The 118,847-nt window shown below is 37.1% G+C and overlaps 8 protein-coding genes and 1 long non-coding RNA gene across 34 annotated transcripts; 5 read left to right on the top strand and 4 right to left on the bottom strand.

Annotated features, from left to right (window-relative positions):
- Positions 1-5,175: 5,175 nt before the first annotated feature.
- LOC136249132 (uncharacterized) lies at positions 5,176-22,241 on the bottom strand. Of its 14 annotated transcripts, none has more exons than XR_010698077.1 (5): positions 22,119-22,241; positions 9,982-10,072; positions 7,518-7,857; positions 7,273-7,404; positions 5,176-7,024 (listed from the first exon to the last, which is right to left on the bottom strand). It is a non-coding gene; the product is annotated as an uncharacterized lncRNA (long non-coding RNA). The 14 variants fall into 14 exon arrangements; XR_010698071.1 differs by lacking the exon at positions 22,119-22,241 and adding an exon at positions 12,369-14,992 and having other exon boundaries at positions 7,518-9,272; positions 9,982-12,072; XR_010698072.1 differs by lacking the exon at positions 22,119-22,241 and adding an exon at positions 12,345-14,985 and having other exon boundaries at positions 7,518-9,272.
- Positions 13,168-15,004, top strand: LOC136249121 (TNF receptor-associated factor 3-like). Its single transcript, XM_066041059.1, has 4 exons — positions 13,168-13,501; positions 13,564-13,615; positions 13,679-13,771; positions 13,831-15,004. Exons 1-4 carry the CDS (start codon positions 13,332-13,334, stop codon positions 14,806-14,808), a joined length of 1,293 nt encoding a protein of 430 aa, XP_065897131.1. The 5' UTR covers positions 13,168-13,331; the 3' UTR covers positions 14,809-15,004.
- LOC136249124 (histone acetyltransferase KAT2B-like) lies at positions 21,945-41,134 on the top strand. The gene is made up of 14 exons (XM_066041062.1): positions 21,945-22,086; positions 22,137-22,356; positions 24,120-24,311; positions 24,525-24,626; positions 26,644-26,707; positions 28,370-28,578; positions 30,910-31,036; positions 31,258-31,368; positions 31,426-31,506; positions 37,132-37,306; positions 38,876-38,912; positions 38,977-39,049; positions 39,645-39,729; positions 40,842-41,134. The coding sequence occupies exons 5-14, from the start codon at positions 26,693-26,695 to the stop codon at positions 41,039-41,041; spliced, it is 1,113 nt and encodes a 370-aa protein (XP_065897134.1). The 5' UTR covers positions 21,945-22,086; positions 22,137-22,356; positions 24,120-24,311; positions 24,525-24,626; positions 26,644-26,692; the 3' UTR covers positions 41,042-41,134.
- Positions 41,135-46,092: 4,958 nt separating this feature from the next.
- On the bottom strand, positions 46,093-57,233 carry LOC136249130 (uncharacterized). 9 transcript variants are annotated; one of them, XM_066041073.1, is made up of 6 exons: positions 57,137-57,224; positions 56,976-57,062; positions 55,956-56,190; positions 49,900-50,032; positions 49,503-49,649; positions 46,093-46,497 (listed from the first exon to the last, which is right to left on the bottom strand). In XM_066041073.1, the coding sequence occupies exons 3-6, from the start codon at positions 55,984-55,986 to the stop codon at positions 46,401-46,403; spliced, it is 408 nt and encodes a 135-aa protein (XP_065897145.1). In that variant the 5' UTR covers positions 55,987-56,190; positions 56,976-57,062; positions 57,137-57,224; the 3' UTR covers positions 46,093-46,400. The 9 variants fall into 9 exon arrangements, 7 of the variants coding, with proteins under 7 accessions (XP_065897145.1, XP_065897144.1, XP_065897149.1 ...); XM_066041072.1 differs by having other exon boundaries at positions 56,976-57,233; XM_066041077.1 differs by lacking the exon at positions 55,956-56,190 and having other exon boundaries at positions 46,095-46,497.
- Positions 56,961-59,141, top strand: LOC136249122 (TNF receptor-associated factor 3-like). Its single transcript, XM_066041060.1, has 4 exons — positions 56,961-57,579; positions 57,637-57,688; positions 57,748-57,840; positions 57,900-59,141. Exons 1-4 carry the CDS (start codon positions 57,410-57,412, stop codon positions 58,866-58,868), a joined length of 1,284 nt encoding a protein of 427 aa, XP_065897132.1. The 5' UTR covers positions 56,961-57,409; the 3' UTR covers positions 58,869-59,141.
- A 4,030-nt stretch (positions 59,142-63,171) lies between these two features.
- On the top strand, positions 63,172-83,421 carry LOC136249126 (histone acetyltransferase KAT2B-like). Of its 5 annotated transcripts, none has more exons than XM_066041065.1 (7): positions 63,172-63,620; positions 63,671-63,905; positions 65,761-66,097; positions 69,336-69,437; positions 69,870-69,952; positions 70,861-71,053; positions 75,759-76,129. In XM_066041065.1, exons 2-7 carry the CDS (start codon positions 63,888-63,890, stop codon positions 75,878-75,880), a joined length of 855 nt encoding a protein of 284 aa, XP_065897137.1. In that variant the 5' UTR covers positions 63,172-63,620; positions 63,671-63,887; the 3' UTR covers positions 75,881-76,129. The 5 variants fall into 5 exon arrangements, with proteins under 5 accessions (XP_065897137.1, XP_065897136.1, XP_065897139.1 ...); XM_066041064.1 differs by having other exon boundaries at positions 63,172-63,625; XM_066041067.1 differs by lacking the exon at positions 75,759-76,129 and adding an exon at positions 78,439-82,749 and having other exon boundaries at positions 63,176-63,625.
- On the bottom strand, positions 83,183-88,253 carry LOC136249125 (uncharacterized). Its single transcript, XM_066041063.1, has 4 exons — positions 87,390-88,253; positions 85,608-85,883; positions 85,001-85,273; positions 83,183-83,448 (listed from the first exon to the last, which is right to left on the bottom strand). Exons 1-4 carry the CDS (start codon positions 87,775-87,777, stop codon positions 83,318-83,320), a joined length of 1,068 nt encoding a protein of 355 aa, XP_065897135.1. The 5' UTR covers positions 87,778-88,253; the 3' UTR covers positions 83,183-83,317.
- A 188-nt stretch (positions 88,254-88,441) lies between these two features.
- Positions 88,442-94,884, bottom strand: LOC136249128 (uncharacterized). Its single transcript, XM_066041069.1, has 2 exons — positions 90,649-94,884; positions 88,442-89,821 (listed from the first exon to the last, which is right to left on the bottom strand). Exon 2 carries the CDS (start codon positions 89,761-89,763, stop codon positions 89,125-89,127), a length of 639 nt encoding a protein of 212 aa, XP_065897141.1. The 5' UTR covers positions 89,764-89,821; positions 90,649-94,884; the 3' UTR covers positions 88,442-89,124.
- Positions 90,877-92,653, top strand: LOC136249123 (TNF receptor-associated factor 3-like). Its single transcript, XM_066041061.1, has 4 exons — positions 90,877-91,088; positions 91,141-91,192; positions 91,258-91,350; positions 91,455-92,653. The coding sequence occupies exons 1-4, from the start codon at positions 90,922-90,924 to the stop codon at positions 92,424-92,426; spliced, it is 1,284 nt and encodes a 427-aa protein (XP_065897133.1). The 5' UTR covers positions 90,877-90,921; the 3' UTR covers positions 92,427-92,653.
- Positions 94,885-118,847: the final 23,963 nt, after the last annotated feature.

Genomic DNA, 118,847 nt, shown 5'->3' with positions numbered 1-118,847 from the left:
CAAGCCAAATTTAGTGGAATTTTTTCTCTTTGTTGGTATGTAGTAATTGCTAGTAGGTTCTAATATGCCATTGTAAAAGTCAGGTACAGCTGTACATTGTTCTGAGGAATTATAGTTGCATAATGATACAACAGTAGAAAAGGAGTAGTGGAACATGATAAGGCAAGTAAAATTATATCAAAGACTGTATCATCATGATGGTAGCAGGTGGCATTTGTGTTTTCTTTCAAAACCAATGATAGAAATTGCAAATTTATTTGCACTCATAATTAGACAAAGACTACAGTTTGTGTGTGGTTGTGTACATGAGATGGTCATATAGAAGCTGTCCCAACCAAATTTTTTGTATACCTCATCATCAATGATTAAACTCTGGCAATATGCATACAACAAAGATATGTCTGGTTTTTGTAAAGCAAATGTACTTATGTATATCATGGTAACTTAGGAGACCATTGGGCTGTAGCATCAATTGAATAGGTAAAGTGAATGATGTGTCTGTACTTATTCTATGTGGTGTGTTGTAATGGAATGTAGGTATATTTCAATAGTTGTTTTAAAGACTAAGCACAGAGATTCTCCTGTTATTCAACTATCTGCCTTGAGACATGCAAAATAGGCTGGACCAATGGTAGTAAAATTTCTTGTTTAGGGATAATCTGGAGCATGTGGTTATCAGTTGAATACTGATCATAGAAACTTTCGATTACCAGGCCATTGTCCTAGCTACTGCTTTCACTAAACCTTAAATTGTTGTAACTTATGCAATTGTGTGGAAGTATTTTAGTAAGTAAAAGTTAGTTCAGTGGACCTATAGCACAACATACATTTTACGTTCATTGATTCCCCTGTTCGTGTAATTACGTATAAGGCATAGTGCGAATATTGTAAAATACTCAGACTATATCTTCCTCTCTACATAGCAATTTATTAAATTCTACAGCTGTACTCAAAATACGTAGTTTGTCACTTGGTAACAGTAATTAGAAGCCTGATAATGCACATTACTACACCCTAGTAACCATTATGTAGTTAACAACCGCAGTCAAATTTCATTTTATTGCACATTAAGGCTTTATAGCACAAGTGCTGAACTATCACAATTTCAATCTCCTTTTGTATATACTGACACAAAAATGTAATCACAAGAATTAATTCATTGTAGTAAGATTTTGTGAGCTGTGCACTACTCAAAAAGCTTTGTACAGTCACTTCCTATTTTAATTTCCTGGTCATATATGCGTAATTGCAGACCCAGCTGTCTATATATGGTGATAAAAGCTATAAGGGAAGTCAGTACATATACTTAGCTCATGAAATCTTGCACTAGCTTCTTTATTATTAGTAACAGCAGACTGGAGTCCATGTACTTACAAATGCATACAGCAATCTTTCCAATACATATTCTTGTATAAAAGCAGCAATCACTTTGGCTGTTTTTTTTTTTCATTGCGGTGGAAACTTTGCAGTGGAAACTTTTCTACTTTAATAATGCCATGCATGCACAAACATATTATGTATGTATACAAAATTATTCCAGTTTCCATCTCTTTACAGTATACATGCATTTTTGCAACTACAAATTGTGCAAATCATGCAATCATATAAACTTGAGGCCAAAATACACATCATTTCCTATAGTACCTTTAGAAAGACCCTTTTTGTAAACCAAGTACATGATTTCCTGGTCAAATCTCCCTTGGCCAATGAAGTTTATTTGTGGTCATTTTATAAACCCAAAGTTGGTTTCACTGCTAAAAAGCCACTGGACCACCTTTGGTTTCCCCTATACATAATGGGTACGTGCTGGGGAACTGCTATCTCATCCCATGCAGGCTAAACATAACTGAGGTAGGATAAAAATCCCTGAACTGATTCCCATGCATATAATAAGTTTTAGTTGAACTGCTCATCAGCTAGCACATTCAAGTTATGCATGTGTGTCAGAATATTAATTCTTGATGTGTTTGATAGGAATTTATGTCTACTATAGTGCTGGGCAATATACATTATTTTTATGTCATATATCATGGCAAAATTTATTCACAATATGAATATGTGACCCGGTCTGCGAAAAGGGCTCTTATAGCCTTTCCAATTATCCATGTTTGGCTAATCATAACTCCTAATCTACTAAAGCTATCATCATGTAATTACACCCACAGCTACTGCCAGGTTAGGGTTGTTGAGTGACCAAATTGTAGGCTTGTACCATATTCACCAGTCAAGTTATGGGTTACCATATATATGCAATTGGAAAGGCTATAAGGGCCCTTTTCGCAGACCGGGTCACATATATATATACATATGTGAGTGCGTGCACGACATTTCAACATGTAATATTTTTCTTTTTATTGTCAATTTTATACTACCCTGTATGCATTACAGTTCCATGTTATATGCACTAGCATCATGTGCAGTTTATGCAGCTAAAGAATTTTAAAATTTTAGAATAATATTTGCTATACAATTCATAGTCTTCTATAGCTGAATCTGCAATGCATTCATCATCATCTTTATCTATAGTTTGTAGTGGCCGTCTGATCTACTACTCTTCTCACTGGCCAACTGCTGACTCTGGGTAGTGCTTTCCAAATGGTGAATGAGTTACCAGAATACTCAACAGTATCTGTGCAGCACAATGTCTAGCAAAACTAGAGACAAAATGTCTGTTAAACAAGCTCATAATATTATGTCTGTTGTACTGGGTAATGATGTGCGCTCTATCATGTCTAGTTATCATTATCATCATGACATATATAATTGTGATCTATCATAATTATGTTAATATATCACCCAGCACGAATGTCTACATTAACTATCATCAGTATCATATAAATCTCTTACTAAAATAATGGAACAGTATGTGGCTGCATTAAATGTTCATGGAGTGGTGGTGTTGACAGCCAACATTTTTGTATTATATACTGAGTACATACTTAGTCTGTGTGATAAGCAGTTTTAGCTGTTTCTTTGATGTGTTAGTGTAGTAATGCGATCATGAATCCATTTATTGGCTGTTTCCAAAATATTCATGAACTTATATTAAGTACTAGCTAAGTAGCGAGGGAGAGCTGTTGTCTAATTGGAACACATTCAACAAACACAAGAAAACCTTGGTCTGTTCAATAGAGTAAAGGCTCCACATTCACATTCACTATTGAACAGACCAAGGTTTTCTTGTGTTTGTTGAACGCAGTTTTCAATAACCAGTGTGTGCATGGAGGCATTAACTTATTATTTGAACAAACACTCGATTTGCAAAGGCAGGTTGTGGCTGGTAGTTAGGATGCCTATATTGATATACCCATTACACAGTTGACAAACTTTCTGGCTCACGAATTAGAAGTTGTTTATTCCTATATACATGATATTGCATTGAGATACTGACTGGGCCCACAATCACTACTGCATGCATGCAGGGTGTATAAATATTTTGATGTTTTACATGCATGAAATAACCACACTTTATATAACATTTAAAACAGGCTATAGGACCAGGTGTCCTACAGACCTGATTGAGTAACCATGTTTCATTATATACTTAAGTTATGTTTCAATATGTCACCAAACACTATTTGCAACCTGAGAAATGTACAATTTGTAATTACTTGGTAACAAATTAAATAATATTATATCATTAATTGCAGAGAGGATTGATAGCCACATCTTAATTATGTTTATAGTTTGTGATCTGTACAAGCTGATTTATTGCCATACAACAGCTCAATGAACAAGTGAAATCAACAAATGACGTGTTCATCCTGTTGAAACTATATGCAATTTTTTTCATTCAAAATAACTTTGTTGTGTAATCAGCAGTATAGTGGTGCATGTGGTAACAGTCTATGCCTCAGATCAATAACGAATTGACTTTGTTTTGTAATGGTCAATGCTACTTAGAGATTACAGTGCCTTACATGACACGCATACACAAACATATAACTTGGGTATGCACCTTGAGAAATTGTCTAAATTATTTGCAGGTGGTTTATTTTGACCAGCATGCATGTTAAAATATGCTGTGTACAATAGCACGCATGCACACACATGTTCTATATAGCTATACACTCTATAAGGTCCACTAGCTATATACCTAGTTTGGTGGTTATTGGAACCAGTAATAACCTGCGTAAAGTAAATGTGCACCAAAGGAAATTTCTATTATTACGTAGTTACTGGTGTGATACTAAGCAGCAATAATTTTTATTTTAATGCAGGTAGCAGCCAGTATATTCAATTTTTGTGGAGAATGTATCATATATTACAAAAGGCAGATGTACATACTGCTTTTTCAGAATCAGCCATCAGTAACATGTTAGGCAAAGGAATTCACAATACCATTAGCTAAATTATAAAGAGTATAAAGTAGGTCATTGAGATTGTACAATTTTTATCAGTGAGTCGAGATCTTTATAAAGAAGTTTACCGGATAATTTTTGCTTTGCAGTAACTATTCTGTGATTTAAGAAGAAAAATTATTTTCTGTCACAGTGAATACTGTTGTTGTACCATCAGCAAAGACCGGCCTGGGAGATGTAATGCTTAGGAAGAAGACAATTAATTGTTTATAACAAGTCAATAAAATTTTAGTTACTTAAGTAACACATGTTTGTGGCATTCTGTAGAACAAAGAGTTCATAATATATATATATATATATTAGGTATATATTATGAACTCTTGGTTACCTTGAATAACAATTTTTGGAACTGTTACTACTTGTAGTTCTCAAGCAGTTTTGCTTTGCCATTATGAAACATCACATTAAAGCTAGTTGAACATGTTTAGAGTATCTATACTCAATTGTTTTATTAGGAAGCCATATTTGTAAGCACATATATATTTCCCCAGTTAATTTACTTTACTTTCCATAGCCTCATGTTGCCTTGGAAACTTTAGTACCATTAAGCAGCTCACAGGAATCATAACATGCTAAAGTAACTAGTTTAAGTCATTTTAGTGTATGTGCAGGTAATCTCAGTACAGAAGTATATAATTAGCAACTGACCCTTGGTATATGCATTTGATAAAAATATTCTTAGCTTCATCCAGTTGTTCCCCCTTGTGGCTTAGCACACTGATGATACACCGTATAATATATTCTGCAAATTAAGACAGTGTTCTCTTTTAATTCCCAGGTCCCCCAAAAATGACAACGTATAAGGCTAAGTGGGTATTCACATGGACACTTTGCGTGAGTTTCTTTTAAAAGAAAGAAAACACCAGTGTATATTACAGAAAAATAAGAATAGTTTTGCTAGATGACTGCATATATGTAGAGAATTAGTGAATAAAGTCAGTAATCATCCATTATAACTGCATGTCTGTCTATCATAAACAACAAGTTTGTGCTGGTATAATATTCCATTGGCACTTGTCCTCCCTCGTCATCCAATAGTAGAGTCAAACGTGATGATCATGGGATATCATAGCAGCTACACAGTAAAAACAAACTAGTGAACGTCACTACTAATGTCTGCCACAATACTCACTATTTTTGTGTAGTGACGTTCACTACTAATTTTGTAGCGAACGTCACTACATTGACCACCAAGTAGTGAGTATTGTGGCAGAGCAATTCACTACTAAATTTTTACAGTGTAGGTTCAGTTCTATACCTTCAATGCATGAGCGAGATGTTACCACAGCCATGATTACTGCAAGGCCGACTTAAGCCAATGCATGGCCAGCTTCCACTACATGTGTGAACATGCTTGCATGTGGATACCATGGAATGTTTATGTAACTTAATTGATATTGCAATGTAATGAGATATGTTTTCTTACATGTCATGTCAGTTGTCCAACTTGGATCAAATATAGCCAAAAGTAAAAATGGCTATTAAACCAACAAGGGTAGCTACTGAACAGTGTTGGTAATGTTTCTATAAAACTGACATCGTATGTAATGTAGATCATGGCTACTATAGTTACTATACTCGTCAACTAAAGATGTATTATATTGTACACAATAGTGACACAATAAAAACCAGTTACTTAGTTACATTCTGCTCACAAATTGTACTTTAAGAAATTTAAAGTACACTTTTCCTTTGATCTCGCCCACATAACCTCATGCAGCTTATATCTTTAGTGAAGCATAGATGTATGCATTTGCAAAGCCAGCTTTAGGATTTTGCATGTGAACAGGAGAATGCTGCTGCAGCTACAGTACCAGAACCAGCACCAGCAGCAAATAGGCACATACTGTATAATGATAATTTACCAATGATCATATAGATACCATTAACTATAGCTATCTTTGTAGAACAGCAACTTTTCAGTCAAGACATAAATATATGGTTCCTAATTTTTTTTTGTTTGCTGATAAAGAGCTTTATATAGCCATGGCATATCATAAAACAAAATCTAGCAATTCTTTATCATTACTTGGCTACAGGTGAGATGCATATTTCATAGCTATACTGATTTAAGTCACTATAACAATAGAGTGTAAGTCTGCAGTATAATAATAATAATCATGCGTGCACAAAAAAAATTAATTGTGGAAATTTACATTTTACTTGATTGCTTGCTGACAAATGTTGTGAGCAAAACAGCGTAAGAGCCATTGTGTACATATATAGGCCATATTGTAGTATAGACTAGGGCAGAGACAATGAAATTAAGAGAAAGAGTACATCAAGATTACATTATTATGCATATACTCTTATTGACATCAAGTTGACCAAGTGATGTGCCGAGTCATCAATATTGGTAGATACAAATGTTCACCTTGTGATAGACTCACTTACCCCACGGACAGACCTACAGTATATACATTTGATAGAGTCATCCTACAAGCATTGTTCTTCAGATGATAGTTCAGGTTATTGTGCGAAGGCATTGGTATACAAATTTACATATTCGATGATACCGTAATATACTCCAGTGGCACTGAATTTGACCTTTCCATTGAAACTGTCGGGACAACACTTGAAGATCTTGTTGAAGGAGATAAGTTGTTAACTGGTGTAGTCACCATGGCATCAACTACACTGTAGACTGGGTCAATTGTGTCCTCCTGTAAAAATATGATATTATGTGATAGTTCACATACTGCTACTGTCTATTTTGTAGCTAAGTGATCACCATGGAGCACTATTATATGTTTGTATGCAATTGAAACCTATACATGCATACATGTGTCAATCAATGTGCTAAGAGAATTCAAAGCCATTTAACAGCTGTTCATATACACAGAACTAATGTGTGTTAAGACAAACTCAGTTATTGGCTTTTGCATAATCAATAGTAAAGTATGTAATATACCTTTGAGTTCTCCTTATGAATGGTGATGGAGGGACATCTCCTGGTATAGCAGAACCAACAATGTATAACAAGCCCCACAGATGCCAGTCAACACTCCAATAGTAATAACGTACACCACTGGGGCTTTTATATCTATGGCATAATAAACCAATGATAACTTAAATCATTATTAGACTTATTTTCATTGTGTATCTCTAGCTACACAGTATGACACAGACCTGGTTAACAAGCAATATTGTACTTACTTGGTCGACTAGACATTGGGTGACCTGCAGTTCGAATCCTGGGGTTGGAGGGATTTCTTTCCTTACTTTGGCCCCTTTTCTGTTACACCTTATCAGTCATTAAGTCAAGTCACCAAGTCAAGTCATTAAGTCTAAGTCCTTGAAATTAAGTTAGATAATCCTAAGGCTGCAGCACATGTTGCTGTCAGACCTTCAGTGCTGGTCACTGTAAAGTGTTAATAATAATAAATGCCACACCTTCAATAGTAACTGCGCTTGAGTAGTGTCATGTTGGATTTTGGGTTTCAACATCATTTTCGAGCATCAAGTGGTGGTCAAATTTGAATAGTTGCTGCATGAACTAAGGTAATAAATGCTGTGGTGTTTAATCAAGTAAATATGTAAATATTTGTATATTTTAACAATGACATAACCCATTATGAGAAACAGCAGATACCAATCCATTAAAATGCAAGCACTGTGACCTTGTTTGCAATATTTGGTGATGTAAAATGGATCACATCAGTGTTTATTTTAAATGGTATTGAACTCATACTGAGGTGGCCTTGTTAATGTGGTCAGTAACCATACTTCCACTTGCCCAAAATTGGTAATTATCGCTATTCTTACTAGCTGCTGTCTGCATGCCTTGACAGCGAATGTCATCAAATTCCCTACACTGGTATGTAGCTAGTTGTAAAAATAGTGACATTCAATTGGCTAATATAGCTGTGTATCCTGGCAATGCTTTGTAAATATGATTTTGCATCTGGGCATTATTAAAATATTTGTACCAACAAAGGATTGTCGAGACACTACTTTTCTAGGGAAGGTTCAACAAGGCTTGCACTATGAAGGCTTTCAAACTACCTAAATTCCGACTTCATTTTGTTGATATCACAGTTGGGGTTGGGCCACATTAGAAGTCTGCCAACACAGTTAATTAATAAAATCACCAAATTAATATAACCTTGCCCACTGAACCAGGCTCCAATAACCACATACATTGGAGTCACAGCTGTACAATTGGCATTGGTGTAAAAGATTACAATTGTCCACATCATACCCTGACTACACCATACACCCCACCACACATGCATATACTCTCTCACCCAATGGGGTTGTGCCACCACAGCAGTTGGCTATTGATAATGATTTTGTAACCATACACACAAGCAAAAAACACATCACACCATACACTACATTTACACTATTGTAACTGACAATTTGCATGAATGCTCGGGTGGCAGAGTGGGGGCTAGCATAATAATAATAAACTTAACAAAAAAATTCAGAACTGCTCAGCCCAAGCAGCCCTAGATGATGGCATTTTTTTTGAACATCAGGGAAAAACCCAAAATAGCTCCACTCTGCCATGTATGCAAAATGTGACAGTGAGTCATGTAAAGTCCAAATTGCTAATCCATATCATCGCCATCCGTCTCATCTAGAACAGAGCTAAGGATAATAGGGCGGGTGGGTGGGAGCCAACCTGTACTAAACACATGGCGTAGAATGGATTAAAGCACACTATACTAATCTTATATACCCCCTGCGTCATGTGAGGCACGACGCCACACATTATGTATTCTTGTGGGAGCTTATTTTCTGTCTAATTCACTACATTCAACTGCCAGAAAATACATATTCATTCCTAGTGATGATTACCACATTTTGCAGGGAGGAAATGTTAGGCAGTTATGGAATAAAATACAGTATATGTACAGAGCACTGTAGTAAGAATTGTCTGGAGTCTTTTATACTGGCATTGTCAATCTGTGTGGAAGTAAAGGTACGAATGAATGTTTTGAGTCTGCATGAACTGTTCCATTATGGGAATAGCACATGTTAACTAATCATGGCGGTAATGTCGGATTCATTAGACATCTGTTTAGTATATGTTTGTACATATGTTCACTGTATTACCACATGTTGGCCATCCTTTTCATATTTAGTGTAAGCAGCAGAACATTACTATGTAAGGAATTGTGTATTTGAAAAGCTAATGAAGAGAAACAAGGTTTGTTCAATATTTGTATAATCTGAGGCTCTTACTGTTTTCCACGTATAATCTCTGCCTTTGTGACTCTGTGTGTATCTTTTTTTTGCTGCTATTTGTATGATTGAATTTTACAGGTAGATATACGGTATTGGAAATTTTGGGAAGTCAGGCCTTTTTTTGGTTTCCAGGATTCTGCAGTTTGTATATTTTTTGCCAAATTTTCCCCTCACCAAAGCCTTATAATACAAAAGTGTTGTTGTGAAGCTGTGACAGACATTATACTGTCAGTAAATATGTGGGAATGCACTGACATCGACCATTATCTGGATGATGTATATATAGTAGGTATGATTTTGTGCATGCAATGTTTTCTTGTTTGTTACAAAGAATCTTAATGTTTGTAAACATGCATGCATAATCGACACAATAAACTGTTGCATATTATGACTAAGGATGCTGTTTATTCAGTACATTAAAACTTACCTACTAAAGAGCTCATAATAGCTATCAAGGAGAGGAGAGCACCAACTGCAATACATTCAACAAAAACAGCGGTAGCTATAGAAAGCTTTCTCTAAGAACAAAAAATTTACACTATCAACACTAATATCATCAGTATAAAGGTATGGTAACTAAAGATCATGCAAAAGTGAATTTGTATAGCGGAAACTTTCTGTAGACAATTAGCTATAGATACTCTTTCTCTTACTTGTCTTATGCGTGCCATTAATACAAGTGCGACATGGATTCTATCCTGGTGGAGATCTGCAGTCTGCATCTGAGATAGCTATTATCTCACAAGTTACACTATGCATGCTTATTGTGATGAACTACATGGTAGCTAGCTCATGTAATGTGACTGTTCTACATGTATTAGAGTGGTTATACTCATTGACCTAAAAACCTGTCCATTTCTACATGTATTAGAGTGGTTATACTCATTGACCTAAAAACCTGTCCATTAACATACGGCATACTATTTCTGACCAGTCCGTATAGAGTACATAAAAGTATAGATAATAGAGTACATAAAAGGGATAAGAAACGAATAACGTGACATCACTAAAATTAATGTACATTTCTATTCCATGTATTACATTACAAGCATACCCGTTATGTTTCCTGTGTTTGTATCAAAGAGAAATAAATAATTGTTGTAACGACAGAATTTTGTAACCAACAACTGTGAAACTTCGCTACAATGAACTCAAGTAAGTAATTGAGGGAACTAGCTAGCATAGAACGAGATTGAAAGTGAAGAAAACGGTCTAAAAATTAACCCCCATAACTTTCTTTGCAAATAAAAAAATATATTCTATCCTTTTAACTGTAATAAGCCCTTTTCTTACCATTTAACAAAGAGAACCAGAGGGAATATCAGTGAAACAGGAACAGTTGTTCGAAGAAACAAAATATCCGAGCACAAAAGTATCTTCCATATTTACCAAGACAAGCCAAAAGACCTCTAGCAGTACGATGCAATGGCAAAAGACTGCATTGGTGACACGCCTAGCTTACCACAAGACTTGAAAGTGGAATCGGCTATGTAAGAAGCGGTATGTACGAGGAGGTACAATGGCGTGTAACAATCACAGTTATACGAGTTATAAATGCGTTACAAAAATACGGTCTGAATTCTCTCGCCAAAATCTCTCACAAAGGTCTCAATATTTGCTGTAATCTGTTGGATTACTATTTACATTGCTTAGAACACTAATTCCTGGGCTTGAGCACAAAACTGTCTGTCACGCGTAGCAGAAATCAAACTAGAAACCGTTTGAGTTTCCCTTTTATGTACTCTATTATCTGTGGTAAAAAATACTATAGGTGCTATTTAGTGTCAAAATTATAGCACATATAAAATTTTAGATACACTCCTATTACGTAAGGTAGCAGTATAAATAGAAGTTCTACAAACTTCATCAATATTATTGCAAAACTTCTGAATCTCTCAATAGAGATTTCCAACCAAATTGAAAATTTTACATTCCTTAAATTCTTTGGTATGGTATATATTGTGCTATCTATTAGAATAATTTTAGTGCAAACCGCTCCTCAATCAGTGGCTCCTACCAAACATATAAGCAAAAGAAGTCATCAGAGCAGTGATTTTTGTGTACAACATTTTTAGGGCTTTTCTGTACATTAATGTGGCACCAAGCACAATATACAAACGGCCATAAATTTGAGTATGAATCTCCTAATGACATGAAATTTTCACCACATAACCATTTAATGTAGTAAAATGCATGAGCTAGGTAAAACCTTTCTAAAATGACCACTCCTTTGTAGAATGACCACTTGTATAATTAATGTTTGAATCAGTAATTTGCTAAGAATAGTATGAGTTCTATAAATACAAATTATATACCGGCACCCCAAACATATTTACAGATGATTAAGTAGTGATATTGTATTATAGAATGACCTTTGACATTACAGGACACAATTAATAATTACTTTGCAAAATAAGACAATCAGATTCCACTGAACATAGCTATATGACCAGTATTCTTCAGTATTATTGTAAGACAGCAATTTTTTGATACTATATACTTCACTTTATTTGCCACACTAAAAGTACAGGAGATAGTAATTATTATATAATATGATGACATCATTGCATAATAAAGAGAAACAATAAACTGTCTCTGACTAGAATTACATGCAGTCATGCAGCTACAACAAAAAAGACAATAGTAGTAGTGGGCATATCAGAACATCACAACAGGTAGTTGTGAAGCTTTACAAGGTTGGAATCACTTGCCAAGCATTGTTTTTAAGTTATACATCACCTTGCATGTTATAAAGCAAACATCACCTCACCTCACTTCACCTCACCTCACCTCACAACACAACAAACTGCTCACTTTCAAACTATACTTGTATTGACGTGGATGGATGTCTTGAACGCCAGGATGGTTGTAACGCAAAATTCTGAAGTATCCTAGATGGTGCTATGACCCTTTTATAAGACAAAGTTTTCGTCATTAACTAGCTACCACAAAACATCTTTTCATCAAAAAACCGATGCCAAATTCAGAATCAGCGTATCTACTTTATCTAAACCCACTCCGTTCAGCCTTACAGGTCACAGAAACTCGCGGGAAAGTCTGAACATTTGGTGCCGTAAGATCCAGTGTTTTTCATACATTACGCCTTACAGAATTTTTGTATGGCTTCTTCCATTGGGGAATTTTATTTCTCAAACTTTGACTTAGCGTATTTCGGATGAAACCAAGAGTTCATAATATATATACATACTAAGGAGAGTATCCTACTCTCAATATACCCCTGTAGAAAGGCGTATCGTGAAGTTATGACGTAACACTTCTGAGTTCGCCCGTTTTTCTTTGTATAATTAATGATGTCATTAGTTGAACATGGTATCGATTGAACGCGTGCCTACCAACGTCGCTAGCAACCAAATTAATTCCAGCTCTAAGCGTTTCTCACCCAACTACAATCGTTCCTTCATGGGTTAAGACCGCTTCGTAGGCGTTTCTTACTAGGCCATTCGCGAATACGGCTATCCTGAGCGTCGCAAGTGTGAAACGGTGCTAACGATTCTTGCACTTTTGCGGCTTCCTGTACGTCACAAACCACAACATCCTGTCGTTACGTCATAACTTCACGATACGCCTTTCTACAGGGGTATATGAGAGTAGGATACTCTCCTTAGTATATATATTATGAACTCTTGATGAAACTTAATGCGGTACCAAGCATAGGCTACTACTTACTAGAACAGCAGCTTGTGAAACACTTGTTGAAGGGGTGTAATTTGATATATATGTGAAAAATCGCCGGGTAGGTTGGAAATCTACTCTCGAATGACCACGGCTACAAGACATGCGGTAACAAAAACCTCGCTCATCCAGCTGAATACAGTGGATGAGTGGCTACAATGTGTCCGTTGCGGCTTTTTACTTAACGGACCCCTACAGCTTCAATGCAGTCATCGAATATGCACTCCCTGTGCTATGAAACTAAAGCAGCAAAGGTATAGGCTAGGTTTAACAAAATAATGTCGAAGTTAGTTGATCCTGTGTATGTCGGTTGTAGTTCACCAACTTTCTTCTGTGAACAGTGTCAAACAAACGTCGAATTCACTGGGGTAAGACACACTCCGGCGTCAATGTTTTATAGCAATAGCTATGCATTTTTCTTTCATATACAGTACTTTCATGACAAGGCAATAGCCAAGGAAATTGATTTCAGCGTAGTCAGCTGTCCACATTGTAATTGGACTGGAGAGTATCGATATTACCAGGTAAATTATATCATAAGTTGAATCATGCATACAGGGTACATGTTTGACTATATTTGCAGAAACACTTGAAGGAGGGATGTCAACTAGTCAAGGTATCAAGTCCCTATGAGGGATGTAATAAGGAGGTTCCAAAATCGCAAATTGATGATGAGTGTAATTTCAACTTTCTGGGCTGTCAATTTAAGGCTGCTAGAAATGATAAAGAATTAGCAAATCACATGGACGAATCCCAGAAGGATCATATTCTCCTAATTTGTAAATATTTATCCTCAAAACAGTATCAATCCCCTCATTCACCTCAGAGGCCAAATGGCATCACCAGTATTTGTAGTTTGAATACTTTAGAAGAATTGATGCATTCTGAATTAGACAAAATACATGAAAAAATAGACAGTACTAAGCAGAAAGAAAATGCCTTGCAAATCAGTGAAGTTCAAAGCAAGCAGAAAGATATTGCTTTCAGACTGACGGGAGTTGAGGACCTTCTAGCCACCCTGCAAGCTAGTATTAATGAGATCAACCATACTTATGAGGAAGTATCTCTCACCTTACAAACACTTCAAGCTACTTCATATGATGGTCACTACATATGGAAGATACCAGATATCACCAGACGTAGGAGGGATGCTCTACTAGGAAAGACTGTCAGTTTATATTCAGCACCATTTTACACCAGCAGGTTTGGGTACAGACTGTGTCTACGTGTGTATTTAGATGGTGATGGTAGTGGCAAGGGACGTTACGTATCTTACTTCCTTACCATCATGAAGGGAGAATATGATGCTTTACTAGAATGGCCATTTCAGCATATGGTGACAATGACATTAGTGAACCAGAAAGGCAACAACAATATTGTACAGTCATTCAGACCCAACCCAACCAGTACTAGTTTTCATCGACCAAAATCAGACATGAATGTGGCATCTGGTTGTCCTAAATTTGCTCCACTATCAATACTGGATAATCCTGAATTTGTTGTTGATGATGTGGCGTTCTTCAAATGTGATATCGATGTAAAGAAATTGGCACTGCTTTAGCTCATGCAGTATTATCTATCATTTTTTCCAGAATTTTAGTCTTTATACATGTTTATATGAATATAATAGGCAAATTACAGGACTATCAACAAATCACTTACATCAATGATTACAAATTTTTGTATTCTATAGTCAGTCAATATCATCATGTATTATGAATGCACTTAACATAATTAGTTTTGGGATAGAGGGATAATTTTCCACTTTATTTATATGTGCAGTGACACATTCAAAATGCATTCAAGGTTATTATGGCTATTGGTAAATGTGATAGGTAATAGTGCATGCCAGCGGCGGAGGAAGTAGTTGATATGAGGGGGGGCTGGGCTGACCCAGACTTATTTCTATAGTTTGGTAAGGTGAGACCAAAAAAAAAAAAAAAAAAAGGTCACAACCAACTCACAAGAGCTTTCCACCTCACCAGCTACCATTTCTAGCTGATAAACTACATAAAAATCCTTACATAGCTCGCTACACACTGACTACTTTATTAGAGTGACTGCTCTATTAGAGTATCTCGATCTTTATCACGGTTTTCAGCTCCACTCCAAGAAAGATAATTTCGGTGTGATATCATTTTGAGGGGGGCTTTAGCCCCCTAGCCCCCTAGCCCCCCCCCCCCCCCCCCTATGGTGCATGCACATATAGTCAGCCACCATTTTTTTCAAGAAGGTTTATAGCTAGTAGCTAATTATGTTCAATTCTATTATCCCGCAATTCCACGAACAGAACATGCAAGGCTATGTACTTTATACACAGTTTCATAATTCTTTATATTGTAGGATGCACACAAAGAGTTCATGAACATACTACTCAACTTAAAGTACAACTGTAACAAACAATAGCAGATGGCATGCATGGTTTTTGATATACATAGCTGGGAATGTTAATTAGCACACTGCATGATGTTCGTTAAATTCACCTATAGATCTTTTGTTGTAGTATGAAATTGAACTGGATGGATAATACTAAGTTGGTGATTTTAAAATGCTTTTTAAAAATTGCTATGTGTACGAACAAACCTACGCATCTATATCATGCATGATGAATGGTTCCCTATAATGGTTTATCAACATCTATCATAACACCTGTCAGTAAAACTGTCATAACTACCTCTCAACTACTGTTACTATCAGGAAGTGCATGGACTCAGGAAGTGGTTATAGATGACTTCATTCAAATGATAGGCCAATAGTGGTGTACACATAACATGGCTTTATTTGCATTCCAGCATCATTGATACCATACACATCACTATATAGATTTTGGTATATTGTACAGTAGCACTGATATGGTTGCTGTCATTTTAGTACTACCTTGATGTGGTTAGTGCAGGTGGCTTTTGCTAAAAATAGCCTGAGTGTATTGCATTTTACATCATACAACAAGTGTATATTTTTAGACACTTTTCACTATGTATTGTTGATTTGCAAAGTCATGACTTTTCAGTAAGGACTTACAATGACATAGCAGACAGACATAAACAACTACACAGCACATTAATGTTTTATATTTATACCATAAGTGAACAATAGAAACTATACACAAAATTTAGAGTAGCTACTTGCTACAGTACAAACTTCATTTGTAATTGCGTTGATTTGTAAAATAGTGTGCACATACACACTGTATTATCAAGAGTTAATAATAGTATAATGTGCATGAAAACTTGGACACCTATAAGTATACAACACATTCCACATCTTTTCTCAATGTAGATACTTTTTAGTACAATATTAAGTCAACTCCATGCAGTCCCAAGGTGTCCTTATTAGTCATGCATATACTTTAAGTACGTACAGTATACAGTAGCAAAATAGGATTTCATATGGCAAACTTTTACTCAGCTATAGCTGGTCACATGTGCATGGTTCCTTATAATTAGGTACTTGCCAAGTTTCAATGTCAAGATCATGATTTCAACTCCCTGCTGTACAGACTTTCAGCCTTTTTGTGAGTGCTATAGTTTAATAGTCGTATAGCGGAGTAGCTATGTGGAACTGGTTTATGCAGTCACTTGAAAATGACCACAATTATTAACTGCATAATCTGTGTGCAACAAAGATTTGCCATTGTTGCTGCAGCACTTTAGTAACAAGACAGTTCCAAGGAGGTTTCCAGTATCTGTGTCATGGTAAGTCAGATCAACATACCCTAATAGAGCAATTACCCTAATACAACAGTCAAGCTGCTCACTTCTAAGGAGCTATAACTTTCAAAACATATCCTTGTGTGTGTTCCCAGATCCCATGCTTTACATGCCAGTATGTCATGATTTTAGCAATAATGCTAAGCTCTGGTGTCACAGTTACACAAAGTCTGGATTGGAAACCAGTCACCAAACTTCATGGAGTACGCTGCAACAGTGTGCTGAGTGTATACATTGTGTTTCTTCAGCACAATACATTATAATGAACTTCTAGATCTGGCACCTCTCCACAACAGACACTTTGGGACCAGAGATTTACCTTGGAATTACACAAATAAAATGCGTATCAAAAACTGTAATAAACAAATCATTTCACTACAAGTATCATAAATAGCCAAATAAACAGATGGCCTTTCTATAAAGGGCTGTGAGTATCCGTTTGAGCACCAAGAGAATATATCATGTATACATATGTATGTATGTATGTACACACATATGCTTATATAATATAGATATGGAAACCAATTTACTGCAAGATTTATGGAGAAAATGCTCTTGATTGGGTTGCTACATACAGCTACAGTCATTTTTTTGCAATATATATAAATATGGCAGGATGCATACACACGCAATTATAGGATCATGTTTAGTATTAGAGTAGCAAAGTAAGGGATGGTGGCAACTTCTTTGTAAACTTTAGACTGCACTCTCTCATGATCAATTATACTAGTAAATTGGCAGTAGTAAAGATAAGGCGGACATTTTAAACAACTACTTTTCATCAGTAAGTATTAAAGAGGACTTGGATTCATTCTCCATGCACCATTCATGGATCCCCACACTATACATCTCAACTCTTTAACATTGAGTGTTCAAAAATAGTTAGAAGATCTAGACATCCATAGAGCACCGGGGCCAGACAATAAACCAATATACCATTTACACCCAGCATGGCACAATTATTCTGCTTATATTATGCTAGCAATATATATGCGTATATGCTTGACACTTCACACACCTATAAGCTGGTACCTACAATGTGACCAAATTTTGGAAAATCAACCATATGGGTGCATTTGCCACCTAAAATATTAAATGTTTTAATGATCAAATAACAAACTTTATAGATTGTAAGTCATTCTCAATACCTTAAATTACAAGAAAAGTCTTGAAATATTTTTAAAACTGTGCTCTGCTCTTATTTAGCAACCCACTAAACATGAAAATTTTAATTATTTCTCATGTCCTGCCATTTGCATGGGTAATTTGGTCACATATATACTTTATTATTTTCATTTTTATTGTTTCTTACTTGCCTGCATTAATGGTCTGCATGCATGGGGGAAACTTGTGACCTCAGCCAGAAAAAGTATATACATACAACTTACGTATATGTTCACAATTAAATGTGCAATTAATTATAAGTTATGTACTTTGCTCTAGGACTACAATGGAGCATGTTTATAAAGCCTCAACTCGTCACACTATTTGGACTCAATGGATATGGTACATACCATTGATAGTGATACATAATTATATTATTGGATAATTAGGAGCATTATGAAATTCTGATTGCCTGGCACAAGGCACATCTTGGTACCAAGCTTGGCTAGAGTATGATAAACAGGCAATTGAGTTATTATTCTGAATCACCCAATATGTTGTCATACCTACAAGGTAAACCACTTATGGGAAGAGGCTGAAAGTGAATAGGTTAATTGAACCTCAAACCTTTTGTGGTTTGAAAGAAATCACGTGAAAATACAGCAAAAAATCCAACAGTGTGTAACAATTATGTGATTAAGAATTGTTAATAAAAATGATTAGCTACTTGCCACTCTTACCAGAAAAACTGCTCAGGGAAATGAGTTGAAAATCAGTGTATAGATGAATTAATCATCTAAAACTTGAAGACCCTAGAAGAATCAGATTTAAAGTAAGAAGTGCGAGATATACTCTAATAGAGCAGTCAGCTAAGAATTACTTTATTAAAGCATTAAACTATATGTCTTGTAGAGAATTTAACTCTGTTATAAGCAACTACCCTGTAGAGAGTTTAGCTACAATTCACCCACCATGTAAAGAGCTCAGTTGCATTAAAAGTCTCCATGCAGAGAGCTCAAACTACAAGTCACCCTGTAGAGAATTCAGCTATACAAGCAAGTCATCCTGCATGAGAGTTCAGCCATAATAGAGATCTCCCTATAGAGAGCTCAACTACAACAAGTCATCCTGTAGAGAGTTCAGCTAAAATCCACTCACCATGTAGAGAGCTCAGTTACATTAAAAGTCTCCATGTAGAGAGCTCAAGCTACAACAAGTCACCCTGCAGAGAATTCAGCTACAAACAAGTCATCTTGCAGAGAGTTCAGTTATATTAGAGGTCTCTCTATATAGAGAGCTGAAGTCACTCTGTAGAGTTCAACTACAAACAAATCACCCTGCATGTATAGAGAGAACAGCTAGAAACTATTAAGTTACCCTGTAGAAAGATCAGCCAGAAATCACCCTGTAGAGAGTTCAGCTAAAATTTATTTATTTATTTTTATTTATTAAGGGAAAAGTGGAGAAAATCCACTCACAATGTAGAGAGTTCAGTTACATTAAAAATCTCCATGTATAGAGAGCTCAAGCTACAACAAGTCACCCTGTAGAGAATTCAGCTACAAAACAAGTCATCTTGCAGAGAGTTCAGTTGTATTAGAGGTCTCCCTATATAGAGAGCTCAGATACAACAAGTCACTCTATAGAGTTCAGCTACAAACAAATCACCCTGCATGTAAAGAGAGAACAGCTATAGAAACTATTAAGTCACCCTGTTGAAAGATCAGCCAGAAACAAGTCACCCTGTAGTGTAATTGAACTCTCTATACAGTGACTTGTTTCTAGCTTCATGATCTCTCTACTAGGTGATTTGGAATGTAGTTGAACTATATTTTAAGTCACCCTGTAGAGAGTTCAGCTAGAAACAAGTCACCCTGTAGAGAGTTTAGCTAGAAAAAAGTCATGTAGAGAGATCAGCTAGAACATAGAGTTCAGCAAATGTCACCCTATAGGGAGATCAGCCAGAAACAAGTCACCCTGTAGAGAGTTCAACTACATTTCAAGTCACCCTATAGAGAGATCAGCTATAAAAACAAGTCATCCTGTAGAGATTTCAGCTATATATAAACAAATCGCACCCTGTGGAGAGATCATGCAGTTAGAAACAAGTCACCCTATAGAGTTCAACTATTCACCCTGTAGAGCATTCGGCTAGAAATAAATTATTCTGTTCAACTACAAACAAATCACCCTGTAGAGACATCCACTAGAAACAAGTCACCCTGTAGAGAGTTCAACTATAAATTTCAACTTTTCAAGTAGGGAGATCAGTAGTCACTTTGTAGAGAGTTCAACTACTACATTTCAATGCACCCTGTACTAGGGAATTCAGCTAGAAACAAGTCACCCTGTAGACAGATCAGCTAGAAACATATCACCCTATAGACAGATTAACTAGAAACAAATCTACCTGTAGAGAGTTCAACTACATTTCAAATCACCTTCCGTAGAGTAGAATTAAGTCACCCTGTAGAGAGTTCAGTTACGTTGCAAGTCACTCTGTACAGAATTCAGCTACAAGAAAAACTGATCCTATAGAAAGTTCAGCCATGCTTCAATTCTTTCTGTAGACAGTTTAGTTAGGATACGAGTCACTCTTTGGAGTTTTACCATGCATGGCAGTCTATAAGAATTCAGCTACATAACAAGTCTCCCTGTAGAAATTTCAGCTGCATACACTTTTCCCTGTATTCAGCTACAAACAACTTGTATATAGTTAATGTGATAATTATGACCAATCTAAGTAAATGTATATGTATGCAGCTAAACAAGTAATTAAAAATGTCACTCCCTTCATAATCCTCATTCCAGCAAGACAAGTTAAAGATATACCCAAGGCTGGCCTTGTATGAAATTACAAAGAGTGATATCTAATCCAAAAACAGCTAAGCTGCAAAAAAAGGATGCAGCTTCTAAAAAAGTGAGATGTGAAATCAAAGGTGGTGGCCAAGAAATGGCTATGATAGTAGCAGAACTATTAATAACGACAATTCAGGTGCCATGCAGCCTCAGTTTTGGTGCTGAATCCTATAGTGAAACCTAGAGGAGGCAACACAAATTCACCTGAATTGTCAATTAAATTTTTTTTGCCATTAACTCTTGGCTGTTACCTAGGATTTCACATCTTTTTCTGGATTTTTTGGAGGCCGCACCCTTTTTACATGTTTTTGGATTAGGCCACTCCAAATAAATTCTCTGTTTCCCGTCCACCGCCCGCATCTGGTTACTGCTAGATCTAAATATTCCATTATTCCGTATTCTTCCATTATTTTCCGGTTATTCTTGCAAACTGATAGGCTCAGTGAAACAGTGTCAGCTCACGTGTCAGCAGTGCTATCAAGTCAGCACAAACTTCACGTTTGAGTTATTTTTGCAACTTACAAAGGAACAAGCTTAAGCATGAGTTTATGCAGCTTTTTTGGAGGCAAATAATGGCTTGAAAAGCTATAATGAAATAATGGAAATGGACCGCCCGCCCGCATGCAAATATGCCTGAGTTCAGGACGGGAAACAGAGAATCTATAGTTGGCCTTAGGCAGTGCCAGAACGTGTTAACTTGTATATTAACACGGCTTTCTCCACGATCCGTCAGGTCTTTGCGTTGCAGGTAAGTACAAGTGACCATCATGTCCCCTGAAAACATTTTCTCTTTAGGATTCGGACCCTGCTTCTGCTATTGCTAAATCCTAGCGCGATTGCCCGCTAAAATTTCGGGCAAGCGGGTACAAAAATCGTGATGTCAGCATCTTAGTCAACGTAGATGTCAGTGTCTCGGTGTAGTCTCGTCCTCGCAGACCCATTCTCCGGGGTGGCGCTTATCGATTAGAGATTATAAGCGCCCCCTCTTGCGGTGTATCTATAAGCGCCACCCCGGAGAATGGGTCTGCGAGGACGAGACTAGTCTCGGTGAGTGTATCAGCGCCCAAAGGAGCGCGACGTAGTGGGTCTACGCTACAGAAGGTAGCCCAGAGAAAAAGCCAGCTAAAATAGTACCCCAAGTAGAAGAAGTATATCGGTATACAAATGTAAGGTTAGTGTATTCTTATAATTAACGCACTTCATAAACTTTTCACAGCAAGATGGTTGTCGCTGTCAAGGATGGCGTAGTATGCACCCCCTAGTGGTCAGACACATTCAGATATTCCGCTGTACAGCTCATCAGACTTGTAAGGCTTGTCAGAATACATACAGTCTACACATCGGTGACTTACAAGGATTAAGACAGAAGACTTAGATAGGATAGTATGTAATGGACAACCTGTTAGTTCAGATGAAGAATGAGAAGGAGGACCAAGGTACAAAGAGGATGTATGTGTTCTTGTTTCAGTTTTTTAAGAAACATGTTAGGAGCAGAGATACCAACTATTGCTGGCGACAATCTAGTCTCACATGGCCAGACCGCTTTTTCTCCCATGGTGCTAATCAATTGAAAATTATAAGCACCTGCTCGAAAAAGGATCTGGTCCAGTTTGCATCAGCAAGTCATTCTCAGCACCTTTATCCTTGTGCACAATGATGGCCTTGTGAAGTATGTTGGCACAAGTGCGCTTCTCATATCGTTTAGCGGGCTTCGAACAAAGGCGGTTATGACGTATGCTGAATCAACACCCAATACCACCATGCTGACTGAGAGAATGACTTGCTGATGCAAACTGGACCAGACCCTTTTTTGAGTGGACGCTTATAATTTCCAATCGATAAGTGCCATGAGAGGAAAAGCTGTCTGGCCACGTGAGACTAGTGACAACCTGGGTGGGTACCTTACCTTTTGAAAAACCTACCATTGCCAAAGTATGTGTTTTATAGTATGCTACTGAGCTTTTCATGTTTGTTGTATTTGAGAAGTTACAGTATTTACAAATCTAATTACCTTAGCTGAATGAATATAAGCTAAATTATATACATGGTTGATTGATTGCCTATTTAGTCAGAATGGCATGGTCGCCTGATTTTTAGAAGTAGCATAACATCAACTTGTTGCTAATAAGGTGGTCATTAACACAAGTTTGAAATACATGTGAAGTGAGTTTCTGAAAAGCGTGAATGGTTTTCCTAATGGGCTATAAGGGGAGTTGAAAAGAGGCGTACCCCTTATGCATGTGAAGAAAAAAGCCTTGGGAAAATTTGGATAAGAAAACATGATAGGTAACAGTTGAGAAGATGTTGTGCTTCCTTTGCAGTACATAACAAAGTAATTCATTAATTACATAACAAAGTAATTCATTAATTACATAGTATCCATGGTATAATGCAATATTGATATATGTATTACAAAGCAGTAAAAAGTAGTGAAACATCCGGTACCTCTTACAGTAGTGTAAGTGCTTTGAATAATTTTGTGGCACGATATAATAATTATGCTGTTCAAGGAAAGTGTTGATATGGAAAATTTATGCCTCCATATGGTTCCATTACATGAAGAAGTCTGATTGAAGCACAAGGTGCAGAGCACACACACTTGTCCAAAGGCACATGCCACTGGTGAGTTTATTATTGTGGCATAAAATGGTGGCTGTGTGCTGCTTTGTTTGGCCTCCAACCTTGCAACTGTGGTCAGGCAGGTTGGTAGGCTGGCAGACGAATGAGTTTTGTTGATTTAAAAAAAAAATTTTTGTATCCACCATTTTTGCTTTTAATGCTTTATTTGATTTTTAGTTGCATAAGATGTCTCTAGGATGATCGACACATATCGCCAAAAGTTCATAATATAAAAAGAGAGGAGAGTGTCCTACTACAGTATAGCCTGTATAAACGCTTATCTCGAAGTAATGCAGTAAAACTTTGATTACTTTAGGATATCATGTCAACACGTAAAGTGTTAAGTAGTGTTGACAATGCCATTGAAGCCATAACTATGACGGTTATTGAAACTTAATGCTGAGTGCATCCCTGACCAGCTAACACATTGAAAGTGACTATAGGTATTGCTACTCGTTTATACAGGCTATACTGTAGTAGGACACTCTCCTCTCTTTTTATATTATGAACTCTTGATATCGCTTTTGGGTGATCCCTACTTAACAATACTACTGTACTGTTTGATACTTTTGTTTTGCAGGCAGTGAGAAACTTTGTAATGTACAAGTTTGGCCACCTGCCACAGAATGAATGGCACACTATGTATGGACTAGCAAAAAATATTCCTTCATTGTGTTAACCACTTGAGACTGGAGACACCTTCCAACCATGCTAAGTCAGTTACTAATGGTGACAATGCTATGGCTCAGATCTACAGGGAGAACTACACAAGGTTTGTGCTATGGCTCAGATCTACAGGGAGAACTACACAAGGTTTGTGGGTATTTTGTTTATAAGCATGGGATAATATTTTGCAGCTCTTAGGTGATATTTTGTTTTTCTGAAGAATTGCTAGCATGCCATTCTTCAGGTGATGCACACTGTTTAGTATTCTTAGTTTAAGGATGTAGTCTAGTCACTGGTACTTTTTATTGTCTCTGTCTAGCTTCACTTGGCTCTAGTTCGCTGATGACAAGCTTCACTCCTGATCAGGCACTGTTGCAAGACGATGGCAGCAAACCACCACCAAAGAGACCTAAAATAGAAGGTATTTACATTGTACATAGTAGTCAGCAATATTTTGTTAATGTATGGTATACCGTACGCAAGGAAATTTTGACGTCAAAAAAATTTGACGAATTCAGACTTCAGCAGATTTGACGAATAAAATGTTGACGAAAATGAAGAAATTGTAGGCAAAACCTGTACTTTTAAGGGCGCTTATAAACATTTGACGAATTTAAATTTGACGAATTAAACCAATTCGTCAAATTCGTCAAATTTTTTTGACGTAAAAATTTCCTTGCGTACGGTAGGATAAACAGTGTCATTGACACAATAAATTTTTAATACCTGTATGAGTGGTCATCAGAGGAGGTTGGTCACGCGTCATCGTTCATCCCGTGATCTCCAAAGAAGTGGTGAACTGTGTGTTGATTCTAATTCAACATTGACACCTCGTAATATTGTAAAGGGCAGATTGCATGCCAGTGAGACCAAGGGACATATATTTCATACCAGTGTGTCCAATTGGGCCCTTACAAGCCTTCTCAGTACAATGCACTGCATTCCTAGCTGTTAAACAAGCCTGAGCACCTTGGTTGTGTATTCTCACATCATAGGGTTGTGACTTATGACCAACCACCTCTGACTGGTCATGATAAAGTACCTTGCCTATTGTGTTAGTACATCTCTGTAGACTACTGTACACTGTATGAACAGTGGTTGTGGTTGTGAGAAAGCTTTTCAATTGGTTACAGCAGTGCTTAATCTACAAGATGTATAGTAAGAAATTATCTCTCAGTTGCAAAAAGATTTACTGCTTGAGTTCTCAGACTGAGGCCAATAGCCTTGATAATGTATGTGATCATCAAGTAGTACCAATACAGCTCGTAATAAAGGGAACCACTTTAGTATTGTTTTTGTCATAGTTACTGTAAAGTGATTTTACAGCTAGTGGGTTTAAATTATTACTCAACACAAAAACATGCATAGCAACTAATAGAAGAGCAATCATACATTTATCTTGCATCAATTATAAGTCGATATTAATCTAAATCACCAAAATTATAATTACTTTACTGATTAGATTAGTTATGTATAGTCAAACCGGATATTATGTGTTTTCCAACAAAGAAGGATTAAACTCTCAAACAAGCACACAGTCGGGTCTTCTCAGCTACTTGATACTTTCTGTATCGTGTTGTACATTTTTTACATACCGCTTATGAAGTATATGGGTCACTGTACCATTTACGTTGAAGCCCTCCTTTATTCCCACTGGTATACTATCAATGAGAATTATTTTGCACATAAAATTACCCATTTGAAGCCTTTGTCTGTATCACATGTGCAGAATTTGTGGATTGCTTGTGGGAATTATATTCAAGATTTTCAGCATTATTCTATTTCTTCAGAAGTTGATATTGATATTATCCTTTTATTTTTTCCCAAAAAGTACTCATCATTCTGAAAATTATTCCCAAATTTTGTAACTTTTCTTCACTTTTCTAAACCAAATGTATAGTTGAAACAATATATTTATATTACGTTATAGTCTAGGTGTAACGATTTGACAGTAAAGATATATTTGTTTGGGCAGGTAAAGCCAGGCATTTGTTCTTTACAGTAAATGACTGCTCTATTAGAGTATCTTGATATCAAAAGTGTTTTTATGTTCTTTTACCCTACAATTATTCCAGGCATAATTCCCACATCCCTACCAGACAGATATACGTGCACACATGCAGACACATTTCTCACAAACACTTGTTTTTTTTCATAAAATCTAAATAAAATATTTACAAGACATTTTTGTCTGTAGCAATGCTAGTTATGCACCAGATGTTATGCATTTGGCCAAACGAATGGTTGGTTACTTTGTCGCACAAGTTTACTGTACAGTTTCAATAGAGCCATTGATAGCCTACAAAACTGCCCTCCAGTTTCTTATTTCTAGTACTGAATAGTCCCAGAGCCATAATATTTGTACTATGCATATTGTGTATTACCATATACCTAGTAAGTAAATTTATATGTTTTTGAGTATGTACTGGTTTATGTAGGTCAGAGTTGGCCTCGCAGATAGTAGCTACTCTAACTGAGTCAACTAACATGGTTGGTCCAGAGGTGTGTATGGAATCGTGTAGTGTGTGGGTATGGGTGTGCTATGTGTGGGTAATATCTGTGTATGGTCTTGGGTATATGAGGGACTTAAGGGTGTAGATCATAGGAATGGTATACATACATATATTGTGACTAACTGAGTAACTGTATATACTATAGTGTTACAAGTGTAACATTGCCTACATAGTAACTGTAAAATAAGCAAGCAGAAGGCCGTATTGTGATACAGTACAAGAATTAGGACTACTATATAGTATAGCCCACTAAAGCCTGTAAATACATGCAGAGAATGAGAATATATAGTAGTGACTTGATCTTGTAGTATCTAAATACATGCTAAAGGTGCCACAATAGCCGGGACCCAGAAATTCTATATTCAACCCAGAACCTACACTTAAACACATTGACTAATTCCTATTCCTAACAGAAACCCACAAGATGGTTAAAGCCCGTGACAAATCTTGACAGCAAAATTGCTGAATGTTTTGTAAACTCAGTCCACCTGTATCCTTCAAGAAATCAAACAAATTTTGAACTGCAAGTGTTAACTGAATCCCTAAACTGTAAATATTTCAGTGTCACTTACATTTTCCCAAGATAATTGTTCTAATCATGTGTGTAGCATCTTCATTGTTTGAATCATAAAGAATAATATGAAAGTTGTGTAGCTATGTATTGTGTGTACCATTACTTGTAACCAGATGTGCAATGTATACCATATACATTGGACTATCGTGATACTGTAGCTGTATATGTGCATGCATGTTTGCGTATTGATTACGTTATCACAGAAATGATACACCTGTAGTCTGGTTTTGTGCAAATTGACAGAATAATCGGCACGTTATTAAGCATGTTATATTGGAGTAATAGCTAGTACTGAACAATGAGAGTTTATTGGCTGTCCACAGTACGTTATTGCGTCTACATATCTGTCAGATACAAATATGCTGTTTCAAATGTATGCCATATACTTTGCCTAGGTTATTTAGCACCTCTCCATCTGCTTTAGTTCTAATATTGTAATGCAGGATGTGTGAATACATGGAATTCACAGTGTGCATGGAAACAAGTGGAACCCTCAACATCATTGCCTTGTTAGGTAGAAATTTACAATTTTACACATTTGTTCAGATTGAAATAATTATAGGATCACATCCTATGTATCTGTGCTATCTAAAATATCTCATTTTGGTGTATGATGTATCTTGATATACTCAGTCTCATCATATGATTCCTCAAATTTTTGTAATATTCATATCTAAATCACTATACAGTATAGATATGATAGAATTCTATCTGTTGTGTTGCTAAAACACTTTTAGCTAGGTAGATACTTCCAGCTTCATCTGGCAAGCATGACTATGTATATATAATAATGTGAATGGTAGTTTGTTACACAAGGATTAAAATACTCTAATAGAATACACAGTGGAACCTGTTAATGTGGATACTTGAAAATGAGGACACTTGCATAATCTGGACACTTGGTAATGGTCCCATCAAAGTATCTCTTAGCATATAAACTGGCCCAAAAATCAGGAAACCTTGATAATCAGGTCACATTTGGTCGGTCCTAAGAACACAGGTTTCACTGTAGACTATTCAAAGTTTCATACATACATACATACAGTTTTGCTGTGTTAGATATGATTGCTGTTTCAGACGGGATTCTTCAATGAGCAAGTGTCGAGGGACCAGCTACCCAAAGAAGAGGAACGTACTGGAGTTCTGAAGTTTCAGATACTACACAACAACTTGAAGGAGAAGCCTCCAGATCAACACCTGATATGGCTAGTTGGACTGAAGAATGTGTTCTCTCATCAGCTACCCAGGATGCCTAAGGAGTACATCACTAGGATTGTGTTTGACCCGTGAGTAGTACAAAATGTTTACCACATCCTTTGTGGGTGTAACTTCCAGTGATTTGATAATGATGTAGGTACTGTGGGTATATTTGGAGGATGTGCCACCCCTGCATGTGGGATATATATACATATTAGAAATTCCCAGCATTGCTATAAGCACAAAACTCACCTACGTACATAATGATCTAAGGAAATGTGGTCTTTATGTTCTAAGATTATGTGTTGCAGCTAGCAAGTGACTTTCCCTATTAGAGTATTGTAAGCGTAGTCTCACGTGGCCAGACTGTTTTTTCTCCCCACAGTGCTTATCAATTGGAAATTATAAGAGTAGTAAGGGTACAGTTCTCATTGGTAACTCGTTCTCAGCACCCTTGTCAACACTTATGAAAGTATATGTCAGCATAAGAAAAAGTCTAAAGACCTTCTGATATCGTCTATCAAACGGTACGGTAGTACCGTTTAAGTAGGGATTGCAGTGAAACTTTCACACGCCGCTCAAAATTCCGCCTTTAAAAATCACCCTAGAGACATTTTACGTGACCAAAATCACCTTTACAGAATAGTACTAGTCCATATAATACATAAAACAGCATCAAATGCAACAAAACACTTGCAGGTGGCTGGATATAAAAAATTTTTTAAATTATCAAAACTCAAATTAGCCTCACTGCTTCACTTACTGACCACAGTCGCAAGGCTACAGGCCAAACGAAGCAGCGCACAGCCACCATTTTACGCCACAATAACAAACTCACCAGTGTGATGTGCCTTTTGGGGTTCCAACAAGTGTAGGTCCTCTGCACCTTGTCTTTTCTTTCATCTTTAATCAGGCTGCTTGTCTTCTTCATACAATAGTAGCTATTACAGCATAGCTTGGTGGGAAATCCCTACTTTGGCATTGGACGCAAAATACTTGCATACCATGCCAAAGTAGGAATTTTCTACCGAGTTATGTTGTAATAGCTACTATTGTTCATCTCTTATTTCACTACTTTTTACCGCTTGAATCCCTACTTCATTTTTAAATTCATAATTTTCAATATACTAGTAGTATGTACAAGTTGAGCTAAATCCTGAAAAAACAGTTAAAAGTGGATTTTTTCCCAACAGAGTTAACATTTCAGCCAACCAGATGATTAGTGGTAACAGCAAAGGTGTCAACAACAGGCACATACAGTTTGGCTCCATTACAAGTTTGGGAAAGGGCTGTAATGGACACTGTAATTATATGGCTTCCCATAAGAATTGTATTGTGAAAGTTTTGATTGGCCATAAATATTATGTCAGACATTTGAACAAAAAGATATTGAAAATTTTTGGCGGGTCAAGCAGTACTGCAAATGAGCCAAATTTCAAGATCGTGTGTAATTGCATCCATGAGTTATTAAATGTTTTTGAGGATTCAGCTCAACTTGAACATACTATAGCAGGAATAATTATGCAAATGCCTAATTACGTACTGTATAAAGTCGATACTCTTATCATATGACACACCAGTATATGTTTTGGAAACAATTATGGATAAAACTATAACAGGAAACTCGACCACATATGTCCATCTCCTTATTGATTAATAACAAGGTAAACTATGAGCTGTGGTTGACATGCATTTAACTAGCATGACTAATAATGGTAATGATAGATTGTGTGCTCGTGTTTAGCCTGTAATCATCACCTACTTAACCTCAACTCAACTATTTTTAGCCATACTAAGTTGCCCGTGATAGAATGGTTTTCTGATAGCATATGACAAAGCACACCACACCCTACATCAAATAAATAAAGGCTTCTCATGCATTGTGTTCTATGGTATTGTTTTTTGTGTGTTCAATAGTTTTATAATAGATACTTACACTATAGTCACACAAAGATTGTATTTTGTTTTTTGTCTTCTAAATTTCTTTATTAAACCTGTTCCCACAGATGTGATTTGATAAGCTGCCTGTATTGTAGTTCTGTGAAAAGCAGTTTGTAAAGCAATGCATCCTGGTGTATTGAGGACAAATGTGTATAACTTGATAAGTACCACCCTGTAATATAAATATGCCAGGAACTATGGGAAGTTTCTTGATACAATAGAATGTGATTTGTGGGTGGTAGTAGTGTATTCAACATTACAATGGTCAAACATGGCCCTATTGTGACTATCCTATAATTTTAATAGCTTGCAACACTAGACTATATTCCCTGTGCTTCTAAAGATAGGGTGAGTTAGTATGGTTAACTATCCATATATCCACAGGTAGTACTATCACAACTCAGCATGTATTCTTGTGTGAATTTATTTTCCTGGCATACATAGTAGTGGAGTTGTCACATGCTTCATTGGTCATATAGAAAACACCAATCACTCGGCCTTATCAAGGAAAACACTGTGATCGGAGGGATTTGTTTTAGGATGTTTCCAACACAGAATTTTTTGGAGATTGTGTTCTGCGCCATTGCTGCCAATGAGCAAGTCAAGGTCAGCCATTTGAAGCACGCACATTTTGTAAGAGTAGATTTTGTAAATCATTACTTCATATAAATGCCATCTGTGTTATTAAAATTTTAACCAAAGTTTGATATCTGTACAATCTTTTCTCAAAAAAAACATTACCATGTATAGTTGCTGTACTGTACTACTGTGTGTATGTGCATGTATCCATACTGTGCTCATATTATACAATTCCTGCTAATCTATAGGGATATGGGACCCACATGATGAACACCCTCAAGGATTATGCAATACGACACAATATACTACACTTCTTAACATATGCTGATGAGTCTGCTATTGGGTACTTTAGGAAACAGGTATATTTTGCCATATTGTCTTGCAAAGTGTTTCATGTACTTTTGAAATCATTTCAGGGATTTTCTCGTGACATAAAGCTTTCCCGACAAGCTTATCTTGGCTACATCAAAGATTACGAAGGTGCTACACTAATGGAAGTAAGTTGTACTCTGTAGTGGATGTGAGAAATTTTACGTTGCAAGTAATATTGTTTATAAAATGTTAATCATCATGTAAGTAATTTTGTGGTAGTTTTTCTAAGTCAGATTTGTCTATTTGCTTAAGCAGCAAAATTCTGGTTGAATTTTTTTGAAATGTCCTGAATGCTGGCCTAGAACTGTCTGGTCACAAATAGAAAGTGAACATAGAAGGTTTAAAGTGCAAACATAATAGAGGGTAATTTAATGAAGAGTACATGAACTGAATGATATGAATTAAAGTTGATGGCTGCTCAGAGTATATCTTATGTTATTATTTTTGACCTTACCATAGATGAAAATTAACATTTTATATTAACCAAAAATTGGCTGATCTTTGCAATTCAAGATTAAAACCAAATTGACTGACCTCCACTGGGTTTATTGGTATCTTGCTTGTGTAATTTTCTCAAAATAGAAATTGTATTTTTGGTAACTGATAAGTTAGCTTCATGTGATAGCAGTGTGGCCTGTAGGTTTACCTTGTGTCACCCCACAATACCACAATTATGCTAATAGGTCAAGTATGTGTGGTCCACAGTGACACTTCTTTTACTGAGGTTGTCCTTTTTAGGGGTGGGTTTGAAGACCTCAGAAACTGTCCTTTGTATGTGGGGGAGGATGGGAATGGGATTAGGCATACAGTGTCCTTTATTTAGAGTGTCAAGGGTTCTACTGTGTTTGGTGGTGGGTGCATGTTGGTATATTACTGTTCCACCTAGACTATATAGGAATTAGAATACATTGTACAGTGTAGTTTGTGTTTGGCAATGTGTTAGTGTGTAGTTTGGAAACCTGTGGGTTAATGTAGATTTACGCATAAGGGAAATGACGTGACACTTGTTGTAAATATTGTGGTCATCAGTTGTTTTTTAGTATACACTGTAGGTCATGTGTCATTTATAGTAGAGCATGCAACTAGTACAACACATACAGTCATGCTTGGCTCCTTATCTGCTGTAAGTATTCAAGTACAGAAGTGCAGTAATGTATTTCTAGGTATTACATGGTCACTAACTGTATAAAAAGTATTTGATGGGGATTTATGTAGTTCATTGCTTTTCCAACATGCATGAATGGATACAGGTATCATAAAAAGGGATTTGTATTGTGGAGTAATCCATGTGATTATGAAAACACTGTTTATCTTGGCAAGAGAGAACTGACTGTATTTCCTGGCTTGTGTTTGCCAAGCAAACTACATGTACCTACTGTAATTGTGACATTTAAAGTACAATCACACCTGAAGAATAAGATGAGACCTTCAAGCATCTGAGAAAGTGTTAATTTCATTGAGACTTCCGAACTTTAATAAATCAGGCAATCAAAATGTACATGATGCTTCATATATACCCATTGCTAAGTCCATAGTATATTCTGTGTATATTATGTATGCAAAACTTGACAGTTTAAAAGAGAAGTTATAGAAACAGCATGTACACAGTGACGATGACTCACATCTCATCACTATCAAGTTTCTGAGTTCTTTCTACCCATGTCTTGCCAGGCTTACTTTATTCCACAGACTGGACTAGACTGGACTCGCGGACTGAGCTGGAAACAGCTTTTAAATAATAATCCAAGAATTATCCATCTCTTGCAACACTGGAGACACCACTATCGAGCTACAACTGTGCTGCTGCTGGCTCTTCCTTACAAGTCATGACACTAGCGCATACTGCACGGACTGGACTCGTGGACTGAGCTGGAAACAACTTTAAACAATAATCCAGGCATTATCCATCTCTTACAACACTGGAGACACCACTATCGAGCTATAACTGCTGGTACTGCTCTTCCTTACAAATCAGATGACACTAGCACATGCACTAATCAATTAGAATACACTTACGATACATGTGTACTCGCAGTGATAAAGCGTGACAGAGGCTATTGTTGTAGTGTACATGATTTCGTTTGTTGCTTCAGTACTTAACACTAGCGTTAGGGTTGTAGTTATGAGCCAGATTATTTGTATAGCCCCATCACCTTGCCTGGTGGTGCCACCTAGCTACCTGCTAAGAATAATTACTGGCTCATCTCTACAGCTGTAACACTAGTGCTAAAGTAACAAAGGAAAACATCTACGCTACAAGAATAGCCTCTATCATGCTGTATCACTGCTAGTACACATGTATCGTAAGTGTATTCTAATTAGTGCATGCGCTAGTGTCATGACTTGTAAGGAAGAGCCAGCAGCAGCACAGTTGTAGCTCGATAGTGGTGTCTCCAGTGTTGCAAGAGATGGATAATTCCTGAATTATTGTTTAAAAGCTGTTTCCAGCTCAGTCCGCGAGTCCAGTCCAGTCTACAAGTCCAGTCCAGTCCAGTCCACGAGTCCAGTCCAGTCCGTGGAATAAAGTAGGCTGTCTTGCCAGGAGCTGGGGTACATCCAAACCAAGATGCAGGTGAAAGTTCTTTGGTGATAGTGTTAAATACACACTCAGTTTACAATGAGATGCATATTAAAGTGTCATTGTTACATCTCAGTGGTGCACATACATCATTGCAATGTTGATTTTAAAGAAGCAAAATTCAATGGTGTTGTACTGTACTACAACTACTAGAGTGATTGACTGTACCTCGATTGCTTCTTTTGTAATCACCAGGTTAAGCAAATGCTGTTTCCGTTGTATTGAGAATATTACTTAGTGATGTAATGTGATGATAGTAAAATCTTTCTGGTATTAATGGTTATCAAATTATGTGGATTTGTGCAGAGGCATGTGTGAAAGCCTACCTTATACGTACAAATTTTTGAGGTACGTAATTTTTGCGGATCGACTAATTTCAGGATTTTCGCAGTTTTATTTTGAGGATCACTTGTTTTTCACTGAGGTTACCTATTAGAAAGTATAGAGCTTACCTTGATAATTGGTAATTTTCAAGGATGAAAACTTTGCGGAAAGCCAAGCAACTGCAAAAATTACATCCCTCGAAAATTTGTACATATATAGTATCTATTAGCTTTTGGTATATGAAGTGGTTTTTTTTTGTTAATTTGGAATTTGAAGGATCAAAGTGGAGGAGGTGGAGGGAGGAGGGAACATTTACCCCGAATTCCCATGCTGGATTTGCCATTGTTGCAGTTGTAGTTTGCCAACTGGTTAATATCATGACCCCATGTGCTGATGAATAGCTGTGGAATTTAGTAGCCTACCGTATTACTTCAAATTATGCCTGGTCCTGTATAAAAACCTGGTCCCGTTTAGTCGCCGAGGAATACAACATCATAACAGAAATAAATGTGGTATAATTAATGTTGATTCTAGAAAGCCAGTCACATTGTATAATGCTAGTCTTGAATAGTCACTGGTCTCATTAAACATTTAGTAGGCAGAGTAAAACAGTTGCTTGAAATAAGTAAATTCCCAGGTTGTAATTTTGAGCTGGTCTTGTATGGTTTCATTCAGTAGCCAATGTTGCTTGAAAGAAATGAGACAATTTCATTATGGTAATTCCATGTATGAACTTTAAACAATTAATGGAAGTCTGGACTACATTTAATCAGGATGCGTGTGTGTTTTTACTTCTTATATAGTCATACCATTTTTGTTTTGAATGTTATCACATCTAATTGACATTTTACTAATTGTAAAAGGATGCAGTTTTAGGAATGGCCTGCTTTATTCCATGGACTGGACTCGCGGACTCGACTCGTGGACTCGACTCGTGGACTGAGCTGGAAACAGCTTTTAAGCAATAATCCAGGCATTATCCATCTCTTGTAACGCTGGAGACACTACTATTGAGCTATAACTACTGGTACTGCTCTTCCTTACAAGTCATATGGTACTAGTGCATGCACTAATTAATTAGAATACAGTTACAATACACTGTACTCGCAGTGATAAAGCGTGACAGAGGCTATTGTTGTAGCGCTTATGTTTTCCTTTGTTGCTTCAGTCCTTAACCCTAGCGTTAGGGCTGTAGTAATTAGCCAGATTATTTGCATAGCCCCATCACCTCGCCCGGCTAGTGGTGCCGCCTAGCTACCTGCTAAGAATAATTACTGGATCATCTCTACAGCTGTAACACTAGTGCTAAAGCAACAAAGAAAACATCTACGCTACAAGAATAGCCTCTATCACGCTAGTATACATGTATTGTAGGTGTATTCTAATTGATTAGTGCATGCGCTAGTGTTATGACTTGTAAGGAAGAATCAGCAGCAGCAGTTTTAGTTGGATAGTGGTGTCTCCAGTATTGCAAGAGATGGATAATGCCTAGATTATTGTTTAGAACCAGCTCACTCCAAGAGTCCAGTCTGCGAGTCCAGTCCATCAAATAAAGTAGGCCTTTAGGAATGATGTCCTTTATTTTTACAGAAACACGATTATGTCACCATGCATATTCTAATACCCATATTTAGCAATACTAATTGAGGATGTCTGTTGCTGCTTCTATAATTATTTTGTATATATCTATTTGACTTGTTGCTAAGCAATAGTGTTTATCGCTTGTGTTGTATAGAAACCACGCCGGTGACAAATTTTGTTGTTTTATAGTTTGTATGTTTTTTAGAACTATATTTTACTTCAGTTCTTATCATGTATTGTTTGTTTTTATAATATTTGTTGGTGGTTTACCTTTTGGTTGGATTTTCAACCAAATTTGTCTGTTTTTGCAGATAAATATTTCACACATTTATAAGGGCAGATATTATAAGTACCTGTTTATGTAACCAGAACCAAGTTCTGTAGTTCTGTTCACCTTAGTGATCAATTGATTGTTCAATGTTGTTTTTAACCTTCATTGATATATATCTTAGAAACAGAATAAGGTCATAAAGTATGAAGCTTTTTGTAGCCATAGATACCCTCACCTTTGGTTCAGTGAAATGATTCAAGTAACCTTTTATATGAAGAGATTCCTTCCTTGTTCACCCATTTCATTTGTTCATTATTGTAATAGATGCACTGTGTGACTTAGTGTGGAGTTAAACGTATGACACTATGTATGTACAATGTAAAGTACATGATGTATACGTGGAATTGGCTGTAGATCAGTTGTCACATTATGTGTACCCATTTAGATGATCAGTTGTATGTATTTGTCATTGGTCATGATGTGAGTTGAGATCGTTTCTATTTTTATAATGTGCTTAGGTGGGTCACTTCATAAAATCTACATAACAGGCATTTTTATGTTATAATGTGTTACTGGTATAGTTTTATTCGACAACATTTCTGACAGTTCCGTGCTGTTTATAGAAATAACAATTTATTAGCAGCCTGTATGACCAACTGGCCACTTATATTAATGTAAAAGCGGAAAAATTTATTAACATTGTAACCATATGTAATATGTTAAATAGTAACAACCCTATTTGTGTACTGTGGGAGAAATTGCAACATGGTTTAGTTGCACAGTTCTCGTTACGTACGTAAGTATTCATTATACATCATTTTAAAATGTTGTATTACAAGTCTTTTATACTATGTACTTGCATAAAGCATATGTTATTGTAGAGCCTCATGTTTACAGTACAAGCGTATAATATTATATTGTCAAACTCAATTGATTGTTTGGAGTCATCTTTGTATTTGATAATGTCCTTGATATTTCTTCCATTGTGACACACAGTGTGAACTAAACCCAAGAGTACCATACACTCAATTCTCAATAATCATCAATAAACAGAAGGAAGTGATAAGACAGTTGATTGAGAGGAAGCAAGCTGAGATCAGAAAAGTACATACCGGGTTAAGTTTCAGCCAAGGAGTCCATAGGATTGACATACAAGAGATTCCTGGGATACGTGAGTCTGTGAGATTGTGTAATGTTTGTGATATAATGTTGGGTAACAAATGATTTTACATACAACAAACACTGTTGTTTTGATTGGAAGTAAACAACAGCTTAGCAGGCTTTAATAGTTTTAAAAACTTTATCTTTCTGAATAACTATTCCTGTGTGTATGTGTGAAAACCTGACCACACAAGTAGTTACCATGGATATCAATAGTGCTGTGTAAACTGTGGCTTAGTAACAATCATTACTGTGGTTGCTATGTCACGTAGCAGTGAACTTTACATTTATTGTTTTCCTAAACACAGTTTTTTTGTGTTCACTTATGCCTGGTAATGGTGAGGAAAACTTTGACATATAGTTTGAGCTAAGGTCATGTTAAGAAAGGTAGCTCTCCATGATTATCATGGAAACAGTGTCTTCATTAAGGCAAAAGCATTCGTTCTAACTTTATATTTGTGCTACATGCATCACTGAGAGATCGATCCCATTTTTTGCAAGGTGTACAGACTTTATACAGTGAAACCTGTCCAAAACAGTCACCTTCAGGCCAGAAATATTTGGCCATGATAGAGAGTAAGTCAATATCTAGCGATTTCTTTGGTTTGACCTTTATGGTTCCAGGGACTTATATACTCGGGTCATACATGCAGTAGCAGTAGCAGTAGCATAGAACTTGCCCTTTAGTCTTTGGGCCATAAAGACAGTGAACTGGTAACAACACAATTGTATGCCTGTTGATTACATGATGGGCTTTAATTTAGAATCTCACTTTGAGTGAGTGGTAAGCTTTTCTATATGGAAAACAATTGTGAATATTAAGCCATTCTTTGTACTGTAGAGGTATAAAGTAGAGCACTTATGTAGTTTACTCGTCATCATGGCTGTTGCTGACTACTTTGTAAAAGGCCTTTTGTATAATGAAGTGCTGTTTGGGACTACAAAAGCTGGCAGTTGTAGGTAACTACTTAATGCAGACTATTTCTGTACAAACTGACTGAGAATCAGTCAGGGCAGTAGTCATGTGGCTGTTATGCTAAGGTGACCAGTTAACTCAGGTGGCCGTTAAGGGAGATTTCATTGTACTTATCTGGTAGCATATGTGCTAACTTCATAGTAAAACCATACAAATGGTGAAACCATACAAAAGCTTTCCCAAACCACCTTCTGGACTCATTGCTATATACATGTAATAGTATTGAGGATGACATACAAACACTACTAGGCAATTTCTCCATGAAATTAGTATGAAAATTCATGTAATGTTCATGGAAAATTCATACCGCCATAGTATGAATTTTTAACAGATTCATACCACTACAAACTTTTCATATTGCATATAATTTTCATGGTAAAAGTGTATGAAATGATTCCATGAAAATGTTTTCATACACAACAAGTTTTGTATGAAATTTACATGAAAAGTTTGCAGTGGTGTGAATAAAATTCATACTATGGCGGTATGAATTTTTCATGAACTTTCATACTAATTTCATAGAGAAATTGCCTAATAGGGAAATACACTTAAAGGGTATACAGTCTGTCTTGTTTTTGTCATCATAATGCTTTCTTTGTTCAGTTGAGACTGGTTGGAAGTCTTCACCAGAAGACAGCAGGTTTGTCTCACATTGTATCTTGTTTTTCCCATCCTGTTACTTGTCGCTGATCGTTCTCCCACAGCAAACACAATGAGCTGGACAAGGATCCAGAAAAACTGTCTGTTGTGTTGAGGAATGTTCTCAACCAAGTCAAGGTATGTCTTTGTGGAGTGAAATCATGGTGCTATTTGATTTGTTATCTTGCTACTTTGAACTATTCACACTTAGAATATTCTAATTTCATTTATATATCATATATCAGATTGATCACTGTCTTCTGGATCTTTTCTTCTTAGGGTATACAGTGAAACCTGTCTATTCTATTAAGGACACCTCAGGACTAACCTAAAGTGTCCAGGCAGTGTCCTGCTTTTATACTAAGTGATACGTACTTATAGTTTTTCCTACACAGTGTGTGTGTGCGGAGCTTTTGCATGAAGCTGGCTCATCCATAAAGCGCATGTGGTATTCATCAGGTGACATGTAATACAGTTCAGTGTACACATGATCACATGTATGGGACTTATTCATTTTCCTTATTAATGTATGACCAGCTAACTGTGTGATGCATTCATCATGTAATGAATTTTGAGTTCGAAAATGGCTGAATTTAAATGTACAAAAAACTAATACCATAGGACTACAGCAAATGTCAGAGTTTAGTATCACAATGTCTAAATGAACATGGTCATATATGTGCTAATATGAATGGCATTGATCAACTCATTGTAGTATCACTGATGCTTACAGGGACATCCCAATGTATGGCCATTCAAGGAGCCAGTTAAAGAAGATGAGTATCCAGATTATTATGAAACAATCCGATATCCCATAGGTAAGTGTGTGTATCAGATAATGAACTGTAGGAGTACTGTACATGGAAATTATTTTATAGTGGAAAAGTTCTGAGCGTGCTGATCCTGTCTAAATAAAAAAATCATATTGCTGATATACTCAACACACACACGGCATAGTCATTTTTATTTTAGTGAGCTCACTGTATGTAAAACTTTCTTTGCTAAATGTATTCTCTGTTATGGCATGCTGTTTACTTGTTTAAACACCGCACACCTAGTAGTTATGGTATTTAATGCAGTACCTATATGGTGACAACCATTTTTGTCTACCATCAAATCTGGGAGTACTCTTTCAAGTAATCAAAACTTCTAGGAAATTAAAGAGACTATAGTAGCATTGTGAAGCTCTTTGAACTGTTTATCAAGAAAGTACTTTGATAGACACGTTTGTTCACCAGTGAACCTCTATTAACAGCAGGTGCTCAGGTATTATCTAGGCCAGGCTATTTATCCGGGTCTGACCCGGATTGGATCACGTGAGAAACGAAATTGCTCGTTTGACGATGTGGAACTTATAAACGCTATCGCGTAGCTCTTTCGTGAGCCACGCCCATTTATCGCATTACCAACATACGCTCAGCTACGCTCATTTGCTAGTAAGTGCAGTATGCAGCACGAAACTGAGGGTATCTATGGTGAGGGGTAGCTATTGTCAGTAGGTGAAGACCTTTTTTTTTTTTTTTTTTTTGGTCTTCAACCTACAGCTAGGCTGAAGTTGCAATATTTACTCAACACGAATCGAACGTTCAAAATGTAGACTCGTTTGCTCGCTCGAGACTAGCCGAAACACGTCTCGGCTTTAATTAATCCGGGTCACATCCGGGTCAAATCCGGGTCAGTGGGTCATCCGGGTCAGCAGTAGTGACCCGGTTTCAACGTTGGTTTCAACGTTGGTTTCAACGTTGGTTACAACCTGATAAAAGTTTGCATGTGTTCACCATATAACTGTCTTCTTCCCTAAACACCAATGCACCTACTAAAACAGACTGATATGGCTGCCTCCATTACGTAGTGTATGTAAAGATTTTGTAGTTATCAAGTATTTCTCCACAATGAAGTCTTAATGTTATATATAGTTCTATTACTACAGATTTACACACTGTGTCAGAGAGACTCAAGTCAGGATACTACTCATGTTGTAGACTGTTCATAGCTGACATGTTGAGAATATTCAGAAATTGTCGTACATACAATGAAAAATCATCAGACTATTACAAGTATGCCAACGCTGTAGAGAGGTTCTTCATCAACAAGATGAAAGAAGTTGGAGCAATGGTAGACATGACCTGATGATCTTTATAGTTTGTTTTTATATCACTGTTATTGTTTCAAAAGTACAAAAGTGTTTGTCACTATATCAATGATACATCTTTTTTTACTGAATCACATAGGATTACAACAACAACATAGTGATTAACTTCAAATACAAAAAAAAACAAAAAAAAATGGAAATAATGGAAAATTTTTAATGGCTGTTTTGTATCTCTCAGTCCTATAAAGGCAAGGAATATGTGGCTAGAGTACCTCCTTGTGTTCAATTCTTGTTATGTTCATGTATAATACATACAATATCACAAGGCTATAGCAGAGTCATAATGATTAGGTATATTGACAGAGTATATGTTGTCTTATAGAACTAAAGTTGAGTTATAATGTTTGCTGGTATCTGATTTAGCGTATTTTGTGATGTATGTAGCTAACAAATTTTGAAGCTTATAATTAAGGCAGGAATATGCGTAGCAGTGAAGAATACTTGGAACCACTAAATTAACCAGCTTTTGGTGCATTAGTAATGTAAGCTCAAAAGGAAGAACAGCAACAGCAGTTAGTTACAGTACAGGCCACTGTGGCACAGGGTAACTAGTCTACGATGCATTATCAAACATGGCCACACAAGAGCAATGTGCCTGAACATAAGCATTGATCATCGTTTAATAGTCTAAACATTCACTTTACTCGACATCTTTGAACAGACTAGTGTAGGTATCAAAAGCTGAATTTTACACAGTTCAAACATACTGGCAGTTACAAAGCCTCCTTTAGTGCTTTAATATCATGTCCCAATTATAACCTGAATGATTCCCTTGATAGTATTCTATTTGCCTGTGGGAGAACCCATCCACACCCTATAGCCACCATCAGATAACTTAGTGACTAGACCTATGCTATGGGAAGACATCATGATCCTTTTTACACAAAGGATGCCTATTGTTATACCTAGTCACTAGTTATACCATTACGTAGTTAACAGCTCATATTATTTCTACCCACATTAACTACATGGTACCTGCTGTTGGGAAATTGACAGGGCTCACAATTACTACTGCAAGGTGTGACTGTTTTGATGTTTCTTTACATGGCAGAGAAAGTCATGATTCATTGCCATACAGATCAGTGATACTCAAGTACCTCACAGAGAACAATACCTAGCATCATATGACCCATTAAGAAAAGAACAAAAAAAAATCATCCATAATTTTTGTACCACATCTTCAACAGTTGAAGTAAACAGGTTGATTGTGTTCTCCAAGTGTATAGGGCTGTGTAACAGACAGCTTATATATTTAAAAACTGTGTAAAATGGCTACATTAATTAGAATAAGGGTGCACTTTTTATCGTATAATTATAAGCTTTTATACGTCTGGTATCATTTTGATGTGGTGTAGTAGAAGTCCACTAATGATGAATTATGTTACAACAAAGTTAACAAATAAGTATAAGGAAATTAGGAATTTTACAAGCTAGTGGGGATCAGTGCTTAAACAATGCGACCATTTCCTGAAATGCACATTTAATCCCTACTTAACCATTTATTGCTAATTATTAAAATTTGCACTTCAGTTGATGATCCCCGTTTAAGCACTTTTTGTTGCAATCTTGCTACTAGCTTTTAAATTTTTAAGATCTTGGAAGCAACCACTTAGAATAATGGACTCTGTGTACACATCCCACACACTTTAAACTTTGCCAGTAGCTTTGTTGATCAGCAGTTAGTTTAGCTGTTTCTTTAAAGAGTGATGACTGCCACCCCCATTAAAGTTTAATACAGCATTTCAAGTCAAAATTTATGTTCCATCATTTTAGTAAAAGATTTAACTAAAAAAAACATACTAGCTAAGCTATGTACATTCCTATTGGACATAGGCGGCGGAAAGGGGGGGGCTAGGGGGCTAAAGCCCCCCTTCAGAATGATATCAAAACGAAATTATCTTTCTTGAAGACCGTGATAAAGATCGAGATACTCTAATAGAGCAGTCACTCTAATAAAGTAGTCAGTGTGCAGCGAGCTATGTAAGAATTTTTATGTAGTTTATCAGCTAGAAATGGTAGCTGGTGAGGTGGAAAACTCTTGTCAGTTGGTTGTGACCTTTTTTTTTTTTTTTTTTTTTTTTTTTTTGGTCTCACCTCACCAAACTATAGAAATAAGTCTGGGTCAGCCCAGCGGAGCCCCCTCTCATATCAACTACTTCCTCCGCTGCTGCTATTGGATACATGAATTACCTGACCAAGAGTTAAGATTCTTGATCTGACACAGTATACTAAATGTGTACATACTTGCTGATGAACCAACTAACAAAATTTAGAAAGTAATATACATGGGAATCATTCAGGACTTTTTACATGACATCAAGCTTTTCCTACCTCAGCTATGTTTAGAGATTACTATTGAAAGTGAGTTAGCTGTTCCCTTTATGCTGGGGAAGCCAAAGGGGATATATTGGTTTTTTTCGGAAATCGCTTTTGGTTTATATAATGACCACAAGTAAACCTCAATGTTATTCTGGTGGTCAATAGGGGATTTATCAGCAATCATGGACATTGAAAGACAATAGGATTGATCTATTCAAGTAATATTTCATTGCAGTATGTGTAATTGTTGGTAGTCACTGACACTGTTGCATTTTGAAATTGTATTGTGTGAGATGTATTTTACTATCCATTCGGGAAGTACTAAACATGGTTGTATCAGAATCAATGGACTGTTGTGAGATGATTACTAATCTTGTCTGTATATGTCCAAACTTTTATACATTCATGAGATAAATCTCAAACTTAACAGTACATGTGCACGCAGAGCTTGTCATGGGCATATAAATATAAAGACAAGTCACTATTCAATTGCTATTCCCCAATCTTGGTGCAAAGAACCAAAAATAGTGAACACTGTAATAACACTTCAAATGTAACGTATGCATTGTTAAGTACTCCAGTCAACTGTTATGCTATAACAATAATAAGTGTGTACATAGAGGTTCAAACATTGTGTTGAATGCAAGTACTAAAGGACTTACCCTCATACTCACTAGCAGGAAGTGAATTTGCAAGGCTATGTGTATAATTATGGTGACTTCCTTGTACACTCATCAAGCCAAACTTAGTGGAATATTTTTCTCTTTGTTGGTATGTAGTAATTGCTAGTAGGCTCTAATGTGCCATTGTAAAAGTCAGGTACAGCTATACATTGTTGTTCTGAGGAATTATAGTTGCATAATGATACAACAGTAGAAAAGAGTAGTGGAACATGATGAGGCAAGTAAAATTATATCAAAGACTGTATCATTGTGATGGTAACAGGTGGCATTTGTGCTTTCTTTCAAAGCCAATGATAGAAATTGCAAATTTATTTGCACTCATAATTAGACAAGACTACAGTTTGCGTGCATGTGTGTGTGTGGTTGTGTACATGAGATGGTCATATAGAAGCTCTGGCAATATGCTATACATCTCTGGTTTTTGTAAAGCAGATGTACTTACGTATATCATGGTAATTTAGGAGACCATTAGGGGTGTAACCTCAATTGAATAGGTAAAGTGAATGATGTGTCTGTACTTATTCTATGTGGTGTGTTGTAATGGAATGTAGGTATATTTCAATAGTTGTTTTAAAGCATTAGCTAACTAAGCACAGAGATTCTCCTTTTATTCAACTAACTGCCTTGAGACATGCAAAATAGGCTGGACCAATGGTAGTAAAGTTTCTTGCTCGGATAATCTGGAGCATATGGTTATCCGTTGGGTGCTGATCATAGAAACTTTCGATTTACCAGGCCATTGTCCTAACTACTAAACCTTAAATTGTTATAACTTATGCATGCGATTGTGTGGAAGTATTTTAGTAAGTACAAGTGGGTTCAGTGGACCTATAGCACAACATACATTTTACGTTCATTGATTGCACCTGTTCGTGTAATTACCATATAAGGCATAGTGTGCACTAGTATTGTAAAATACTCAGACTATATCTTCCTCTCTACATAGCAATTTATTAAATTCTACAGCTGTACTCAAAATACGTAGTTTGTCACTTGGTAACAGTAATTAGAAGCCTGGTAATGCACATTACTACACCCTAGTAACCATTACGTAGTTAACAACCGCAGTCAAATTTCATTTTATTGCATATTAAGGCTTTATAGCACAAGTGCTGAACTATCACAATTTCAATCTCCTTTTGTATATACTGACACAAAAATGTAATCACAAGAATTAATTCATTGTAGTAAGATTTTGTGAGCTGTGCACTACTCAATAAGCTTTGCACAGTCACTTCCTATTTTAATTTCCTGGTCATATATGCGTAATTGCAGACCCAGCTGTCTATATATAGTGATGAAAGCTATAAGGGAAGTCAGTACATATACTTAGCTCATGAAATCTTGCACTAGCTTCTTTATTATTAGTAACAGCAGACTGGAGTCCATGTACTTACAAATGCATACAGCAATCTTTCCAATACATATTCTTGTATAAAAGCAGCAATCACTTTGGCTGTTGTTTTTTTTCATTGCGGTGGAAACTTTGAAGTGGAAACTTTTCTACTTTAATAATGCCATGCATGCACAAACATATTATGTATGTATACAAAATTATTCCAGTTTCCATCTCTTTACAGTATACATCCATTTTTGCAACTACAAATCATGCAATCATATAAACTTGAGGCCAAAATACACATCATTTCGTAGTACCTTTATAGAAAGACCTTTTTGTAAACCGAGTACATGATTTCCTGGTCAAATCCCCCTTGGCCAATGAAGTTTATTTGTGGTCATTTTATAAACCCAAAGTTGGTTTCACTGCTAAAAAGCCACTGGACCACCTTTGGTTTCCCCTATACATAATGGGTACGTGCTGGGGAACTGCTAACTCATCCCATGCAGGCTAAACATAACTGAGGTAGGATAAAAATCCCTGAACTGATTCCCGTGCATATAATAAGTTTTAGTTGAACTGCTCATCAGCTAGCACATTCAAGTTATGCATGTGTCAGAATATTAATTCTTGATGTGTTTGATAGGAATTTATGTCTACTATAGTGCTGGGCAATATACATTATTTTTATGTCATATATCATGGCAAAATTTATTCACAATATGAATATATATATACATATGTGAGTGCGTGCACGACATTTCAACGTGGACACTTAATATTTTTCTTTTTATTGTCAATTTTATACTACCCTGTATGCATTACAGTACCATGTTATATGCACTAGCATCATGTGCAGTTTATGCAGCTAAAGAATTTTAAAATTTTAGAATAATATTTGCTATACAATTCATAGTCTTCTATAGCTGAATCTGCAATGCATTCATCATCATCTTTATCTATAGTTTGTAGTGGCCGTCTGATCTACTACTCTTCTCACTGGCCAACTGCTGACTCTGGGTATTGCTTTCCAAATGGTGAATGTGTTACCAAAATACTCAACAGTATCTGTGCAGCACAATGTCTAGCAAAACTGGAGACAGAATGTCTGTTAAACAAGCTCATAATATTATGTCTGTTGTACTGGGTAATGATGTGCACTCTATCATGATATAATTTCTAGTTATCATTATCATCATGACATATATAATTGTGATCTATCATAATTATGTTAATATATCACCCAGCACGAATGTCTACATTAACTACCATCAGTATCATATAAATCTCTTACTAAAATAATGGAACAGTATGTGGCTGCATTAAATGTTCATGGGGTGGTGGTGTTGACAGCCAACATTTTTGTATTATATACTGAGTACATACTTAGTCTGTGTGATAAGCAGTTTTAGCTGTTTCTTTGATGTGTTAGTGTAGTAATGCGATCATGGATCCATTAATTGGCTGTTTCCAAAATATTCATGAACTTATATTAAGTACTAGCTAAGTAGCGAGGGAGAGCTGTTGTCTAATTGGAACACATTCAACAAACACAAGAAAACCTTGGTCTATTCAATAGAGTAAAGGCTCCACATTCACTATTGAACAGACCAAGGTTTTCTTGTGTTTGTTGAATGCAGTTTTCAATAACCAGTGTGTGCATGGAGGCATTAACTTATTATTTGAACAAACACTCGATTTGCAAAGGCAGGTTGTGGCTGGTAGTTAGGATGCCTATATTGATATACCCATTACACAGTTGACAAACTTTCTGGCTCATGAATTAGAAGTTGTTTATTCCTATATACATGATATTGCATTGAGATACTGACTGGGCCCACAATCACTACTGCATGCATGCAGGGTGTATAAATATTTTGATGTTTTACATGCATGAAATAGCCACACTTTATATAACATTTTAAAACAGGCTATAGGACCAGGTGTCCTACAGACCTGATTGAGTAACCATGTTTCATTATATACTTAAGTTATGTTTCAATACGTCACCAAGCACTATTTGCAACCTGAGAAATGTACAATTTGTAATTACTTGGTAACAAACTAAATAATATTATATCATTAATTGCAGAGAGGATCGATAGCCACATCTTAATTATGTATATAGTTTGTGATCTGTACAAGCTGATTTATTGCCATACAACAGCTCAATGAACAAGTGAAATCAACAAATGATGTGTTCATCCTGTTGAAACTATACGCAATTTTTTCATTCAAAATAACTTTGTTGTGTAATCAGCAGTATAGTGGTGCATGTGGTAACAGTCTATGCCTCAGATCAATAACGAATTGACTTTGTTTTGTAATGGTCAATCCTACTTGGAGATTACAGTGCCTTACATGGCACGCATGCACAAACATTATAACTGATGTATGCACCTTGAGAAATTATCTAAATTATTTGCAGGTGGTTTATTATTTTGAACAGCATGCATGTTAAAATATGCTGTGTACAATAGCACACATGCATACACATGTTCTCTGATGATACACATAATATATGCTGCAAATTAAGACAGAGTTCTTTTTTAATTCCCAAGTCCACAAAAATGACAAGGTAAGGCTTAGTGAGTATACACATGGGAACTTTGTGTGAGTTTCTTTTAAAAATGAAAGAAAGCACCAGTATAATATACTACAGAAGAATAAGAATGATTTTGCTGGATGACTGCATATATGTAGAGAATTAGTGAATAAAGTCAGTAATCATCCATTATAACTGCATGTCTGTCTATTATAAACAACAGTTTGTGCTGGTATAATATTCTATTGGTACTTGTCATCCCTTGTCATCCAATAGTAGAGTCAAACACGATGATCATGGGACATCATGGTAGCCATATAGGTTCAGTTTCACTTATCCATACCTTCAATGCATGAGCGAGATGTTACCAGCCATGATTACTGCAAGGCCGACTTAAGCCAATGCATGGCCGGTTTCCACTTGCATGTGGATACCATGGAATGTTTATGTAACTTGATAATATATCATTATGAAGTAATGAGATATGTTTTCTTAGTCAGTTGTCCAACTTGGGATGAAATATAGCCAAAAGTAAAAATGGCAATTAAACCAACAAGGGTAGTTACTGAACAGTGTTGGTAATGTTTCTATTAAGCTGACGTCACATGTAATATAGATCATGGCTACTATAGTTATTATACCCGTCAACTAAAGATGTATATTGTACTGTACACATAATAAAACAGTTACTTAGTTACATTCTGATCACAAATAACCTTGGCTTATATCTTTAGATAAGCATATATATGTATGCATTTACAAAGCCAGCTTTAGAATTTTGCATGGATCTACATATGAACAGGAGAATGCTGCTGCTGGGGCGGCGGCGGCAGCAGCAGCAGCAAATAGGCATTTACTGTATAATTATAATTTACCAATGATCATTATATAGACACCATTAACTATAGCTATGTAGGTTTTGTAGAACAGCAACTTTTCAGTCAAGACATAGATATATAGTTCCAAAATTTTTTGTTTGCTGATAAAGAACTTTATCTAGCCATGGCATATCATAAAACAAAATCTAGCAATTCTTTATCATTACTTGGCTACAAGTGAGATGCGTATTTCATAGCTATACTGATTCAAGTCACTAACAATAGAGTGTAAGTCTGCAGTATAATAATAATCATGAGTGCACAAAAAATTTTAATTGTGGAAATTTACATTTTACCTGATTGCTGAAAACTGTTGCGAGCAAAATGATGTAGTTAAGGAAGAGCCATTGTGTACACATATAGGCCATATTGTAGTATAGACTATAGTAATGATGAGCAGAGACAATGAAATTAAGAGAAAGAGTATAAGTACATTATTATGTATACTCCTGTTGACATTATAAGTTGACCAAGTCACGATGTGCCGAGTCATCAATATTGGTAGATACAAATGTTCACCTTGTGATAGACTCTCTGTACCCCATGGACAGACCTATATTATACATTTGATAGAGTCATCCTACAAGCATTGTTCTTCAGATAATACCTGTAGTTTAGGTTAATGTGCGAAGGCATTGGTATACAAATTTACATATTAGTGGCAGCGTAACATACTCCAGTGGCACTGAATTTGACCTTTCCATTGAAACTGTTGTGACAACACTTGAAGATCTTGTTGAAGGAGATGAGTTGTTAACTGGTGTAGTCACCATGGCATCAACAACACAGTAGACTGGTGGTGAATGTGTCAATGGTGTCCTCCTGTAAAAACATGATATGGTGTGATAGTTCACATACTGCTACTGTCTATTTTGTAGCTAAGTGATCACCATGGAGCACTACTATAAGTATGTTTGCATGCAATTGAAAGCCTATACATGTGTCAACCAATACACTAAGAGAATTCAAAACCATTTGACAGCTGTTCATATATACACAGCTAATGTATGTGTGTCAGGACAAACTCAAATTATTGGCTTTTGCATAATCAATAGTAAAGTATGTAATATACCTTTGAGTTCTCCTTATGAATGGTGATGGAGGGACATCTGGTACAGCAGAACCAACAATGTATATACAACAAGCCCCACAGATGCCAGTCAACACTCCAATAGTAATGACGTACATGACTGGGGTTAGTACATCTATGGTATATGTAACCAATGGTAACTTAATCATTACTAGACTTGTTTTCATGACATTCAATTGGCTATTATAGCTGTGTATCCTGGCAATGCTTTGTAAATATGATTTTGCACTGGGCATTATTAAAATATTTGTACCAACAGAGGATTGTCGAGACACTACTTTTCCAAGGAAGGTTCAACAAGGCTTGCACTATGAAGGCTTTCAAACCACCTAAATTCTGACTTCATTTTGTTGATATCACAGTTGGGGTTGGGCCACATTAGAAGTCTGCCAACACAATTAATTAATAAAATCACCAAATTAATATAACCTTGCCCACTAAACCATGCAGGCTCCAATAACCACACACATTGGAGTCACAGCTGTACAATATCCTGCCTTTTGGCATTGGTGTAAAACATTACAATTGGCATTCCTTCCTAGTGATGATTACCACATTTTGCAGTGGAGGAAAGATTATGCAGTTATGGAATAAAATACAGTACATGTACAGAGCACTGTAGTAAGAATTGTCTGGAGTCTTTTACAATGGCATTGTCAATCTGTGTAGAAATAAAGGTATGAATGAATTTTTTGAGTCGGCATAAACTGTTCTATTATGGGAATAGCACATGTTAATGAAATTCCTAATGTAAAGATATCAGATGTTAGATTATTAGACATCTGTTTAGTGCATGTACGTACACATGTTCACTGTATTACGGTATGTTGGCCATCCTTTTCATATTTAGCGTAAGCAGTACAAAAATATTACTATGTAAGGAATTGTGTATCGAAAGGCTAATGAAGAGAACAATGTTTGTTCAATATTTGTATAAGCTGAGGTCCTGCCTTTGTGACTGTGTGCATATCTTTTTTTGCTGCTGTTTGTATGATTGAATTTCAGTTACAAGTACATATACAGTATTTGGAAAGTCAGGCCTTTTTAAGCTCTATTTGCTTAATTTTCAATTTATTTTGTTCCAAGATTCTGCAGTTTGTACATTTTTGCCAAACTTTCCCCTCACCAAAGCCTTATAATACAAAAGTGTTGTTGTGAAGCTGTGACAGACATTACTGGCTGAATGTCAGTAAATATGTGGGAATGCACTGACATCGACCATCATCTGGATGATGTATGGTATGTATGATTTTGTGCATGCAATGTTTTCTTGTTTGTTACAAAGAATCTTAATGTTTGCAAACATGCATGCATAATTGACACAATAAACTGTTGCATATTATGACTAAGGATGCTGTTTATTCAGTACATTAAAGCTTACCTACTAAAGAGCTTATAATAGCTATCAAAGAGAGGAGAGCACCAACTGCAGTATATTCAACAAAAACAGCAGTAGCTATAGGAAGTTTTCTCTAAGTAGGCACCAGCCTATTATGCTGGCATAATTCTGAGCATAATAGGTGCCTGAAAGCATCAAGCATAATGTTAGCATAATAGGCAGAATAATTGTCATACTGTAAGCCAGGGGTGGTGGAGCAGGCCAAAGAGTGAGGGGGCCAGGTCAGCTGTAAGCTGAAGACCAAAAAAAAGGTTATCACCTGCTGACAATAGCTGTCCTCCACCAACTATATCTCCTCATTTATAACTACACATATATAGCTAAGTAGCTTGCTACACTGCTTCTCTGAATAGTGTGACTGTTCTATTAAAGTATCTAGATCTTGACTGTTCTTTAGAGTACCTCGATCTTTTCTTGTAAACATTGTTCCATAAAAGTAGGGGGGTCATGGCCCCCTCGTCTCCACCACCTATGCAGCAAAAATGCATGCTACAGAAAAAGGTTGACTTGCACTAATAGAACACTGATATGGTAGTGGAGTATAGTTATTTGACGCGACTGTTATTATAGTTTACAATGCAGCTAAATTCTTAATGCACAACGAGAGTACTTTTTACATTTACCCAGTTGTTCATAAGCTAAAGTGTATTATTATCCATTAGAAAGTAACAAAACATGCGAACTGTGGCAAAAATTTGAGCATAATTATGAGCATAATAGGCAATAATTTTGAGCACTGCAGCATAGCATAGTAGGCAAAATTAAAAGCATAATAGGCCGGTGCCTATCTCTAAGAACAAAAAAAATTTTACACTATCAACACTAACATCATCAGTATAAAGGTATGGTAACTAAAGATCATGCAAAACTGAATGTGTATAGCAGAAATTATGTGTAGACAATTAGCTATAGGTACTCTTTCTCCTACTTGTCTTATGCGTGCCATTAATACAAGTGCGACATGGATTCCATCCTACTGGAGATCTGCAATCTGCATCTGAGATAGCTATTATCTCACAAGTTACACTATGCATGCTCATTGTGATGAACTGCATGGTAGCTAGCTCATGTAATGTGACTGTTCTACATGTATTAGAGTGGTTATACTCATCGACCTAAAAACCTGTCCATTAACGTACGGCATACTATTTCTGACCAGTCCGTATAGAGTACATAAAAGCATAGATAATAGAATACATAAAAGGGATAGGAAACGAATAACGTGACATCACTAAAATTAATGTACATTTCTATTCCATGTATTACATCACAAACATACTCGTTATGCTTGCTGCGCTTGTATCGAAGAGAAACAAATAATTGCTGTAACGACAGAATTTTGTAACCAACAACTGTGAAACTTCGCTACAATGAACTCAAGTAAGTAATTGAGGGAACTAGCTAGCATAGCAACTCTCAAGGAAGTTCTACAAAAAATAAAACGAAACTGAAAGTGAAGAAAACGGCCCAAAAATTAACCCCCATAACTTTCTTTGCAAATATATTCTATCCTTTTAACTGTAATATTACCATTTAACAAAGAGAACCAGAGGAAATATTAGTGAAACAGGAATGGTTGCTCGAAGAAACGACAAAGTATCCGAGCACAAAAGTATCTTCCATTTTTACCAAGACAAGCCAAAAGACCCCTAGCAGTACAATGCAAGGGCAAAAGACTGTATTGGTGGCATGCCTAGCTTACCACAAGACTCGAAAGTGGAATCGGCTATGCAAGAAGCAGTATGTATGAGGAAGTACAATGGCGTGTAACAATCACAGTTATACGAGTTATAAATGCGTTACAAAATCTACGGTCTGAATTCTCTCGCCAAAATCTCTCACAAAGGTCTCAATTATTTTCCCCTGGGCTAGATGGACTGCCCTTGCCACCACCCCCAGCACTAGGTGTTAAAGTGCTGGACAGCTGGAAATACCAGCAATCAAACAAGGCCGCCAGACTCCAAGCGACCCTCAGAGTAGGCCATATCAATATTAGTGGTTGATGGACGGCCAACTGAAGAGCGATGACCCCTCAAACACATCACTGCAAAAAGTGCAGATCTTAACAATAAAAAGCAAAGCCTACATTGCAGCCAGAATAAGCAAAGGTCTCAATACTTGCTGTAGTCTGTTGGATAACTATTTACGCTGCTTAGAACACTAATTCCCGGGCTTGAGCACAAAGCTACCTGTCACGTGTAGCAGAAATCAAACCGGAAACCACTTGAGTTTCCCTTTTATGTGCTCTATTATCTGTGGTAAAATACTATAGGTGCTATTTAGTGTCAAAATTATAGCACATATAAAATTTTAGATACACTCCTATTACGTAAGGTAGCAGTATAAATAGAAGTTCTACACAAACTTCATAAATACTATTGCAAAACTTCTGAATCTCTCAATAGAGACTTCCAACCAAATTGAAAATTTTACATTCCTTAAATTCTTTGGTATGGCATATATTGTGCTATCTATTAGAATCATTTTAGTGCAAACCATCAGTGACTCCTACCAAAGATATAAGCATCAGAGTGGTGATTTTTGTGTACGACATTTTTAGGGCTTTTCTGTACATTAACGTGGTACCAAGCACAATATCCAAAGTGCCATAAATTTGAGTATGAATCTCCTAATGACATGAAATTTTCACCACATAACCATTTAATGTAGTAAAATGCATGAGCTAGATAAAACCTTTCTAAAGTGACCACTCCTTTGTAGAATGACCACTTGTAATAATTAATGTTTGAATCAGTAATTTGCTAAGAATAGTGTGAGTTCTATAAATAAAGGGACCCCAAACATATTTACAGATGAATAATTAGTGATATTGTATTATAGAATGACCTTAGACATTACAGGACACAATTAATAATTACTTTGCAAAATACAACAATCAGATTCCAACATATATGACCAGTATTCTTCAGTATTATTGGAAGACAGCAAGTTTTTGATACTGCTTCACTTTATTTGCCACACTAAAAGTACAGAAGATAGTAATTATTATCATGAACCACGATAGTGGGTTTCATGAGCCACGATAGTGGGTTCATAATAGGGATCGCAGTGGAATTTTTGAAAATCCTAATAGAGCAGTCACTTAAAACTAGCTTTAGAAAGCAGACTCGAGCATAAAACAACCCTCAGAAGGCTTATTATCAAACACTGAACTCAGAAAAATTGTGATATAGCAGTAAAAATGGTCTAGACGAAATTTGGAAACATTCAAAAATTGCGAATTTTACGCGAATTGTTCATATTATTATTCATAATATTATTATTATTTTGTTTCACTCGTGTACAGCCCAAGGCTTCCATTTTTTCGCGATAAAAACTACACAGCCTTACTCACTGAGTCCTTCTGCGTGTCCATGACCCATTAATTAACCCGTACTCCACAGATCGCTAACCACCTCGATAAATTTCTAAGTTCTTCGCCATTGCCTGCTGTTCCGTATACGGAAGAAGCCGTAGAAGAACGAAATTACGGGATCTTGTGTGCTCAGGGATAAGTATTGTTCGACTATAGTATTTATAATGTTAATAGGTGGCAGATTGAAGTTGTGCAGCACTCTTTTACCTTACAAGATCGCCATAATAGGGTCTCTCGTGTTCGCTATGAGAAGCCGTTCAAGCACGCATGCAAGGCATCGGTTTATCAGGTCTCTTCCTAGCCATCACAGTGAGTGCCTTGTTTGTCCACTATAGGGGGAAGAACGGTAGCGCTGATATTATGGCTGCTTTTCACACAGAGAAAAGGTTGGGTGGGGTGTTTATTACAACCCTACCATTTAAAAATATTTTGTGGTCTAACCACATAGCTATCTAGTCTGGCGCCGCCCGTCCCTTCGCAAAAAGTACTTTATGCGAAGGGCGGCGGCGGCGGCGCCAGACTAATAGCTATCATCAACAACCCTCCCATATGGTATCCATGTCATAAACAACTTAAGGGTGTGAAGCCTGACAGTCTTATATGGGAGGATTGTGTGCTACTGTGCTTATGTCACTGTAACTAGCTACCGTGTACTTACTCTAGCACATTCTCTGATCAGCTAGTGACATTGACAGTTGCAAGCATTTATGAACACATGCTAACCAGACTTAAATTTGCTGACTATGCCTATGGTGTTCCACTTTATAACACACTGCTGCTAGCAGGCTACACCTAGGCTTTCCAGGGCTAGAGCCCAGTCTAAGTCCTGGCAATTGGAACTCAATATGCCAGTTTAAAGTAGTCTTGCATGGGTATGACTGCCAAATCCCTGGTAATCATGTAAGACTGGCTACGCCACTGGCCACTAGTATAGTGACATTGTGATTTGTACATGCAGACACCGGCATAGGAAGACTTCGGCCAAGCCTAGCCATCTCCTATTTAGCTTGATTAACACCAACTCACACGGTTGCTACTGCATTCAGCCTTGCATGTTCATATGTGCAACTCGTACATTTGTACAAAGGTGTTGTAAGCGTCATCACTACAATAATAGCACTACAGCTACAGTGCATAGCTATCTCTTCACTACCTATTCTGCTAGACAACTCTACACCTATAATGCACATGCTTGATGTATGCATCGTTCTTCTCTCTTTTTTTAAAAATGGACTCTACAGGAATTATAACACTAACAGTTACCATTCTTATAACTTGTATCATAGAGTTTCATTCTTTTCCTTCTGTTAGAATAAACACCTAAGACATCTTGTTCTTCTTCAAGTCTCCTGTGTCATCATCAACACTGTCTCCTGTATGATAGGTGCACAATCAGTAATTCTTCTGACAGGTAGCTAGCTCGTATAGCAGTGTGTTTTCAGCAATGGCACAAAGTGTGATGATGATGGCTGAAACACTGAGTTGACTAGGTCCTACCCTATTATTTTGTGCGTGTACAAATCAGAATGAAAATAGTCTTTATCATAGATTACAAATTAATATTACATTAAGATATCTAGTTAATGAGTTAACCTTTTAAACTGAGGAATCTCTGTTAGCTTAGGCTACACTATAATGTGCCAATTAACTTATAATCCATAAGTGGATTTGGAAAAAAGTAAACAAACTAGACATATTAAAAATAAGAACTATGGGATCGCTAAAAAAAGCCACAAAACAAGAAGGGATCGCTGGGGTGGTAATGTAAACCACAAATCCCTATTTTGACTATCTATAAATGTTCCATTTGAGTATAAAAGGGATTTGTCATTTACATTACCACCCCAGCGATCCCTTCTTGTTTCGTGACTTTTTTTAGCAATCCCTATTTCTTATTTTAAAAATTTAATATGTCTAGTATAATATGATGACATCATTGCATAATAAAGAGAAACAATAAACTGTCTCTGACTAGAATTACACTCATGCTGCTACAACAAAAAGACAATAATAGTAGTGGGCATATCAGTAGTCTGGTACATCGCAGACCCTATCCGCTGGGGTTTATCGATTAGAGATTATAACCAGCGGGCGCTTATAATCTCTAATCGATAAGGCCCAGCGGATAGGGTCTGCGATGTACCAGACTACATATCAGAACATCACAACAGGTAGTTGTGAAGCCTTACAAGGTTGGAATCACTTGCCAAACATTGTTTTTTCAAGTTATGCATCGCCTTGCATGCTATAAAGCAATTCCTCACAACACAACAAACTGCTCACTTTCAAACTATCCTTGTATTGACGTGGATGGGGATGTCTTGAATTCCAGGATGGTTGTAACGCAAAACTCTGGTCCTATAGATGGTGCTACAGACAAGACAAATTTTCGTCGTTAAGCACCACGAAACATCTTTTCATCAAAAAGCCGATGCCAAATTCACCTAAAACCACGTCTTTCAGCCTTACTACAGGTCACAGAAACTCGCTGAAAATTCGACTATAAGTGGTGTCGTAAAATCCCGTGTTTTCCAATGCATTACGTCGTACAGAATTTTTGTTTTCTCAAACTTTGACCGTGACTTATAAATACTGGATGAAATTTAATTCGGTACGAAGCATAGGTTACTACTTACTAGAACAACAGCTCGTGAAACACTTGTTGAAGGGGTTTAAACAAATATATATAAAAATCGGTAGGAAATCTCTACTCTCGAATGACCACGGCTGCAAGACACGCGGTAACAAAAACCTCGCTCATCCAGCTGAATACAGTGGATGAGCGGCTACAATGTGTCCGTTGTGGCTTTTTACTTAATGGACCCCTACAGCTTCAATGCAGTCATCGAATATGCACTCCCTGTGCTATGAAACTAAAGCAGCAAAGGTATAGGCTAGGTTTAACAAAATAATGTCGAAGTTAGTTGATCCTGTGTATATTTAGTTCACCAACTTTCTTCTGTGAACAATGTCAAACAAACGTCGAATTTACTGGGGTAAGACATACTCGTCGATGTTTTATAGCTATAGCTATGTATTTTTCTTTCCCATACAGTACTTTCATGACAAGGTTATAGCCAAGGAAATTGATTTCAGCGTAGTCAGCTGTCCTCATTGTGGTTGGACTGGAGAGTATCGATATTACCAGGTAAATTATATCATAAGTTGAATGATGCATACAGGGTACATGTTTGACTATATTTGCAGAAACACTTGAAGGAGGGATGTCAACTAGTCAAGGTATCAAGTCCCTATGAAGGATGTAATAAGGAGGTTCCAAAATCGCAAATTGATGATGAGTGTAATTTCAACTTTCTGGGCTGTCAATTTAAGGCCACTAGAAATGATAAAGAATTAGTAAAACACATGGACGAATCCCAGAAGGACCATATTCTCCTAGTTTGTAAATATTTATCTTCCAAACAGTATCAATCCCCTCATTCACCTCAGAGGCCAAATGGCATGACCAGTATTTGTAGTTTGAATACTTTAGAAGAATCAATGTATTCTGAATTAGACAAAATACATGAAAAAATGGACAGTACTAAGCACAAAGAAAATGTCTTGCAAATCATTGAAGTTCAAAGCAAGCAAAAAGATATTTCTTTCAGACTGACTGGAGTTGAGGACCTTCTATCCACTTTGCAAGCTAGTATTAATGAGATCAACCATACTTATGAGGAAGTGTCTCTCACCTTACAAACACTTCAAGCTACTTCATATGATGGTAACTACGTATGGAAGATACCAGATATAACCAGACGTAGGAGGGATGCTCTACTAGGAAAGACCGTCAGTTTATATTCAGCACCATTTTACACTAGCAGGTTTGGGTACAGACTGTGTCTACGTGTGTATTTAGATGGTGATGGTAGTGGCAAGGGACGTTACATATCTTACTTCCTTACCATCATGAAGGGAGAATATGATGCTTTACTAGAATGGCCATTCCAGCATATGGTGACAATGACATTAGTGAACCAGAAAGGCAACAACAATATTGTACAGTCATTCAGACCCAACCCAACCAGTACTAGTTTTCATCGTCCAAAATCAGACATGAATGTAGCATCTGGTTGTCCTAAATTTGCTCCACTATCAATACTGGATAATCCTGAATTTGTTGTTGATGATGTGGCATTCTTCAAGTGTGACATCAATGTAAACAAATTATAAAAATTTTGGCACCGGCTTTTAGCACATGCAGTATTATTTATCATTTTTTCCAGATTTTTATTTTTTTGTACATGTTTATATGAAAATAAGCACATTACAGGACTATCAACAAATCACTTTGTATCAATGATTACAAATTTTTGTATTCTAGTCAGTTAATATCATCATGTATTATGAATGTACTTAACATAATTTGTTTTGGGATAGAGGGGGGATTGTCCATGCACTTTAATTATATGTGCAGTGAATTAAAAACACATTCAAAAATCAAAATGCATTCAAGATAATATCGATATTAATATATGTGATAGTGCATGTATATATAGTCAGCCACCACAATAACAATTTTTAAGAAGGTTATAGCTAGTAGCTAATTATACTCAATTTAATTCTATTATCCTGCAATTCCAAGAATTGAAGGTGCTACATGCAAAGCTATGTACTTTATACACAGTTTCATAATTCTTTATATTGTAGGATGCACATGCACAAAAAAGTTCATGTAGATACTACTCAACTTACAGCACAACTGTTACAAACAGTAGCAGATGGCATGCATGGTTTTTGAAATACATAGCTGGAAATGTTAATTAGCACACTGCATGATGTTCATTAAATTCACCTATAGACCTCTTGTTGTAGTATGAAATTGAACTGGATGGATAATACTGAGTTGGTGATTTTAAAATGCTTCTTAAAAAGTGCTATTTGTACGAACAAACCTACATGTCTGTATCATGCATGATGGATGGTTCCGGCAAGAGTACATAATAATAGAGGGGGTACTCTTGGTTCCGGCATTACTATAATGGTTTATCAACATCTACCATAACATCTGTCAGTACAACTGCCACTTGCAGTACCTACCTCTCAACTACTATAGTAGCTATCTGATCATTTATTACTATCAGGAAGTACATGGACTCAGAAAGTGGTCATAGATGACTTCATTCAAATGTTAGCCTAACTTTAAAGTTTTGCTAAAATTAATATAGAATTAACATTTTAGCTGTAAATGGAAGCATTTCGACCCAAAAACAACACTGCAGCTAAACTGACAATATATTAAAGTAATTTTAATAAGGAATTATACTTTTATGCGTGCATGGGTTATGATTATGGTATGGCAGGATATTAGGCACAATGGGGAGCTACATTGCGGATCAGAGGTCAAGAATAACAGGTTCAATTTCAGCTTATGCACTGGTCTATTTTTCTTAGAGTCTATAGGAGAGCTTTAAAGGAACCCTTTTGGAAGTACTCACTTAGAGTAGTTGACTGTTATAGACTGTTTTGATTTTACTTCATTCATTCCAAAACAATTATTACTACCTCTTTTTTGATTCTCACAAAGGAGCTTACCTTTCCCCTTGCCCTTTCCATATTTCCATTGTCTATGCAGTTATACTCAATTGTAGCCTCCTACCTTGCATGTAGTGAGAGAGCAGTGCTATAGCCACACCCTCCCAAAAAAAGCCCCTTGTCTAACAATACCAATGCATGTTATATCTTACAGATGTATGTGACAGAATGTTGACCAATTTCATTGCTATATTAGAAGAGCCAACAAGCTAACAAACATGTTGTATACCTATACTACTTATTTGGTTGCCTTGGAAGTAACCCACAGCCAGTGAGTGTGAAGCTATACATAGTTATAATACAGCATGCAGTATATGTGATTTTGTTTTGTTTAATCTCACGGTAGTTGGCAAAAGCTGTTCTTCCCTACCAGAGCACGCACACACACACACACACACACACACAAATAAACACAGTACAAAACACAACCACTAGACAACTATGTTACACATACAATAATATAAAATAATTATATTACACTAGCTTAAAAGTCCTTTAACCATAATTACAAGTAACATGTGTGGCATCAGTGAGAGTTCCACCAAGAAGTGGCAGATGAGTTATAAGTACGACAAAGTCTGAATGTAATAAAATCATATGCTTTCCAGTGGCAACATGAATTTTCCACATTAGAGAGGTGACCTTATACAGGAAGCCTTAACCTTACAGCCTATAGCCTGGCAACTGCAACCTTACATTATATATACTACAATACTGATGGGAAATAGAGATTGCTGAAGAAAACAAAAGAAACAAGAGTCAAACAAGTCAACATGTTAAATTGCTCTAGGACCAATGGGGCATGTCTATAAAGCCTCAACTCGTTACACTATTTGGACTCAATGGATATGGTACATACCATTGATAGTGATACATAATTATACTATTGGATAATTAGGAGCATTCTGAAATTCTGATTGCCTTGAAATTTGGCACAAGGCGCATCTTGGTACCAAGTTTGGCTGAGTATGATAAACAGGCAATTGAGTTATTATTCACCCAATATGTTGTCATACCTACAGGGTAAACTGAAGAAGCTGAAAATCAGTATGTGAATACGTTAACTATTGAACCTCAAACCTTTTGTGGTTTGAAAGAAATCACATGAAAATACAGCAAAAAAAAAACCAACAGTGTGTAACAATTATGTGATCAAGTATTGTTAATAAAATGATTAGCTATACTTGCCACTCTTACCAGAAAAAACTGCTCAGGGAAATGAGTTGAAAATCAGTGTATAGATGAATTAATCATCTTAGAACTTGAAGACCCTAGAAGAATCAGATTTAAAGTAGAAAGTGAGAGATCGAGATATACTCTAATAGAGCAGTCAGCTAAGAATTACTTTATTAAAGCATCAAACTATGTCTTGTAGAGAATTTAACTCTGTTATAAGCAACTACCCTGTAGAGAGGTTAGCTACAATCCACCCATCATGTAGAGAGTTCAGTTACATTAAAAGTCTCCATGTAGAGAGCTCAAACTACAACAAGTCACCCTGTAGAGAATTCAGCTAATAGGGATCTGCAATACATATTGATACGGCAATATATCGATACAGCAAATACGTATCACGATACTGTACTTAGAAAATATCGATATATCGAAATTTTCTAATAGAACAGTTAGTGATCGCTCTATTACTGTAACAGTGATCTAGGTATATAAAGAATATAATAAAAGAATAAGAACTGGCCCAAGTTGGCACTCCCATCCACCACACTCTACTCTATGCTAAGATGTTCTATAAAATGGGTTTAGCCTATTCCTACACCTACAGAGCTACTGAAACAGAACCTACAGAACACAGAATAGAAAAAAAAAGGAAATGGGGCTTAAACGGCCCCAAGACAAGGTCAACTGATGCTGGAACATGACCCTTAAAGGGATGACCAGAGGAGGAGCGAGAACCCCTTATGCACATGATGGCAGAGTGTAATAAGGAGAAGCCAAGACGGCAGCGAAGCCAGCTCATCACCCTACAGTACGGTGATTTCCACTTACAAGATAGGAGGAAGGCCAGGCGCTTGTAAGCCACAGTAGTGGAGGCACCCATGCCTCCAGAAGTTGAAAAAACAAGAGGATTAAAATTACCATGTTCCACCTCTCGCACTCTCTCCTCATGGGTTTTACTCTTTTCACCACCTTTCATAACCCTTACGTAATATTAAGCTCAAAAGCATCCAGACTTCCTACTGTAGTTGTTGCTCTCTCTCTTCGACTTTAGGGCACGCATCTAGTAGCTGCCACGAGTAGTCGACTTTAGGGGCAGTGTTGCCATGCTGTGAATAAAGTTCATAGATTTATGAACTTTTTGTCTTGTTTGTGAACCTGAAATAATCTATGAATTTTTTTACGAACCTGGAGTAATCTGTGAACTTTTTATGAACTTTTGGCAATTTTAGGTGGTAACCTTTTTTTTTTTTTTTTTTTGCTCTTCAGTGCCCTACTAACCCAGAGATTCAACTTATTTATAATGTGTAGGCTAGTTTTCGGAAAGTGACTATGGATTTATGAACTTTTTATGAACAAATTTATTTTTTCACATGAACATTTGGAGCAAATCATCTGGCAACACTGTTTAGGGGATGCGTCCAGTAGCTAGTTGCCGCGAGTAGTAGACTTTAGGGGAAGCGTCCAGTAGTTGCCACGAGTAGTAGACTTTAGGGGAAGCATCTAGTAGTTTAGCGTTAGCCCGTTAGAGTTCAGCTTTGGTTTCAGGCTTCTTCACCTTCAGGTTAGGTTCTTCTTACTATATACAGCTTATTTCGTTAGTCACATTTATAAGATACAAAAGAAGGGAATCAGGGAGCTAGCAGCGGTAGCATAATCGGTAGCACGTCTGGATGCTTTTGAGCTTAATATTACGTAAGGGTTTATGAAAGGTGGCAAGGGGGTGTCACTCCAATATGCACTGTACTACGATCTGCGACCGCGGTCAAAGCTAAAGGTCAATGAACAAGGCCGATTTTTCACGAAGAACAACGGTCAAACTGTTTTCCCAGCACGGTCAAAGCTTTGCGAGTACGTAGTGCACGAAAATATAGCGAAAATAAACGGAACCAGGTCCACGGTCAAGACAAAAATTCGATGAAAGTCAATGGTCAAAATCGAAAATCGACTTTGACCGCGGTCGCAGATCGTAGTACAGTGCTTATTGGAGTGACACCCCCTTGAGGTGGTGAAAAAGAGTAAAACCCAATTTCGGGCAAGCGGGTACAAAATCGTGATGTCAGCATCTCAGTCAACGGCGTAGATGTCAGTGTCTCATTGAGTGTATCAGCGCCCAAAGGAGCGCGACGTAGTGGGTCTACGCTACAGAAGGTAGCCCAGAGAAAAATCCAGCTAAAATAGTACCCCAAATAGAAAGAAGTATTTCGGTATACAAATGTAAGGTTAGTGTATTCTTATAATTAACGCACTTCATAAACTTTTCACAGCAAGATGGTTGTCGCTGTCAAGGATGGCGTAGTATGCACGCCCCTAGTGGTCAGACACATTCAAAAAATCCACTATAGAACTCATCAGACTTGTGTAAGGCTTGTCAACATACGTACGATCTACACATCAGTGACTTACAAGGATTAAGTTCAGAAGACTTGGATAGGATAGTATGTACTGTGACTGACATGAAGAACCTGTTAGCTCAGATGAAGAATGAGAAGGAGGACCAAGGTACAAAGAGGATGTATGTGTTCTTGTTTCAGTTTTTGAAGAAGCATATGTTAGGAGCCAAAGATACCAACTATTCCTGGTGACAACCTAGTCTCATGTGGCCAGACCGCTCTTTCTCCCATGACGCTTATCAATTGAAAATTACAAGCACCTGCTTGAAAAAGGGTCTGGTCCAGTTTACATCAGCAAGTCATTCTCAGCGGATAGTTATAAAAACCGGAATCAAAACGGGAAACGAAACGAGATCAGCCTACAGTCTAGTGGAGGACAATCACTATATTATGCACAGTTACACTATAATATATGCACGCACTACCTGTTTATGCATCAAGCAAGACTCCAGGTGGCAGATTTCTCTGCACGGTGCTTATCGATTAGAGATATCAAACGCCTGCTCCTATCCGAAGGGTCTGGGAACTCTACAATAGAGAAGTTCTGTGCTTGGGTAGGTGAGCGTTGATTATCCCTTAACCACTTTCATAAGAGGTGTGCCATATATAGCCACAGATGGCTTCATCCCTCTCTTAAAGGCATGGCTTCGGACTCGTCAACCCACTGCAGCCAGTCATTGTAATGATCACTGAGTAGTTATTCCCTAGTCACTCCTCTTATGAAAGTGGTCAAGGGACCCTTCGGATAGGAGCAGGCGTTTGATATCTCTGAGGATATCTCTAATCGATAAGCGCCGTGTAGAGAAATCTGCCCGGGTACCTAGAGTCTTGCTTTATACATAAACAGGTAGTGCGTACATATATTATAGTGTAACTGTACACAATATAGTGATTGTCCTCCACTAGACTGTAGGCTGATTTCGTTTCGTTTCGTTTCCTGTTTCGATTCCGGTTTTTATAACCATCCATTCTCAGCACCTTTATCCTCGCACACAATGATGGCCTTGTGAAGTATGTCGGCACAAGCGGGCTTCTCATATCGTTTAGCGGGCTTCGAACAAAGAGGCGGTTATGACGTGTGCTGAATCAACACCCAACACCACCATGCTGGCTGAGAGAATGACTTGCTGATGCAAACTGGATGCCACCTTATTTTCGCACACTGCAAAAGTTTAACTGCAACAAATAAGTTTGTTTGCCCTTTACCACAAAAATTTTGCCCATTGAAACTTTCCCCTATATTAACTTCCCCCTATACTGTATGTTTGCTATACAAAGCAGCTAATGGAAATTTTATGTTCTTGGTTGGTACTATAATATCACTACAGGAAATCTCTAGGAAATGACCAATAATTACATGAAAATATTATAATTTTTGTATTACTCTAACACATCATTTGTCATGATCCAGGAACTATAGCTAAGCCATGTCCACAGGAGGATGTGGTAGGCAGGAAGTTGTTGTTATATCACTGGTGGAAGCTAGTATAATCATGGTGTGATATAATTTCCTTTGTTCATCTAATAATTTTTTTTATGTCACGCAGTTCACGACCTGTTACATAGTACTGCTTGACTCTCTGAACTTCTGTACTCTCATATTGCTCTGGTTTCCAGTTGCTTAGTGTAAGGTCTAGAAAACTTCTAAACTCTACTGGAAACAGGTACAAAGTTTTACTTGGTCATAGGCCAGTCCATATTTCAATATCTTATCTTCCTGCTCAATGGTTTCTTGCATTATTTATTACTTCTATGTATGTACAGGTGTCCTTAGACAGAAATTTATTTTGTTGTTTGCTCATACAGACCACAGTAGAATGAAATCCATTGCCCTTACAATTTTTTATTGACTGTTGGTGGCTTCATTTTGAAATACTACATGCTAGTGGATGTGTTTTAGTAAAGCAGTAAAGTACAGCTATACTCAGTAGTATGTGCTAGACCTGTGCTTGTTTTTTTGGCAGGTTTCTCTCTCTGTATTGGAAGCAGGGCTATTAAATAGTTCTCCGATTTGGCGGGAGGATTTCAACCAGACACCTGAGGCTATTGCATCACTCAAGACCCCATCACCAGCTGCTCCTGTGTCTTCCCCTGCTACGTCATCATCAGTTCGTGTACATGATCCTAATGCCTCAGGGCCTGGAAAACAAGACTTCATGACATCATCACCAATGCCTTCCATGTTGAGCCCCTTCACCAGTGTTAGTTCTCCAGCCGGGACAGGGCCAGAACCTCCACAGATATTCACCCAGGAGTTTCCCAGCTCTGACTCCCCAAGATACCATCCCATAGCTAGAACTGGTGAGCTGTATATAGTATATACCATTGTTATGTACTATGGTATAACTATTGGTTTTATTTAGTACTGTGACTATTGTTGGACAAACACATATTAGCTGTTGTGCTTATAAGAGTGCATCTGATGGATGTCATACTGAATATTTTCCATATAGTTGCAAGTTTTCTTTCAGAATTGCAGATAGCAAAAATAGTGAAAGAGTCTGGAAATGCTACGTCACTATATGCTGATATTTTTTAAAAAAATGATTATAAATGAAGAATACGGCCTTCAAATTTCAACTAGGTGCTCACTGGTTATGCCAGAACTGGGAAAGAAAGCACTAGGTTCTTCTGAAGTAATTGGCATTAGTTTAATTAATAACCCTTCGAGGACCAAATTAATTTTCAAGTATGGAGGAGCGTAACTTTATGTTATAAGGAAGGCAGTAGCCTTCTGTAAAATGAAGATGGATTGTTCAATAATATCATAATAGTATTGTTCTATACAAAACAGTACTTGTGATATGAAGCGAAGAACGGGCGATGTCATCTCCACTGAATGCGGGGGGTCCTTCACATACAAAATCAATCTACGAAATTTCGAAATATGGAAATTTACCAACCAAATTTCTAATTTCTGGATAAATTTCTACCAAATTTCCGAATTTCTGGCTTGGAAATTCTTGGATGCTACGAAGTTGTAGCTTGAGTTGTAGTATATTCCGTGCCTTAGGCTACTGTATTATGGTTTCAATATGGGTTCAAGCTGAGCCGAACGGTTCACTAGCGGTCTGGTAAGCCGTCGTGACTCTATCATGGTTGGGGTGAGGTAGGAATTTGAATAAAACACTCACCAGTAATCCACGGACACACCAAAACGACTTGCACTGTGGCCTTTGCACCATGGGAATCGAATCAGCTCGAAAGTATACAACAAATTTACGAAGCAGATTACGGACAAATGTTAGTGCGTATAATCTAGATGGCGCTATACGTCTTCTATTGATAGTGACCCCTCTTCCTTGCATCTGGCCTCGTGTATATACACATATAAATCCATGCAATATAACTTACACTAATGAAATAATCAAAATTCAATGCCAAACATTATAAAAATTTTAATCGTATGGATTTATGTATTTAAAATTTCAGTTAATATTTCTGAATTCCCAACAAAAATTTCTACATTTCTAATAAAAATTGCCAAATTTCTATGGTCATCAATGACATTTCTGGAAGTGAAGGACCCCTCAACTGAATGTCCGCTTCGTTATTTCTTTATCGCGTATTCATGAGGTAGTCACGTGATCTTTTGTATACAAATCGAATCGCCATCACGTGCTGAGTCAAATGGCGTTTAGTTTGATGCACTACGCTGAAGTACCATCGAGATATGGCCAATCAAAGTCAGAGGAGGTACGACACGAATTAAGCGCTATTGAAAAGAATTCACAGTAATTGCATTCTTCAAATGGTAAAATTGCGGAAAATCAATCCGTAGACAAGATTTGATGAACCGCAAAGCTACTTAGACACTTGTGCAGTTGATTTTCACTGGTTCTCTCTTCCCAAGTTGCTGCTTGGCTTGGTTTTGTACGGTTAGTTATTCATCACGTGACGGTTCTTCCAATAGGCTGTGTATATCGAAACTGAACCACTGGGGTTGAATGGGGTAGACTGCACCGTTGAATTAAGCATAAGAAAAGAGTTAGATCGGCACGTATTTTTCGTTGATACCACCACGAAATAGCTTCCCTGTACAAAACATATGTGCTCACGTGTGCGTGTCGTACCTCCTCTGAATCAAAGTAACAGGTGTAGAGTAATGGCGGACGATAATGGAAGAGCTACTTTTTCTTGGCGGCATAGCAATGGAGATTCTTTTCAAACCAAGCGATACTTGGTGTGATTTTGTCAGGAATTTCATGGTGAGTATCGTAGTATTAGCGAATTCTTTCTACTGTGTACTGATAAGTAGTTATAACGGCTTATACTAGCCCATGTACTTGCGTCCAATATATTGGACTTTGGTCCTCGAAGGGTTAAGCAACTCATTCATCATAACAATTTGGCCACCATTAGTTCTTTAGTGTGTGCAATCGACTGAAATATCACTTTCTCAATCAGTAACTATTGGATATTCCAATACTAATTCTGAATGCCTCTATGCTGCTAACAAGATGCACGTAATGATAAATCACTTAACCATACACAATTTTTGGCATCATTGAGTCTCAAGATTTCAGTCTATCCTGTTGAAATCATGGCACCTGTCACACTTGAATGATGTAAACTATATATCCTGTATAACAAGTCAGTTTAGTGGCTGTGTTCAACAGAAACTTGTTATGGGGTATTTTGTTTGTAAACATCTTGGGTGTACTAAGGTATTTTGTTTTCCCGAAGAATTTGCCAGCAGCACTTTTTTGGGTAGGTAAAAATAGTGGACCCGGGACCCACGGAATTCCAACTCGCTTGGAATTTTATACACCTCACAGTATTCTATATTTGTACTAGGTACTTTTGCAAGTAGTCTTGCATGGCCAATCCACTTTTTCTCCCCTTCCGGCGTCTCGCACGATGTTTACACCAATTAGAAATTATAAGTGCCTCTAAAAAGTGACTGAAGCTGACTGCATTTATAGACCACTGCCTGCTGCACAGTAAGCATACTAGTGTATTATACCGCCTAGCTACTAGGAACATTGTGCAAATGCACCATGACGTACTGAAGAGCTGCTGGAACTTGCTTAGCTTGGCTTAGCTGGTAACTGTTTGCCTGCTGCACAATGAGCATGCTAGTCTAGTCTATTATGTCACCTAGCTACCAAAGTTTAGAAACATTGTGCAAACAAATACGGAAAATAGCGAGTGACCTGTAATTAATGCAGTCAGCTTCAGACGCGTTTTCAGAGGCGCTTATAATTTTTAATTGGTGTAAACATTGTGCGAGACGCCGCGAGGGGGGAAAAGTGGATTGGCCATGCAAGACTACTTGCAGAGGTACCTAGTACAAGTATAGAATACTGTGAAGTGTAAAAAGTTCCAAGAAGAGTTGGATTTCCGTGGGTCCCCGGGTCCTTGGTCCCCAGGTCCAAGGACCCGGGACCAAGGAGTTGGATTTCCGTGGGTCCTTGGTCCCCAGGTCCTTGGTCCCTTGGTCCCCTACCCTACTTTTTTAGGTGATGCACACTGTCTAGTATTATTGGCATTTTTGGGTTAAGGATGTAGTCTGATCACTGGTTTGTCTTATGTCTAGCTTCACTTGGCTCTAGTTCGCTGATGACAAGTTTCTCTCCTGATCAGGCACTGTTGCAAGATGACAGCAGCAAACCATCACCAAAGAGACCGAAAATAGAAGGTAGTAAATGTTATGCTGTACTCTGTGTATGTGTGGAGGGGGGGATCAGTTATGAATGTACTCTAATAAAGCATTCACATCTAACTGTTTGCGTTATGCTGTATTCTCTCTGTGTGTGTAAAGGGGGGAGTGAATCAGTTATGAATATACTCTAATAAATTTACTTATGGTACTTCACCTACAGTATTTGTGTGTGAAAACATTTGGGGGGAATGGTCACAATTTTGTAAATATTAACTCAGGTATTCATTACCTTAGAGGGAGTTAAGCATCATTCCAGTTCATAAAGCAGTCTTAAAAGTAATATTGTTTGAGATGAATTGTATGTACAATCTCTTATGTTTCTCTTTATGTACATGTGTACAATGCGAGAGATTTATACTGTTAGTAGAATAATTATTGAGATTGTGTGTACTCATGTATGTACTGTAGGGCAGGACCTGATGGAGTTAGCCTCACAGATAGTAGCTACTCTAACTGAATCAACCAGCATGGTTGGTCCAGAGGTATGTAAGGTACTCGTATGGTACATGTATAGGTATTTTGTGTGTGTGTGTGTGTGTGTGGTATATACATTTGTATGAGTAAGGATATGTGTGGGACAAATGTAGGTGTGTGTGTGTGTGTGTGTGTGTGTGTGTGTGTGTGGGCATGGGGTGTAATGTATCATATACTTACATACTATCTCATGCTATGGTAGGGTTGTACACCTGAGCATGTACTAGATATGTGTAGGTGTAGTTGTATTAGGATTGTGTTTGTAATACTGCAGACATGCCGGGTAAAGGATCCCACGTGTGTTTTCTAAATTTACTTCAAGAAGTCAAACCAACCTATTGCAAGCTCATTAACTTATATCAGTGACCCATTAATGTATGCACTTTAGATAAGTATGCAGAGTTGCCTGCAATGGACAAGTGTAGGTATGTTAAATGGGATTCTTTTAAATTACAAGAATCCCATTGATGCAGGCAACCCTTCATACTTAACTAAAGTGCAGACAGGATGCATGATGATGCATATTTTTGTTTCCGGAAGTGTATACATTATGCTTGGGAAGTTATAGGTTATCATTGAACAGCAGATGATTTTCTGAACATGGGTTGTTAGAATTCCTTAAATAGTTGATGTACAATGAAAATTAGTGTCATTCAAAATGAGGTCTTTTTATGGCAGAATTGTGAAATGTTTATTGCCTACATTTTCATTGTTCAAATGTTCAACATTTGTGATCATCTGTTTTACATCTATATCCTTCTATACAAGTATAAGGAAAATTTTATTAAATTCAAGTAAGTAAAACGTAATGAACAGTTGCCTACACTTTACCACATGCCTGTAATGTATTCAAAATGTTCTAGTACAGTTTGAAATATAACAAAATTTTCCTTTCAGACAACTACATCTTATTGTGGTTTTTTAGATGGGATTCTTCAATGAGAGGGACCAGTTACCCAAAGAAGAGGAACATACAGAAGTTCTGAAGTTTCAGATACTACATAACAACTTCAAGGAGAAGCCACCAGATCAACACCTGATAATGCTGAAGAACGTCTTCTCTCATCAGCTACCCAGGATGCCTATAAGGAGTACATCACTAGGATTGTGTTTGACCCGTGAGTGGTACTGTGTTCATTGTGTTGTGTGGCTATTTGATGCATGCACATTCTGCATATCCATAGGTTTGCATGTAGATCATTTTAAAATTGATAGTGCTATGAGCCCTTTTCTTTTTTATATTTTTCGGAAATTCTTTAAGTACGGTAATAATGTTAAAGTAGGGATCTCCCCTAAAATGACACATGCCGCCTATAATTCCACCTTTAAGAATTACGTTTACAGTTAGTCCATCTAATATCAAGCAAATGCTTACAAGCATCTGGATATAGAATTTAAAAGAAATCACTAAAATTCGAATTTTCATCTGCCTGCCTGCCTGCCGCCTACTGACCACAATCGCAAGGCTGGAGGCCATACAAAGCACCATACAGCTACTATTTTACGCCACAATAATAAACGTACCAGCGGGATGTGCCTTTTGGGGTTCCAATGAGTATGTTCCCTCTGTGCCTTGTAGTGTTGCACCGATAATCGGATCGGTTATTGGAAAAACAATATATCGGGCGTGTTTTTCGTATATCGGTATCGGATCGGCATGATGATGAAAAAATCAGCAGATACAGATATATGAATTTATTCAGGAGTACATGCTCATGTGCACCAAATGATGTCTACAAATGTAATGAGTTGCATTTTCCTGTATTATAATGTTGTTATTACTGCTTCAGTGCACTGTCAGCTGTTGTTGTAGCAATACTGGCACTATAAACAAGCTAAAGTGGTCCTTCACTAGTAAAAATTGCTACAAAATAGATATGTTGTACTATATCGGATCGGCTATGTTTATCGGTTTGAGAATATTATCCGATATCGGTTATCGGAATATCGGCAAAATCTCATATCGGTGCAACACTAGTGCCTTGTCGTGCCCTCTGCGCCTTGTCTTTCCTTTTAGGCTGATCGTCATCTCTTCATGTAGCAAAACCATATTTTCCATATTAGCACTTTCCTTGAGCACCATATTTAGATGCCACAAAACAAAAAGTTACTGGTCACCCGGTAGATGTATGTAACTTGATAGGGTCAAGCCCATGCCCATTAACAATCTTTTTTAATGATTTATAACAAATCGAATACAGTGACCACTTATTGGTTAGCTGTATTTATTGTAGCACAGTGAAACAAGGAATAGAATGACCAAGCCTCAGTCTTGGTATATAGGCTAGAGGCTGGCTTGAGATACTCTAATACAGCAGTCACCCTAATAGAACAGTCACAGATGTATAGCTGTATGCTATATACCGTATAGCGGGTTTTTATCGTGAGGACTTTAATCTCGCATTTTATCATGTGGAGTTTTGTTTATTGCAAAGTTTTTTTAGTGCCTGTAAAACTGTCAGAACATTCAACAACAAACCAGGCGTTTGTTTGCACACAATAGCTTGCTAATTGTTTTGTAACGGCTCGATCAGTTGCTCGTTCCCCTACATAACATGTGTTTCTTCACCAAACATCACTGAACGCGGCTGCCCTACCTGTTTCCTGGCGAACTTCAGATGCCTGCATCAATTCATTGTGGATACAAAACATAGATACAAAGAAACATGGCAAACACAACAAATTTCACTACTTTCTGTTTAGTACGCGAACACTTATTGCAACGAATAATAAATTTGTGCGAAGAATTTAATGTTGCGAATTTGTCACTTAGTGAGATTAAGTGTCGCATGATTTTATTTTCGCAAGTAAATTTGTCCGCAAGAAAAACCCGCTATACAGTAACAAAAAACCAAACTAGTATATTAAAAAAATAGATAGAGGGATCTAAGCGATAAAATGTAGTGTAACAAGAGATCAATGATTGTATTACATAAAGCTGTGACATGGACCAAATGTACATAACTGATTATTGACTCCCTAACACGATTGATTAACCGATTAGTGGGTTTAATGATTATTTTTACAGTTTTCAATGTACTTTTATGTTTTCTTAATCAAACGTGCTATTTGGCATAACAAGTTAGGGAAAAGAGTGGCTTTGTAATGTGTAATTCCAAATAATATAAACAGCCTCCTCACTCACTTAATGCACTCTTTATGACCAAAACTGTAAACGACTCTGTGGTCATGTGATCCAATTGTATTGCATACAGTAGCCTGATTATCAATCATTCTCAACAATAACTGATTGATTCTGATTATTGTATAACCATTTTACTTCCCTAGACTATTATGCATAGCTATGTGGGAAAATCCCTAATTTGGCATTCAACAAATTAATTATTATAACATGCCAATGTAGGTAGGGATTTTATGCTGAAGTACCATCATTCATCTATTGTTTCACTGCTTTTATCGCTTGGGTCCCTTTAAATTAATAATTTTCTAGTATGCTAAGTGCATGCCAATGGAATCTGAGGTACCAGTTGTTGTGGTACATTGCTAACAGCTTCACCTGAAAAATTTATATCTGTGTAGTATGAAATTTCAAAACCTTTGTTCTGAATGTATGATGCATTTGTACTTTTCAATCCATATGCTGTATATTGTAGGACTTTTGGGACTAAGAATTTTGATAACTGAGAAGTTCTGCTGTACAGACTTCAAAATATTGATAGGATAAATTTTGTTAGTTTTATTAACCCTTTACAAATTTATGTGAAAGGATATTAAGATAGGAATATTGATTTACTAGTTTTTACACATCCAAAGGTTTAGCCAATAGTTTATACATATATGTGTGACTGTGTTTATTGCTACTTAGTAACCATTGTATTCTGTATCCATGCAATTTTTGTGGTATGGCTGTGTACATTGCTGAGGAACCACAGTTCAGTAGCAGTGTTACAATTAAGCCATATATAGTAGTAAACAATTATCAGTGGGATGTGGCGTGGTTTTGAAAAGAACTGAACTGAAATGCCTTCACTAGGGCATCTTTATAGCGACAAAGTGAACTTGTGACACGGTCAGGTGGTATCCTGTTTATTCCAGAGGTTGCTATTACAGATACAATGTACACCGTAGTACATACATGTTGGTATATGGCCACAACTGCTGAAGTGGAAGTACTTGTGAGTTGAAGGTATGAGCCCTGCAGGATTTTCCCCGTTTACACTGTAACAAGTGCATTCTATAATCAGCTAACCCACTTATGTGCATAGCACCCACCTTCTAACCTGGGTCCAGCCATAACACAGCTCAAACTGAACTGCATTGTAAATCGTTCAAGACACACAAGCCAGGATACAATCCCATATTTTAAATTTAATTAGTTTTAAGTATTTCATTTCCAGATGTCAGATCATTGAATGAACAGCTAAGGATACTTTGCTTTTCCAGAAAGAGTCATCCGTAACTTCTACTATTATGTCTTCATGTTTACGCAAAACTTTGCCAATGAAGTACCTTTTGACCATTGTGAAAATTATATGAGACACAAGTACACTGCTAATATAGTGGGAGAGCATCTGCACAAGTTCTTTCATTTTTTTTAAAACTAAAAACAAGTGTAGAATATTCTATTAAGTGGCTATAACATTCCAATTGCTTTACACTGTTGATGTGGTGACAATTGATCTGCCAATATTAAAGTATATAGAGCATCTAAACACAAGGAGCTATTTATGTACATTACACGTTTGTGTTGTATGTGCAATCAGCACAATCCTAAATACAAACTTGTGTTTAGCCAACATGTTGAGCTCTAGCATGAGCAAGACCTGACCTGGGTTTAATTGTCCTGCATTGTGAGACTTCCAGGGATGGATTCAATAAGGTTGTAATAGGGTAAAGCAGTTAGTTTATGCCTAAAGACTCTGTGCTTGATATGGAAGATGTATTGTATCATGCGCTACAGGATACCATGTTTAGTTAGTGATTACCAAAAAGAAATTCTTCATGTTTTTTTTTATTGTATTACTGTCATACTAGTCAGGAATAATACTAGTCAGGGAGCCCATTACAATAATAGGTGCTGACAGTAATTTTACAGGCAGTTGTATCAGCTTCACTGATGACAGTGATTTTCAGAAAACTAAAGCATTGTCTTGAAACAATGAACATCCCTTATATTGAAGCAATATAAAGGTTCATTAGTTATGTGTTAGTCTGTGAATACATGATGGTGGTCTTGGGAATTGAAGCTTGCAATGTACAATACTATGTCGTTGTAGTACTTCCTATAGTGCTGTATTAACTATCCTTTAGAAGACTTTACGCAATGTTTTGACTAAACTAGCATTAATCTAGACCTTGATACATGACACAATAAACTCAAAGGGTAACACTCAATGCTAGCACCCACAGTTTGCCATTTGTTAGCTAATTTTCTAGACAAGACAGTTTGGCGTTTATTGAGGCTTAGTAGCTACTTGTCTTGGTGTAAATTACACCTTCAACTCGAAGGGTTGGGTGAATTGTGATACTAGCAGTCACAGTTTGCCACTTTTTTTTTTTCTTTGCTTGCTTTGCCTAGGAATTTCTAAAGTGCTTAGTATGAGCCCACATTGGTTTCTATGCTACTGAGAGCCCCTCAGACAATACCCACAATTAATTACCTCAGCCTGTGGACTTGATAATTAGTTTGTGGTTAGCCTCACCCACATCTTCCTTGGGTCTCTAAATAGTGTAGAGACCCTGTCAGCTTGTTCTAACTGATAAATCATTTCTAATTGAGGAGGTAGATGTGGGTGACCTGTAATTTATGGTCCAAGTATAGTGTTAAAGGGCTTCATTTTCTTTTCTTTCTTTTTTTTTTAGGAAACACCAATCACTCGGACCAAGAGTATTATATACACTGTCTAGTGTGTTTCATAGCAAGATGCACTAGTAGTCTTGAAATGGACCATAGGCGGCGGAAAGGGGGGAGGCTAGGGGGCTAAAGTCCCCCCCTAGGTCTGCTGAGGGGGGGCTTAGCCCCCCCTCAGAATGATATCACACCGAAATTATCTTTCTTGGAGTGGGGCTGAAACCGTGATAAAGATCGAGATACTCTAATAGAGCAGTCACTCTAATAAAGTAGTCAGTGTGTAGCGAGCTATGTAAGGATTTTTATGTAGTTTATCAGCTAGAAATGGTAGCTGGTGGGGTGGAAAGTTCTTGTGAGTTGGTTGTGACCTTTTTTTTTTTTTTTTTTTTTTTTTTTTTGGTCTCACCTTACCAAACTATAGAAATAAGTCTGGGTCTGCTCAGCGGAGCCCCCCCTCATATCAACTACTTCCTCCGCCGCTGAAATGGACACGCCCATACTTCATAGTACTAGTGTATTAAGTGTTTGTTATTTATATAGGCAAGTTAAATAGTTCTTCAACTTGAAACCTATTGCACTACACTAGATTGATGTGACTACAAACTAGTTAGAAGTGAACTTAACACTTTATTAGAAACTGCACATCATCACTACTGTACTAACCTATTCAATGATTCCTCTACTATACATCAATGGGGGAAGGTGGAGACAACCCCTTCACTATTTTATCCCAGACATGGCATGGTGCACTTGAGTACATATACATCTGTGCAACACCAGAAATAGTATGAAACCAGCTGCCAAATGGATCGCACCATAAGTGAACTATATAGAATAGTTCTATGAGGCACCTTTGTAGACAGTTACAGTGTAGTTGGGATCCTGTTGTTTGTTCAGGATGGTTTTCACTGAAGTTTAGACTTTGTCATTTAATAACTTCATTTTAGTTAGTACGTATTATGTAAACAAAAACAATGTAGTTGAGTTCCTTATTTCATAGCGAGTATTTAGATGTGATTCTGTGTATAGTAAGGTTAATATGATGTGATTCAGCAATTCCGCCTGTAGTTGCCAGGAATTCAGTTTTAAATTCTAGAGGAGCTGTCTGTACGAGTCATAGTCTAGCCTTGTGGCGGGTCAACTTCTTTAATAAATCGTGTCCAGTGTGTTGAAGCATAGATAGGCATGAGTTTGAAGTCACATTCATGTACAGGAAACTTATGTGGAACCATGCCCACTGACTGATTATTAATTATGAAACTTACCTCTTCCTTGTATATGTTTGTTGATGGATTGAGTACATAATATTTCATGGATCACTTATTAGTGAATTTGCTCTGTTGAACATATTTTTGTTCCCTAATCGACTCTGTTATATAAACATGTATGGTTGCCTTGGCATTTACTATTATACACACACACACACACACACACGTATGTTGTCAGAATGTGTCATGCTGGTATGTGGCTTCTAATTTTATTTCTCCAATATAAACTGTTACTAAGTAATGGATTTCATTTCATATGACGTGTCTTTTTGTGCAGTAATTTAATTAATTGTGGAAATTCGTGCAGTAATTAATTGTGGAAGTTGTTGTCTTGGTAACAAAGCATCACATTGTGTGCATGTTGAACTATCAGTGTGCTATTATTACCTTATATGGTGATTGGTGGATAACAAGAAGTTTTCTGATAAAAACTTACATGTTTAATGGGGGCCAATATTTTACTTATTGATATTGGCTATTTTTTTGGTGGTATCGGTTATGGTTTTAAGTGCCCGATACCATAACTGATACTGGTACTTTTTATGACGTTATTTTCAAGATGTATAGTGAATGGAATGGACTATTAAGGAAGAAGCCAGTGATTATGATTGTTAGTACAGTTGAATGGGGCAATAAGCCACAAAACAGGATTCATTGAAGCCATAGGTGCTGTCATGATTCAGGATGGCCACAAAACCAACAGGCAGTGCTATAAGACATTAGCAAGCACATTATAAGTAAATTGGCATATTAAAACAGCAGTGGAGGTACTGGCTGTTTCTTGTAAATAATGCCTCTGTGGCAAAGTATCAGTATCAATCAGCTTCCACCTAAAGTGCGGATTGGCTGATAAAAAGTGGTATCGGTGCATCCTGTATTATATTGCCAATAATAGTCATAGCCCCTTGTCATTGTTGCTAGATTGCACTTTTCTTTGTCGCCTACTACATGATAAGTACATAAGTAGGTATCTATTTTTGCATTTCCATTGTTTTCTTATTTTGGCAGAGATATTTGAAACTACCTGTATTTAATTTTCTCAATCTGAATTCCTAGTACAGCAATAGTAAGTCTATTTTAAGAGCGTAGATAAGGAGAACTCATGTGCAGTGTATTCAGCTGTAAAAGTAATCAGAAGTGAAGCGTTATGCATAGCACAAGTATGCTGCTGCTTCTAGCCAGATCTACTAATAGATGTCCGTAATGTTGTGGGCAATACTAAGTTAGAAAATTTGATAGCAATTGTATATTTTGATACAGCACTGTAAAGCAGCAACAGCAGAAAAATCACTTTGTACAGCAGGAAATTAATCACAGGCACTTATGAGTATAAAAATATATGAGTTGAAGCTTGTACCATCATATTCACCATGAACAGGTGGATCCATTGCTGGGTAGGTTATTCCTGTATCCCTTTCTTTAGTCAAAATTGGTGAAGAAAGATTGACAGCATTCTATTATTCCAACGTGATGTAAACACACCAGTACTGCAGCAAAAGATTTTCAAACTCTTCTTGAATAGGTGATTAGGATGATTGATAGCCATGTTGTTTAACAGACTTTTAAATATTACATAATGCATCTTTATAATTTCATTTTGTAACAAAAAAAAAACTTGGTTTGTGGTTATATACATAAGTGTGTTGTCAGCTCAAGGGTAGACCATGAGATACCACCCAGGAAGAGATTGTTTACTTGTGGTTTTAAGGGAAATGAGGTTGCAAAATAATTTCATGAGGATGCAAACTGTAAATTGAATACCATGCAGAACAATAGTATTGTATTTAGATCAATGTTGAAACCGGGTCACTACTGCTGATCCGGATGACCCACTGACCCGGATGTGACCCGGATTAATTAAAGCCGAGACGTGTTTCGGCTAGTCTCGGGTGAGCGAACGAGTCTACATTTTGAGCGTTCGATTCGTGTTGAGTAAATATTGCAACTTCAGCCTAGCTGTAGGCTGAGGACCAAAAAATAAAAAAAAAGGTCTTCACCTACTGACAATAGCTACCCCTCACCATAGATACCCTCAGTTTCATGCTACATACTGCACTTACTAACAAATAGGCGTGGCTGAGCATATGTTGGTAATGCGATAAGTGGGCGTGGCTCACGAAAGAGGTACGCGATAGCGTTTATAAGTTCCACGTCGTCAAACGAACAATTTCGTTTCTTACATGATGCAATCCGGGTCAGACCCGGATAAATTGTAAACCGGGTCAGACCCGGATGACCCGACCCGGTTTCAACGCTGATTCAGATGCACAACAATGATGCAACTTTTCTCAAAGTAATGTGCTATTTTTAGCCCATTAGGGACTATGTGGTTTCGTGAATACTAACAAAATATGTAGTATATGTGATTCAATGTTAATTCTAATACCATACCTGTTTCACTGTCCATACAAAAGTCTCAATAGTAGCAGTGAAATTTATCCTGTATTTCACCGACAGCAGTGAAAAAGTTGTAATTGCAATTTCATTGGCTAGAATTTATGTTAACAATGTAGCGCCAATTAGTGTTGACGCATGTTTAGTACATAGTGACAAATTGCATACATGGCAACGATAATGCACAGCATGCGTATGCAGCGAGTATGGTATTAACTGGGAATAGCATGAGTAGCAGTGAAATTTGGGATAAATACCACTCTTGTTGTATTGGAATTGGTAAATTTATCCCAAATTTCACTGCTACCCATACTATTACTAGTACTAATAGTATTGGATGTTACGTAAAACAGTATAACATTTTGACTTTTCCACCTAAATAAATTCACCTGCCGTTTCTGCCATTTACTATATTCAATTTATCAGATATTGGGTGACTGGCTATTGGGCCAGTTGTGGCATTTTCAGTACAACTTAGACAAATGCCATGCAAAGTTGACTTTGGGTGGGTGACCACCTAATCATATATTGTGCATATGTGACCTACTTAGTGAAAACCTGACTTGTTTGCATTTTCCTTTACTTCATTTCATGACTTTTTTTGTGAAAAACCACTGAGCTGTTAAAGTTTCAGCCTTATCTGGTAAAAGCTTTCAGAGTTATAGTGATAGACAACAAGAAGTGCAAAACAATCGATTTGTACAGTAAGTCTGTTCACAAAAATGAAACAAAGATGTTTTACTCTTCAGGAAGAGGCAAATCCATTGCTATAGTAGATATTTTAATTCATGTCTTTCTTCACTGTTTACTGAAGCAATTAAAGCGTACGTAAAATTATTTATGTAGCACTCATTTTTTTTACCCAATGGCATTTATCTCAAAAACAGAATTACACAAACAAGTCGGGTTTTCGCTCAGATAGTCACATATAGCAAATGCCTGTAAAATGGTTAATTAATTTTCTGATCTTATTTTGTTTGAACTCTTGTTTTAGAATGAATGTACAATGGGTTTTTTTTCCTTTCTAATGGACTGTTACTGTATGCTGTAGTTATAACTGTTGGGCATGTTGGCTGTGTTCTATTTATAGCTACATAACTTTTATTCCTTAATAAATTTGTGCAGAAAATTCTCTAGTTCCAGTTCAAATGGTTTGATTATGGTTTTGTAGAAACCATGTCAACAATATTTAATTTAAGAATGATTTCTAATGTTTGTTAGTTCAATGTATAGTTGCGTTATTCGTTACAGTGTGATATCCTGTCAGTATAGCAAGCATTGTTAAGTATTCAGGTCAACACAAATGTCAACAGTTACGTGTGCACAATTGTTTTGAATTAGCAGTAAAAATATAAGGGCTAGTCAAAGTATCTAATACTTTTATCATAGATACTATGAGCTGTAAACTATCTAAGCAATGTAGGTAATTATTTTAGTAACTAAGGAATTTGATGTGTCTTGGAGGTATTGGAAAACTTAATACAATGAAACCTTCAGAATGTATGACATCAGTGATGAAGCCCACCATACAGTACACACTTAGTGTGGTCACTAGTGAGGTATCCTGTGTCCTTTTGGTGACATATTTGATGTAAGTTTGATTAGTAATCAATTCTTGGTATATAGCCTTGGTGTTTACCCTTATGTCACACTATCCACACAATGTTGATGTATACACATGCTTCATAGACGTGACTGTGGTTGTCACCACAACCACGTTAATTGTTCACCACAAGTTTGACCTCCTCTGCAAGTCTGTTTATGTAGTACTAATACCTTATGGTCCTCCCAAACCAAATTACAAATACAATATCTTCGTATGACATTAGTTAAAGTTAAAAACCCTTAAACCCACAGCCATTTTAAAAAGTGCAAGCACTAAAAATGCTTTACCGTAAACAGCACAGTTAAGGACTACTGAGACTGTTTGCGGTAAAGCTTAAACATAGCTGTATAAAATTATTGATTTAGCAGGAAAACTTTCCACAGTTTGCTTTGAAACCACAAAAAAAACATGAAACTTTTGCACGGTGAAACTTTCCTTGTTTACGGTATTCAGTTAACTTAATTTTATACTTGCCTCTTAAACAAACCCTCATAATCCAAGGCCTGCTACAACACTATTTTACTCATTGTTAAATTACTCATTGTTAAATTACTCACTGTAATCTGAAACATCCACGATACTTTTATTTCAAATCTGCTTTCTGTATTTCATTAACATGAGGCAAAAGTGATATTCACATGATTGATTCCTTAAGCCCGCATAATCCATAAAAGTGTATTTGAAATCAAATACACTTAAAGTAAACAAAAAAAACTTTTGCAAATTTATATGCCTGCATGGTTTCTTGTAGTGTTCAGCCATTCTAAAAATATAGATTTTCATATATAGCAAAGAACCTAAGCATTAAATCACTTCGTTTCCTTTCATGCTTAATCTATTGTTCTCTTTGGCCATTTTATTAATCCTATTATCAGCCGAGTATGTGCATGAAAACATGCACACAGTCTCTTACACTGTACGTTTAAATTGTACGTATACAAAAATGGTTAATCTATGGTATGGTAAACATCGATAGTACTGTATAGTAGGGATCGATCATGCTTTTCTGGTCAAGAGTATCATCAGAAACCACCCTCACTTCTTCATAACAGCTTAGCAGTATTGGTTAAGTATACCATAAATGTCTTCAGAGTGACTCCAAACCCTCCAACAAATTTCTGTAAAATTTTATTGGCAAGTCTTAGCAAGCTTGTCCCTGGTAATGTTTGTTTCACCTGCACATCTGACTGGTTTGATGGTTCCCAAAAGTTTACGTAACAAACATGGAAAGCCTCACACTAAGGCTCACCCATGATGATGTTTAGCATCCGCATAATTTAACTGACTGACTGCCTGACTGATGCGTCAAACCAAGACTATGGTTAATGCTATGGGCTTGATTTCGTTACTGTTTGACATCCGAGAGGTGTCTTTGCCAACCGTAGTAGTTATTATGCATGCATCATGGACTTACCTTTGTCCTCCTTTTTTGTCCCACTTCTTTCTTCACTACCATGGAGGTGTTGATTCATGGTAACCTTCAGTGTAGCTGGCTGCACAATAGTGAGCATAATCAAGCACAATAGTGAGCATAATCGGTAAATATTGAGCATTAATTTAAGCATAATAGGTGAATTTTTGAGCAGTGCAGCATAGCATAATAGGTAAAATTATGAGCATAATCAGCGGGTCCCTAGTGTGCATTTATATAAAATATATTATGTAGACAAGTATTATTCATACATTAAAGTAAAATTATGTACTGACTATACTTAGCTTACATCATTTTGTATGCTTACAGAATGGTGACAACACTGAAAGTAAATTGAAGACCATGAAACTGCTGCTCCATATATAGTTGAGACTGGTTCTGCGATGCAAGACTATATTTTGGTCACAGAGAATCTCATCTACTTGGATGTTGATGATCTCTTACAAGCCATGGCTGCTGTAGTTGGGTTGTACTACAACATCGCCTACCCTGAGCAGTGGAACAATTGCCACCTTTTAAACGAGTAGTTGCTGTGGGGATATATTCTTGTCCAAATCCTGGTCCTCTCCAGGCAGGGCTCATTGGAGATACAGAGAAACTGTCTTAGACAGTAATGCACTCAACATTGTGCTAGTGTGTTTCTGTACTCCGTATGTATGTACATTTTTGTTGTAACATTAATTTTACTACAATGTCACAAAAATATTTTTTTATACTGTAAGTCCAGCAAGTTAGTTATAGTAACAAATAAGTAGTAATTATTTCAGCATGACCAAGGGTAAAAATAACACAGATTAGCTAAAGTAACAAAATAATTTGTGCTAATACAACACAGACTTTCATGTGTTGATACAACACTTACACTCATAGTCATAAACTAGTCAGTCTAGACCATAATGTTGCTACTGTTGCTAGGAGCGTTAATACTAGGAGGTTTCTATTGCCATCATTACTTGTCATACTGCTGGTGTATGTTTCATTCATTGGAGGCTTTGCTTTACCTGTAAGGTTGATAAGAGCATTGTCACATCATATAACACCAAAACATTACCCAGTGACCTCATTAATAAGACTACCTCATTATAGTGACCACATCAAGTAGGCCCCAAACGTGGCTAGGGTGTACTTTAATAGAATAATGTGAGGTTATGATCATATAGAGGTGACCTTCCTAACAGTGCTCGAATTGAGGGTTTACGGGGGTATACGAAGTATATCTTGATAACAATTTTTGTAAATTAGTATACCTTGATAGCCTAGCTAAGTATAAGGTAGTTACAGTGCAGCTATAATACCCCGCAGCAAAGAACATCCATGAAACATTAGTTACTACATAGTAATACATATTCTTACTTGGTGTAACATGATTCGTGAGCCAACTGATCCCCCAAGGAAGCTAATCCCGCAATCTTCAAAAATTCTTTTCATGAGGTGTGCATTAATTAGAATTAAACAAGTGATAGTTAATTTTGCAAGCATGCTGTATGTATGTAATCTGCATTAGCCAGATTTATAATTTATTATGTAGAACTATATTATCTACCCCTATACTGTAGACTACATGTGTCCATCAAGGAAGTAATTGGTGATGAATCAGCTGATGATCATGTGATGAAGCAAAGTAAAGCAGTGATGAAGAAGAGTCATATAATGATGGTAGTGTATGTAGAGAACAAGTACCAACTAACAGTGACACATTTACCTAGTTGGAACTGGAAATGTGGCTGGATAAAAAATGTTCCCACCTTGGCTTATTTGTCGAAATCATAAATTGGGTTGTAAAGAGTTACCATCTTTAGGTATAGATGCTACAAAGAGTATTCATCTTTCTCGTGAATGGCAGTCAAAATTACCACTAATGTCATTCTCAAAAAGTAAATTTTTCAAAATTTCCTTATAGACTTTATTATATAGTATTCATGCTTCTTGCATTAAATTTTCATAAACATTTATTCAAAATTGCTACCAAATTCAATCTCAAAAAATTGATTTTTCAAAATTTTATTGAGGAAATGTTATACTATACTAACTAATTATAATTCTAGATCTGTTACGTAGCTCACTATATAGCTACTATTAGCATTCATGCTTCTTCCAGTGTTGAACTCAGCAAATTTCAGTCAAGATTGTCACCAAATAAAACATTATGATCTCAGAACATTAATATTCAAAATTTCTATGGGGAGCAGCCTAGGTCTTTACACTATAGCTATAATTTGGCTTTTTAGCTCAGTAGCTATAGCTACTATTAGCATTCATACTTCCAGTGTTGAACTATCAACAAATTTCAGTCAATATTGTCACCAAATTCAATCTCAGAATGTTAATTTTCAGTTCAAAATTTCCTGGGGAAGCATGCCCCCAGACCCCTAGAAAGCTCATGCTTCACATTTCACAAAGTGTACTTTGCACACTGCGGAATGATTTCCGGTACCTGTGTGCCCCCTCTTCCCTTAGCAAAATCCTAGATCTGCCCTTGATAGTATACCCTCATATAAGTTAACAATTCGAGCACTGTTTCCTAATGAGGTTTCACTATAATAGCTGACTCACTTTTAATAACATTCAATGTTATCATCTCAACTACTTGTCCAGCACTACAATATACTACAACATCTCCACACTGACTAGTAACTTGTGATATAGTGATCACTAGTTGTCCAGCATACTGACTAGTATTAGTGTAACTAGTAGTGTAGGGACATTTCTCAGTGTTCAGTGTAGCATTTACTAGTGGTACTGGGTTACCACATGCAGTACATGTCCCTATGTAGTTGCCATTTAGAGTTGCTGGTGGGAAGTTTACTTCTATTGTAGTGGATATCACTGAAATAAAAAAAAAAGGAATTTGTAACATAAAGTGTTAATACTAAAGGTCAATTGTGAGTGATTAAAAAATTTGCTAATAAAATGGCGTGGCACCCATTCCTTGAATATTCATCCCGTTCTGTATGGGACGAAGGAAATGGGGCCACATCGTTTAATTAGCAAGTTTTTAATCACTCACAATTGAGTAGTGTGAGCGAGTGCGATGTTACATTTGAGCAGTACTGTACTAACTACTAAGGGATACTTTGGGACCTTAACTAAGTGTCTGGATTATGTAGGTGTACTCAAGTGTCCACATTAACAGGTTCCAGTGTATGTTGTATTTACACACCTTGTACTGTAAAATAACAATATGGAGACTGGGTACTAGTATCATTGTTACACTGCTGCCAGCACCTGTAGCTGCCACCATCACTATAATCACTAATATCTATAATAGTTGTATATGATGGTCCTTCTTGTATCACATCATATTGAAGTGTGAACGGGCTGTAGTGTTCAAACACATAATTGCCTGTACATTGCAGTGGGCAGACAAACTGTAGTGATTCTCCTGGTCTTTTAGTTATTGTTGGTGCTTCAATGAGGTCTGTTGCACAGGTCGCTGCTGTAAAATAAGTAAAATGTAACTTGTGAACATTATCAAACAGTACGGTAGTACTGATTAAGTAGGGTTTGCATCAAAAGTGACGCGCGCCGCCAAAAATACCGCTCTTAAAAACCAACTTGGAAACTTCTTACGTAACGAAAATCACCTTTACGGAATAATATTAGTCCATCTAACATCAAATGTAGCATTAAAAACAAGAAAACACTTACTGGCAGCCGGATATAGAATTTTTTTAAAATCGTCAAAACTTGAAATATCGTCTGTCACTCACTCACTCACTCACTCACCACAGTCGCAAGCCTAGAGCCCAAACGAAGCAGTGCACGGTCACCATTTTACGCCACAACAACAAACTCACCGGTGGGATGTACCTTTTGGGGTTCCGACGAGTGTGCGCCCTGTCTTTTATCTTCGATCAGGCTGCTTGTCTTCTTCATCCAACGAAACCATACCGAGGCCTTAATTTTCCATATCAACACTTTCTTTAAGCAGCATAATAGACGCCACAGAATTATTTAAGGCGCTTAGGCTATGCTACTGTACGGCCCCCAAGGTCGGAGGTGCCAGTACTCCACGATAGGTAACAAAGTCACGCCCATTCTTTATTCTGGGTATTATCGCCCACAGGTGTGCGTTTGCACTACTTTCCATGTTGTTATCAGTGAAAAGGAAAGTGTAGAATTGTTCTACAAGGTGAGAAATGGTTGGAACCGAAGTGGCTTAGCGCTAGGTTGTTCATTGGCCAAGTTATTTTAAAAATCTGGTTAAAACTTCATTATAGGCGAAAAATGAAGGCGTGTTATTTCATGAAACTTTGTATGCTAAACTAAAACATCACAGGCTCTCACAACAGCTTTTAAGGCGTAGATTAAGTTGTACATTAGCGAAGTTATGGGCCACCAAAAAATAACTCATTAAGCGTGTGGGTTGAAACAAATTGTATTGTGCAGCTGGACTTAATCGAAAAGACATTGTTTCAGGTGGGTAGAGCTAGCCAAAATTTGTCGCCACCATTCAAACTCAAACGGCAACACGGAGATATGGACTAATGACTTCGCCAGTAGCCACTGATAAGGTCCAAAGTAGAGAACCAACAAGACCCAGCCAGGGCATCCAAAGTGTCATCGATTCTGGGAATCGGGTAGGCGTCCTTTTTTGTCACCTTGTTTAACTTTCTATAATCGATGCAAAATCGTGGGCTACCGTCTTTCTTCCGTACTACAACAACAGGTGAAGCCCAAGGGCTACAGGAAGGCTGAATGACATCTTTCTGTAACATCTTATGTAGCAGCTCTTGTGTTTCTTTCCTTTTGATGGGTGGCACACGTCTCAGTGGCTGGCGGATTGGAAGAGCATCACCTGTATAAATTTTGTGCTTTATCCTACAAGTACGACCCATATCATCTGAATTCACTGCAAAAATATCAGCAAACTCCAGCAATAGTTCTAGCAACTTTTGTTGCTGACAATTAGTTACATGTGTGCCAAGGTTCATTAACATACCTTCAATCAACTGCTTCTTGATTTCCATAGGTTCTGATGTCAATGACAATGACTGACATGCTCCAACAAATGAGGTGTCTAGAGATTGGACTGGTTCCATGTGTGCAACCACTGTGCCCTTCTTCACGGTGATACATTCAGGTCTGGGATTAAGCAAACAAATAGGGACTGCCATATCAGTAAGCGTCACCAATGCTCTGGCTACCAACAATGGATTCCGCTTCATGACATCGCCTTCAATAATCCAAGTGCCCTCTGATGCAGCATCTGGGACTGCTGCCATTATTTCTATCTCACTACATCCTGGAACTCTGAAAGTATCAGTCAATACAACATTCACATGAGCAATCTGAGAGGTCCCTGCTGGACAAATAAGGTTGAAGGTCATACCAACATGGGTAGTGCTAAAAGCCGGAATGGAATGGAACAAAACGAGGCGCACGCCAAGTTAATGAATCGTTTTTGCAGATTGTACACCGTTTCTTACCATTAAGTAGTGACTAGAATTGTGCTAAAGTTAGTTTTCTTCTGCTTGTAGGCATGCTAGAAATCGCTCGCTCGAAGTTTCTATTTAATGCCCACTGCACGAAAGCGTTTTGCAATCACCTACGCTGAAAAACTATCATTTAACCTGCTAAACTATTATTTTGTAAGCACTATAAGCATATGATCCATAGCCACTAACATACACTGTGGTTAACTCTCGTAAATTATTGCCCATGCTGGCAGACTTCAGAAAACCATCCTCACTGTTACTAAACGACTATAACATGAAAATACTACAGTAGTTTACCTTTTACAATGATAAGGAAGCAATTCTACATCAGGATTAAACAGAATTTGATGGATTGGTAAAAGCACATGCCACGTGGCGGGCATTAAATAGAAACTTCGAAAGCGCGATTTCTAGCTTGCATATAAGTAGAAGGAAATGAACTCTAGCACAATTCTAGTCACTGTGTGGCAGTTGGAAACGATTTTTCTACTTGGCGCGCGCCCTAATTGGTTCCGTTCCATTCCATTCCGGCTTTTAGCACTACCCTACCAACATTGGGAAAAGTGACCTGACTTTTACCAGCATCAACAATGCAGTGGTACCTCCCCAGGAAATCTTGGCCCAAAATAGCCTTGGTCAGGAAGTCTGCAACTAAGAAACACACATCAAAAGATTGCTGTTCAAACACAATTTGTAGATTGATTATCCCTAACAATTTGAATGGGGACCCTTCCACACCCACCAAGTTCTTGCCAGACACTGTGTCTAGGGAACCTACCCCTTGCTGAGCTAGCTTATTCCAAACCTGTTTACTCAGAATGGACACTGCAGCTCCAGTATCCACTAGGAATTTCACAGGTATGCCACTAATGGTTCCCAGCAGACTGTAGTCAATAGGGGTGACTGTAGACAAGCTCACTGGAATCAAATCTTCAGTAGGAGGGGTGTTGTTGTCTCTTTGGATCACTGTATTCACTGACTGGTCACTTTTGTCAGATTCACTGTCACTATTGTCTGCTTTGGTTACTGCATTCATGGGCTGTTTAGAAACAGTACGTTGCTGCTGCTGTGTGACTCCAGCTGCACAGCCCCGTGCAAAGTGGCCTTCTTGACCACACTTGAAACATACAATTGACTTAGAAGGCTGACCAGCTGCTTGGGTTTGTCTACCTGGTGCTAGCTGTGGTACTACAATTATCCCACTTTCTCTTAGGCTTGGCTGCTGATTTTAATTGAATCTCAATTGCTTATGATTGCAGGCATCATTGACTGTGAGTCTTCTCTATTAATTGCAGCTGCTACTGATTGATCAGGATCCTTTAGGCCTGGATGCGTAGGAACCATAGCATTAGTGGTCCGTTTGTATGAGTTCAAATATGATTCAGCTTCCATAGTGTATTGTACAGCTTGGTCAACTGTCTTTGGCTGCTTTTGTCTCACAGCAAAGTTTATCTGTGGATGTTCCAATTGTGCTAAGAAGTGATTGAGAGCTAGCACTTCCTGTGCTTCATCTTGTAAACCTGGGTAAGCTTTCTCCGTCAACAGACGCAAACTGTCACCAAAGGACGCCCAGTCTTCGTCTTGCGCTTCATTCTGACCTGTAAATCTGCCATATACAAGTCTTTCTTGCTCGCTGGTTCGAAACGTACGTTTCTTGAGCGCCTCAGTCAAAGCTCCATAATCATTCTTTGTTTCATCCGGAAGACGTCTCAACGCTGCTGCGGCTTTACCAGTTATGCGGACTTTAAGCCATTTAAGCTTAGTTGCATTGGCCGTCCAATCATTCACAGCTGCTACTCGATCAAAGTGCTCCAACCAATCGTCCCAACTGGTGTTGCCCTGGAAGATCTCCGGTAAAACTACGGGTTTGCTGGCCATTCTCTGCAAACAGCAGATACACTGAGGCTGAGTCCTGTCAATCCGCTCCCTGAGCCCCCTATAGACGAAACAAATGGCCAACACACTGAACCACACAATAAACTCCACTCGCTTTACAGGGTACCGTACCACGGCACGGTACGGTACGGTACGGTACCACGGTTTCTAAGCTTTGACGAAGAGGAACTCGACGAGGGCGAGAAACGTTGCCGACAACGCCAATGTAATCGTCCGCAGGCGAGCAACACACAATGACTCACAATTATTGATTCTCTCTCAATCACACATGTGCGCATACTTATTGTACAACACTTCAAACATTGGCTATATACATAATCTTAATAAGTAATCACATGAGTTAGTCTTACTACACTTGAAACCCCGCTTCATTTTTAAAATAAAGCTGCCAGGAATTTAGGAAAATGCTATTCTGCCTACCTGCACTAATGACGCCAGTTTGATGACTAAGGAACAGTGCGGACACAATAACAAGCCCGTAGAAGACCATTCTAGAACTTAAAAAAATCACATAAGAGCTAAACTTTATACTGCCGGCACTGCAAAAAAGATAAACTTTACACTAACGTCATGCAACGATGTCAGTGATATCAGAGCCCAGGTAGTCACTAGTGAGGTACTGGGTATTTTGTGTCCTTTTGGTGACAATATTTGATGTATATATATAATAGTTCTTCGATTAACACTTTTAAATCATTATTAGATAGTCATTTAATTGATTCAAGATTTATTTTTGTATAAGTTATTTAATTGATTCAAGAGTTATTTTTGTATAATTACTGCATTGATCGGGTATGCAGGCTGTGCCTTTACCCGTATTTAATCATAATCATAATCATAATCATGTAGTAATTGGTGTTTACGTACTCTTATGTCGGAGCGCTATATACCCGCCGAGCCCACATCGTCATCGCGTAGGCCATCTGGTAACTTGGTGATCTCGCTGTGATCGTGTTCAACTCCTAGCCAAGATTAAAACAGTCACCAAAAGGTCACTCGTAATGTTTTGTTACGCGGAGAAACACGGTTGACCGTAAATTATAATATAGGGGCGCGCCCATGTAATCACTGTAGTCTGCACATAAAAACCTCATGACACAACTTCCACTACAATTATTGCGAAACTTCTGAATCTCTCGAATGATCACGGCTATACATGCGGTAACAAAAACTTCGCTCGTCCAGCTGAATACAGTGGATGAGCGGCTACAATGTGTTCGTTGCGGCTTTTTACTAAACGGACCCCTACAACTTCAATGCAGTCATCGAATATGCACTCCCTGTGCTATGAAACTAAAGCAGCAAAGGTATAGTCTATGATAGATGCCTAATAGTTAGTTGATCCTGAGTATGTTATAGTTCACCAACTTTCTTCTGTGAACAGTGTCAGACAAATGTCGAATTTACTGGGGTAAGACACACATGTCGATTACTGAGCTATATAGCTATCAAACTATGATTTTCTTTCGTATACAGTACTTTCATGACAAGGCAATAGCCAAGGAAATTGATTTCAGCGTAGTCAGCTGTCCTCATTGTAATTGGACTGGAGAGTATCGATATTACCAGGTAAATTATATTCATTTGTCCATATTAATTTAATACTAATACTGTGATTCCAGTCCATGCATGGGTATACATGTTACATGTTTGACTGTACGTGATATTTGCAGAAACACTTGAAGGAGGGATGTCAACTAGTCAAGGTATCAAATCCCTATGGAGGATGCAGTGAGGAGGTTCCAAAATTGCAATTTGATGATGCCGAGTGTAATTTCAACTTTCTGGGCTGTCAATTTAAGGCCGCTAGAAATGATAAAGAATTAGCAAAGCACATGGACGAATCCCAGAAGGATCATATTCTCCTAATTTGTAAATATTTATCTTCCAAACAGTACCAATCCCCTCATTCACCTCAGAGGCCAAATGGCATCACCAGTATTAGTAGTTTGAATACTTTAGAAGAATCAATTTATTCTGAATTAGACAAAATACATGAAAAAATGGACGGTACTAAGCACAAAGAAAATGTCTTGCAAATCATTGAAGCTCAAAGCAAGCAAAAAGATATTTCTTTCAGACTGACTGGAGTTGAGGACCTTCTAGCCACCCTGCAAGCTAGTATTAATGAGATCAACCATACTTATGAGGAAGTGTCTCTCACCTTACAAACACTTCAAGCTACTTCATATGATGGTCACTACATATGGAAGATACCAGATATCACTAGACGTAGGAGGGATGCTCAACTAGGAAAGACTGTCAGTTTATATTCAGCACCATTTTACGCCAGTAGGTTTGGATACAGACTGTGTCTACGTGTGTATTTAGATGGTGACAGTAGTGGCAAGGGACATTACATATCTTATTTCCTTACCATCATGAAGGGAGAATATGATGCTTTACTAGAATGGCCATTTCAGCATATGGCGACAATGACATTAGTGAACCAGAAAGGCAACAACAATATTGTACAGTCATTTAGACCCGACCCAACCAGTACTAGTTTTCATCGTCCAAAATCGGACATGAATGTAGCATCTGGTTGTCCTAAATTTGCTCCACTATCAATACTGGATAATCCTGAATTTGTTGTTGATGATGTAGCATTCTTCAAATGTAACATCAATGTAAACAAATTGTAAAAATTTTGGCATTTTAGATCATGCAGTATTATCTATCATTTTTTTCCAGATTTTTATTTTTTGTACATGTTTATATGAAAATAAGCAAACTACAGGACTATCAACAAATCACTTGCATCAATGATTACAAATTTTTGTATTCTATAGTCAGTCAACATCATCATGTATTATGAATGTACTTAACATAATTTGTTTTGGGATAGAAAGGGAATTGTCCACTTTAATTATATGTGCAGTGAATTAAAAACATTCAAAAATCAAAATGTATTCAAGATTATATCGATATTAATATATGTGATAGTGCATGTATATAGTCAGCCACCACAATAACAATTTTTAAGAACATTATAGCTAGCTAGTAGCTCAATTCGTAATTCTATTATCCCACAATTCCAAGAATTGAAGGTACTCCATGCAAGGCTATGTACTTATACACAGTTTCATAATTCTTTATATTGTAGGATGCACTGACACAAAAAAGTTCACGAACATACTACTCAACCTACAATACAACTGCATGTAACAAACAGTAGCAGATGGCATGTATGGTTTTTGAAAACATAGCTGGAAATGTTAATTAGCACACTACATGATGTTCATTAAATTCACCTATAGACCTCTTGTTGTAGTATGATATTGGATAAAACTGAGTTGGCGATTGCTTCTTAAAAGTGCTATGTGTACGAACAAACCTACGCGTCTGTATCATGCACGATGGATGGTCCGACATTACTATAATGGTTTATCAACATTTACCATAACACCTGTCAGTACAACTGCCACTTACCTCTCAACTACTCAGTGTTGGGAGTAACGCATTACATACTAGAAGTACGCGTTATGTAATATTATTACTTTTGTGGTAACTAAGTAATATAACGAAATACGTTATAAAAACAGGTAATATAACTCAAGTTACTTTACTTACGAATGTAACGCGTTACCTAAGTAATATAGTTACTGTAATGAATATAATATTACATAATATTATTACTACAAGTAACGAAGTTAGCATCCTGTAGAGAGTTCATCTAGAAACAAGTCACGTAGAGAGATCAGCTAGAAGCGAGTTACCCTATAGAGTTTGGTGAATGTCACCCTGTAAGGAGATCAGCTAGAAACAAGTCACCTTGTAGAGAATTCAACTACATTTCAAGTCACCCTGTAGAGAGTTCTGTTAAAAACAAGTCACCCAGCATGTAGACAGATCAGCTAGAAACATATAATATTACCCTGTAGACAGATGAGCTAGAAACAAGTCAACCTGTAGAGAATTCAACTACATTTCAAATCACCTTCTGCAGAGAATTCAGCTAGAATTAAATCATCCTGTAGAGAGTTCAGTTACGTTGCAAGTCACTCTGTAATGAGTTCAGCTACAAGAAAAACTATACTGTAGAAAGTTTAGCCATGTTGCAATTCTTTCTGTAGACAGTTTAGTTAGGTTACGTGTCACTCTGTGGAGTTTCACCACGGCAGTCTATAAGTTACATAACAAATCTCCCTGTAGAAACTTCAGTTACATACACTTTTCCCTATAGAGTATTCAGCTGCAAGCAACCTATATAATGTGATAATTATGATCAATCTAAATTACTAAATAAATGTACATGTATATAGCTAAACAAGTATCTCACTCTCCTTCATAATCCTCATCATACAAGTTAAAAGAAATACAAAAAGAAGTGACCAAAAACAGCTAAGCTGCAAAAAAAAAGGGTGCGGTCTTCAAAAAAGTGAGTTGTGAATTCAAAGGTGGTGGCCAGCAAGAAATGGTTGCCTGATGGTCACAGGTAGGTTAATGGCAGAACTTTTGATAACAATTCAGGTGATTTGGTGCTGAATCCTATAGTGAACCTGGAGGAGGCAATCAACACAAATTTACCTAAATTGCCGTTAACCTAATATCTTGGCTGCCACCTTGGATTTCACATCTTTTTTCACCTTGGATTTTTCAGGTTGAAGGCCCTTTTTGGATTAGACGATGATGCCAGAACATCAATGTTAACTTGTATATATTAACACGGCATTCTCCACCATCCGTCATATCTTTGCGTTGCAGGTAGCTAAGTAGTGACCATCATCTCCCCTGAAAATGTTTCCTCTGTTGAATTCGGCCCCCGCTTCTGCCATTGTTAAATCCTAGCGTTATTGCCTGCTAAAATTTCGGGCAAGCGGGTACAAAAATCGTGATGTCAGCAATGTCATCGAGGCCCGAATCTCATTGTCAGGGTCTCGGTCAGCGTAGATGTCATTGAGCATATCAGCACCCAAAGGAGCGCGACGTAGTGGGTCTACGCCACAGAAGGTAGCCCAGAAAAAGCCAGCTAAAACAGTACCCGAACAGAAGCGGTATAACAAATGTAAGGTTAGTGTATTCTTATAATTAACGCACTTCATAAACTTTTCACAGCAAGATGGTTGTCGCTGTCAGGGATGGCACCCCCATCATAGATAATTAACGAGAGTTAATTATCTATGCCCCCATAGTGGCCAAACACATTCAGACAATCCAGTGTACAACTCATTCGACTTGTGTAATTAAGGCTTGTCAGCATACATATGATCTACATGTCAATGACTTACGAGGATTAAGTTCAGAAGACTTGGATAGGATAGTATGTACTGTGATTAACATGGAGAGCCTGTTAGTTCAGATGAAGAATGAGGAGAAGGACCAAGATACAAAGAGGATGTATGTGTTCTTGTTTCAGTTTTTGAGGAAACATATGTTAGTAGCAAAGTTACCTGGGTACCCTGCCTTTTGAAAAACCCACCATCCAAAGTATGTGTTTTATTGTATGCTACTGAGTTTTTCATGTTTGTTGTAACAGAGAATTTTCTAAGTTTTTAACTAGACGCACACTCACTCCAGCCAGCTGTGGGCACATGGCTGGTTTCCTGAATTTGCTTTGTATCTATATGTTTGTCTTTCTGCACACTCATGAGCAAAACTAAATGAGGAACGAAGGCTGTTATTAATTTTATCTCGGTAAGGTGGTCATTAGTACAAGTTTGCGCTCCAAGAGAATTTTGGTGAGCTCTAGCTAACAGTTATTGAGTCTTCACGCTACTAATGAGTGTTCTTAGGCTGTTCGTAATCTGGAAATGACAATTTAGTTGTTTCCACCAATTCCGCCGTTTCCACCATTCCGCTAAATGTTCTTTCCCATATTACAGTATCTCACTGTACAGAGTGGTAGACAATTATCATCTAAGTATGGACAATAAAGTCAACTATTTTTAAAGCATCCAATTTTACTATGCCTGCAGGCAATGTGATGTGTGTGCAGGTTTTACACAATGTGTCTAACACAGGTGGTTCTGCTTCTGTCACGTTCCCATCTTCTGTGACTGCCTACAAAAGTTTGAGGCCACTCACATATTCGGTTGCATCCTCCTCAGTACCATCTTCCCTATCATGAAGCTGCAATTGATCGAGAGGTTCAGTGTTGAGCAGGAGAGACTTCAGCATGAGAAGAAACTGTTACTAAACAACTTTCCCAAGTTAGTTCAGGAGTATATAGATGCGTAAATGGTAGATTTGTTATTAACAATGTTACAAGCACTGTTTGGTTTATGTAGTCCTTTTTTGAGAGCTACATTAAAGCGTAATAGTAATAATGATGAGCAACTGGAAGAAATGGCCTCCCTTTGCAAACAAATAAACAGCCTTTAGAGTTGTGTCTGCATAACATTAATAATTCTTAGCACCAAACAGACCATGCAGGTTTGAGGTGCAGTCAATACAATAACAGTTTTAGTCGTATATACATGTCTTTTTGCCAAGTTCCATATGTGCTATGTTTGCCATAACAAAGCAGCTGACAGAACATAATTATTGTGTATTGTATATACAGGAAATGTATTTACTAGATAATTACATGAAAATGTAATTATTTCGTTCAACATTGTCAACATTATCACGCCATAAACGTCATTTGTCATGATCCAGGAATGTCATGCCATAGGAGAATGCGGTGGTCAGGAAGTTGTTATGTCAGAAGCTAGTATAATCGGGTCTAATTTCCTTTGTTAATCTAATGATTTTATGTCACACAGTTCATGACCTATTACATCTTACTGCATGATTCTCTGAACTTATGGTCTTCTGTACTCTCAGATTGCTCAGGGTTCCAGTTGCTTAGTGTAAAGTCTAGAAAACTTTTGAGCACCACTGGAAACTAGTACAAAGTCTTTCTGGATCATAGGTCAGTCCATGTTTCAATATAATTTTATTGATATCCTCTTGCTCAATGGTTTTCTTGCATATTTATTGCTTCTATGTATGCACAGGTGTCCTTAGACAGAAAATCTTGTTTTTGTTTGTTTGTTTCCTCATGTTGTTCACAGTAGAAAATCCATTGCCCTTGCAATTTTTATTGATTGTTGTTGGCTGTTTTTGAGGTACACATGCCAGTGATGTGTTTTAATACTGTAAAGTAGAGCTATTCATAATATGTGCTGGACCAGTGTTATTTTGGCTGGTTTCTCTCTCTGTTGGAAGCAGAGCTATCCTATTTGGTGGGAGGATTTTTTCCAACCAGACACCTGAGACCAATGGATCACACAAGACCCCATCATTAGCTGCTCCTGTGTCTTGCCCTGCTACAGCAGCGTCAGTTTGTGTACATGATCCTTATGCCTCATGGCCAGGAAAAAAGACTCCATGACACCGTCACCAATGTCATCCATGTTGAGCCCCTTCACCAGTCTAGCCGAGATAAGATCAGGACCTTCACATATATTCACCCAGGAGTTGCCTAGCTCTGACTCCCCTAGATAGCCAGAACAGGTGAGCTATATATATATAGTACCATGTTACGTACCTATTGTTGGTGGGACAAATAGTTATATAAATTATTATTAGGCGCTTTGCTTATGAGAGAGTGTATCTTTTCCAAGTTTTCACTTCAAATGAAGAAAAAATGGTGAAAGAGTCTGACACTACTATGTAACTATATGCTGATATTTTTAAAAATGTGACACAGCTTAGTTGTGTTCTCATAACAGAAGAATACGGCCTTCAAATTTCAACTAGGTGTTCATTGGTTATGCCAGAACTGGGAAAGAAAGCAATTTTGGTTTTTCTGAAGTAATTGGTGCTAGTTTAAGTAACTCAATCATCATAACAATTTGGCCACCATTAGTTCTTTAGTATACATGTGCAGTTTTTCTCAAACAGTAACCATTAAATTACTCTCCAATAGCCATTCTGAATGCCTCTATGCTGCTAACAAGGTGCACATAGTACCTGATAAATCACTTAATCCTTCACAATTTTTGGCATCAATGAGACTCAAGATTTCAGTCTATCCTGTCAAAAACATAGCACCTGTCACACTTGAAATGATGTAAAGCTGTTTTAAATTTTTCCTATGCAACAAGTCAGTTTTGTGGCTGTGTTCAACAGAAACTTGTTATGGGATATTTTTGTTTGTAAACATGCAGTATCTTGGGTGTACTAAGGTATTTTGTTTTCCAGAAGAATTTGCCAGCAAGCATTTTTCAGCTGATGCACACTTGTCTAGTATTTATGGCATGCTGTCACTGGTATTTTTGTTGTCTATGTCTAGGTTCACTCAGCTCTAGTTGACAAGCTTCACTCCTGATCAGGCACTGTTGCAAGATGACAGCAGCGAACCACCACCAAAAAGAGACGGTAATTACGTAAATGTTATACTGTACGCTATGTGTGTGGGGAGGGGATGAATCAGTTATGAATATACTCTAATAAAACAATCGCATCTAACTGTGCACATTTTTTCTTGTGATACTTCACGTACAGTAGCTGTGTGAGAAAACATTTGGGGGATGTGATGCTCACAATTTTGTGAATATTAACTAGCTCAGGTATTCATTATCTAGGGGAGGTTACGCATATAGTTTAGTAATAGAATATTATTTAAGATGAATTTTATTTACAATCCCTCATGGTTCTTTGTGCATGTACAATGCAAGAGGTTTGTATTGTCAACAGAATAACTATTTAGATTGTGTGTACTCATGTACGTAGGTCAGGACCCAATGGAGTTGGCCTCACAGATAGTAGCTACTCTAACTGCATCAACTACCAGAGGTATGTATGAGAATTGTATGGTATATGTACAGGTATGGGTGTGTGTATGGTATGTGAGTGGGGATGTAAGTGTAGGTGTGTGGGGGCAGTATCGTATACATGCATACTATCTCATGTTATGGTAGGGTTGTATACCTGAGTATGTGTATGATTACAGATGTAATTGTGTCTAGTGATTGAGTTTGTAATACAGCAGGCACATGCACCGACAGGGGCGTAGCCAGCCAATATTTGATGGTTGGGCATAACATCAACTTAACTACACACACAAGAAACACGCTCACTTTCATGTGAGACTTTATCAAAGAAAAATATGAAAAGTGTATGCACACAAGGCCTACAGCTACCTATGCTATAGTGTAAACAAATGTTGCTTGCATCATAGGGGTATAAAGGATCTATGCTTGCATGCATGAGAACATTTTACTAGCTGTAGCTATGCTATTCTATTACTTGTAGGGTATGCATCCACTGACGATCGTCATAGCTGAGCATCACGTGACATCAAACTGCTGAACCTACAAGAACCAACAACGTAAATAGTTCATCACATATTTACTACAATCAACTGGCAGTATAGCTTACAGAACAACCACCACATGCAGCGATATGCAATGCTTTTCAAGTAAACGCCACATGGCCCCAAATGAAGGCCGGGGGGCGCTAATTTATGAACTATAATGAGTCCAGATAATCACAAATATCAGCACGCCAGGAAAGCTTCGTCCCAGACTTATAGCAGCCAATGTACATTTTGCTTGTATCTGGTGTAAACCACAACTTGGTTAATCAGTACAAATTGTGCACGTGACACTTTATAATGACTTGACCTTTTCTCCATTTCCAGCTCCATTTACATCTGCTATTATTGTTATATAGAAGAGTACGTTTTCCCGTTTTCTTTCATCAGCAGTAAAAAAGTTAGGCTATGGTGTTTTCCTTATCAAAAAATACGCTTGACAAGCCGGTCCACTGAAACGAATCTTTTGCTGCCAGCACCATCCGCACTGAATCCTACTGACGATTATCACTAACTGTAACTTAGAGGTACAGTACCACGCTTCAACTCCATTTTAAATTTCGAATTTAAACCACGTCAAGGAGCGTGGCACGTGCGTCTACATGAGTGTAATTATAGGGACTTTCCAAGGGATTTTCCGCGAAATGGATCACGTGATACACCATCTATCTCGATCCCGAGCTCGATCCCTTTTTCGAAGTCAAAGGTTCAACAAATGAGGTACACGTTTACGCTTTAAATTACAGTATTAAAGTAGGGTTGTTTTGTGTGCTGCTGTGAATCCTCGTGTGAATCTTAAGCTACTTGTGATGGTTGGGCAAAAGTTTGTGATGGTTGGGCAAGAAACTGTGATGGTTGGGCAAATGCCCGCCCATGCCCACCCTTGGCTACGCCACTGTGCACCGACCCTAAATTCCTTGTCTAAATGTAGCATGGTATTCAAGAACCCATTGTAAACCCATTAACTAACTTAATTATTGTATTATCAGCAATGTCTGCAGGGTTTTCTGTGATGGACAGGTGTATTGGTTACATATGTTTTCATTTCCTGAGGTGTTAAGATTGTTTGGGAAATTACGCACATGTCACTGAATAACAGACAAAACAAACTTCTGAACAAAATTCCATAAATAATCTTGTAGACAACCAATTGTGTTGCTCAAATGAGGTCCCTATTTGGACTTTATGATCTTATTGTCAGTAAATGGATTTCATATCCTATTATTCCATGTTGATATTTGTCATGACCAAACACTCTAATATAACATACTTACACTATATTTCAAGCAAAGTTGACGTTTTAAGATACATCTTTTACATTTTTATTATGGAATAAAATTTTTTTCTTTAGACGGGATTCTTCAATGAGCAACCAGCTACCCAAAGAGGAGGAACGTACAGGGGTTTTGAAGTTTCAGATACTACATAACTACTTGAAGGAATCTTCAGTGCCGACACCTGATATGGCTAGTTGGATTAAAGAACATGTTCTCTCATCAGCTACCCAGGATGCCTATTACTAAGATTGTGTTTGACCCGTGAGTGGTTCACAGCATTTACCATGTCCTTTGTGGGTATGAGAGTGATTTAATAATGACATATGTGTAGTGGGGGTCAATCTCACAGTTTATCTACATGTTACCGGGGTTTTCAAGTCCGTTGTCCTATGTATTTTGGCGCATGCGCTTAGCAGTGCGAAAGATATGGCAGATTCAAGTGAGATCAGGTAACTGTGTGTGCCCTATTATGATGGATGATTGTAAATGTGGTAAAACTATTACTCACTGTGTTGTTGTGACTCATCACCAGTGAATGGCCCTTCGGTTAGTAGGTTTTTAGCGCATGCGCAATTATAATAGGACAACGGACTTGAAAACCCCGGTATTAGAGGATGTATGTAGTTTTGCCACCCCTGCATGTAGGTGCATATACACAGTGGGAATGCCTTGCAATGCTATCTCAAACATGTATTAGGGGTGAAATTTAAAGAGTTTTGATTACTTAAAAGATTTTTAATTTTGCACATGCTAATCTGTGTAATATGGCTATTAAAAAAGAGTACAAGGATAGTTGGCCATGACTGGTATACCATATTTAGTGTGTTGACCATGGACAGTATAACAGTAGTAATAATGGCTGACATAGAACAGTAACTTAACTTTCTTATTTCTGGAAGTTTGCAAGTTGCATAGAATGCTATTCTAGGTGCTCCAGAACTATTATAATACATGTGCTTCATTAACTTCCAATAATTTAATGCATTAAGATTGTAAAACAATTGGTTGCCATTTCCATTACCAGCAAAAGTTGATAACAGATGTTCTGCACCTAGAACAGATGGACTGGATCTCCATGTCCATGCATCACCTTCTCCTTCAAGGTACCTGTTGTAGTCTTGTGACCACAAAGTTGACATATGCTTAAAAACCACATGTCATCTTCTTCACTTTACTATCAGTCTTATTTGGTAAGCAAATAAGGCTGAATGGGCTGTGTCCTGTAAACAAGTTTATATTTGCCTTAATTGGCTATAGTTTTTTTCTGGCAGGGTCTTATGACACGCAGGTGATATATCCTTCTACAATAATATTACGTCTTGTTCTAAGAATACATATGTACTTATATAATGTACAATGTATTCAATACTCTGTTCACTTAATCACTGTCAGGTACTTATTGTAACATTGCACACACATGCATGCACGCAAGCACCCACGCACGCACACACACACACACACACACATGCAAGCACGCGCACGCGCCATGTAAATGATATGTGTGATAATAAATGTTGGTCTTGTGTTGTTCATGGGAACACGATTATAGCAGTTACCACACCCTTAAAACAATATTAACACAATAGTAGTATCCCATGCATAACTCTTTTCACAGCCTTAATGTAGCCATTGAACATGTGGATAAGTTTGGAAATTGTTATCATAGTGTCGTGTATAGTATGGCTGTATCTATTGTTGATATGCCTTATGTGATTCTGTTGATATTGGACATTATACAACTCATTAAATTTACTAAAGTGTATAGACTAGTATCACACTTCATTATGATCCTACAGAAAATACCAGTCACTTGGCTTGATCAAAAAGAACACTGTGATTGGAGGCAGCTAATGAGCAAGTCAAGGTTTGGCCGGTTGTAATGGACACTTAGTTACATCCCAATGTAACATTTACAAGTACCTCAACTAACTGTCATTACATGCCTGGTATGTTGTAGTGTTGGGTTGTTTGATCATCTTTAATGGGAATTTTAGGAACTATTAAATCTTAAATGACGAAAATGCCGTAGATAGAAAATGCCGTAGATAGTTGAGATGGTGCTCATTCAGTTAATCAATTCATGTATGGCTCTGTAATTAACCTAAATAGCACAAGGAAATTTCCCAGTTAAAACTGCAGTGTTTGTTTCCATTAACTAATTGTCCTGCCTGCGATGTCAGAAGAGCCGGGAAGGTTGAACCTCTCCCAACTTTTACGGTAGCTGTGGCACAGTTGTTGTGATACCCGAGAGGTATGTTTCCATATTCGTTAAAGTGCCCCCGTCAAGACCTGGTAGTAATTGCAGGCAATGTGTAGGCAGTTTGCGGCTATATGGAAACCAGCCTTTATCTTAATTCACATGAAAATTTAATTATTTCAGTCAACTTACCATGTTATAACGTCATTTATCATCCAGAGGATGTGGTGGTCAGGAAGTTGTTATGTCACATGGCAGTGGAAGCTAATATAATCTAATAATCTAATTTCCTTTGTTAATCTAAATAATTTTTATGTCACACAGTTCATGACCTATTGCATTTTACTGCATGATTCTCTGAACTTCTAGTATTCTGTACTTTCATATTACTCAGGGGGTTCCAGTTGCTTAGTGTAAAGTCTAGAAAACTTTTGAGCACTACTGGAAACAGGTTCAACATTTTTTCTGGGTAATAAGTCAGTCCATGTTTTAATATTTACAGGTGTATTGATATCCTCTTGCTCAATGGTTTCTTTGCTTCTATGTATGCACAGGTGTCCTTAGACAGAAATCTTGTTTTGTTTGTTTGTTTGTTTCCTCATGTTGTTCACAGTAGAAAATCATTGCCCTTGCAACTTTTATTAACTGTTGGTGGCTTTTTATTTATTTATTTATATTTAAGGTACACATGCCAGCAGATGTGTTAATTAGTAAAGCAATAAAGTAGAGCTATTCAGTTTCTCAGTAGCATGTGCTAGACCAGTGTTGTTTTTGGCAGGTTTCTTTCTCTGTTGGAAGCAGAGCTATTTAATAGTTATCGAATTTGGCAGGAGGATTTCAACCAGGCACCTGCGGCCATTGCATCACTCAAGACCCCATCACTGTTCCTGTGTCTTCCCCTGCTATGTCATCGTCAGTTCATGTACATGATCCCACTGCTTCAGGGCCTGGAAAAAAAGACTATGACACCATCACCAATGCCGCCCTTTCACCAGTGTTGGTTCTCCAGCAGGGATAGGGTCAGGACCACCACAGATATTCACCCAGGAGTTGTCCAGCTCTGACTCCCCTAGATATCATCCTATAGCTAGAACTGGTGAGCTGTATGTAGTATTATAGTACCTATTGTTGGACAAATGCATAAATTATTAGGTATTTTGCTTATGAGAGTGCATCTTTTCCAAGTTTGTTTTTTTTGTGACCACTTCAGGAAAAAAAAAAGAATCACAGATAGAAAATGGTGAATGAGTCTGAAACCACTACGTAACTATACTGATATTTTAAAAATTTGATACAGTTTAACAACCATTAGTTGTGTTCTCATAACAGAGGTGTTTGTTGGTTATACCAGAACTAAGAAAGAAAGCAATTTTGGTTTTTCTGAAGCAATTGGTATTAGTTTAAGCAAGTCATTTATCATAACAATTTGGCCACCATTAGTTCTCTAGTATACATGTGCAGTTTTTCTCAAGCAGTAACCAATCACCATTGGATTACTCTCTAACCCATACCAATTCTGAATGTCTCTATGCTGCTAACAAGGTACACGTAGTACCTGGATAAATCACTTAGTCCTACACAATTTTTGGCTTTGATGAATCTCATGATTTTAGTCTATCCTGTCAAAAACGTAGCACCTGTCACACTTGAAATGGTGTAAAGGTATTTTTAAATTTTTCCCATATAACAAAATCAGTTTAGTGGCTCAATAGAAACTTATAGGATATTTTGTTTGTAAACATTCAAGGTATTTTGTTTCCTGAAGAATTTGTCAGCAAGCATTTTTTTCAGGTGATGCACACTTGTCTAGTATTGATGGCATGCTGTATGTTGTCTATGTCTAGCTTCACTCAGCTCTAGGTACTGTTGCAAGATGACAGCAGCAAACCACCACCAAAGAAACCAAAAATAGAAGGTAGTAAATGTTATGCTGTACTCTGTGTGTGTGTGTGCGCGTGCGTGCGTACATGTGTGTGTGCGTGCATGGGGGAGGGGATGAATCAGTTATTTTTGTGTTACAGGTGAAGAAGGCTCAAGGAGCCTGTAAAGCCTGATCTGTACAAAAATAATTTAACAAATATACTCTAATAAAACAATCGCGTCTAACTGTGTACATTTTTTCTTATGATACTTCACGTACAGTAGCTGTGTGAGAAAACATTTGGGGGATGTGATGCTCACAACTTTGTGAATATTAACTCAGGTATTCATTACCTTAGGGGAGGGGGTTATGCGTATGATCATTCCTGTTCAATATTAGCAGTCTTAAAAGTTATATTTTTTCAGATGAATTGTGTGTACAATCCCTTAAGGTTCTGTGTATGTGTACAATGGGCTTGTTTATAGAATAATTCTTATGTATGTAGGTCAAGACTTGCTGGAGTTGGCCTCACAGATAGTTGCTACTCTGAGTCAACTAACATGGGCGGTCCAGAGGTATGTATGGAAATCATGTGGTATCATACAGTACGGTGGTACTGTGTATTAGGGATCATGGAGGTTTGGGTTTATCTGGCCAAAAATACACCTGACCCAAAAACCAGCTTCACCATTCTGACACCTTGGCAGTATTGGTTAGGTATAACCAAGCCCAAAAGTGCCTAGTATGACCCAATAGATTATGAAATTTTCTACTGACTAACTGCCTGCCTACCTGATGCCTTCAGACATGATGCCTTCAGACAAGTGTAACTCAATAATGGCTAAGGCTATGGGCTTGACTTTTCACTGTTTGATGTTGCTTCGTCCGAAGACATGCCTTTTGGCATACTGCAGTACGTACCAATGCATGTATCATGGACTTATCTTTGTCTTCCTTTGTGTCCCACTTCTTTTTGCTGACACCCCAAGGTGTCGATTCGCAGTGGCGCAATGACTCCCATACGTTTGTAAACAGGAATCATCCATATTTTCTATGGTAGCTGGTTTGATTGCAGAAATGCTTCTCTAACTGTTCTTCATTTGTAATACTGTGAAACGGGCTGAACATAAGTGGAAGCGAAGTGTAATGGCCACTTCACTTTCAGGTCAGTAATTGATAATTGGGGCTCATGAATCTTCTGCATTTTTCGTGGTGAGTGGATTAATTGTAGAGGCGCTTCTCCTATTATGAACTCTTCATATGTAGCACTGAATAGGCTGAACATAGCTGAAAGTGAAGCGTAATAGCCACTTCACTTTAAAGTCAGTAATTGATAGCTGGGGCTGGGGTTGCTCCCTAGCACCATCCTTACTTTTGATGTGGTACGAGTGGGTTCACCAGTCTTAATAATGTTACAAAAAAAGTAAACAAACACGCATAAGGAATTTTAAGTTCAATTAGGGATCATAAAAAAGTAGGAAACGAAGACTGAAGGTGATTAAATGTCCACTAACATATCTGCAGATGTAGGTGACCTCCCTTGTTTATTTTCCTAATCGAACTTGAAATTCCCTTATACTTGTATGTATAAGTATGGGTGTGTGTATGGTATGTACATTTATATGAGTGAGTGAGGATGTGTGTGGGACGAGTGTAGGTGTGTGTGGGGGCACAGAGTGTAGTGTATCGTATACATGCATACTATCTCATGCTATCATTGCTATGGTAGGGTTGTATACCCGAGTATGTGCTAGATATGTGTAGGTGTAATTGTATTAGGACTGTGTTTGTAGTACTGCAGGCATGCCAGGCAGAGAAGACCCCATGTTTGTTTTACTTCATGAAATCAAACCAAACCTATTTAAAAGTATGCAAGGTTGCCTGGACAGGTGTAGGTATGTCAAATCTTAATAAATATAAAAAATGGGAATTTTTAAATTGCAAGGATCCCATTTGATATACCTATATGCAGGAAATCCTGGATACTTAACTGAAGTGCAATATTACATTGTGATGATCATGAGATGCATGCATATTTTTGTGTCCTAAAGTGTACAAAGTGCTTGGGAAATTACAGGTTGTCACTGAATAACAGATGAAGTTCTGAACATGGGCTGTTAGAATTCCTTAAATAGTTTATGAACAATGAAAACTAGTGTCATTGAAAATGTGGTCCTTTTATGGCAAAATTGCGACATGTTTTAATGTTTATTGCCTAAATTTTCAGCGTTTGAATGTTCCATAATTATGAGCATCTGTTTCACATCTGTATATCCTCCTATACAAGTACAAGGACTTTTAAATTCATTGTAGAAGTAAAACATAATGAAAAAGAGCATTTGCCTACATGCCTGTAATGCATTCAAAACACTCTAATACAACATGCAGTTTGAAATTTTCCTTTTAGACGACTACATCTTAATGTTTGTTTATGGTTTTTGTAGACGGGATTTTTCAATGAGCGAGTGTGAGGGACCAGCTACCCAAAGAAGAGGAACATACAGTGGTTTTGAAGTTTCAAATACTGCACAACAACTTGAAGGAGAAGCCATCAGATCAATACCTGATATGGCTGGTTGGACTGAAGAACGTCTTCTCTCATCAGCAACCCAGGATGTCTAAGGAGTATATCACTAGGATTGTGTTAGTGGTACTGTGATCACTGTGTTGTGATGCATACACATTCATACTTGGATACAATACGAACATATTACATTATTTACCCTCTCACACTTATTATGCTTTCCCGTGTGTGAGAGTATATATATGAGTTTAAGTAGTTGGTTACTTTAGTGATACATGACCTCAGCTAGTTAACGTTGTTGAAAGTGGATATGTGCTGTAGTAGGCATCCTTCATTTGGCTTTTACCACTGGCCAAGGATTATACAAGTTATGGCCAAAAACAAGTAACTCACCAATTTCCTCCTCTGCATATGCTAGATGTATAACTCAATACATGTAACTCTTTCTCTCCAATGAACAGAAAAGTCCAATCCCTCTCTCCCCGCTATCCCACCGTCCCCCACCCCTTCCAAGTGCAGTTCTGTAGTTGCTATTCATCCAAAAAGTGAAAAGTTTTTGGCATCTAAGTGTTAGTGTATCATGTTTAGACCAAAAGGAATCCTTTGTATTGTATTATTGTCATGCTAGTCAGGAACTCGTTACAATAATAGGTGGTAACAGTGATTTTACATGCAAATTCATTCCCATGACAATGATTTTCTGGTGTACTTAAAAAGCATTGTCTTGCAACAATGGACATCCCTTCTGTTGAAGAAATATAAAGGCTCATTAGTTTTGTATTGGTCTGAATGCATGGTGGTCTTGGGAATTGAAGCTTGTAATGTGCGTACTGTATTAGTCTATATGTTGTGGTACTTCTATATTGTCTCTATTTTCTATTGAACAAATTGTCATGTTACAGTGGAATATGAAAATATAACATTAAATGGTTTCATTACTTTTCTCCATAGGCAACACCAATCTCTTGGAGTTATTAAAGAAAATACTGTGATAGGGGGATTTGCTTCCGGATGTTTCCTACTCAAAACTTCTTGGAGATTGTGTTTTGCATCATTGCAGCCAATGAGCAAGTCAAGGTTGGCTAACAAAATATGTAATATTCTGTATAGAAATACAAATACTTTTTGTATGTGTCAGTTTGTTTTCTCATAACGTGTCCTACAAAGAGTTTCCCTTCCTAGAATTTCCCAATGCTACCTGTGTTAAAAGCCTCACTGTTGTTAGGAACTATTAAATACCACCTGGGACAGTTAAGTCTTTACTTAGTAGTAAGATCACTGCTCTGATCACATTACCACTGAAATGATAGCATCATTTAAACTTTATTGTGTTATGATAACTAGTTCTTTGAAGAGTATTGTCAATGACATTATTTCCCATCCCCTAACCTTGTAATGTCACTCAAATACTCCATTGTTGGATCCATTTAATGAATTAAATGTATTATTTTGCTAAAATAGGCCTTAAAATTGTAATAAAACAGAGGTACTTGGATAATACTTATGTACACCATATGCACAATTACACATAATACCCTCATTCATGTATATAGTAGTTCTGTATTGTTAGGGATATGGGACCCATACCAAGAGTATATAATAGAAACCAAGAGTGTTGAACGGTATATTAGCCCGTGATTAATGATTGCATAAAGTAACATGGATATTTCAGTAATTGTTTGTTTATGCGAAATGGTAATTTGAAATGCGTACGTGGCAACGGATCTTTGTTTGCCAGATTTCTGCGTTATTCAACCAAGTATTCAACAGTTATTGTACAAGGGAAGTGTAGTAAGGATCCAAAATAACTCCAGCTCGCTAAAAAAATGGTTGCACAAATGAGCGTGTTGCCACCTTTTTAGGGATCCGCTTGGCAGTGTCAAATATTAACATTAGCCATTTCCCTTTAATGCTATCATGTTTTCACTTGGTTTAGTGGCCGAGTTGGACTAAATACAGTAACCCTTAATGGCAATATAAACAAACAATTACTAAAATATCCATGTTACTTTACGCAATCATTATCATGGGGTATTACACCTCATGCAAGGAATATAAGCTAGTTTCAGCTACAAACTGTCTAGTGTGTTTCATAGCAAGATGCACTAGTAGTATTGAAATGGACACACCCATACTTCATAGGACTAGTGTATTAAGTATTTGTTATTTAAATAGGCAAATTAAATAGTTCTTCAACTTGAAATCTATTGCACTACACTAGATTGGTGTGACTACAAACTAGTTAGAAGTGAAGTTAACACTTTATTAGAAACTGCATATCATCACTACTGCATGTACTAACCTATTCAATGATTCCTCTACTATAAATCAATGGGGGCAGGTGGAGACAACCCTTCACTATTTTATCTCTGTGCAACACCAGAAATAGTATGAAACCAGCTGCCAAATGGATCGCACCATAAGTGAACTATATAGAATAGTTCTATGAGGCACCTTTATGTAAATCAAAACAATGTAGTCGAGTTCCTTATTTCATAGCGAGTATTTAGATGTGATTCTGTGTATAGTAAGGTTAATATGATGTGATTCAGCGATTCTGCCTGTGGTTGCCAGGAATTCAGTTTTAAATTCTAGAGGAGCTGTCTGTACGAGTCATAGTCTAGCCTTGCAGCAGGTCAGCTTCTTTACTAAATCATGTCCAGTGTGTTGAAGCATAGATAGGCATGTGTTTGAAGTCACATTCATGTGTAGGAAACTTATGTGGAACCATGCCCACTGACTGATTATTAATTATGAAACTTACCTCTTCCTTGTACATGTTTGTTGATGGATTGAGTACATAATATTTCATGGATCACTTATTAGTGAATTTGCTCTGTTGAACTTATTTTTGTTCCCTAATCGACTCTGCTATACAATACTTGTATAACATGTATGGTTACCTTGGCATTTACTACACACACGCATGCACGCACGCACGCACACATATGTTGTCAGAATGTGTCATGCTGGTATTTGGCTTCTAATTTTATTTCTCCAATATAAACTGTTACTAAGTAATGAATTTCATTTCATATGATGTGTCTTTTCGTGCAGTAATTTAATTAATTATGGAAGTTCGTGCAGTAATTAATTGTGGAAGTTGTCTTGGTGACAAAGCGTCACATTGTGTGTATGTTGAACTATCAGTGTGCTATTATTGTCTTATATGGTGCTTGGTGGATTACAAGAAGTTTTCTGATAAAAACTTACATGTTTAATGGGGGCCAATATTTTACTTATTGATATTGGCTATTTTTTTGGTGGTATCGGTTATGGTTTTAAGTGCCCGATACCATAACTGATACTGGTACTTTTTATGACGTTATTTTCAAGATACATAGCGAATGGAATGGACTATTAAGGAAGAAGCCAGTGATTATGATTGTTAGTACAGTTGAATGGGGCAATAAGCCACAAAACAGGATTCATTGAAGCCATAGGTGCTGTCATGATTCAGGATGGCCACAAAACCAACAGGCAGTGCTATAAGACATTAGCAAGCACATTACAAGTAAATTGGCTTATTAAAACAGCAGTGGAGGTACTGGCTGTTTCTTGTAAATAATGCTTCTGTGGCAAAGTATCAGTATCAATCAGTTTCCACCTAAAGTGCGGATCGGCTGATAAAAAGTGGTATTGGTGCATCCCGTATTGTTGCCAATAATAGTCATAGTATTCCTAATAGTCATTGTTGCTAGATTGCGTCTCTTACTACATGATAAGTACATAGATTAGGTAGGTATCTATTTTTGTCAGTTAAGGAACCAATTAATCTAAAGAAATATCAATTGTTTTCTTATTTTGGCAGAGATATTTGGAACTACCTGTATTTAATTTTCTCAATCTGAATTCCTATACAGCAATAGTATGTCTATTTTAAGAGCATAGATAAGGAGAACTCATGTGCAGTGTATTCAGCTATAAAAGTAATCAGAAGTGAAGTGTTATGCATAGCGCAAGTATGCTGTTGCTTCTAGCAATATCTGCTAATAGATGTCCGTAATGTTGTGGGCAATAGTAAGTTAGAAAATTTGATAGCAATTATATATTTTGATACAGTACTGCAAAGCAACAACAGCAGAAAAATCACTTTGTACAGTGGGAAATTAATCACAGGCACTTATGAGTATAAAAATATATGAGTTGAAGCTTGTACCATCATATTCACCATTAGATCCATTGCTGGGTAGGTTTTTCCCTGTATCCCTTTCTTTCACTAGATAAGTCAAAATCGGTGAAGAAAGATTGACAGCATTCTATTATTCCAACGTGATGTAAACACGATGTAAACGTGATGTGTCTAATTATAGACTAGGGTGCATCGATATTTTGTAACTGTGAGAACATAACTGTTTGTGTGCATAACAATTTCACGATTAGTATTAATCTATCACTTTGTTTTACCTTATTATTGAAATAGCATATCATACATGCACGATGTGACAAGTATTTGCAAACATTTGTGAAGAGAAGTAAAACGAAAATAATATTAAGATTAATTTTTTGTTATCCAGAGTTAATTGTTACACGTATGCTATAATTAACTGGTTCTCCACTATGCTACACAGTGTTAACTAAACCCCAGAGTATGTACCATATGCTCAATTCTCAATAATCATCAAGAAGCAGAAAGAAGTGATAAGACAGTTGATTGAGATGAAGCAAGCTGAGATCAGAAAGTACATTCTGGATTAACTTTTAACCAAGGTGTCCACAGGATTGATATACAGGATATCCCTGGGATAAGTAAGTCTGTGAAAGTTTTATGTTGTGACTCCTGTAATTGTAATATTGGTTGACAAACTAATTTTATTTACAACAAACAGTGCTTGCCAACCTGATATTAATATTTATAAACATGACACAGTAATCTGTATGGTGTTGCAGTGGCTGATCTAGAAATTTTCAGAGGGGGTTTCAGGTTCCACTCTGGAATTGCAACTTCAGCCTAGCTGTAAGTCGAAGACCAAAAAAAGGGGGTCACTACAGGCTGTTGAACGTTGTAATAGTGATTTCAAAGGCAAAAGTATGAAGTTTGTAGGGAACTTATTACAGGCGCACGCCGCAATAATTAATTAAAATACTCAAATAGTAAATTAAAATACTCAACTGTTGCATAATCATTTTTCTGTGGAAACCTCCTAAATCTGCCACTGTGTTGTGTTTGTTTCTAAATATCAATCTGAGAAAATATCTATTGGCATTACTGTATGTGGTATTCATGTTCCGAGAGTACAGTGATTATGTTTTCCTGCACTATTTCATGCGAACAAGTGGGTAGTCAAAAATGATGAAGACATTTGGTATCTGTACTAGACTTCATGGTAGCATGAGTTTCTTGAGAAAGAAATGGTAATGTTGGGTTTGTAGGAAATCTATGACTCTGTGACTAAAATCATTCATCTGTAACTGGTTATCTCTAACAACTGTGTTGGTATAAACAGTTATAGGTCTTGTATTTGCTCTTTTTTTTTGCATGAGTTTTAAAGCAGATAACCAGATGCTATTTGTTGTAAGCAAACATGAGGCTAGAACATATTCCTTTAGTGAGATTTAAGGAAATTGGAAGAACATGAGGACATTATTACAGAAATTTCCATTCAAAATACTTGGAGAGCCACTGTTTATGTGAGTAGTGTGTGGTGCATTTGTAGGCCTTAGGCCAACATATAGCCTCACACAAAACCCACTGGTGAATTAAGTCAGACTGCACCATCATCTGTGTACGCGTGTATGTGTGTACCTGACCACTTGTGACTAGGTGATGCTAACTGTGCACTATAGAACATTGTATTATGTAACTTGATATGTCATAACAATTAATAAATTACTGTGATGCAATTTGACATCAGTTTTGTTGACAGTTTACGTTATGTTAACACTGTTGCTTTTCTGTTTAGTTGAGAATAGTTGGAAGTCTTCACCTGAAGACAGTAGGTTTGTATCTTGTTCTTCTCATCCTGTTACTTGTCGTGTTGAGGAATGTTCTCAACCAAGTCAAGGTAAATAATGAAAACAACTCACTCATGATCATGAGCAATGTTACATGTACCTACAGCATTGTTCATCAGTTCTATCCCTGTGCAGCTGTACAGTTTGAATTTGATTGTGTCAGTATATGGACATAATCTTGTTAATCACATTGACAGTTTGTCAGATGATGGGGTCACAAACATTGATGTTCACAGGGACCATTCAAGGAGCCGAGATGAGTATCCAGATTATTATGAGATTATCTGATATCCCATAGGTGAGTGTGTTTATCAACTACTCAGTTGTCATATTAGAAGTTCCTTATTTGGAAGAAAATATATATGTACAAGTGATATTATGTTAATTGATTTTATTAACTACTGTCCTATATAAGTAATGTGGGAGTAATGTTATGGTATAGGAATTTGGAGACTGTATACATACGTTTTTTTTAAAACTTTATCTAGTTCTATGCTGTTTTGTGATCAATATATTATAGATACGTATATAGTTATGATTTATAGTTATAATTATGTTAAACAATATTAAATGAGCCCATTAGGGTATTTCCTTTGGTTTTCCCCAAAACATGAGTGTATAGCCTATGTAGTAAACTGCTTTTATTATTGTACTATTGTTTAGTAACAATTGTTCAAGTTCATTAATGTAATTAGGATGTTATTGTGTTAATTCCTTTGTTATGAGTACAGTGATAATATTTTATAGTAATTTTCTGGTCTGTTGTCAAAAATAAACTTCGCGCATGCTCACCAGCAACGTTACACGTGGTGCAAATATGTTCTAGATACTGTAGTAGACACTAATACTCTAAGGGTGAGTCATTAATGACAGAAGAGTCCTTTTACTGATACTTTTATCCACCTAAATATTCACGAGCAATTTTAATTGCACATGCGCATATTGCATTTCCATTTGTGATAACAAACTGGAAAACCACTGTATTTAGGTAGATAAAGTATCAGTAAAGGGACTCTTCTGTCATATTCAGTTGATTAATGATTCACCTTTTGATTATTAGTGTCTACTACCGTATCTAGAACATATTTGCATCACGTGCAACGTTGATGGTGAACACGCACGAAGTTTATTTTTGATAACAGACCGGAAAATTACTGTACTACACAGACTTACACACTAGAGATTCAAGTCTGGATATTACTCATGTTCATAGCTGACATGTTAAGACTAATCGTAGAACAAAAAATCATCAGGTATGCCAACGCTATAGAGATCAACAAGATGAATGAAGTTGCAGCAATGGTAGACATGACCTGATCATCTATATAGTTTGTTTTTATATCACTAGCTATAGTTAAGAGTTTGGCATTATGAGTAATTTCTTGTGCTCATAGCATCACCAATACAACATAATGCAACATAATGCAACATTACATTTATATATGTGCAACAAGCACATCATTTAATCATTATTACAGCAAGCATTTACGGCATGATGAATACATAATACAGTGAGCCCTACACCTGGTTGTAGACTGGTTTTGGGATTTGTGCTTGTTTAAAGACCATTTACAATACAACCCAGCCTTACCTATGCAGCTGTCAAGAACGGTGAGTCAAAACTCTAAATGTGTGTTATTGTACAAATTAAATTGCATCTCAACACTGTGTACTTCACACTCTTAATATTGTGGCTGCCTACAAATGAGCATGAAAGTGGAAAGGGTATTTGTGTATATTAATAAGTTGTAGTACAGACAAATCTATTGAATTCACTCAAGACAGTACATATGGGAGAGTCCAAGGAATTGTCCCGCAATCTTAATATATACCACTAATTTTATACGGCTCCCATTTCTGAATGTAGACCCATTTGTTTTATTACAATTTATAGTATAAGCTGTGAAATGTATATGACTATAGCTAACTGTTAGCACTTGAACTGTGCATGACATGTCTGACCAACTTATATGGTGAAAAGCTATCAACTTCCTCTATACAATATATGTGACCGGATCTGCGAAAACCCGACATAATGGAACAAGCCTAAATTTTCAGTATAGGCTATTGATTACAATGTGTAAAATATTTGCGTAAATGAAAAAAAAATTGTAAAATTTTTAAATGCCTTGTTCTTTATGAAGAAAGGGTGCAATGATAAAAAATATGGGTACTATCTTATTCGCTTACTCAAGAAGAGTTCAAAAAATTTGGTTTTGTAACAGTAGCCTGAAGGATACGTGAGTTATGGGCAATTGTTTACGTCATGTCGAAGCGGTCGATTTTTCTTCACTGATTTTGTCTCTGTATGTAGTGAAGAAAGGTGGTAGGAGAAAATCTCACCATGTAATGGACTCCGCTATTCATGGCGAACACGATGGTGCAAGTTGCAACTCTGTACTGCATTGCGTTTGTAAGTTACAGTCATTTTTGTAAGCACCTTTAACTTATTTTCCCAATACTTGCTGTACAAATCGATCTTTCTGTTGCTGCTACTTTGTAGAGCTGTAACTCCAAAAGTTGTTGGCATACAAGGCTGAAACTTGGTCAGAGCATGCACTCGGCTAAGTAGAGTATAAATATTCAATAATAAAGAATTTGAAAAATGTGCCATTATGTCGGGTTTTCACAGATCTGGTCACATATACCATATATACCATGTTTACTTGGTTGAACACTGCAGTGTTTTTATTACCTTGGTTCCAAAAATTGATGCAGTGACTTCAAATCGACCGCTACTCGATACTCAAAAACGCGTTTAACCAAGGAAATATTGCACTCCCACTCTTCATTTATAGGACACTGGTTATTATAAATGTAATTCTAACACCAAATAAATGCATAATATACAAAATTAATTACACATACTCTTTTTGTCGTAATTATTCTATTGAAATATTTTTGCACAAATTAACATGCATGTGTATACGGTGTAATAGATATATAGGAATTACGTTCCTGCGTAATAAGAGCATTCTGATGTTATTTGGATAGGCACTACTAAATTTGGTTATGTTTGAAACTGATACCTTACTCATTGCTAAGAGATACCTGTACAGTTGAACTACATAACTAGTATACTCCATGACTACTACATAGTATACTCCATGACTACTATATACGTAATAGAAATTCAACACGCAACTAACATTGTGATTAATACAATGTCTGTAAAATTACTATGGCTTCTCATTTCCTTTATACATTGTCAAAAAATACCTTTTCAATAATGTGTCTTAGCACCTATGTTACGTGATAAGTGGTAAAATCTGCATGGTCATACATATGTGCAGTTACTAAATTCCTTCTGGCCAAGCATTAAACACTATTTCCAGTCCTCCCTCAGCTCCATCCATTCCCAATAGGAGCTGCTAATCCTTCTTTTCTGTCCATAAAAGTTCTGTGAACTCTTGAACAATGTGATGCACAGCTCCATACCCCATCCGTGTCTGCATCTTCTAGGCTTGCTAGGGATCAAAAAACAGAAGAGCAGGGAAGCAAGGGAACAGCTGAAAGTTGTGAAACAAGGGAGGTTTCCTATACCTGCAGATATACTAGTGGACATCTAATCCCTACTCTTCAGTCTATAACCATGACTGAATTAGGGATGTCCACTAGTATATCTGCAGGTATAGGCAGCCTCCCTTGTTTCACAACTTTCAGCTGTTCCCTTATTTCCCTGCTTTTTTGATCCCTAATCCAGCTTAAAATTCCTATTTTTTCCTTCTACTTGTTTGTTTACTTTTTTAATAACACAATTATGACTACTGAATCCACGTGTACCACATTAAAAGAAAGAATGGTGCCAGGCATTCCATAAATATATTTGCGTCTAAACGCGTGCCCCAATAATCAATTATGCACTGAAAAGTAAGGTAGCCATTACACTTTGTTTGTAGCTGTACTCCGCTGGTTACACAGCATTACAAACGAAGAACAGTACAAGAAACTTCTCTGCAATGAATCCAGTCTCTACAGAAAAATTGGGCGAAAAGCATGACACAGCCAGAGGGAAGCCGTATTGTGCTATTGCAAATCAACACCTTGCGTTGTCAGCGAAAAGAACTGGAACACAAAGGAGGACAAAGGTAAGTCCATGATACATGCATTATACGTACTGCGGTTGGTGAAAAGTCACGTCTCGGGACAATGCGATGTCAAACAGTGAAAAAATCAAGCCCATAGCCTTACCCATTGTTGAGTTATGCTTGCATTAGTTAGTTAGTTAGTCAGAGTAAAATTCTGTTAAATAGAAAATTTTAAAATTCAGTAGAAACCTGTTGGAAGAGTTTGGGGTCACTCTGAAGGTATTTTTAGGCTTGGCTATGCCTAACCAATACTGTCAAGCTGTTATGAAGGAAATTTGAGGCTGGTGTTAGCATGATATTTTTGGGCGAGAAAGCCCAAAACTGCATGATCCCTAATATACAGTACTACCGTACAATATGATGTATTATTAAAAATTTACTAAAAGCACTATAGTAAAAATATTTTTCTTCACAGTACATAGTACTACAACACTATAACAAATGATCATGTCACAATGTTAGCTACTGTAGTGCTGTACCTATATATGTTAATGCTTATAGCCAATAATAATACTTAGCATGTAATTCAGATAAAACAATTTAAGTACAGTGCACAATAATAAAAGGTAAAAATGTTACAGAATTGTTATACCCAGTTCCTTACAGAGCCACAGTGATGTAGATACATTTAATGGTACTGTGAGATATTCCAAGAGGAGTGGACTTGATGAGATGGACTCATCTGATGTAATATTGACAACTACTAGTGGTGAACTAAAGTCTGGTGGTTTCGTGTAGTCATGACAAGTTTGACAACACCTTATGATATAGTTCACATTATTATACAACACGTTGTATTAACCATGGATATGTGTTTACAAATGTTCACCTTGTGATAGACTCACTGTACCCCATGGACAGACCTATATATACATTTGATAGACAAGCATTGTTCTTCAGATGATAGTTCAGGTTATTGTGCAAAGCCAATTGGTACGTATACAAATAGTTAAAAACAAACACTGATTTCCTAATGCTACTCTCATCCATACTATCATGCAGTGATTCCCTTACCACTATATAATGAAAACAACGGGGCTGTAAAAATAAATATTGTATCCCATAGTTGTTTATCTACAATGCAAGTCACAAGATCTGCATGAGTAGAATTTACTACTTATTTTGGTTACAAAAGTATTGTGTTACCTATTTTGTACTTGATGTACTATCATGTTTACATTGTTGGCATAGCTATCATCTTTTAAGTACACATGTAATTAACAGCGTAGCCACACAGGAAGCTATATGCTTTGCTGCTATATAAGGATATTATTTTTGTCTCATTAAAACAAGAAAGTCCAGAGGAAGTGCACAGCATGGTAGCAGGACTTGAGTTTCTGATGGGAAAATTTGCTACATTAATATTACTATATATATTTGCAGCAAGGCCTATATAGGTTACTACACTAATTTAATACAGTCATCCCCTTGGGTTCCCCCATGTATTGGCTACACAAATGTTTCCAGTGACTATTTCCCTTTCTATAAAGACTAACTAACACTAAACACTACCACTGCTGAGTAGCAATGCTACAACTAACAATGGGTAATTGTTACAATAAACCAGGTCACAGGAGAACAGTAGGTGCCAAAATATAATTTACCGCAGAAGCCTTAGCCAAAACCACATGCTGCACCCATCCCACCTTAATGCTTGCCCGTTAACTTTTGTTTGTTGGGACAAACTACATTTATTACCTACATGTACAAACAATTAGTCAAGACTACCATATACATACAAATTTTTGAGGTACATAATTTTTGCAGATTGACAAATTTCAGGATTTTTGTGGTTTTATTTTCAAGGACCAGTTGTTTTTCACTGAGGCTATCTACTAGAAAGCATAGAGCCAACTCTGATAATCATTTATTTTCGAGGACAAAAATTTTGCGGAAAGCCGAACAACCACAAAATCCACA

Source organism: Dysidea avara, chromosome 3, assembly GCF_963678975.1.
Source record: "Dysidea avara chromosome 3, odDysAvar1.4, whole genome shotgun sequence".
In the NCBI taxonomy this organism is placed as follows: Eukaryota; Metazoa; Porifera; class Demospongiae; order Dictyoceratida; family Dysideidae; genus Dysidea; species Dysidea avara.
This window is presented reverse-complemented; position numbering and strand designations above follow the sequence as displayed.

Excerpts from the sequence above, each read along its gene's own strand:
- LOC136249121 (XM_066041059.1), top strand. The coding sequence starts at position 13,332 with ATGACCACGGCTACAAGACATGCGGTAACAAAAACCTCGCTCATCCAG. Across the intron at positions 13,502-13,563 it reads ATGAAACTAAAGCAGCAAAG|TTCACCAACTTTCTTCTGTG; the intron begins GTATAGGCTAGG and ends TGTCGGTTGTAG. Across the intron at positions 13,772-13,830 it reads GAGAGTATCGATATTACCAG|AAACACTTGAAGGAGGGATG; the intron begins GTAAATTATATC and ends CTATATTTGCAG.
- LOC136249124 (XM_066041062.1), top strand. Across the intron at positions 31,037-31,257 it reads CTGCCAATGAGCAAGTCAAG|GGATATGGGACCCACATGAT; the intron begins GTCAGCCATTTG and ends GCTAATCTATAG. Across the intron at positions 38,913-38,976 it reads TCTTCACCAGAAGACAGCAG|CAAACACAATGAGCTGGACA; the intron begins GTTTGTCTCACA and ends GTTCTCCCACAG.
- LOC136249130 (XM_066041072.1), bottom strand. The coding sequence starts at position 55,986 with ATGAAACTCTATGATACAAGTTATAAGAATG. Across the intron at positions 50,033-55,955 it reads TGATACAAGTTATAAGAATG|ATGTACTAACCCCAGTCATG; the intron begins GTAACTGTTAGT and ends CATATACCATAG. Across the intron at positions 46,498-49,502 it reads TCAAATTCAGTGCCACTGGA|TTTTGCTAGACATTGTGCTG; the intron begins GTATGTTACGCT and ends TTCTGTCTCCAG.
- LOC136249122 (XM_066041060.1), top strand. The coding sequence starts at position 57,410 with ATGACCACGGCTGCAAGACACGCGGTAACAAAAACCTCGCTCATCCAG. Across the intron at positions 57,580-57,636 it reads ATGAAACTAAAGCAGCAAAG|TTCACCAACTTTCTTCTGTG; the intron begins GTATAGGCTAGG and ends GTGTATATTTAG. Across the intron at positions 57,841-57,899 it reads GAGAGTATCGATATTACCAG|AAACACTTGAAGGAGGGATG; the intron begins GTAAATTATATC and ends CTATATTTGCAG.
- LOC136249126 (XM_066041065.1), top strand. Across the intron at positions 69,438-69,869 it reads AAAGAGACCGAAAATAGAAG|GGCAGGACCTGATGGAGTTA; the intron begins GTAGTAAATGTT and ends TATGTACTGTAG. Across the intron at positions 71,054-75,758 it reads ACTAGGATTGTGTTTGACCC|GAAACACCAATCACTCGGAC; the intron begins GTGAGTGGTACT and ends TTTTTTTTTTAG.
- LOC136249125 (XM_066041063.1), bottom strand. The coding sequence starts at position 87,777 with ATGACCTTCAACCTTATTTGTCCAGCAGGGACCTCTCAGATTGCTCAT. Across the intron at positions 85,884-87,389 it reads CAAGAAGCAGTTGATTGAAG|CAGCGACCTGTGCAACAGAC; the intron begins GTATGTTAATGA and ends CTTATTTTACAG. Across the intron at positions 85,274-85,607 it reads TTGTTATTTTACAGTACAAG|TGATATCCACTACAATAGAA; the intron begins GTGTGTAAATAC and ends TTTTTATTTCAG.
- LOC136249128 (XM_066041069.1), bottom strand. The coding sequence starts at position 89,763 with ATGGCCAGCAAACCCGTAGTTTTACCGGAGATCTTCCAGGGCAACACC.
- LOC136249123 (XM_066041061.1), top strand. The coding sequence starts at position 90,922 with ATGATCACGGCTATACATGCGGTAACAAAAACTTCGCTCGTCCAGCTG. Across the intron at positions 91,193-91,257 it reads CAAATGTCGAATTTACTGGG|TACTTTCATGACAAGGCAAT; the intron begins GTAAGACACACA and ends TTTCGTATACAG. Across the intron at positions 91,351-91,454 it reads GAGAGTATCGATATTACCAG|AAACACTTGAAGGAGGGATG; the intron begins GTAAATTATATT and ends TGATATTTGCAG.